The sequence below is a fragment of the Callithrix jacchus genome, chromosome X, assembly GCF_049354715.1.
Source record: "Callithrix jacchus isolate 240 chromosome X, calJac240_pri, whole genome shotgun sequence".
NCBI classification, from domain to species: domain Eukaryota; kingdom Metazoa; phylum Chordata; class Mammalia; order Primates; family Cebidae; genus Callithrix; species Callithrix jacchus.
The window spans coordinates 132,177,601-132,310,027 of NC_133524.1; the positions used below are offsets into that span (position 1 = coordinate 132,177,601).

General features: G+C 42.9%; 7 protein-coding genes across 12 annotated transcripts; 3 read left to right on the top strand and 4 right to left on the bottom strand.

Annotated features, from left to right (window-relative positions):
- Positions 1 to 61,919: 61,919 nt before the first annotated feature.
- Positions 61,920 to 65,615, bottom strand: LOC144581255 (uncharacterized). Of its 2 annotated transcripts, XR_013531835.1 has the most exons (6): positions 65,451 to 65,615; positions 65,060 to 65,202; positions 64,676 to 64,816; positions 64,282 to 64,422; positions 63,509 to 64,033; positions 61,920 to 62,488 (listed from the first exon to the last, which is right to left on the bottom strand). XR_013531835.1 is itself a non-coding variant. In XM_078364320.1 (5 exons), exons 2-5 carry the CDS (start codon positions 65,100 to 65,102, stop codon positions 63,831 to 63,833), a joined length of 528 nt encoding a protein of 175 aa, XP_078220446.1. In that variant the 5' UTR covers positions 65,103 to 65,202; positions 65,451 to 65,615; the 3' UTR covers positions 62,542 to 63,830. The 2 variants fall into 2 exon arrangements, 1 of the variants encoding a protein (XP_078220446.1); XM_078364320.1 differs by lacking the exon at positions 61,920 to 62,488 and having other exon boundaries at positions 62,542 to 64,033.
- On the bottom strand, positions 65,152 to 68,396 carry LOC144581063 (uncharacterized). The gene is made up of 7 exons (XM_078363050.1): positions 68,205 to 68,396; positions 67,823 to 67,957; positions 67,014 to 67,148; positions 66,618 to 66,758; positions 66,227 to 66,367; positions 65,431 to 65,591; positions 65,152 to 65,202 (listed from the first exon to the last, which is right to left on the bottom strand). Exons 1-7 carry the CDS (start codon positions 68,245 to 68,247, stop codon positions 65,152 to 65,154), a joined length of 807 nt encoding a protein of 268 aa, XP_078219176.1. The 5' UTR covers positions 68,248 to 68,396.
- Positions 68,397 to 68,523: 127 nt separating this feature from the next.
- Positions 68,524 to 72,282, bottom strand: LOC144581115 (uncharacterized). The gene is made up of 8 exons (XM_078363471.1): positions 72,173 to 72,282; positions 71,733 to 71,843; positions 71,318 to 71,458; positions 70,928 to 71,068; positions 70,159 to 70,293; positions 69,764 to 69,904; positions 68,986 to 69,513; positions 68,524 to 68,736 (listed from the first exon to the last, which is right to left on the bottom strand). Exons 1-7 carry the CDS (start codon positions 72,195 to 72,197, stop codon positions 69,311 to 69,313), a joined length of 897 nt encoding a protein of 298 aa, XP_078219597.1. The 5' UTR covers positions 72,198 to 72,282; the 3' UTR covers positions 68,524 to 68,736; positions 68,986 to 69,310.
- Positions 72,283 to 72,391: 109 nt separating this feature from the next.
- Positions 72,392 to 83,948, bottom strand: LOC144581113 (uncharacterized). Of its 3 annotated transcripts, XM_078363468.1 has the most exons (9): positions 83,693 to 83,948; positions 78,356 to 78,458; positions 75,913 to 76,053; positions 75,574 to 75,666; positions 74,748 to 74,888; positions 73,711 to 73,770; positions 73,236 to 73,376; positions 72,861 to 73,001; positions 72,392 to 72,618 (listed from the first exon to the last, which is right to left on the bottom strand). In XM_078363468.1, exons 2-9 carry the CDS (start codon positions 78,453 to 78,455, stop codon positions 72,416 to 72,418), a joined length of 1,020 nt encoding a protein of 339 aa, XP_078219594.1. In that variant the 5' UTR covers positions 78,456 to 78,458; positions 83,693 to 83,948; the 3' UTR covers positions 72,392 to 72,415. The 3 variants fall into 3 exon arrangements, with proteins under 3 accessions (XP_078219594.1, XP_078219593.1, XP_078219595.1); XM_078363467.1 differs by lacking the exon at positions 83,693 to 83,948 and having other exon boundaries at positions 78,356 to 78,621; XM_078363469.1 differs by lacking the exons at positions 73,711 to 73,770; positions 83,693 to 83,948 and having other exon boundaries at positions 78,356 to 78,620.
- Positions 83,713 to 95,653, top strand: LOC144581111 (uncharacterized). The gene is made up of 11 exons (XM_078363463.1): positions 83,713 to 83,879; positions 84,079 to 84,146; positions 86,419 to 86,505; positions 89,499 to 89,601; positions 91,906 to 92,046; positions 92,293 to 92,385; positions 93,071 to 93,211; positions 94,226 to 94,285; positions 94,620 to 94,760; positions 94,991 to 95,131; positions 95,374 to 95,653. Exons 1-11 carry the CDS (start codon positions 83,810 to 83,812, stop codon positions 95,574 to 95,576), a joined length of 1,248 nt encoding a protein of 415 aa, XP_078219589.1. The 5' UTR covers positions 83,713 to 83,809; the 3' UTR covers positions 95,577 to 95,653.
- Positions 95,654 to 95,681: 28 nt separating this feature from the next.
- On the top strand, positions 95,682 to 100,409 carry LOC144581064 (uncharacterized). The gene is made up of 12 exons (XM_078363051.1): positions 95,682 to 95,819; positions 96,149 to 96,259; positions 96,533 to 96,667; positions 96,923 to 97,057; positions 97,314 to 97,454; positions 97,701 to 97,841; positions 98,088 to 98,228; positions 98,862 to 98,996; positions 99,252 to 99,392; positions 99,643 to 99,783; positions 100,030 to 100,164; positions 100,399 to 100,409. Exons 1-12 carry the CDS (start codon positions 95,795 to 95,797, stop codon positions 100,407 to 100,409), a joined length of 1,392 nt encoding a protein of 463 aa, XP_078219177.1. The 5' UTR covers positions 95,682 to 95,794.
- A 1,575-nt stretch (positions 100,410 to 101,984) lies between these two features.
- Positions 101,985 to 109,021, top strand: LOC144581110 (uncharacterized). Of its 3 annotated transcripts, XM_078363460.1 has the most exons (13): positions 101,985 to 102,282; positions 102,538 to 102,678; positions 102,929 to 103,069; positions 103,316 to 103,456; positions 103,706 to 103,846; positions 104,095 to 104,235; positions 104,479 to 104,619; positions 105,646 to 105,786; positions 106,799 to 106,939; positions 107,185 to 107,325; positions 107,810 to 107,944; positions 108,305 to 108,398; positions 108,783 to 109,021. In XM_078363460.1, exons 1-13 carry the CDS (start codon positions 102,246 to 102,248, stop codon positions 108,832 to 108,834), a joined length of 1,587 nt encoding a protein of 528 aa, XP_078219586.1. In that variant the 5' UTR covers positions 101,985 to 102,245; the 3' UTR covers positions 108,835 to 109,021. The 3 variants fall into 3 exon arrangements, with proteins under 3 accessions (XP_078219586.1, XP_078219587.1, XP_078219588.1); XM_078363461.1 differs by lacking the exon at positions 106,799 to 106,939; XM_078363462.1 differs by lacking the exons at positions 105,646 to 105,786; positions 106,799 to 106,939 and having other exon boundaries at positions 101,986 to 102,282.
- The last annotated feature ends 23,406 nt before the right edge of the window (positions 109,022 to 132,427 follow it).

Genomic DNA, 132,427 nt, shown 5'->3' on the forward strand with positions numbered 1-132,427 from the left:
TTCCTTCAGTTGTGAAGCTTAGTTTGGCTGGATATGAAATTCTGGGCTGAAAGTTCTTTCCTTTAAGGATGTTGAATATTGGCCCCCACTCTCTTCTGGCTTGTAGGGTTTCTGCTGAGAGATCTGCTGTAAGTCTGCTAGGCTTTCATTTGTGGGTAACCTGACCTTTCTCTATGGCTGCCCTTAGTATTTTCTCCTTCATTTCAACCCTGGTGAATCTAACGATTATGTGCCTTGGGGTTGCTCTTCTTGAGGAATATATTTGTGGTGTTCTCTGTATTACCTGGAGTTGAATATTGCCCTGCCTTGCTAGGTTGGGAAAGTTTTCCTGAATAATATTCTGAAGAGTATTTTCCAGCTTGGATTCATTCTCTTTGTCAGATTCAGGTACACCTATCAAATGTAGATAAGGTCTTTTCACATAGTCCCATATTTCTTGAAGACTTTGCTCATTCCTTTTTACCCTTTTTTTCTCTATTCTTGTCTTCTCGTTTTATTTCATTAAGTTCGTCTTCAACCTCTGATATCCTTTCTTCTGCTTGGTCAATTTGGCTATTAAAACTTGTGCATATTTTGTGAAGTTCTCTTGTTGTGTTTTTCAACTCTGTTAATTCATTTATAGTCCTCTCTATATTGTCTATTCTTGTTAGCATTTTTTCATAATCTGTTTTCAAAGTTCTTAGTTTCTTTACATTGGGTATGAACAAGTTCTTTTAACTCCCAGAAGTTTCTTATCATCCACCTTCTGAAGCCTACTTCTGTTAATGGAACACAGTCTTTCTCCCTCAGGTCTTGTTCCATTGCTGATGAGGAACTGTAATCCCCTGTAGAGGGAGAGGCGGCATTCTGATTTTGGGTATTCTCAGCCTTTTTAGGCTGGTTTCTTCCCTTCGTTATAAATTTATCCATCTGTCATCTTTGCAATTACCGCCTTTCTAATTAGGTTTCTGAGTGGACGTCCAATTTATTGATTCCCAGCGCCGGAATCTGAGCAACCCACTGCACCAGCCAAAACAGCGGCGTTAAGACTGATGGTGCTCTTCTGCCCGGGAAACTCCGGTCTGGCTTCCTTCTTGAGGTTGTAATAGGCGACTCTGCCTTCCTGGAGCTCCAAATGTCGGTCAGAAGGGGAACCAGTCCCGTTTACTCTGCACCAAGAGCCGCCGCGCTGGCCGCAAGAGTCGCACTGGTGACCCGTGGGGGTCCTCTGCTGGGAATTTTCTGGTCCGTGAGTGACAAAAATTCATCTGAAAGTGTGGCGTCCTCTCGTTCTCTGCACTTTCACTAGGAGCTACAATCCCAAGCTGTTACTGATCAGCCATCTTGGATCTCTCTCAGAAGGCCCCTGATTTTGTGTGGGAATTATTTCACACATAATGTCTTTCAAGTGTGTTGCTAATGTGTCTGGATTAGTTGGTGCCTCCTGTTCAGTCAGCATAATGTCATCAGTTCAAAGAATGGTGTCACATCTGGTGTAAGGGAATGGTGGCCAAGGTCCCTAAGGACTCGTTTAGGATGTAAGCCTAGAGAGTTGATAGAAGCTTGAAATAGGAGGTCATAGTACATTGCTGTCCTTCCTAGCTGAACTCAAACTCTTGTTTGTAACAATTACTTAAAGAAAATAAAACATTCACCTGTCCAATATTATATATCAGGTTCCCATGGATGTTACAGTTGCTGAAGCGACACAACCACCTATAGTGTAGCAACTGCCATTGGAACAACAATTTGATTAAGTTTATGGTGCAATCTCGGCTCACTGCAACCTCCACCTTCTGGGTTCAAGCAATTCTCCTGCCTCAGCCTCCTGTGTAGCTGCTATAGGCACACACTATCACACCTGGCTAATTATTTGTATTTCTTTTGTTTTTTTTTTAATTTTTGAGATAGAGTCTCACTCTGTTGCCCAGGCTAGAGTGCAGTGGCGGGATCTTGGCTCACCACAAGCTCCGCCTGCTGGGTTCAAGTGCTTCTCCTGCTTCAGCCACTCTAGTAGCTGGGACTGTAGGTGTATACCACATGCCTGGCTAATTTTGGTATTTTTAGTAGAGAAGGGTTTTCACTATGTTGGCCAGGCTGGTCTCGAACTCCTGACCTCGTGATCTTCCCACCTCAGCCTCCCAAAGTGCTGGGATTACAGGCGTGAGCCACAGCGCCTGGCCTGTTTGTATTTCTTAGTAGAGACAGGGTTTCACCATGTTGCCCAGGCTGGTCTCCAACTCCTGACCTCAAGTGATCCACCCACCTCAGCTTCCCAAAGTGCTAGGGCTGCAGGTGCATGTCACCATGCCGCGCCCTGGCTAATTTTTGTAGTTTTGTTAGAGACAGGGTTTTGCCATGTTGGCCAGCCTTGTCTGGAACTCCTGACCTCAAGTGATCTGCCCACTTCTGCCTCCCAAATCCTGGGATTACAGGCGTGAGCCAATGTGTCTGGCAAAAAATGAGATACTGCATGTTCTCATTCATATGTGGGAACTAAACAGTAGGTAGGCATGAACATAAAGCTAGAAACCATTGATTCTGAGGGCTCCAAAAGGAAGGAGGAGGGGAGGGAGGGAGCAGGTCAGAGGGTTGAAAAACTACCTATTGGATACTCTGTTCACTATTTGAGTGATGGGTTCGCTAGAAGCCCAAACCCCAGCATTGTGCAATTATACCCATGTGAGAAACCTGTACATGTACCCCTCCTCATCTATGATTTTTAAACGTTTAAAAAAGCTTCAGTTTTAAATTGTAACCAGATATACATGAAAAGGATTACTATACTTGGACACCTTTACAGGTTTCTATGTTAGTTTTTTTGTATTAAAGCAGAAACCTGTTCCTCGACCCTTTGATTAATTGTATATCCTCTTTGTTGTACAAACATCCAAAATAGAAGGCCGTGACTCTTGGTTCTGTAACTGTGATTCTTCACTGAGGTCTTCTACAGCTTTGACAGAGTTAATGATCCCTAATATCTGCCATTCTCCAATTGTCCTGGGTGGCGAAATGGCTGCCATCGTAAACTTTTCACTGATATTTAGAGTTTTTGGAAACGTGTAGCACTTGTTATTGAAGAGTGGCTCCATTGGGCACTCCAGTAGATGGCCTGCAGGTTTTCTTGCAGTGCATACTAGAGTCTCCAGAATGAATAACCCTAGGAACTTGAGGAACTAGCGTTTCCAGAATTTTGGAAGCCAAGGTACAAATATTGAAGAGTTCAGTCCTAGTTATAATCACCAGCAGAAGAGAAAATGTCTGTGCATCCAATTGCATTCAATCCACTTCTAATTGGCATCCCAGGTGAAGGCTAGACCCATATTGTGTTCTGTGGATTTCCAGGGTTTTTTCATTTTTAGTTTTTGTCAGTACATAGTAGGTGCATATATTTATGGATTACTTGAGATACTTTGATAAAGCACACAATGTGTAATAATCATGTCAGGCTAAATAGGGTTTCCATCACCTCAACCATTTATCCTTTCTTTGTGTTACAAACAATCCAATTAAACTCTTTTAGTGATTTTAAAATATACAATAAATTAGTGACTGTGGGTCACCCTGTTGTGCTATCAAATGCTACATCTTATTCATTCTACTTAACTATATTTTTGTACCCACGAGCCATCCCCACTTCCCCCAATACCCGCATTGCTCTTCTCTGCATCAGGTAACCATCCTTCTACGCTCTATCTCCATGAGTTAAGTGGCTTTAATTTTTAGCTCCCACAAAGGAGTGAGAAAATGTGAAGTTTGTCTTTCTTTGCCTGGTTTATTTCACTTAACGTAATGACCTCCAGTCCCATCCATGTTGTTGCGAATGATGGGATCTCATACTTTTTAATGGCTGAATAGTAGTACTCCATTGTGTATATGTACCACATTTTCTTTATCCATTCATCTGTTGGAAGACATTTAGGCTGCTTCCAAGTCTTAGTTACTACGAATAATGCTGCAACACACATGGGGGTACAGATACCTCTTCCATATACTAATTTCCTTTCTTTTCCAAGTTTTTATATGTACTTCATCAGCAGTGCTGTAGAAACTGCAGGTGGCAATCTAAGTCCTTAGAAAGAGAACATCACATTCAGGGAACTCTTGCCACTCTGATAGCCACATCTTTTTTAAGGTAGAAGTATGAGGTAAAGTAGTGATTGTTCTCTAGAAAAATAGACTGCCAGTCTACCCCTGAAGTATTTTGACCCTTTCCCACACAAATGCAAATTACAACATCAAAGTCATTTGATATGGCCAAAGGAGTCGGGATTCTTAGCGTCAAGCACCCCATCTTCAACGCTGCATTCTTCTTCAGGTACCTTAGGAAATGTCTGGGGTCATTCCCTGGAAACTCTTTGGGGTACTACCAACTAATGCTGAAAGGAAAGAACCTTGGTAGAATGGACAGCCACCCAGCCATTGCCTTGGACTGTGGCAGTTGGAGGTGGCTCTGGTGGCTGCCCTTATCTTGAGTCCTGGGGTGCCTGCCCAAAAGCTCTGGCACGCTAAATAATGGTGATTAGGCTGGCTGCAGTGGCTCATGCCTGTAGTTTAAGCTACTCAGGTGGATGAGGCAGGAGGATCACTTGAACCCACAACGTCGAGGTGGAGTGAGCCATGATTGCACCACTGCCATTCAGCCTTGGAGACAGAGGGAGAGCCTGTCTCAAAATAATAACAATATCAGTATAAATAGTGATTATTGCCTGGAAATAGAGATTTTAGGAGAACTCCAACCAGTAGCCCTCTGCAGTGGCTGATAGTTTGCTGGTATTCAGAGCTATCGGAGTTGTGATGATGTTTGTTTCAAGGCTACCGTGGAGCAACGGAGGAGCATGTGGGAATAGTGCAAGTTAAAACACCACAAAGCTTATGGTTTGTAGTGTGATTTAGCCATTTTTCTTGAATAAATAGTCTTCAGATTGTTGGAAGTCTATGGTTAATTCCCGGAATTCGAATAATCTTTATGTTGACAATATTTGACACTTTTTTTTAAATGAAGGAGTGTATTTTCACTGGTCTTTCCTCCATGATTCCAGTTGTCTTTTCCTATATGTTAAATTTTAACCTAACTATAAACCCAACAAATAATATTGTAATTAATTTATGTTCTCTCTCTTTTTTCCCTGTATGAAAACTAATATAGGTGGTGCCTGCATATCATTCACCTCTATTGGTAAACTAGCCCTGAGGTACTGTTTCTTCAAGCAGCTGGTTATAGTGTACTCCCCATGGGTATATAGGTACAGATTGAGAGAATGTATTAGTTTTATTGCCCTGTGACAAACTACACCAAACTTAATGGCTGAAAGCAACACCAAATTATTATATTTATTATCTCACAGCTCTGCAGTTCAGAAATCTGGGAGGTCTTGACTTTGTTCTCTACTTCAGATCTCAAAAGCCCAAAATCAAAATTTTGTGCGTCAGTGTTCTCATCTAAAACATAAGGGGTGGAATGCAATTCCAAATCCATTCAGATTATTGACAGAATCCAATTCCTTGCTGCTGCGCAGAACCGAAATCCTTGATTCTGGCAGGCTGTGAGCTTGGGCTCACTCTCAACTCATAAAGATGCTCATCAGGTGTTTTCATGTGGTCCCTTCCCTAACTTCAAGCCAGCATCAGCATGTCAAATTCTCCCCATTCTTCGTAACTATCTCATCCTCTTATGCTACCAGCTGGAGAAAAAGCTCTGCTTTTAAGGGCTCATGTGTGTAGGTTAGGCCAACCTAGAGAATTCCTCAATATTTAGACTAACAGATAAGTAACCTTAATTACATCTGCAAAATCGCTTTTGTCATGCTACGTAACATCCTAAGAGAGTGAAATTGATGGAGACTGGTTTATAATTCTCCCAATGGTAGATGGAGAAAGTTGTGTCCCAGGATTACGATCCATGAGGCATTTTGGTCACTTCATCATGGAACTTACTTTCGCCTTCAGGACCTGCTTGATCTTCTACATACCACTTCCATTTAATAATGGGGTGCTTCTATGCATATCCATTGCTGTAACTTGGTGGGTCAGAAAGCACCTAGGATAAGACAGGCTTCTCTAAGTAGCATTATAATTTGGCATCCATGATCAAGGGTCACTAATAAATCAAATATGTTTCAAAAGGGTCAGAATGATGTTTGTGTCTTCAAGAAATTCGTGTCAATTCAGAAGTGGGGTGCTGTAATCATTGAGAAATCTAGTAATTTCTCTTTCCCATATACTTTAACCTTCCTTAGTGAAGGGCTATGGGCCTTCTTAGAGTAAGAATGTGAGAAAGGGTAATGGTATAAACTTTTTAAAATTATACTTGAAGTTCTGGGGTTCTTGTGCAGAGCATGCAGGTTTGTTACATAGGTATACACATGCCATGGTGGTTTGCTGCATCCATCACCTGTCATCTACATTAGATATTTCTCCCAATGCTATCCTTCTCTTATGCCCCCACCCTCTGCCATCGCTCCCCTAGCCCCCTACCCCCTGATAGGCCCTGGTGTGTGATATTTCCCTCCCTGTGTCCATGTGTCCTCGTTGTTCAACACCCACTTATGAGTGAGAACATGCGGTGTTCGGTTTTCTGTTCTTGTGTCAGCTTGCTGGGAATGATGGTTTCCAATTTTATCCATGTCCCTGCAAAGGACATGAACTCATCCTTTTTATGGATGCATAGTATTCCATGGTGTATATGTGCCACATTTTCTTTATCCAGTCTATCATTGATGGGCATTTGGGTTGGTTCCAAGTCTTTGCCATTGTGAACATTGCCACAATAAACATACATGTGCACGTGTTGCTATAATAGAACGATTTATAAAACTTTTTGAGTCTAGAAAGCTCCCTCCTCAAGAGGCCTTGTGTTTCTTGTTTTTTTTTTTTTTTTTTTGAGACGGAGTTTCGCTCTTGTTACCCAGGCTGGAGTGCATTGGTGCAATCTTGGCTCATTGCAACCTCCGCCTCCTGGGTTCAGGCAATTCTCCTGCCTCAGCCTCTTGAGTAGTTGGGATTACAGGCACGCACCTCCATGCCCAGCTAATTTTTTGTATGTTTAGTAGAGACAGGGTTTCACCATGTTGACCTAGATGGTCTCGATCTCTTGACCTCGTGATCCACCTGCCTCAGCCTCCCAAAGTGCTGGGATTACAGGCTTGAGCCACCGCGCCCAGCCCAAGAGGCCTTGTCTTAATTCATGAGGTTTTAGGTCTATAAACTAGTCTAGTCTGCAAGTTGATTGAGGCACAACCCTTCAATCATCATGGGATTAAGGAGGGATATGTCTGAAATTCAGAAGATCCTACAGAGCACCTCTTAGTACTCCTGTGTCCAGCGATGAAAGTCAATGGAAACTACAACAGCCTAATTCAGTCAGGACTGCCTATGGCCATGAACCTCAAGAATGGAGGTTTGAGTCACCCCACTAGGAAAATGTCTGTCGCCAGGGAAGGTGCTTGCTGAGGAGAAAGGGAGTATGAAATGGGTAGTGGGAGGAGTGACTACATGACCACAGGCAGAAACAAGGACTATCATAAGTCTTTGTTTCTGTTTTTGTTTCAGAGTAAAGAGTATCTTTTCCTTATTAATATTAATTCATTTGCATTATATTAATATGTGTCATATATGCTTTATTTTATATATGTGTGTGTATATGTATGTGTGTGTGTGTGTATATATATATATGCATATATATACTAAATAGTTTTGGTTTTGACCCCCTTTCGTCTCATCCCCTGATCTCCTAGCACAAGATGTGCTATTAAGTTAACTTTATTTTTCAGTATTTAAGGTACAGGACATTAAAGGCACAGTGTGAATTAGGTAGCAGAAATTTTAACAAGATTTAAGAATAATGTAGGACTTTAGCGTCCTACAGGTTGCAGGTGGGAGAGTTGTACCACGTTAGGGAGAATTGTGATTTGTTATTACCTCTATGTAGAGATTAAGAATGGCATAAGGAGATGTGCATGGATACCAAAGTGACAGGGGTATCACGTGTAATTTGTCAACTTGGCTAGGCAGAATTATATTAGCAACAATCCTCTTTCTGTGAAGCATCTGGTGTTCTCCGTTGAGGTTCTCTGAGCATTGTGCAGGGCAGTGGATGGGAAGCAGCAGCCCTTTGTAGCTCACACACATTGTTGCTACTCTCTTGATTCACCTTGTTTGTATGAAGCTGCAGCCAGACCTGCAATTTATCTTCCTTCTCATGGATGCTTTTTCACCTTCTCTATCTTCTGGGCCAGATGTATGTGTTTAGCTCTGTGACAAACAGCTCTTCCTGGCTTCTGCAGGACACCCTCGTCACCAAGATCAGAGGCAATAAAAGTGAACATGTATCTCCATCTGCTCATAATGTTCCAGATCATGTTTGTGGGTTTCAGCCTGTTTGTTATGTCGCCATCCTCAGTAGAGATGACAAAAGCCTTATAGAGACGACGTTACCACCTTTCACAATTGCATAAGACCAATTCTTTTTAACAAATCAATCATCTGTGTATCTATCCACTGCCTTTATTAAACCTCATTGTATCACCTGCTTATAGAGTTGTGTAGTTTTACTTTATGCTGATAACTAGTACACACGGCCTGTCTTGAAATCCATTTTAAAAAATTTCGTTGCTGTTAAGGTCCGTATTTCCTATTCAAGCATGAACAAATAGCACTGTTGACACTGAGTGCAGTTTTTAAGTCTAAATTATGTTCTTATCTTAATATTCTTAAATAAAATAGTACGATTTACTTTTCTATGGAGGAATAACAAAGCACAAGAAAGACAACTAAGCTGGGTGATGTGGTGGCTGATGCTTGTAATCCCAGCACTTTGGGAGGCTGAGGCAGGAGGATTGCTCGAGCCCAGGAGTTAATTTAAACCGTTGTAAAACATGAAAGGAAAAAACACACAATATTTTGCTCTTTTTATGCTTTAAGAGCATAGAATGGTCTGGGCGCAGTGGCTCACGCTAATAATCCCAGCACTTTGGGAGGCTGAGATGGGCGGATCACTTGAGGCCAGGTTTCAAGACCAGCCTGGCCAACATGGAAAATCCCCATTTCTACTAAAAATACAAAAATTAGCAGCATGATGGTACACACCTATAATCCAAGCTGCTTGTGACGCTGAGGCACGAGGATTGCTTGAAATGGGTGGAGGCAGAGGCTGCAGTGACTTGAGATCATGCTACCACACTCTAACCTGGGCAACAAAGCACAACTCTGTCTCAAAAAATAAAAAAGCATAAACTGTGCAAGTCATATCTAGAGACAACAGCCTTACAGGGACTGCTGCTGCAGCTCCAAATTATTGTATCAGGCCAATTCTATCTAAGAACTACCTTCATTATATAGATTGGATACACCCCCCACACACAAATGCATATATATATATATATATATATATATATATATATATGTATGCGTATATATGGTGGGGGTTTTATATGTTTAATGTGTATAATGTGCATTATATGCATAAAGGGAGATTATAAAGTGTGTGTGTATATACAGATATCCCGCCAACATGCACACACATGGGTATAATATATATTACATGTATAATGGGAAATTTCAAAGTGCGTGTGTGTATTTTAAAGTGTGTGTGTGTGTGTAAGGAGAGATTTTAAAGTGTGTATATACACACACACACACTTTAAAATATCTCATTAGTTCTGCCTTTTTGTGGAAGGCTGGCTGATACAGATTTGAACATTGAGAGTGCTTCCAGAGGAAATCTTAATGGCACCTTCCTTGAATTCATTCTGGGTTTCCTGGAATGTGTCTTTATTCTGATTAAATTTAGAGGCTTTAATGATCCTGTTTTCAGTAGCAAAATGATCCCTGGTAGTACACGGTAAGAAATAGGAAAAGAATTACTCAAATGCACATCTTTAGAGTCCTATAATCAAGAGCCTATAAAAGACAAGTGTCTGGGTGGCTACATATATGTAGTCACCCTCCACCCTCATGACTTAATCACCTTGCAATGGTTCCACCTCCTCATAACATACATATATATTTGTCTGGTCTCCATCTCCTGGGCTCCAGCAATACTCCTGCCTCAGCCTCCCAAAGTGCTGAGATTACAGACGTGAGCCACTGGTCTTGGCCTAATCGTCTTACTTGTGCTTTATTATCTTAGAATAGTTTGGTCAAAGTAAGGAATATTAAGGGGTCGATCTCTTGTTTTGAACGTACTGTAGAACACAAAGAAGCTGTTAAAGTTTTTGCTCAAGATCTGAATGAAGGACCTGAAAACATCTATGACTGGCCTGAAAAAAACTGCTATCTCCTATAGTCACCCGGCCAAGATTTGGGAAAATAAAATCCAAAGTCTACTCCTGCGAGTAGCTAAATTACAACACAAATTGAATTCGCAACATTTTCTGTTAATATTAGGGCACTAATAGGGAGAAATCAGATACTGAAAACTGGAATAGAAACATAGAGGTTTTTGCCAATCAATCTGGGCACCTCGAACCATGTTTTAGTCAGTTAGGGCTGCCATAATAAAATACCATAGACTAGGTAGCTTATAAACAACAGAAATTGTATTTCTCACATTTCTAGAGGTTGGAAGTCTGAGATCAGGGTGCCAGCATGGTCAGGTTCTGGCGAGGGCACTCTATTCTCATGTATTAGGGCTCCACCCTCATGGCTTAATCACCTTCCAGTGGCTCCACCTCCTCATAACATCACAATAGGAGTCAGGATTTCAACAAATGAATGTGGCGGGGGACACAAACATTCAGTCCATTGCAAATCCCTAAATTCCGCCAGTGTCTTTGCCAGCAGAAGCCGCCCTCCTGCTCCTCCTGCCTGAGGTTCTCCTTTGCCCAAAGTGCCTGGAAGTGTCTCACCTGAGATTGTTGCCTTGAAGGGCACTGCTGCTCCTCCTCTGGAGGTACCACCACCACCCTCCTTTGCTTCTTAACCTATACTTAAATTTAAGCTCCTGCTGGCAAACAGTGAGTTAAAAACTGAGCCCTGTCAGGAGGCATGATACTCACCAAAACAACTGTATAATTTTTCCAATACACAGTTTATCTAGTAGTCGGGGGTAAACGTGTGAAAACAGTTCTTAAGGCTGGGGTATGAAGTTGGACACCATATAATATTGGATGTGGCTTCAAATATTTGCGTGCAAGTTCTTCTGTGGATATATGCTTGTATTTCTCTTGGATATTTTGCTAGAAGTGGAATTTCCAGATCATCTGGAAATTTTGTTATTAAATCTTTGATGAAATGCCAGACTATTTTTCAAAGATGCTGCACCATTTTACATTCTCAGCAGCAACGGTGGAGGGTTCTAATTTCTCCACATCCTCTACAACACTTGTTGAGTACTTGTTAATAGTTACCCCAGTGAGGTGAAGTAGGATCTCCTTGTGGATTTGATTTCCATTTCCATAATGACTGAGGACATTGATGATCTATTCCTGTGTCTAGGGTTGTAGAAATGAGGCCCCAGTTTCTTTGCTGGGTGACAGCCAGGGGCCACTCTCAACTCCTAGGCTCTCCAGCATAGCCTCATCATGTATTCCTGCATCTTCAAAACAGTAAAGCCCAGTCAAAGCCTTCTTGTCCTTTGACTATCTTATGCTTCTTTTTGTGCTCTCTGGTAGAGAAATCTGTCTGCTTTTATTTGTTTTAGTTGGGGTATGGGTGGGGTGGCAGTGTTGTTCGTTCATTAGGGTTAGGGTTAGGGTTAGGGTTAGGGTTAGGGTTAGGGTCTCACTCTGTCTCCCAGGTTGGAGTGCAGAGCCTCAGATTGCTGGGTTCAAGTGATCTTCTCGCCTCAGCCTCCCAAGTAGCTGGGACTACAGGCATGCACTGCGACACCCACCTAATTTTTAAAAAATTGTGTTTGGTGACAGGGTTTCACTATGTTGGCCAGGCTGGTCTCGAACTCCTGGACTCAAGAGGTCCACCCGCCCCACCCTCCCAAAGCACTGAGATTACAGGCGTGAAACACTGTGCCCATCCTGTCTGCTTTTAAAGGACTCAACTGAGTGTGGCAAGCCTATCCACAGGGACAACTCAGGGATAACTGAGATAGGGATATGCCATCTGCAAAAGCCCATCCCAGCCATTCACTGCTGGAGTGGGCTCAGGCTGCGTGGCTGGGTCTTGCAGGCCCCTGGCTGTGGAGAGATGAGTGTGCCCAGGAAGCAAGGCAGCTCATGGCACAGGGAAAAAAACGGCCTGCGGTGGAGCTCAGGTAGGGCTTTTCCTGGGTCAGACCCGGGTGCTGAGGCAACACTGAGCCCTGGTGGCACCTAGTCTGAGCTGCAGCTACCAGGCGAGGATGTGGAACCCCAGTGCGGGGGACAGAGCTTGTGTTTAATTAACTGATAGCTGGCTCTGTGTGAATACCCCATCCGCCGTCTTCAGGTGTAAGCTAGGAATTCCTGCAGGGCAGCGTTGCACAGAAATGATGGCAGTAGGCAATTCTGTCCTGTTTGGGTTTTACATAGAATGTATCTAAGGTTTCTCCCCTAGGAATAATGCGTGCAGTGGATTTCTGATAGACCCACACCTAGTATCATACTGAATGATAGAGACCTTTCTTAAATGTGTTTACGTTTTTTTCTCATGAATAGGTTGTTGCATTTTACCATGGTTTCTGCTTTAAAAGCGATGATGACATGCATTTCTTCTTTTTTTATTTATATGGTGTGCCAGACATCAACTTACTGGTTGTCAGCTACAAATTCACCCTATTGTTTTTGAGACAGGGTTTGGGTCTGTCGCCCAAGATGGAGTGCAGTGGGATGATCTCGCCTCACTGCAACCTCTGCCTCCTGGGTTCAAGTGATCCTCCCATGTTAACTTCCTGAGTAATTGGGGCCACAGCTGCGTGCCACCACGCCCACCTAATTTTTGTGTTTTCTTTTTCTTTTTGGTTGGCTGGTTGTTTTGTAAAGCCAGGATCTGGCTATGTTACCCAAGCGATTTCAACCCGCTGTATGAGAAAGTGGTCCTGCGTTCCTCTCCCTATGACGGCTGTGCGGTTGTTACTGAATGCCGCCTGTAGAGGGCGCCAGAGTAAGCGAAGGGGAGGGCTGCGCTGTCTGGTGCACGCGGTCCTGCTGAGCACAAGGCTTCACCTCGGGGCCCTGGCGCCCCCAGTTCCCCAGTGTTTGGCTGGCGCAGGGCATGCAGTGGCCGGCAGCTTCTCTTCCATCCCCTACTGGATCGGTGCTTCTGGTGAGACCCATGCGCATCACTCACAAGTGCCTTAGGGGGCACATTTCCCACAACTCCCAGAAGGCAGGTTTCTAGAAAGTTCCACCAGGGGGAGGCACCACAACGTCACTGCCATTTTGTGAGTTGCCGCCGCAGCTTCTCTGGCAAGGTCAGTCTTCAGAAAGTGTCTTTTCTGGGGTGCTCTCCATTGGGTGTGTGGTACGGGCTCCCTGGGTGATGTGGTTCCACTCTGGGGACACTGCCATGGCGCCTGTGTCAGTCATGGGGGAGTTTTCCCTGGCCACCTCGTCTCGGCTATGTGGTGGGGCCGGGCCTTTTCTTGGGGGCTTCCTTTCGGTAATATGAGGGACTTTTCCTGTTGAAATGATGTGAGCCCGGGGGTGGGGACCCTGCCTTGGTTACCTGTGTCAGCCTCAGGGGCGGCTGGCGTTTCTGCGGTCGCAGCCCTGAGTGGGTACTCTGTCTTGGGGACTCTGCGCTCAGGAGCTGGGTTGGGGTGGCTGTGCCCCAGACGTGTGATTGTCACCCTGTGGGGTCACTCTCAATCAGGGGCTTTATTTCAGCACGTGAGGGACTCTTCTTTGGGTGTTGTTTTTGGCCGTGGGGTGCATTTGTCCTTGGTTGTTGCTCGCTCTCAACTAGGATGTGTTGGCTTTTCTGTGGATCTGTTTATCCCCAGTAGGGACGCTTGCCGGATGCTTTCTCTTGGTGCCGGGTTTTAAAATTATTATCTGTGGGTGCTGTCTCCCGGTGCCATGGGGGCAGGGGGGTGCTATCCCTTGGATTATCTAAGTCTATGGTGGGACTCGGGGAGCTCCGTGTCAGCCATGAGGGAGGCTACCTGACCTTGGGAGCTCTGCCTCACCCTGGGGTGGGGTGCTTTTCCTCCGTTGGTTGATTTCAGTCCTGAAGGACCTCTTATTTTGGGTTCTGTCTGACCTTTGGGCCACAGCCTTGGGTGTCTGTGTGGAAATCAGAGTTAAATATTCGGAAGTTCCAGCTGTGCCACATTGGCTCAATCCCTGTACAGTTAGTCTTTCTTTCTCTCTCTCCCTCCTTTTTCCTTCTCTCTCTCTTTCTTTTCTTTTCTTTTTTTTTTTTTTTTTTTTTTTTTTGAGACGGAGTCTTACTCTGTCGCCCAGGCTGGGGTACAGTGGTGTGGTGTGATCTCTGCCCACTACAACTTCCAACTCCCGGGTTCAAGCGATTCCCCTGCCTCAGACTCTGGAGTAGCTGGGACTACAGGCGCAAGCCACCACACCTGGCTAATATTTTGTATTTCATAGAGACGGGGTTTCACCATGTTGGCCAGGATGGTCTTGATATCCTGACCTCGTGATCGGCCCACCTCGGCCTCCCAACGTGCTGGGATTACAGGCCTGAGCCACCGCGCAGCCAGTTAGTCTTTCATTCCAGCCATTCTGATGGGTGTGCAGTGATCTCTCCTTATGTTTACACTTGCATTTCTCTGCTGATTAATGAGATTGAGCACTGTATTTTTTAAAAATATTTTTATTTCTTGATTTTTGTCTTTTGAGACGGGGTCTACCTCTTTCGCCCAGGCTGGAGTGCAGTGGCATGATCTCGGCTCACTGCAACCTCAACCTCCTGGGTTCAATCGATTCTATTTTCTCAGTCTCCCAAGTAGCTAGGACTACAAGTGCACGCCACCAAGCCCAGCGAATCTTTGTATTTTTGGGTAGAGACGGGGTTTCGCCAAGTTGCCCAGGCTGGTCTGCAACTCCTGGGCTCAAGTGATTCGCCTACCTTAGCCTTCCAAAGTGTTGGGATTACAAGCCTGAGCCATGGCGCCCAGCTATTTATTGAGTTTTTGGGGAGTGCCTTTTTATGTGTTCATTGGCCATTTAGCTACGTCTTTTCAGAAGTTACTTCTCAGGTCTTTTTCCCCAAATTTTGTTGAGATGTTTGTATTTTAAAAATGGATTTGTAGTTTACATATATTCTGGATTTCAGTTATAAACAGGCACATACATATATATATATATATATACACAAATACATATGCAATTTTAGTATCGTCTACAAATCTATTTTGCTTTCGGACTATCTCAAAAATGTGTTTTGGATGAACAGATTGTCTTAAATTTATTAATCAGCACATTATTTAGGGCTAGTCCTTTTTTTTTATTTTAAGAACATCTTTGCATCACTCAATGCCATGATGATAATATTCTAAGTATTCTTCTAGATCTGCCATTCATATCAAATAAATATTCATGGAATGGAGTAAAGTCAGAGTTCGGGTGTATTTGATGTGATTATTAAAGTCATATTAGAGTATGACTCTTATGAAGTGCATATTGAGCTTTCCCCCCCAAATTTTATTGGGATGTTGGTTTTTTAAAATTGATTTATGGTTCTGGATATGTTCTGGATCCCACTCAGTTGTTGTCCAATATATGTGTGTATACACATATACACACACATATACGTATATGCGTGTATACACATATACACACACATATACGTATATGTGTGTGTATGCACATATATGGTGTGTGTGTGAGGTTGTGTGTAATTAATATAAATTTATATGTATAACCTATACTATATACTATACAATATGTAATCTACAAATATACTTCGTTTTCTCATTGTCTTAATAGTGTCTTTTGAGGAATAGAAGTTTTCCATTTAATTATGTTTAATTAAACAATTCATTCTTTACGGCTAGTGTTTTTCTACCCTCATTAAAAACATCCTCGCCCATTCTATACTTGTGAAGATAATATCTTAAGTGTTTACTAGATTGTCTATCCATCTTCCATAATGTTTTGGAGTGGGATGAGGTAAGATTCAAGATTTGTATTTTCCCTGCATTTATGAAGTGCATTTATTATAAAGCACTGTCATTTCCACAGTGTTTTACAGGAGCTCTTCTGTGGTAAATCTGGCTGTTTTGTATTTCCAGATTGTGTCTGGCTTCTGTGTCCTCTTCCCTTGGTGTATTTGCCAGTCATTTCTCCAATATCACACTGTTTTAGTTACTCTATGAGAAATCTCATATTTAATAGGGTATATCTACCAGCATCATTCTATTTCTTTTTTTTTTTTTTTTTTGGAGTTTTGCTCTTGTTGCCCAAGCTGGAGTGCAATGGTGTGATCTCGGCTCACTGCAACCTCTGATTAGATTTATTCCTATGCATTTGATGTTTTGGGTACTGTTTTTAATGACATTTGAAATTTTATATTCTAATTATTTGTTGCTATTAATTATAAAGAAATACCAGTCATTTTTATAATATCTAGTAACTTGACTAAATTTTCTCATTCACTGTAATGATTTTATTGTTTTACATTTTCTTATTTATTTATTTATTATACTTTAAGTTCTGGGGTACATGTGCGGATCGTGCAGGTTTGTTGCATAGGTATACACATGCCATGGTGGTATTTGTTGCATCCATTGCCACGTCATCTACATTAGATATTTCTCATAATGCTATCCCTCCCCAATCCCCCCCACCCTGCTATTCTTCCCCTAGCCCCCCACACCCTCAGGCCCCAGTATGTGATGTTCCCCTCCTTATGTCCATGTGTTCTCATTGTTCAACACCCACTTATGAGTGAGAACATGTGGTCTTTGGTTTTCTGTTTTTGTGTCACTTTGCTGAGAATGATGATCTCCAGTTTCATCCACGTTCCTGAAAAGGACATGAACTCATCCTTTTTTATGGCTGCATTGTATTCCATAGTGTGTATGTGCCACATTTTTTTTACCCAATCTATCATTGATAGGCATTTGAGTTGGTTCCAATTCTTTGCTATTGTGAACAGTGCCAGAATAAACATATGTGTGCATGTGTCTTTATAATAGAGTGATTTAAATCTTTTGGGTATATACACAGTAATGGGATTGCTGGGTCAAATGGTATTTCTATTTCTAGATGCTTAAGGAATTGTCACACTGTCTCCCACAATGGTGGAGTTAATTTACACTCTCACCAACAGTGTAAAAGCATTCCTATTTCTCCACATCCTCTCCAGCATCTGTTGTCTCCTGATTTTTTAATGATCGCCATTCTAACTGGCGTGAGATGGTATCTCAATGTGGTGTCTCTAATGACCGGTATGATGAGGTTTTTTTCATATGTTCGTTGGCTGCATATAAGTCTTCTTTTGAAAAGTGTCTGTTCATAACCTTTGCCCACTTTTTGATGGGGTTGTTTGGGTTTTTTCTTGTAAATTTAAGTTCTCTTTAGGTTCTGGATATTAGCCCTTTGTCAGATGGGTAGATTGCAAAATTTTCTTCCCATTCTATTGGTTGCTGGTTCAGTCTATTGATAGTTTCTTTTGCTGTGCAGAAGCTCTTATGTTTAATTAGATCCCATTTGTCTAATTTGGCTTTTGTTGCCATTGCTTTTGGTGTTTTAATCATGAAGTCCTTGTCCATGCCTATGTCCTGAATGGTATTGCCTAGGTTTTTTTCTAGAGTTTTTATGGTGTTAGGCCTCATGTTTAAATCTTTAATCTATCTAGAGTTAATTTTTGTATAAGGTGTAAGGAAGGGATCCAGTTTCAACTTTCTGCATATGGCTAGCCAGTTTTCCTAACACCATTCATTAAATAGGGAAACGTTTCCCCATTGCTTGTTTCTGTCTGGTTTGTCAAAGATCAGATGGTTGTAGTTGTGTAGCATTGTTTCTGACCTCTGTTCTGTTCCATTGGTGTATATCTCTGTTTTGGTACCAGTACCATACTGTTTTAAGTACAGTAGCCTTGTAATATAGTTTGAAGTCAGGTAGCATGATGCCTCCAGTTTTTTGTTTTTTGCTTTTGTTTTTGCTTAGGATTGACTTAGCTATGTGGGCTCTTTTTTGGTTCCATATGAAGTTTAAGGTGGTTTTTTCCAATTCTGTAAAGAAAGTCATTGGTAGCTTGATGGGGATCACAGTGAATCTATACATTACTTTGGGCAGTATGATTCTTCCTAACCATGATCATGGAATGTTTCTCCATCTGTTTGTGTCCTCTCTTATTTCCTTGAGCAGTGGTTTGTAGTTCTTCTTGAAGAGGTCCATCACATCCCTTGTTAGTTGTATTCCTAGGTATTTTATTCTCTGTAGCAATTGTGAATGGGAGTTCACTCATGATTTGGCTCTCTGTTTGTCTATTATTGGTGTGTAGGAATGCTTGCGAATTTTGCACATTTATTTTGTATACTGAGACTGCTGAAGTTGCTTATCAGCTTAAGAAGATTTGGGGCTGAGACAATGGGTTTTCTAAATATACAATCATGTCATCTGCAAACAGGGACAATTTGACGTCCTCTCTTCCTATTTAAATACCCTTTATTTCTTTCTCTTGACTGACGGCCCTAGCCAGAACGTCCAATACTACATTGAATAGGAATGGTGAGAGAGGGCATTCTTGTCTTGTGCCAGTTTTCAAAGGGAATGCTTCCAGTTGTTGCCCATTCAGTATGATATTGGCTGTGGGTTTGTCATAAATAGCTCTTATTATTTTGAGATATGATACATCGATGTCTAGTTTATTGAGAATGTTTAGCATAAAGGGCTGTTGATTTTGTTGAAGGCCTTCTCTGCATCTATTGAGATAAGTATGTGGTTTTTGTCTTTGGTTCTGTTTATGTGATGGGTTAGATTTGCAGGTGTTGAACCAGCCTTGCATCCCTGGGATGAAGCCAACTTGATCATGATGGATAAGCTTTTTGATGTGCTGTTGGACTTGGTTTGCCAGTATTTTATTGAAGATTTTTGCATCGATATTCCTCATGGATATTGGCCTGAAATTTTCTTTTTTTAGTTGTATCACTGCCAGGTATTAATATCATGATGATGGTCTCAAAAAATTAGTTAGGGCGGATTCCCTCTTTTTATATTGTTTGGAATAGTTTCAGAAGGAATGATACCAGCTCCTCTTTGTACCTCTGGTAGAATTCGGCTGTGAACCCATCTGGCATGGACATAGTTTAGTTGGTAGGCTATTAATTGCAACCTCAACTTCAGACCTTGTTATTGGTCTATTCAGGAATTCAACTTCTTCCTAGTTTAGTGTTGGGAGGGTGTAAGTGTCCAGGAATCTAACCATTTCTTTTAGATTTAATGGTTTATGTGCATAGAGGTGTTTGTAGTAACCTATGATGGTAGTTTGTATTTCTGTGGGATAAGTGGTGATATCCCCTTTATCATTTTTTATTGAATCTATTTGAATCTTATCTCTTTTCTTTTTTATTAGTCTGGCTAGCCAACTGTCTATTTTGTTGATCTTTTCAAAAAACCAGCTCCTGGAGTCATTCATTTTTTGAAAGATTGTTTGTGTCTCTCTCCTTCAGTTCTGCTTTGATCTTAGTTGTTTCTTGCCTTCTGCTAGCTTTTGAATTTGTTTGATCTTGCTCCTCTAGTTCTTTTAATCGTGACGTTAGGGTGTTGATTTTATAACTTCCCTCACTTCTCTGGCGGGCATTTAGTGCTATAAATTGCCCTCTAGACACTGCTTTAAATGTGTTCCAGAGATTCTGGAATGTTCTGTCTTCTTTCTCATTGGCTTTGAAGAACATCTTTATTTCTTCCTTCATTTCATTATTTATCCAGTAGTCATTCAGGAGCAGGTTGTTTAGTTTCCATGTAGTTGTGCGGTTTTGAGTGAGTTTCTTAATCCTGAGTTCTAATTTGATTGCACTGTGGTCTGACAGACTGTTTGTTATGATTTCCATTCTTTTGCATTTACTGAGGAGTGTTTTACTTCCGATTATATGGTCAATTTTAGAATAAGTGCGATGATGTGCTGAGAAGAAAGTATATTCTGTGGTTTTGGGGTGGAGAGTTCTGTAGATGTCTATTAGGTCCGCTTAGTCCAGATCTGAGTTTAAGTCCTGGATATCCTTGTTAATTTTCCATCTCACCGATCCATCTAGTATTGACAGTGGTGTGTTAAGGTCTCCCACTCTTATTGTGTGGGAGTCTAAGTCTCTTTGTAGACCATCAAAACTTTCTTTATGTATCTGGGTGCTCCTGTATTGGGTGCATATATATTTAGGATAGTTAGCTCTTCTTGTTGCATTAATCCCTTTGCCATTATGTAATGCCCTTCTTTGTCTCCTTTGATCTTTGTCAGTTTAAAGTCTGTTTTATCAGAGACTAGGATTGCAACCCCTGGTTTTGTTTTGTTTTGTTTTGTTTTTTTTTTTTTTTTTTTTTTTTTTTTTTTTTTTTTTTTTTTTTTTTTTTTGCTCTCCAATGCTTGGTAAATCTTCCTCCATCTCTTTATTTTGAGCCTATGTGTGTCTTTGCACAAGAGATGGGTTTTCTGAATACAGCACACTGATGGGTGTGCTATTTATAAATAAGAGCTATTTATAACAAACCCACATTTTATCCAATTTTCCAGTCTGTGTCTTTTGATTGGGGCAGTTATTCCATTTACATTTAAGGTTAATAATGTTGTGTGTGAATTTGATCCTGCCATTTTGATGCTAGCTGGTTGTTTTGCCCAGTAGTTGACGCAGTTTCTTCACAGCATCAATGGTCTTTACAGTTTGGTATGCTTTTGCAATGGCTGGTACTGGTTGTTCCTTTCCACGTTTAGTGCTTCCTTCAGGAGCTCTTGTAGAGCAGGCCTGTTGGTGATGAAATCTTTCAGCATCTGCTTGTCCGTAAAGGATTTTATTTCTCCTTCGCTTATGAAGCTTAGTTTGGCTGGATATGAAATTCTGGGTTGAAAATGCTTTTCTTTTAGAATGCTGAATATTGGCCCCCACTGTCTTCTGGCCTATAGGGTTTCTGCTGAGAGATCTGCTGTGAGTGTGATGGGCTTCCCTTTGTGGGTAACCTGACCTTTCCTCTCTGGCTGCCCTTAGCATTTTTTCCTTCATTTCAACCCTGGTGAATCTGACGATCATGTGCCTTGGAGTTGCTCTTCTCGAGTAATACCTTTGTGGTGTTCTCTGTATTTCCTGTATTTGAATGTTGGCCTGCCTTGCTAGGCTGGGGAAGTTGTCCTGAAGAGTGTTTTCCAGCTTGGTTTTGTTCTCCCCATCACTTTCAGACACACTGATCAAACATAGATTTGGTCTTTTCACAGAATCCCATATTTCTTGCAGGCTTTGTTCATTTCTTTTCACTGTTTTTCTCTAATCTTGCCTTCTCACTTTATTTCATTGAGTTGATCTTCAATCTCTGGTATTCTTTCTTCTGCTTGATCGATTCGGCTATTGAAACTTGTATATGCTTCATGAAGTTCTCGTGCTGTGTTTTTCAGCTCTGTCATGTCGTTTATGTTCTTTTCAATGCTGGTTATTCTCGTTAGCATTTCATCTAACGTTTTGTCAAGATCCTTAGTTTCCTTACATTGGGTGAGAACATCCTCCTTTAGCTCAGAGAAGTTTGTTATTACCCACCTTCTGAAGCCTGCTTCTGTCAGTTCATCACACTCATTCTTTATCCAGTTTAGTTCCCTTGCTGGTGAGGGGTGGCGATCCCTTGGAGGAGAAGAGGCATTCTGGCTTTTGGTGATTTCAGCCTTTTTGTGCTGGATCCTTCCTATCTTTGTGGATTTATCTACCTTTGGTCTTTGAAGTTGGTGACTTTTGGCTGGAGCTTCTGAGTGGACGCCCTTTCTGTTTATGTTGAAGCTATTTCTTTCTGTTTGTTAGTTTTCCTTCTAACAGTCAGGCTCCTCTGCTACAGGTCTGCTGGAGTTTGCTGGAGGTCCACTCCAGACCCTGCTTGCCTGGGAGTCACCAGTGGGGTCTGCAGAACAGCAAAGATTGCTGTCTGTTCTGTCCTCTGGTAGCTTTGTCCCAAAAGGGTACCTGCCTGATGTCAGCCAGAGCTCTCTCGTATGACGTGACTCACAGGATACACGGGGGGTCAGGGAGCCACTTGAGGAGGCAGCCTGTCCCTTAACAGAGCTCAAGCACTGTGCTGAGGGATCCGTTGCTCCCTTCAGAGCTGCTGGGCAGGGATGTTTAAGTCTGCTGAATTTGAACCCACAACCGTCCCTTTTCCCAGGTGCTCTATCCCAGGAAGCTGGGAGCTTTGTAAGTCCCTGACAATCTGCCCTCTTTTGTTTTTTTCTGAGATGCCCTGCCCAGCAAGAAGGGAATCTGCTTGACAGTCTGCCTGCAGAGAGGCCTTGCTGAGCTGCCATGCTGGGCTCTGCCCAGCTGCTGTGTAAACTTCCTGGTGGCTTTGTTTACACAGCAATGTGGAACCTCTTACTGGAGCGTCAGCAATGGTGGGTGCCCCTCCCCCTACCAAGCTCGAACATCTCAGGTCAAACTCAGACTGCTGTGCTGGCTGCGAGAATTTCAAGCCGGTGGATTTTAGCTTGCTAGTGTTCGTAGGGGTGGGACCTGCTGAGCCAGCTCACTTGGCTCCCTGGTTCAGCACCCTTTTTCAGGGGGAATGAGCAGTTGTCTCTCGTTGGCGTTCCAGGTGCCACTTGACTAAAATGGCTGCCTAGTTTCATGTTGGAAACCTGGGCACTGGCATTGTAGGTGCCAGAGGGAATCTCCTGGTCTGTAGGTTGTATAGACTGTGGGAAAAGTGCAGTATCTTAGCCGGAGTACTGAAGTGTCCAGAAAAGTCCCTAATGGCTTCCCTTGGCTGGTAGAGAGAGTACTCTGGCCCCTTGTGCCTTTCAGGTGAGGCAATGCCCCACCCTGCTTCGGCTTACCCACCTTGGGCTGTTCCTACTGTCTAACCGGTCCCAATGAGATGAACTTGGTATCTCAGTTGGAAATGCACAGATCACTCATCTTCTGTCGCTCTCTCACTGGGAACTGCAGACTGGAGCTGTTCCTATTCATCCATCTTGGAGGACGTCTGGCCTGTTTGACATTTTCTATGTACAGAGCAATATCATCTGTGACTAATGATGGTTTTATTTCTTTCCAAATTTTAAACCTATCATATTTTCCGGATCCTACTCTCACTCACAATGTCCGTGAAGATAAGATGCAAAATGACCAACCGGTACCTGATAACGTCTTGTAAACAGTTCTACCTGGGATTATTAATATGGAAGCTGATAGTATTTCATCCATGAGTTACCAGGTATCTGTGTACATTTGCTTGTAAGTTGGATTGTCCTACTTTGTTTTCATATGTATGCATGGTGTCATCAAGGAAAGAAGGTAGTTTGGTTGTACTTTCTTTTGTGAGCTCAATTTGGGTGATCTCAGATCACCACCTGGCATATCTTCTCCTTATTTATGAAATAATTTCTTAGAAACTGAGCATCAGAGGGACATACCTGTGGGGTTGACATAATGCATGTACCTCACAGCTCAACCTTTTCATTTGATTTTCAGATGCTACAGTCACTCACAATATCTGTGAAGAGAAGATAAATAATGGCCATCCAGCACCTGATAACTTTTTGCCAACCATTACATGAGTGCTTATTAATCTGTCAGGAGCTGGCATTCCGCCCATGAGTACAAGGGATCAGTGTATGTTTCTTTACTCATTGTTTCTACTTGGTTTCCGTATGCATGCAGTGTCATAAGTTGAAGAAGGTGGTTTTATTGTATTATCTTTTGTGAGCTCAATCTGAGGGGTCTCAGATCGCCACCTGGAATATCCTTCTGCTTTATGAGATAATGTCCTAAAAACTGAGCATGAGAGGCATACATACATGTTATTGACATAATGCACTTACCTCACAGCTTGACTTGTTGTTTTGGTTTCTAGACTCGACCGTCACTCACAATGTCCATGAAGAGAAGATGGAAGATGGCCAACCAGCACCTAATAACATCTTGTCAGCTATTCTGCCAGGCCTTATTAATATGGCAGGAGCTGGTATTCCAGCCATGAGTGCCAGTGATCTCTGTATGTTCTCTTGTAAGTTGGATTGTCCTCCTTGGTTTCCATATGCATGCATAATGTCATGAAGAGGGGAAAGTGGTTTGTTTTATTATCTTTCGTGAGCTCAATTTAAGGGGTTTCAGGTTGCCACCTGGCATGTCCTCTTGCTTTGTGCTATAATTTACTAGAAACTCAGCATCAGAGGGATATACCAGTGGGGTTGACATAATGCACTTTCCTCACAATGCAACCTGTTCATTAGATTTGCAGATGCTACCGTCACTCACAATGTCGGCGAAAAGACTTTAAAAACAGCCAGCCAGCACCGGATAACTTGCTGTCCACTGTTACACCAGGGCGTATTAATTTGGCAGGAGCTGGTATTCCGGCCATGAGTCCCAGGGATCTGTGTACATCTGTTTACTAGTTGTACTGTCCTACTTGGTTTCCATATGAATGCATACTGTCATAAGGGGAAGAAGGTGGTTTTGTTATATTGTCTTTCATGAGCTCAATTTGAGGTATCTCAGATCGTCACCTGGCATATCCTCTCCTGCTTTATGAAATAATTTCCTAGAAACATAACATCAGAGAGGTATACCTGCCGGGTTGACATAATGCACTTACCTCACAGCTCAACCTGTTCATTTGGTTTCCAGATGCTACCATCCCTCACAATGTCTGTGAAGAGAAGATACAAAAAGTCCAACCAGCACCTCATAACTTCTTGTCCACTGTTGCATCAGGGTGTATTAATATGGCAGGAGCTGGTATTTTCCAGCCATGAGTATCAGGGATCTGTACATGTTTTCTTATAAGTTGTACTGTCCTAGTTGATTTCCATATTCATGCATAGTGTCATCAAGGGAAGAAGGTGGTTTTGTGGTATTATCTTTTCTTGCCTGAATTTCAGGGTTCTCTGATTGCCACCTGGCATATCGTCCTGCTTTACGGGATAATTTTCTAGAAACTGAGCATCAGTGGGGTATACCTGTGGGGTTGTCATTATGCACTTAGCCTCATAGCTCGACCTCTTCGTTTTGTTTCCAGACGCCACCAACAATCGTAATCTCCATGAGGAGAAGATGAAAAACCGCCCAGAAGCACCTGATAACTCCTTGTCAGTGGTTCCACCAGGGCGTAGTAATATGTCAGGAGCTTGTACTTCATCCAGGAGTACCAGGGATCTGTGTATGTTTGTGTATTGCTTGTACTGTCCTACCTGGTTTCCGTATGCATGCATAGTGTCCTGCAGGGAAGTAGGTGGTTTTGTTGTATTGCCTTTCTTGAGCTCAGTTTGAGGGGTCTCGGATAGCCACCTGGTTTATTCGCCTGCTTTATGAGGTAACTTCCTAGAAACTGAGCAGCAGAGGGATATACCTGTGGGGGTGACATAATGCACTTACCTCGCAGCTCAGCTTTTACATTTGGTTTCCAAATGCTACTGTCATTAACGATATCAAGGAGGAGGAGTTGGAATATGGCTAAACCCCTCCTGATGGCTTCCTGTCAGATTCTGCTCCACTAGAGAGTATAAATATGACAGGAGAGCATATGCCACCCAAACCATTAGATTCTTTCTCTTATAACTGCATTAGTCTCAGCAAAGATGAGCTGCTTTACAAAATTAATGCAATGAGTTTGTGGTAGGAACCCAAAACAACAATGTCTCTGCAGGTGACTCACCAGTCACAGCAATGTCTTCAATGGAAACTGCCAAATACGCCACAAATATCTCCTGCTATGGCAAAGAAATTTAATGATGATGTAAAGTATCAATTAATGAAAGAAGTTCGAAGGTGTGGGCGAAGTAAGTAGTGCAAGAATGTCTATCAATGAAAGCCTGAGAAGTCTCTCATTCTATGATTTAGAACACAATTACACTGCCTCTTGAGCTCATTGTTTGGCTGAATTGGATCTGTATATAATTTAGCATGGCTTCTCCTTAATTTCACTGAAAATTTCTAATACATCTGCTTAAGTGCTTTTTGTTAGTGTTCATGATAGTTTCCTTAGTAATATACAGAAGCTGTGATTTAAACATGCAAAACACAAACACTATGTAACATTGTAGCCCATTTAAAAATGTATACTGTGTTAGCGGATGCACTAAGGTTGAGGTCTATTTCATTTTTATAATTGTAGAAATAATAATTTTTAAAATATCTTCAGATTATGAAAGAATTTTCATTTTGCTTGAAGAAGAAGTACAAGGATCTATGGAAGTCAAGAAACAACTTGTTAAATTTACCATTAAGGAAGCAGCAAGGTGGGTGCCAAAAGGAAACTCTTCTATTGTTTCAAGCACTTGTGCCCAGTTTGGGACAGGAGCAGGAAGAAATCATGCCTTGTTCTTCCTAATCCCTGGCCCTCAGTCATAGTTCATGCTATTTCCACAGGCATGTAGGTTGATATTGTCTTATTCTAACACTTCCTTCTAATGCCTTGGAGCCTTCCAAATTTATCATAATCTGGGAATGGGCATGGGCCCTCAGGTGACTCACTTCGTATTTTTCTAGTTTGTATTTTTCCATGAGGATGCATTTTCTATTTGCATGTAGATTGTAAACTCTATTTTCTATCCACTACTACTTCTTACATATCATAGATGCTGTAGGTATCCTCTGGTTAAAGGAATATCTCTTTAATTTCAGGTTTAAAAAAGTTGTGTGAATTCAGCCACTCAAGAAGGTGCTTAAAGAAATAGATTCCCACTGCCATCTCAGAAAAGTTAAGCACATGAGGAAAAAATAATTGCATTAGTGCAAAGACCAAGGAGAAACAAGGAGGTATGCTGTAGGGTGGAACAAGTTATTGCTGAAGCTCCCTGTAGTTTGAAGTGAAGAGAATTCCCTTCCAGACGCTAAGAAAAATAAGTGGGAGCTTTTAAAGTTTCATAAATCTCTGATAGTAAAAGCTGTACTTTTGTTGTTTGTTTGTTCTTCCACCTGAGGAGGGGGATGAGTTAATAACTCACCAAGGTATGAAGTATTATAGTCCTGGTTTCTTCAGCAGCTCACATTGTTGTAGCCGGTATATATAACTGTCCCTTTTTCACTGCTCAATTCCCATTCCCTTTGCCCTGAGATAGCATGTCAGCTGGTCATGGTGCTTGGCCTGGCAGGATGACTTAAACCTTCATTACTGAACAGTCTGGACCATTAGATACCCTGCCTGGATTGGGTTGCTGTAATTTTCCATTAAGTGTAATCAAAAAACATGGGAGGACTTAGAAGCTCTCTAGACACAACAGACACACCCTTTTTTAGCTCCTGGTGTAGTTCAATTAGTCCCCCTTTGATCGTCAGGTTCATCATCCCAAGCCAGTAGATGACCCCCTCCTTTGCCTCTAGATGGAAAGTGATGAAGAGACCAAGATGGCCAGCTGGCAGTATGAATCTCTTTTCAATGGAATCACTGTTGTGTCCCTTGGCACAAGCAATTCTTCCTTTGGAAATAAGACTTCTAGGTCAGCAGTGCCTAAATAGGAAGCATTTTTGCTAGTGGGTCACAGGGGTGAATAGAGAGTAGAGACACTCCCAGTTATACCCCTTGATTCTAGGACCCATGAATCCTGACTATGGGAGAGAAAGCAAAGTATGTTGGATGCATACATACAGCAGACATTGCTTAAATAGGAAGCATTTTGGCTAGTGGGTCACAGGGGTGAATAGAGAGTAGAGACACTCCCAGTTATACCCCTTGATTCTAGGACCCATGAATCCTGACTATGGGAGAGAAAGCAAAGTATGTTGGATGCATACATACAGCAGACATTGCTTCCTAAAAGTAATTTGTCAGACCTGCAAGGTACTGCCAACTGGCTAGCACTGTAACAGTTCCACAAGTCCATTCCACTGTCCTGTTGATCCGGTCGCTTTCAGATAATGGCGGAGACTTTGGGAGGCTGAGTTGGTGTTCAAGACCAGCGGGGGAAGCACAGTATCATCTCAAAAAAGATAAAAAGATCATGGGGGGAGAGGAGAATATAAAAAATAAGACCAGTTATTCCAGTGATTTCCTGTGAAAACGGGCCCATTGCTGCACTAAATTTTCTGTGAAGTGACTGCCTTGTTTAGAGGTGATTCTGTGACAAATACCTTGATGGTATATAAGGTATTTTTCCAAGTGCACGAATGTTGATTTTCTCAAAGTACTGTTGGCAGGAAAGAAGATCCATATTCAGAATAACTGTCTTATTTGAGTAAGAACACAGCCCTGTCCCTTCCATAATGGAAATGGTCCAATGTAGGAAGGTCCTACCTGCCATCTGGTAGCTGACTGATCACCCTGGAGACAGGTGCCATATAAGAGGCTCAGTGTTGCTCTGTTTCTGGCAGGTTGTACACTAGCAGTCATACAACAATGGCTGTGTTGTATAATTTTGCTCCTTAGTTCAGCTAAAACTGAGTTCTTTTCACATGACCAGGAAAGATTCGGTTCGCGCACACATTGAAAGGTGTGAGCGGAATTTATTGGGGGAAAAGGAAAAAGACTCTCAGCAAAGTGAGAGGGAGTCCTATTAACAGGTTACCACCTCCCAGATTCATTCGGGGCCACCACATAGTCACCAAAGAGACCAGGCTCCCACCGCTACCCCTGCACAAGGCGCAACCTTCCTGTGGCTCCGCCCTGTTCTCCCAGTGGAAGTGTGGGCATTCTTAAGAAATAATCAGTTGGGAAAGGGTGAACAAGCAGTGCCAGTTCTTCCTCTCAGTCGCGGGTTTCATTTGGGACGGGCAGTCCGATTTTTCAACCTTCGGGCCACTTTGGGCTTGATGGCGGGATTTCACTAGGGACCCTTGGCTGTTTCATGTCTCTATCAACTGTAGACAGGTTGGCCTTGGTGAGTGGAAGTCGGTGCTACTGAAGCATAATCTCTATGCCTGTCACCTGGACCACTCTGTGAGCTTGTGTGGTTATGACACAAGTGTTAGAGAAAGAGGCTAATTAATATCTCGATGATAGGTATCTTATTCATCAGATTATTGCAATTCTGCTCTGCTGAGGTTACCCTTTGGTGAGAACTCTCATGAGACTCAAATATCTTCACATTGAATGTCCACTCGGACAGGTCTGTCCACATATTTTTCCCCAGACCTCCTTGTCACAGATTTTCAATCATGTGTCCTCAAAGTCCCTAATCATTTGGCCAATAAATGAGACACAGCCTGTACAAGGATACACACTTAAAAGTCTGGCCATCTCTCCTCCACACAGGAGCAATGCTCAAAGTTCTTTCCTCTGGGAGGATTTCCCTTCTCCACTGTCCTTCAGGGCTATCCCAGTTGGTCCTGTCGTAATGCCGCTGCGCACTTCTGGCTTGCGTGATTGGCAGGCATTATGAACGGACTGAATATGTGTGACCTCTGAGAATTCATACAACGAAACCCTAAATCCCAATGGGATGATATTTGGAGGTAGACTCTTTGGGAGGTCATTAGGTTTAGATGTGGTCATGATGGTTGGGTCCCTATGATGAGATTAACGCCCTTCTAATTAGAGAAAAGAGAATGTGTTCTTCCATGCCTCTTCAAAATGTAAGGATATAGCAAAGTGGCTGACTACAAGCCAGGAAGAGGACCCCCACCAGAATTTGAGCACGCTGGCATCCTGATCTTGGACTTCTAACCTCCAGAACTATGAGAAAGAAATGCCTGGTGATGAAGCCACCCAGTCTGTGGTATTCTGTGATAGCAGCTGGAGCTGACTGAGACAGCTGTAGTCTGATTCCCCAGATTCCCATCTCCTGAATACTCCATCAAGCACTAATCCTAATACTGCTATGGTGGGATTTTGCTGGAGAATTAAGGTCTCAAGTCAGTTAACAATGAGACATGAGTGTGGTGTGGCTGGGCCAGACCTGGCAGCGGAATCCTTGAAAAGCGGAGCATTTTCCTCAAGCAGGAGCAGAAGAAGAGCTAAGAGAGTCAAAGCACAAGAAGGATGTGACAGAGCAGGCCCTCTTGAGGATAAAGCAGTGCTCCCGAGAAGGTATAGGTGGCTCTAAGCGTTTAAAGCAGTCCCTGGATGACAGCCAACCAAAACATGGGAACCACACTCCTACCACCTTAAGGAACTAGATCTAAATGAGCAATAACCTGAATAAGCTCAGAAGTGGATTATTCCACAGTCTCCACATTAGCACCCAGCCGGCCCATTTAGAGTTGGCCTTGGGAGAGACTCAGCAGAGAGGCCGGTTGAGCCTTCCTGGTCTTGACTTGCAGATCTGTGGATAATACACGTGTGTTATTTTAGGCCGCTTAATGTTCTTCTAAAGCTGTTTCCTGCTGAGTGGGGCATTCTCCCTGCCTAGACTGGGCCCTAACGTCTCTTCCTGCCTGATCCTACGGGGTGGGAACCACATGTTTCACTGGACTGGTGGGCAAGACATGAGATAGCTCATTAGCAACCCAAGGTTGAAAGCCTTGCAAGACCATCATATGGACCTGGAGAAGCTGTAAGCAAGAGAGTAAGAAATCAGCATTTTAAACACACTGGGACCAAAAGTCAAAGCTAAAAGGATGTTAACGACTGGCAGTGTTAAAGGGAGCAGAGCAGACAATAGCTAATGCTTCCAGTTCCCATGGAAGTTCCTAAAGTGTTCATTTCGTTTGCCTGGCTGATGACATTTCTGATACTTTCCTGGGCTAAACCAGACTGATGTAAAAAGAGCATTCATCTTTCACATGCAAACGTGTGTCTTTGACCAGCTGTGAGAAGACTGAAGGCTTTTCGGTTTTGTCGGACTATAATGGCTAGGGAGTCCAGCTGCTGTTGAAGTGTAGGGAGGCCCTCTGCCGTTCGTGGGAGGGCCACCGTCATCTCCTCAAACGGGTTATGCTGGATGTTGAGGCTCTACCTCCCGTAGCTGACCATGATAATCCCCATAGAGAGGGCAGTAGTAAACTTAAGGGAATACAGGGTCTTGCTGGGAGCTGAATCTTGCTATGCTGGTACATGGGGAAAGGGAGAGACGTGTTAGCCCATGTGAAAGTTAGATAAGGGAAACGTAAGTGATAGAGCATCGCCCCTTCCACAGTGGGTAATTGTAGATATGCTGAAGATCCTCAAACCCCCAAAATTTGTTTGATGCTGGAATTTCTGCTGCAAAAGTATTTGCATTAAAGTGGTGAAAGCAGTGGAGGGCAGATAAAAGGGGTCTCCCGTTTTCTGGCCTATAATTGAAAGTTTCTGTGCCGCTAAGTCGGCAGTGGTTACTGGACCCGTTAATGAATGGTAGAGTTCGGTGGCGGCATTAGTAAGATCTTTCAATGGACTTCCCCTTTTAGGGTTGGACCACAGGCAGAGTTATCTTTAGACAGACTATGTTGACAGTCCCTGGGGGATACGTTGAGATGGGGCGAACAAGGGCTTTTCATGCAAGGATGGCCTCAGCAAAACCTAGAGGTTGTAGCTTTGTTGACAGGAAATAGAGGTGGTGCCACTCCAGGGACATCATAGAGCAAAAAAATTAGTTTCCTGGGTGAGGTGTCCACTTATTAGTTTAGTTCCTGCAGATGCATTGACTCAGATAGGTGACCCGGTGACAAAGTTTCAGCTGCACTGTCTGTCCTGGAGTTCTACGAAAGTGGCAGCACTGGCATGATTACTGTAAAGGCAGAAGGGGAACTGCTCTGGATAAAAGGTATGTAGGAAAGCACTTTTTCCTTTTGGGACATTTGAACTACTGTCGAAAATTAAGAGGAGGAACTTAAGGAACCCATGACTTGATGCAATAAAATCCCTTGGTATTGACTGTTGGGCCTGACATCCCCATTCTTTGGTCCAGTGAGTTTGCCCCTGGAGATGTGCTGGGATGCCAGGTCAGTCTTCTAAGGATCCACGTCTGGCATATCCCCTGTTTTGGTAGTTACGCAAAGTCAACAAGGTTAACTTTGGGGTTTGTTTTTTTGTAATAGATGCTTGTTTTAGTACATTCCTCAATGTTGTTCAGTACCGTGACCCATTGACAAGTGACTGAAACCCTGCTAGCATGGATTGGGCCCAGAAAAAAGAGAAAAATCTCTCATCCTACACCGGTGGTCTCATGTGTAGTTCCCTGTGAGCAGTAGACTAGATAATAAAAAACATCATAACTGATTTTCATTTGTTACTTCCGAATATGCAGGCACCACATGTATTAGTTTGTTACTGCGGCAAAAGAAATCACCCCCCATTTAGCAGCTTAGAACAATGCAAATATATAAGCAGTTCTGTAGATCAGAAATCCAGGCAGTCTGGATATGATTCTCTGCTTAGGGTCTCACAAAATCAAAGTTAAGGTATCAACCAGGCTGGTGACTAATTGAAGACTCAGAGAGAAACTCTTTTCAAGCTCATTTGGGTTACTGGCAGGTCTAACTTCTTAAAGTTGTAGAACTGAGGTACCCATATACTTGTGGTCTTCGCCAAGGCCACAATAAGCTACTTGACCCACATCCATACATCCTTAGGTGCACCCCGCTATCTTTTAAGCAGTTATGGTGCATCATGACTATGGTGGCTGAGATAGAGGTTTTTCATGGGCTTGGCAACATGAACTTTCATTTACCAGGTCCATATCACTACAGTAACTGCTGACTATTCCACCTGCTAGCTGCAGAGACCAGCGCTGATTCCCCAGTATGGCACCATGTTCCAGACTGGTCAGTCAGCTTCCAGGTGGCACGCTGATTACTTTGGTCAGCTTCCACAGGTAAAGGGGCATCACTTTGATCTTCCTCAAATAGACTCTTCTTCTGCATGAGGATTTTCATTCCTACCCACGGCGCTTCAAGAAAACCAACACTATGGTATTAGGAAAGGCTGTAACGAAAGGCTGTATCAACTATCGTGGTTTCCCATACTGCACCAGTTTTAAACATGCAACTCACTTTACAGGAAATGAATATGGCAATGAGATCATACTAATGCATCACCCGAGTCTCCTGATGTTCTTCCCCATGCTGAAATGGTTGGCTCAATAGTACAGTGCAATGATCTTTTAAAACCTGAGATGTAGGAATGCCTTCCCGGCAGTGCCTTGGGGGCTTGGCTGACAGTCTAGGAGGTGGCAATGCTGTATCGCAGCATCAAGTATATGGAACTATTTTCCCTATAGCTACATCTATGTCCTCAAGAATGAAGGATGCAATATGCAGGCCTCTCTCACTGTTACTCCTGGGTATCTAGCAGCAAAATTTTGCTTCTTGTGCTGCAAAACCAAACTTTGATATCAAGAAGCAAACTTTTGGCTCTGCTGCACTAGAGGTCTTAGTTACGAATTGAGAAATTTTTTCAACAGGGGAACCAAAAATGATTCCATTGAAATGGAAGTTGTGTCTACAAGCTGACCACTTTGAACTCTTCATTCATCTGAACTAAGAGACTGGCTTGAGGGGATCCACTACTGGCTCGGCTGATGGAAAGTAAAAAACAAAAACAAACAAACAAAAAACATGGATATTCGGTTCCTACTAGACCAGGGGCTAAGGAACACTATGCCTGACATATCTAGAGAGCTTCTTAGTACTCCTGTGTTTTATGATCAGAGTCAATGAAAAATTACAGCAACGCCATCTAGGCAGGACATCTAATGGTTCAGACTGTTCCGTAATGAAGGTTTGAGTCATCCTGCCAGACCAAGCACCAGGAGCAGCTGACATGGCATCTCAAGGCAAAGGGAATGAGAAATGGGGAGTGAAAGAAGGCAGTTATAAATACCAGCTACAACAATGTGGGCTGCTGCAGAAACCACGACTGTAATAGTATTTACCTGATGGGTTAATCATGTCTGCCAGCACAGGTGGGAAAATCAACCAACCAACAAATAAGTTATCCTTTCAAATGAAATGCTTAGGGAAAAAGACCAACGTTTACTGACAGAAATTTCTTAGCCTCTGGGAGGCCATTTTATTCACTAACACATGCTAGGAGGCCTCAGCCATATCCTGCTCGATTGTAGGAAACAGCAATTTGATCCTCTTTTCTCCTCAATCATTAAAGAGATTATGCATTTAGGGTCTGATGTTCCTTCTTGGACAAGTAGCCAGATGTCATTTCTTCCAGTCTCTTCTCAAGGTGCGGAATTAAATCTCCTCTCATATACCTGAAAAGAAAGAGATGTGTCATTAACCAAAAGAGAGCCAAAGAACCTATGCTGTAGGAAGCACTGTGGGAGATAGAAGGATGAAGTAACAGTCAGCATGGAGACAGAAATGCACCTGCATGGTAAGGGGTAGTCTAGCCAGGCAATAACAAATGCTGGCGAGGGTGTGAAGAAAAGGGAAGCTTCATACACTCTTGTTGAGAATATAATTTACTATGACAACTATGAAGAACAGTTTGGAGGTTCCTCGAAAACCAGAAAATGGAGCAATCATATGATCCAGTAATCCCACTGCTGGGTATAATCCCAGGAGAAAGGAAGTCAGTACACCGCAGAGATATCTGCACTCCCGTGTTGGTTGCAGCTCCGTCCACAGTAGCCAAGCTTTGGAAGCAACCTAAGTGTCCACCAACTGCTGAATGGGTAAGGAAAACGCGGTACATATACACAAAGGAGTGCTGTTCGGCCATAGAAAAGAATGAGATTCAGTCTTGTGCAACAACATGGATGGAACTGAAGGTCATTATGTTAAGTGGAATAAGCCAGGCACAAAAAGACAAACTTCGCCTGTTCTCACTTATTGGTGGGAGCAAAAATCTTAAACAACTGAAGTACTGGAGATAGAGAGTGGAACGGATGACTGCCAGAGGCTGGGAAGGTTAGTGGGGGTGGGGGGAAGTGCAGATGATTAATACGTACAAATCTATCTGATAGCATGACAGGGTGACTACAGTCAGTAATAATATAATTGTACATTAAAAATAGCAAGAGTATAATTAGTTTATCTGTAACACAAAAGATAAATACTTGAGGTGATACATGCCCCATTTACCTTGATGTGTTTATTACACATTGTTGTCTGTATCACAATATCTCATATACCCCAGATGTACCACAAACCACAAACATTCCTTGTGGTGGTGAAATTTCTGCTGCAAAATATTTCGCATTACTCTGGTGAAAGCAGTGGAGGGTCTATAAAAGGGGTCTCCTGTTTTGGGGCCTGTAAGTGAAAGGTTATGTGCAGCCAAGTTGGTAGTGGTTACTGGGTCCAAAAATGAATGCTGGAGTTGGGCAGTGGCATTAATAAGATCTTTAATTAAAGCTCCTCCTTTAGGGTTTGACCACAAGGCATAGTTATCTTTCGATAGGATATGTTGACAGTCCCTGGGACATATATTGAGATCAGGTGAATAAGGGGTTTCTGTGAGAGGATGGCCTCAGCGAAATCTAGAGGTTGTAGCTTTATTGATAGGAAATAGAGCAAAGAACTGGTTTCCTGGGTGAGGTGTCCACTTATTAGTTTAGTTCCTGCAGAGGTATTGACGCAGATAGGTGACCCAGCGACAAAGTATCAGCTACACTGTCTCTCTTGGAATTCCATGAAAGTGACAGCACTGGCATAATTATTGTAAAGGCAGAAAGGGAATTGCTGTGAATAAAAGCTATGTAAGAAAGCATTTTTTTTTTTTTCTGTTTGGGACATTTGAACTGCTGTTGATAAGGAACTCAGGACCTGACCGAATAAAATCCCTTTGCATTGACCGTCGGGCCTGACATCCCCATTCTTTGGCCCAGTGAGTCTGTCCCTGGAGATGTGCTGGGATGCCAGGCCAGTCTTCTAAGGGCCCAGGTCTGGCATATCCCCAACTTTTGGTAGTGAACCAAAGTCAACAAGGTTAAGTTTATTTTTTCAAAATTTTATTTTTGACATGCAATTCTGCTCTTGTTGCCAAGGCTGGAGTGCAGTGGTATAATCTCACCTCACTGCAACCTCTGCCTCCTGGGTTCAAGTGATTCTCCTACCTCAGCCTCTGACGTGGCTGGGATTACAGGCATGCACCACCACGCCTGGCTGATTTTGTGTTTTTAATCGAGACGGCGTTTCACCATGTTGGTCAGGCTGGTTTCAAAACTCCTGACCTCCGGTGATTTACCTGCCTCAGTCTCCCCAAGTGCTGGGATTATGGGCCGAGCCACTGCGCCCAGGGGTGAGTTGTTTAATAGACGAACACTGTGGTTAATTACTTCCCCAGCAGACAGGCCACTATCTCTAAAAGCCATTAGAGTATGGCAGGCAGTGCTAAGAAAACAAAGATGAGATGTTGCTTGTCTTCCAGATTGGCTTTATCTGGAATTGTGTTCTTGAACAGAAGCTTTAGAGCCTCTATGGGCTGGCAGGTGTCATTAGTAGCTTCCCCTGGTTCCCGTAAATGTGTACTGCAACCTTTAATTCTGGCCATGTGAACCCTATTGGCTATTCCTTGCAGCTTGACCACCATCGGGGTGGTTAGTAGTACTTACTAGGGCCCCTGTCATTTTAAAAGAAGTAAAAATCAAACAAACGAACAAAGAAAAGTTGATCTCCCTGGGAGCCTTCCTTCCAAGTTTTCAATAGAACCCCGTCTCCAGGTATGATCGTGGGGATGCCTTCCACTTGTCCACATGAGGGCAGCACCGCATCGCTATATTCCTGGATAGCCTGCTGTATAGGGCTTAGATTTTTTTCCTAAGACAGCAGTTTTGTTTGTTTGTTTGTTTGTTTGTTTGTTTTTAGGCAGCAGAGTGTCATTCTGTCGCCCAGGCGGGAGTGCAGCGGTCCAGTCTCGGCTCACTGCAACCTTCGCCTCTCGGGTTCAAGCAACTCTCCTGGCTCAGCCACCCAAGTAGCTGGGATTAAAGGCCCACGCCTCCATGCCTGGGTCATTTTTGTATTTTGGGGGTTTCGCCATGTTGGCCAGGCTGGTCCGGAACCACTGACCTCCAGTGTTCTGCCCACCTCGGTCTCCCAAAGTGACGAGAGTGCAGCTGTGAATCACCGCGCCTGAGCCCTGGCTTAGATTTTGAATATATTGTGTATTAGACTGGGTTTCTGGTTTGATTAACAGGTCTAAGGTAAGGAAGGGTCTCCCAGAAGTCTTTTCAAACGGACCAAGTTTTCTCTTTTCCTTGGGTGCCACTCGTATTCTCATGAGGGCTATAGGCAACAGAGTGTACCGAGGTCCAGAAGTTCCCTGGCACGGTTTCGCCAGGGTCTGCCTTAAAGTTTGATTAGTCCTATTAACCTTGCGTGAGGAGTGTGGCCTCCATGAGGAGTGGAGATGAAGTTTAATTTCCAAAGCTTGTGCTGTCTCCTGGGTCACAGCTACAAGAAAACAGGGCCCTCCGTCTCTCTGGAAGGAGCAGGGGAGGCCAAATCCTGTTATGAACTCTCGGCAGTGCCTTGGCCACTCCTGTAGCTTTCTCTGTTCTGGTGGGGAAAGCTTCTACCCATTCAGTAAAGGCGTCTACAGAAACTAAAAGGTATTTTAAAACCTGGAAGGAGGGCCTTTGGGTGCAGTGAATTTGCCAGTCCTCACCAGGATAGGTTCCTCACCAGGATAGGTTCCTCACCACTGGACTGAGGTTAATAGAGGAGGGGACCTTTATTGAGGTTAATAGAGGAGGGGACCTGTTTTGTCTGCCCACATGGCAATTTTGAGAGCAAAGTTCACAGGCTGGAGTCACCTTCTTATTGTGGTTGCCAGGCCTTTACCTGTAAGCACATGGTCCATCCAGGTGGTCATATCGTCCTGCCCCACATGGAGGGAATTATGTACATTTCTAACAATTTTTCATGGGTGGCATTAGCAAGAGCTGCAAATCTATGAGCCTCCAACCCTCAGGATTCAGGGTCTTCTGATTTTCTTGAGCCCATGCTTGTTTTCTATAGTATAGGATCTATTTATATCAGAAGAATGGAGCCAAGCCTGGTAACTCGCATTTGTCCATTTCACCACTTTGGGAGGCTAAGGTCAGCCGATCACTTGTGGTCAGGAGCCCAAGACCAGCCTGGCCGATGTGGCGAAACCCCGTCTTTACTGAAAATACAAAAATTAGACAGGTGTGGTGGCATGAGCCTGTAATACCAGCTACTCCGGAGGCTGAGGCAGGAGAATTGCTTGAGTGAGAGAGGTACAGATTGCAGTGAGCTAAGAGTGCGCCACTGTACTCCAGCCTAAGCCACAGAGCAAGACTCCATCTCAAAAAAAATAAAAATAAAAAAAATAAGAAATAAAGGGAATGGGCAGAGAGGAAGAAGGCCAGCTGGGCTACAGCTTCCGTGGCTGACCTCCTAACTTCCCTGCCAGCCCTTCCATTGCCCAGTGTGACCGAGGAGTTTCTAAAATTAGCTGCACTTGATGGGGGATGAGGACCTCTAAGGTGTGTCTAAAAGTCAGCTTTAGGGCTTCCTCCCCTAGAATGGCAGTGGCTGCGATTGTCCTAGGGCAACCAGGCTATCCACAGGCCATGAAGTCCATGTGCTTTGAAACGTAGCCAACTGGATCAGGTGGTTCTCCCAGTTTTTGGTGAGGAGGTCCTGTTTCTCTGCCCCATATAAGGTGCCTGGATGTTCCAAGTCGGGAATTTCCAGGGCAGGAACCTCAATAAGGGCCTTTGGTCATGTCTTGAAATGCCCTCGTTCGTTCTTCTTCCCGTTGTAAGATCGGTGTCGGGCCCTTTAGTGATCTCAGAGCGAGGATGAGCCGTTAGTCCAAATCCAGGAATCAGGATTCTACAGGACCATACATTGCGAGCAAATTTCTGCGTTGTCTCTTGGTTTGGGAGCTAGGCAACTCTAGTGTGGCCTGTTTGCTTTTTCCTGAGAGCCGCCTTATCCCAGGGATTATAATATACCCTCAGTAAGTTACTTTTTGTTTGGTTAATTGTGCCCTGTTATTTGAAACTTTATATCTGCTTGTTCCAAGAAAATGTAAGACTGTGATGGTATTCTTGTCAGATGTTTCCTCAGCAGGGCTACACATTAAGATGGTATCTGCATAGTGTAGGACAGTGCCTTCCCTAAGCGGTAACTTTCAAAGATCTTTGCCTCGGGCTAGTGCAAACAGATGAGGGCTATCTTGAAAGCCCAAGAGCTATAACGCCCGGGTGTACTGTGCGTGTTCCGTGTATTTGGATCTGTCCACTCAAAGGCAAATAGAAACTGAAAGGACAGGTGCACTGTGATAAAAAGAATACGACATCTTTAATGTCTAGTACACTAAACCGTTGGCAATGTCCCGGAATTTGGTTCACAAGGTATAAGACTTCTCTGCTAAGGGATGAAGAGGGTTCCTGCCTCGTTTATGATTCTCAAGTTTTGTGCCGGTTAATATTCCCCATTTGGTTTTGTGACTGGTAGAATGGGAGTATTACAAGGAGATTGTCAGGACGCTTGTAGCCATGCTGTAAGAATCTAGAAATTTAGGGCTCCAATCCTTTCTTTGCTTCTAACATTAGGGAATATTTCTTTTTGTTGGGGTACCTATTGGGGTCCTATAGTTTAATGACCACAGGTTGAGCCCAAAGGGCTCATGTGAGCACCCTGTCGTTCCAGATGCAGGGTTTACTCGCTCTGAGATTGACAGACATAGAGAGGTGATCTGTTGACCCTACAGTGAGGACCGTTTGGGAGGGACTGGTGCCTTTGAGTGGTATGATGGCCTCTATGTTATTTAATAATTCTCTGCCTAAGAGCAGGGCAGGACACTCAGGCATAAGTAAGAAAGAGTGTGCCATCAACTGATGTCTATACTGACATGTGAGTAAGGCATTAAAATAGTAAGAACGGGGTAGATTATTGACCCCAGTTATAGTACAACCTTTGGAGGTAAGTGGCCCAGCATGAGAAGTTAATACACAGTAGGAGGCCGGATTATCGTTTAAAAAATCTGTGTTCTTACCTGCCACATCAAGGGTCAGCCAGGGTTCCAGATTGGGGACTGGAATGCTCCCTTCAGTGGGGGCTGTCTGGATCCCTGGGCCCCCTCAGTCTTGACTTAGTGCCATCTCGAGGGAGGATGCCCACTTTCCCCTTCAGGACGAAGGGAAATCCGTTCCCCAGTGGCTGTCTTGTTTACAGACTGGGCACGGCCCAGGGGCAGCTGTGTGCACTTTCTGTCCTGGTGCTCTGATTGCTTGGATTGAAGGCAGGCTCCTTGATGGCTGTTACCCTGTTGGTGATCGGTTTCCAAGCTTTGAGGTTCCTGGGGATGACTTGGAGGTTGCAGGTCACTACTGACAGAAAGAGCTATCATTTTAGCCTGGGCCTTATCTCACCTGTTCTTGCACCAGACTCTGCCTTCCTCCTCAGCCAGATTCCTATTATGAAATACTCAAAAAGCCACTTCTATCAATTGAGACATAGGCGTTTGTGGCCCTAATTATAATTTCTGTGGTTTTCTCCTGAGATCTGGGGTAGACTGGCTAATCAAGTTGGGTCTTGGTAACACTTGGCCTTGAGCAGAGTCAGGGTCTAGGTTAGCATACTTTCGGGAGGCCTCCTCTACGCACCCCTGAAAGAGGGCAGGGTTTTCACCTTTTCCCTGTGCTTCGACTTTCTCATTGTTAACAGGTTTTGTAAGACATCGTCTGACCCTGCCAGGAGGCACTGGACCGTGGATTCCGTCCCTATTCTTTATTCCTCCAGACCTGTTGTAATTCCAATCTGGGTCCTGGGAGAGATCAGCAATAGCTGCCCCTTCATGGGTAGCCGGCTGGTCACCTGCCCTGCTATTCATGTATTTCCGACTGGCTAATCAGACTCTCTGCTGTTTCTGTGGAGTGCGGCAAGGGAAAGGACAACTTGTATACCTTTCCACGTTAAGTCAGAGGCCAAAATGAGAGCCTTGAATGTGACGGTCAATGCACTGGGTTCCTCCGAGAACCGGCTGAGGTTTTGCTTGCACTGGATTAGAACATTCACTGAGAATGGAACATGCACTCTAATGGTCCCTTCTTCATTTAGACTTCCTGTAAAGGGAGCAGTTTCTCTGGCCCTGGATGGTATGAAGTCCCACTGCAGGTTATTCCAACTGGGCTAATTCTTACCGTACAAGGCAAAGGAGAATAAAGAGGAGCATAAGACGGGGGTTGAAATGGTATTACATTCTACACAAGACTCGGATAGGATGGGTGTGCTGGGGACTCAGAAGGAGGTGTGGGCCCCTGAGGGCCCCTATGTGCAGCTGGTGTTGGACCGTGGGCCCTGGGGTCCCTTTCCCTTAATAAAAGATGATCTCCTAGTGCATCTGCGTGGTTTTCTGTCTTACTGGGTTTAAGTCCACGGGTGCTGCATAGAGCTGGGTTCTGTTCTGAGGCCATGAAGACTTGCATGTAGGGAACATCAGACCACTTTCCTGATTTGCACAGAAAAGATCAAGCTGTAGGACAGTGTTGAAGTTCACATTTCAATTCTCTCGCCCTTTTTCATTGTTAGCTGAATTGTATCCAGGCCAAACAGTGTTAGAAAACAAGGTAAGTTTTTTGTTTGTTTGTTTTTTGTTTTTTAGCTCACCTAACCAAATGGCATTCAGGTTTTTAAAACATACAGCCCAGGGATATTTTTAGTGTAAGTAGGGGAGATGGGTCCCAGGGAACCAAGAGAATCGTTCAATGACAGACACATATACCAAAGTCCAGGAGGTTGTGGGTGTCCCCATGAGCCAATCTAGACCACAAAGTGGTACAGGGCACTTGCTTGAATTCCCATGTGACTGAGGCCCTAGGAGGTCACAGGTGTTTGCCATGCATCATGCTAGGTCTCCCCAGAACTGGACATCTCCAGGCTCAACTGAGGTGGCCCCCACTGCCAGCTGGGGGCCCAGATGTCTCACGGACAAGAATTTCCCTACCTTACTGGTTTACCATTTGTGATGCCCGATTATAATACATAGAATACCTGGATGCAGTCCCTGCAACCAGGCATCTACATGACTGCACCTCTCTTTTTCAGCATAGAAAGTTTGTTGAAGGACAATCTGAAGGAGTATGAAAATGCATAAAGCCTGGAGGGATAGGGACTCTTAACGTGGCCCTAGAAACAGAACGTTTTATAAACAGAAAACCAGATTAGAAAATAAATCACAGTAGCCACTAAGTGGCAGTCAGGTATATGCAGAGCAACAGCAAACGTCCTGAGTCTGAAATGCGGCCAGAAATATGTGACGCTAAGCAGCAGAGTGGCCTGAATATTGAGGGCAACCCACGTGGTTCGTATAATTACGAATAGTACAGAAGTAGCAGCCAAAAGGAGAGCGCTACTTATATTCACATAAAGAATCAAAGCGATTTAACAACTTTTCTCCACAACTTCAATGAAACAACACTGGAAAAAGCAGTGATACGCAAGCAGGTAGTCTGGGACTGGTGAAAGGAAACGAAAGTCAGTGCAGCAGGCAAAACTCTACCTGTGTCGCGGCACCAGAAATGCTGACAGCCGCTGTGAGAACTCGGTTCTTGTTTTCTTAGTGCAAGAATTTAACCAAGCGACACACGGCAGAGGAGATGCAGCACAGAACAATTTATTGCAATGGAAAAATAATATTTTCAAATTTAAGTGTAGAAAAGGGAATATACCCTGAGACAGAGAGAATTCAGGGTGGCCTGCTTGAAAGCATGAGACAGTACTGGTTAATACTGGGGAAATTCCCTTTAAGGGAGTCTTGTATGAATATTGATAAGGAGGTGGGAAAAGGTGTAGCTAGCAGGCATGTTCAGGGTGGTCCTCTGGGTGCACGTTTGCAGTAGCTGTCCGTGCTCGTTCATACATCACAGATCTCATTAGTATCTTAACTCTCCACCCGGGATGTGTTTTTGACTATTATAATGAGCTAAGGGTCAGTGTGAGGACAGGTCAAATCGAAACACAGAGGAAATTCCCGAATGAAGATAGCTTTGCCTGAATGCGCTTCACTACAGTGGGGATGCTGAGCCTTATTGGTGTTGACTGTATATGCTCACCACGACTGCTATGTCCCAAGGACGTGGTCGCTTCCTTGACTCCCTATCCTGCCTCACTGGGTTTAGGTTATCATACCTTTGTATATAAAATAATTTACCTCACGAAAGATCGCAAGAAATTATCGAAAGTCCACATGCTTTAAATTTCTAAATTTAGGCGAACTTACAGGTGTGTATAATGTTGTTACAGCTAACCATAGGCCATCATGGGTCTTATTGGTCGTAAAAATTCAAAACGAATATTTAATGTTTCTGGGAAATCGTGCTAAACCTCGTGAGAACCAAACAAGCAAACCGTGTATTCTCCCTTCTTGATTGTACACCAGATGTAACCAATTCTGAATGAATGTTTCAGACGATTAAGCATATTTACATTAACAACCATGTTATAACAATAGAAGAATTTTTTTAACTTCATTGAAATGAAAAGAGCTGGGTAGAGTCTAGTTTATAAAATGATTAACAAATTAGAAGATTCTAATGGCATAAAAGTACTCAGAGCTAGGGATATGATAAGAGAGCACTTACGGCAGGTGTATCAAGAGTACATACCTGCCGGAATTTATGCAGAAGTAATTATGCCAAATATGAGACTCACTGGGCTCATTTTTTGCATGATTTCAATGAGTATAGGGAAATTCTTGTGTCTGTTCCTAATAATACATTAAAGTATTTCTGGAAAGTATATATTTATGTGAAGACATACTGGGCATCAAGATAACAGGCAATCGAGACACTAGAAACTAACTAAAGATGGTTATCAACTATTAAAACACAAAACATGAAATGACATAAAACAATATGCCAAGCACCAAGGGGCTTGTCACATGTAGATTACAAAATTTCGTGGAAGATTTTTGTTTAATAATGTTTTCTGCCAAGTAGAAGCAGTTAATAAAGCTCTATAATTTTTTTAAAACATAAGGAGGCCAGGTGCAGTGACTCAAGCCTGTAATCCAAGCACTTTAGGAGGCTGAGGTGGGTGGATCGCTTGAACACAGGAGTTCAAGACCAGCCTGGACGACATGGTACGATGCTGTATCTAACAAAATATATAAACATTAGGTACGTGTGCTGGTGCACACATGTAGTCCCAGCTAATAGAGTGCATGAGATCGGAGGATCATTTGAGCCCAAGAGGTCAAGGTTACAGTGAGCTGTGATTGCGCCATGGCACTCCAACCTGGGCAACAGATCAAGACCCTGTCTCAAAAAAAACCCCCAATAACCACACATAAAAAATAGCAAAGCTACCTTTGTTTATAGCAAGTGGAAGAAAGAATCTTTGAAAGTATGTTTCATGGAGGGGAAAGTTTCACAAGATAAAAGAATGCATTTCCTTGATTTGAAAACATTGGGAACAGAAAAGTAGAGAAGTTAGAAATGTCCAAATCACCAGCTAAGAATATAGATCTTACTTCAGATTATTTTGGGAAAACTACAATTCAAACAGAAAGTAAGATGTTTACAGATGTCCTAATTTCATAGTAATAATGGAGATATGACAAGGTAAACAGTGTTTGGAATCTTTACATGGAGAATTACTATTTCCTATGAATACATCTGATCTACAAAAGAAGCCGCTGATGTAACTTGTAAATATTTGGTTGATAGGTCTTGTAGATTTTCATCTACAATAATTAGTTTGAAGCAGAACCTAGTATCAATACTTTGTAACACATCAACACCAGGTTTGGATCTTGTAAAACTGAGTCACTAATCTCCCTTTGCACAGTCTTATCCAAATTTAGCACTAAAATTTTTATTAAACAATACCATTCACAGTGGCATCCTGCAAAAGGACTTTCGGTAAGCTGAGGTTGAAAAAAATCACCTCAGATCATCATTTTGTCAAGAGAAATTGTCACACATGGCAATTCTTCTCACTGAAAACGAGATCAACAAAGTAGTAAATTTTCAAAGTATGATGAGTTTGCTTCTATTAGAGCCAGAAAGTAAGATGTTAATAAATTCTATTTGGAGCATAAATAAAAATTCCAATTTAAAATAATGTTGCAGATGGGCCCAGTGTCTCACGCCTATAATCTCAGCAATATGAGAGGCCCAGACAGGCAGATCCCTTGAGTCCAGGAATTCAAGACCAGCCTGGGCAATGTGGCAAAACCATCCCTACAAAATATACAAAAAGTAGCCACGCATGGTGGTGTACACCTGTAGTCTCAGCTACTTGGGAAGCTGAAGTAGGAGGATTGCTGAAACCCATGAGGTTGAGGCTGCAGTGAGCCATATTGTGCCACTACACTGCAGCCTGAGTGACAGAGCAAGACCCTGTCTCGATATATACATATATACATATATACATATGTATATATATATATACACACACACATTCATACATATATATATATACATCATATATATATAATGTATGTATATATATATATACATCATATATATATAATGTATGTATATATATATACATCATATATATATATAATGTATGTATATATATATATATATATATATATGAGAGAGAGAGAGACGGAGAAAGAGAGAGAGAAACAGAAAGAGAGAGAGAGGGTATTTCAATATCTCTGCGACAACTTTAATGCCCTGGAAACACTAATTGTTTAAAAAATTATGAAAACATGTTCATCGAGGTGCACATTTCCCCTGTGCTTCGGGCTCCAGTGTGACCCCACACAGCACGAAGTGGGGGCAGGGGAGTACGGCTCTCCACATCCAGGCATGGTGAGCGACTCTTCCTGGAATATAAAATGGAGAGAAATTGAAGAAGGTAGGGGTGGCTCTGAAAGCAGAGGTTTTCCCAGACCATCTCAGATGACATCTCACTGTCAACAGCTGTGTCAGAGGACCACCCACACTGCAAAGGGTCTAAAATGGAAAACGGTTTTTAAAAGTATGCCCAAAACAAAATCAGTGCTCCAATAGAGAGGAAGAAAGTGGAATGGGTAGTGTGCAGTTAGGTAGCAATGCCTGCCCACGAATGAGACGCTGAACCATGAAATGGATAGACTGTCGGCGAGTTGTAGTGCTGTGATGAAAATAAGGGGCTGAACTCACTGAGGGTCTTACTTTAGACTGGATGACAAAATGGTCGCTCCGAGGGAGTGGTATTTAAGGAGAAATAGAAAAGATGACCAGGCATCGTGGCTCACGCCTGTCATCCCAGCACTTTGGAAGGCCAAGGCAGGTGGAGTGCTTGAAACCAGGAGTTCAAGACCAGCCTAAGCAACAGCAAGACTACATCTCTATAAAAAATGTTTAAATAAAATAAAGAAAAATGGACAAAATGAAAAAGACTGATTTGGGCAGAGGAAAGAACAACTGCAAAGGCCCCGCAGAAGACACATCCCTGTCATGTTTGAGGAACAGCAAAGAGGTCAGAGTGGCTTCACCACAGGGATGGATGGGACAGGAACAGGTAGGTGGCCCCACGTGTGGTTGGGAATATGCAGCAGAGGCCTCACTATGCAAAGCTCTTTTAACGGCACTTTCTGTGATTGCCTCATCACTCCTTCTTGGCTGAAAGGTCTAAGATTATGGTTTGGGTTTTTGTATTTTGGCCTCCATCCACAATATCCATCCTGCCCATCACGGAGTTGAGACGGCCAAGGCAGAAGCCCATGATTCCTCCAGTTCCTCCAGAAGCCTCAGCTTTGGACTGGTTTTTCTGCCAACCTGCTAGCTGATGCACAGGGGATGAGGCCTCAGCCTGCGCTCACAGCATTCCCTAAAGCACTTCTCTTTAGAGTTGGCCCAGCTTCTTGGGACTGCGCTTCTGCCCAGTTTCCTTGACCAGTGCATCTGGGCCTTGTAAAATCTGGGGTCCACCAAACCTTTCATGAATTTTTCTAAATTCTGGAATTTCTTTAACCTTGCAAATATTATTCCACTGCAGGCCCAAACCTGCTCACTGTGTCTCCTTTTTCTTACCTGTTTCTTAAAGAGATTGGCCAGGGAGAACCACCTGGACTGTACTCTTCCAGTAAGCTTGCTTGTTGGGATCTCAGCTGTCCGCTTAGGAAACACAATATTGAGGACCTAGGACCTGCCATCAAACTCTGGCCTTGTAGATGACAGATTCCCGTGTCCCCTGGGCACTGGCCCATCCTAAATCCTTCTTTCCAGTTCAGAAAAAAACCCACAGTGGCTATTCTGAATTCTGATGCAGGCACTACCACTTTGGGTTCAAACACAGGTTTTCAGAGCCCACTGCTGGCTGCATAACAGACACTGTGAAAAGGCAAACATCTATACACCCCTTTTTACATTTCTTTGGGCATCACGTTTACTAATCTCCCTCACAAGTCTTGCAGAGCACTTGGAACTTTCTCGCATGGAAAGATCTCTGCATACATAATTTTACATTCTGTAACAACTTGTTCAGAAACGTCTTCATTCTGGCTCTGAGACGAATGCATTCCATACACTGGACATCCCCCTTGTGAACGTCAGCTTTAAGCAGAACATCAGGAATATTCGTGGACCTGCTACACATCTGCGGGCAAAACCTTGTGGGAACCATGCTTTTCCACCTTCGGAGGAGACCTACCTTAAAGCAAAAGCTCTTTTGAGAATCATCAGGCTGTATTTGGCATGGGAGCAGGGGAAGGGAGATTAGGCCACGCGTTAGTGTCATCCCCCCTCACCAAGGCTCCTAAAAGCATCGGCTGGCTCCAGTGTTGCTGTCTTATTGTCCTCAACCGTCAAGATTGGACTTGACCATCTACCGACACTGGGACTTGGTCTCAGTCTCCCCATCTCCTTTGGCCTGAACTTCCTCACCAGTAAAGTGGGGTGAGCAAATTCTACTGCATGGATTCCTCAGCAGGAGTAAAAGAGATGAGACATTCCAAGTATCTGTACTATGCCTGGGGATAGTTGGCACTCCGAAAATTTGTGGGCTAACGATGAGGGCAAAGATGAGTGACACTGGCTGGGCTCCACAAGGGCAGGCAACTTTGCTCTATAGGCTGTTCTGCTGATCCTCAGATCCTGGCCTGCAGGCTACCACAGATGATGAATAAATGAAAGAGATGTCAGATCTGGAGTGGAAAGAAAGTCACTCTTTCTAGACAAAAGGGAAGGGTCTATAGAATCGTATAAACCCCGGTATGTTTGATGATGGAGTAGGGATAGAATGCTCAGTTCTAATAGCCACCTCTGTTTTCTCAATGCTTGAGCTAGAAAGGAGCCAGGTTAAGGAGGGCTCACCTAATCTGGCTTCCTGCTGTGTATGGCGTGGCATCGATAGGAAAACTATAAACATAATATCAAGTTAGAATTGTAAAAGGCAGCAAGATAATACAAAATAATGTGTACAAGAAACCTGTGAATGTTTGTTCTACTGTCGTACTTGTTTACTGCATGTACTCATTGTGCCAAGAGGTAAAAAGGTAGTTTCAATGTATGATCTCACTTGACCTCTGATGGCAAGATCTGGGATTTCCACGTGGTATATGCTTCTGTTTGATGATACAAATAATTCCCTAGAAACTGATTTGTGTATAGCTGTCCCTCTGGAGGAAGTATGGGGAAAAAAATATATGTTGCAGCTCAATCACTTCATTTAGTTTCCAGATGCTAGTGTCATTCACAATGTCCGTGAAGAGAAGAGGGAAAACGGCCAGTCACAACCTGATGACACCTTGTCAACTGTTCCATTAGGACTTATTAATTGGGCAGAAGCTGGTGTGTCATCCATGAGTACCAGATATCTGATTATGTTAGTCTATAAGTTGCACTCTCCTGCTTGGTTTCCATATGTACGCATACTGTAATGAAGGGAAAAAGGTGTTCTGTTTTATTTTCTATTGTGAGCTCAATTTGAGGGGTTTCAGATGGCCCCCTGGCATATCCTCCAGTTTCATGGGACGATTTCCTAGAAACTGAGCATCAGTGGGATATACCAGTGAGGTTGTCATAAAGCACTTACCTCACAGCTCAACCTCTTCCTTTGACAGAGGATGGAAACCCGCTAACCCCAAAATGATAACGTCTTATAAACTGGTCCACCATGGCTTGGTGATATGGCAGAAGCTGGAATTTCATCCACGAGGACCAGAGATCTGTGTATGTCTGCTTCTTAGTTGTTCCGTCCTACTTGGTTTCCATAAGCAGGCATATTTTCATGAAGGCTAGAAGGTTGGTTTGTTGTATATTTTTTCCTAGCCTCAATTTGAGGGGTATCAAATGGCTGCCTGGCATATGCTCTCCTGCATTCTTAGATAATTTTACAGAAACTGACCATCAGAAGGATATGCTTGTGGGGTTGACATAATGCACTTAACTCACAGTTCAACCTCTTCATTTGGTTTCCACATTCTATCATGAATCACAATGTCCGTGAAGAGCAGATGAAGAATGGCCAAACACAAATGGAGAACGTCTCGTGAAATGTTCTATCAGGGCTTATGAGTACGGCAGGAGCTGGCATTCCAGTGACGATTACCAGGCATCTGTGTGTGTTTGTTTATTAGTTGCCGTGTCCTCCTTGGTTTCCATATGCATGTGGAGTATCATGAAGGGAATAAGGTGGTTTTGTTGAATTATCTTTCCTGGTCCCAATTTGGGGGGATTTAGATCATTATATGGTGTATTCTCCTGCTTTATGGGATAATTTCCTAGAGACTGAGTATCAGTGGGACATACAAGTGGGGTTGACATAAAATGCACTTACCTCACAGCTCAACCTCTTCCTTTGGGTTCCAGATGCTATCATCAATCATCAATCACATCCTCTCTTGGTGAAGAGAGGATGCAAAATAGCCAATCCAACACTGATAATTTCTTGTCAACTATTCCACCAAGGCTTGGTCATATGGCAGCAGCTGGTATTCCATCCATGAGTACCAGGGTTCAGTGAATGTTTACGAGTTATACTGTCGTACTTGGTTTCCGTATGCATGCAGTGTCATGCAGGAAAGAAGGTGGTTTTGTTTTATTTTATTTTCTGTCCTAAATTTGAGGGGCCCCAGACCGCCACTTGACATAGCCCCCTGCTTTATGGGATGATTTCCTAGAAGCTGAGCATCAGAGGGACATACCTGTGGCATTGACATAATGCACTTCACTCGCAGCTGAAACTTCTCATTCAATTTCCAGATGCTACTGTGTCTCACAATATCTGTATAGAGAGAAAGTAAAATGGTGAACCGCAACCTGATCATGTTTTGTTTACTGGTCCGACACAGCTTATTTGTATGGCAGCAGCTGGTATTCCGGCCATGAGTACCAGGGATCTTTGTATGTTTGCTTATAAGTTGTACTTTCTTACTTGGTTTTCATATGCATGCACAGTGCCATGAAGGGAGTAACGTGGTTTTGTTGTATGATCATTTCTGGCCTAAATCTGAGGGCTCTCAGATCAGCACCTGATAGATCCTCCTGATTTATGAAATAATTTCATAGAAACTGGGCATCAGAGGGATGTACTTGTGGTTTGGCATAATGCACTTACCTCAGCGCTCAACCTCTTCCTTTGGTTTCCAGATGCTACCATCCTTCACAATGTCCATGAACAGAAGATGGAAAATGTCCAACCAGCACCTGAGAATGTGTTGTTGACTTTTCCATCAGGGCTTAAGGTGGCAGCCACTGGTATTTCATCGATGAGTACCAGGGATCCAAGTAATTTAGTTTGTTAATATTACTGTCCTACTTGGTTTTCATATGCATGCATACTATCAAAACGGGTAGGAAGTGGTTGTGTTGTATTAACTTTCCTGGCCTCAATTACTACTTGCAATAGCATAAGCATTTCTACATATCTAAGGTTTCAAATCCTGTTTTATGAAACAAGTCATTCGTTATCCCTGAAGTTTTAAATTGATATATTTAATAAAAGCAAGTAGAAGGAGGGGAATGATGAAAATTAAAGTAGAAGAAAATCAACAACAACAACAAAAAACAAAGAATGAAATCAAAAGTTGGTTCACTGAAAAGGTGAAAAAAAACAACAACAACCATTTAGCTTGACTGACCAAGAAAAAACAAAAAAAACTATACAGATTCTGACAATCAAGAATAGAAGGGGGTATATTAATACTGACCTTATAGAAATCAAAAGGAATACATTCTGAACAACATTCTGCCAAAAATTAACTTGGACAAAATGGAAAAATTCCTTGAAGACAAATTACTGAAATAGGACTATAGCATGAAAAGGGATTTAATTAGTAATTTAAAAACTCCCCACAAATACAAGCCAAGCCAAGGTGGCTTCGCTTGCAAATTCTACCAAACATTTAAGGAAGAAATAATACCAACACTTAGGGATGTCTTCTAGAAAATAACGCGGGAAGAAACACTACCGCATTCTGTGAGGCCAGTATTACTCCGTTATCAAAGCCGGACAAATATATCACAAGATATATATGCCTGGCAGCTCCAAATTCACCCTTTTATCCCGCAGAGTGAGAAGGTTCTGCGTTCCTCTGCCTATGTGCGCGGTGCAGTTGATACAGAAGGCCGCCTTTAGAGGGCGCCAGAGTCAGCGAAGGGGAGCGCTCCTCTTCCTCGGTCTGTCTGGGCTGGCGCGCTTGGTCCTGCTGGGTTCGAGGCTTCTCCTCTGGACTCTGGTGCCCCCAACAGGTTCCCAGTGGCCGGCAGCTTCCCTTCCTTCCGTCTCCCTTGGTCACTACGGGATCTGTGCTTCTGGTGAGACGCGACCCATGCACATCACTCCCAGGTGCCCTAGGGGGCACATTTCCCACAGTTCTCCGAGGGCACTTTGCTAGAAAGCTCAACCGGGGGGGAGGCGCCACAACAGTTTCACTGCCATTTTGTGATGTGACGCTTCCGCTTCTCTGGCAAGGTCAGGGCTTCAGGACTGTGAGTGGAGCAGTTTTTCCCCGAATGCTTTCATTTCACCCAGGAAAGGCTCCTTTGTCCTAGGAAAGCCTCTTTTCTGGGGTGCTCTCCGTCGGGTGTGTGGTACGGATCACTGGGCTATGTGTTCCCGCTCTGAGGACACCGCCGTGGGAGCCTGTGTTGGCCGTGGGGGAACATTTTCCTTCGGCATCCAGTCTCAGCTATGTTGTGGGACTGGGGGGTTTTCTCGGGGGCTCTCTCTAGGTGATGCGAGGGACTTTTTCTGCTGAAATGACCTGAACCAGGACGTAGGGATCCTGCCTTGGTTGCCTGTGTCAGCCTCGGGTTTAGGGGTGTGTCTTCCCTGCTCAGTCGCAGCCCTGAGGGGAGACTCTGCCTTGTGGACTCTGCCCGTGCTCATGGGCCGGGGTGGGGGTGTCTGTGCCCCAGACGCACTATCACCTCTCTGTGGGGTCACTGTCGTGGGCTTTATCTCAGCCCGCGAGGGACTCTTTTCTTCGAGTGCTGATGTCCTCCGTGGGGTGCATTTGTCTTTGGATGTTGCTCATGCTCAGCTAAGATGTGTTGGCCTTTCTTGGGTTCTGCTCGTCCCGGATGGGGATGCTTACCAAATGCTTTCCCTTGGTGCTGGTTTTTTTAATTATCTGTGGGTGCTGTCTCCCGGTGCTGCGGGGGAGTGGGGTGCTTGTTCCTTGGATTCTCTAAGCCTACGGTGGGACACGGGGAGCTCTGTGTCGGCCATGAGGGAGGCCACCTGACCCTGGGAGCTCTGTCTCGCCCCGGATTGGGGTGCTTTTCCTCCATTGGTTGATCTCAGTTCTGAAGGAGCTCTTCCCCGGGGTACTATCTGACCTTTCAGCCACAGCCTGGGGTGTCTGTGTGGGAGTCGGTGTACAGAAATATTCGAAGATTCCAGCTGTGCCACATTCACACACTCGCTGTACAGATAATCTTTCATTCCAGTTGCTCTGATGGGTGTGCAGTGGTCTCTCCTTATGTCTGCACTTGAATTTCTCTGCTGATTGAGATTGAGCACATCTTTTAAAAAATTGTTTTAATTAATTAATTTATTTACTGTTTATTTATTAATTGATACTTGATTTTGTTTTGAAATGGGGTCTCCCTCTGCCTCCCAGGGTGGATACAGCAGCACTTCCACCTCCCGGGCTCGAGCAATTCTTGTGCCTCAACCTCTGGAGTAGCTGGGACTACAAGCATGCACCGGCAAGCCCGGCTAATTTTTGTATTTTTTTTTACGCAGAGAGGGGTTTTGCCAAGTTGCCCTGGCTGGTCTCGAACTTCTGGCTTAAGCGATTCACCTGCCTCAGCCTCCCAAGATGCTGGGATTACAGGTATGAGCCACCAATCCCAGCTGTTTATTAATGGGTTTGGAGCACGTTTTTATGTATTTATTGTCATTTAACTGTGCCCTTTAGGAGGTTCCTTTTCAAGCCTCTACCCCCAAATTTTACTGAGATGTTTGTACTTTAAAAATGGATTTACATATATTCCATATTTCAGTTATACACACATACACACAGGCATATATGTACATAGATAAAAAACACATGGAATTTTAATGTCTTCTATAAATCTGTTTTGCTTTTACACTGTCTCGATAAAGTGTTTTTGATGAACAGACTCTTAATTTTATTACTCAGTGTGTTATTTATGGCTACTGCTTTTTATTATTTTAAGAAAAATCTTTGCCTTGCCCAATGCCATGACGATTAGATTCTGTTTTCTTCTAGGTTTCAAATTCATCTCAAATAAATTCTCGTTGAATGGAGTAAAGCCAGAGTCTGGGTGTGTTTTACGTGTTTATTAGAGTCATATTTAAGTGTGACTGTCATGAAGTGTGTATTCAGCTCCCCCTCAAGTTTTATTGGGATGTTTGTTTCTTAAAAATTGAAGTGTAGTTCTGGATATGTTGTGTATTCCACTTGTTTTTTGTCATACATACATACATACATACATATGTATATATATATGTGTGTGTGTGCTTGTGTGAGTGTGGTTAATATATATTTTTACATATAACCTATACAATCTAATCTGTGATATGTAATGTACAAATACGCTTTGCTTTTTCACTGTCTTAGTAGTGTCTTTGGAGGAACAGAAATTTTCCATTTAATTATGTCAAATTAAACAATTCATTCTTTATGGTTAGTGCTTTTGTATCCTCATTAGAAACATCTTTGCCTGTTCTATAGTTGTGAAGATAATATCTCAAGTGTTTTACTAGATTGTCTCTCCATCTTTAATAATGTTTTTTGGAGCGGATGAGATAAGAGTCAAGGTTTATATTTTCCCTGCATTTATAAAGTGCATTTATTAAAAGCACAGCCCTTTCCACAATGATTTACAGAATCTCTTTTGTGGTAAATCTCGCTCTTTTGTGTTTCCAGACTCTGTGTCCTCTTCCTTTGGTTTATTTGTCTGTCATTGCTCCAATACTACACTGTTTTAATTACTCTACCCTTACAGTAAATCTCATATTTAGTAGCGTATATCTACCAAATTAGTTCTTCTTCTTATAGATTGTCTTGGCTTTTCCAAATCTTTAATTCCCATATACTTTTTCTTTTTTATTTTTTTAGACAGAGTCTCACTCTGTCACACAGGCTGGACTGCAGTGGCACGATCCTGATTCACTGCAACCTCTGCCTCCTCAGTTCAAGTGCTTCTCCTGCCTCAGCCTCCCGAGTAGCTGGGACTACAGGCATGAGCCAGCACACCCAACTAATTTTTCTGTTTTTAGTAGAGATGGGGTTTCACTATGTTGGTCAGTATGGTCTCAGTCTCTTGATGTCGTGATCAGCCTGCCTCAGCCTCCCAAAGTGCTGGGATTTCAGGCTTGAGCCACCGCGCTGGCAATTCCCATATACTTTTTAAAAAACTATCAGCTCGTCAGTTTTTGGAAAATTTATTTTTCATGGTGGAATTTTAAGGAAGATTGGCATGATCATTCAGGGAGAATTAACAGTAACATCTCTTAATAATGTCTTCCATTCCATGTAAAGAATATTTCTTCCATTTACTGCAGCCTTGAATTTCTCTCAGTGATGTTTTATAATTATTGTGTAGTGCTCCAGCACATCTTCATTAGATTTATTCCTAAGTAGTTGATGTTTCTGGTGCTGTTTTTAATGACATTTGAAATTTCATATTCTAACTATTTGTTTCTATTAGTTATAAAGAAATACCAGTGGTTTTTATTATATCTAGTAACTTGACTAAGTTTGTTTATTAACCCTAATGATTTTATTCTTTTACATTGTCTATGTACAGAACAATGTTGTATGTGAATAATAACAGTTTCATTTCTTTCCAGTTTTTAAACCTATTATGTCTTCCTGATGCCACTGCACTTCTTAGATTCTCCAGTAAATTGCTGAATGGATAGTTGATATTTTTGTCGTGTTTCCAAACTCAGGGAGAAAATACTGATATGTCACTATTAAGTATGGTATTTACCATGATTTTTTGTGTGTGCATATGCTTCCCACCATTAGAAAGTTGCTTTCTTTTCTAAGTTACTGATGGTTTTTGTCATGAATAAATGTTAAACATTGACCCATCTATGAAAATAATCCTGTGGTGTTTCCCTGTTTTTTTGTTTTGTTTTTTTTTTTTTTACTTTTTGTTAATGTGGTGCATTACATTTATTGATTTTCAAATGTGAAATCAATCTCGCCTTTCTGCAATATGTTTGACAATGGTTGATGAACGTTGTTTCTAAGTACTATTGCATTTTGTTCGCTAAACTTTTGTTTAGAATTCTTGTGTTTAAATTCAGGGTGATCTTGGCTTGTAGTTTTGGCTTGATCTTATCATTTATTTGTTTTCTATGGTCCTTGTCAGATGTTGTTACCTGGTTTGTATCAATCTCCTAAAATGAGGACAAAGAAAAGGAATCCCTTTTTCTAACAACGGTTGATACAAATTGATTTATAATCTTCAAAGAGTTAATAATAATTTAATCTACATTTGGTTGATGGTCGCTGCCTATTCTGCAATCATTCTCATTGATTTTGATTAAACTATCTTCCTTCTTTTTAACTTAGCATGCATTAAAAATAGGTTTCTTTTCATGAGAACAGAGTGTTTCTTGGGGCTTGGTAAATTTTGGCTCATGATTAAACGTCAAATTAATGATTCACATTCTTGGTTGGATACACATATGCAGACTGTTTGCCATTTGGTGATTGTTAGATTTTTGTCAGGAGTGGGATATGTTCATTGATATATTTCAGGAAACCATGACCCATAAAGGAGAGAAGGTGGCTGTAGAACCTGAAAATGTGTTTGAACGTCCCAGGGAATCTGACAGTCCTTCATATCAGAAAAGGCAGAAGATGGCCCAGTCGGCACGGACAGAAGGAGCAGGAGACGGTGGTATTGGACGCTCTGCCATGTCTACGGAAAAGGGTAAGTCAGCCTGTCCTCGCCTCCTTTTCGTGCTGTATCCAGTGCAGCTGGCCTCCTGCCTCTTACCCTCCTGTCCTTGTCAAGGTCAACAGTTTTGGCTTGCATTGCCATAAATTTTACAACAGCATTTGACAGTTGTTCCCTTGCTCCTTCATGGAAACCTTCTAGGATTTCCATTTTCCACAATGTGTACTTTTAAAATTTTCTTATCCTTACTAGTGAGCCCCTGTTTTCTTTTTTCTTTTCTTTATTTTTGAGACAGAGTTTCAGTCTTGTCAGCAAGGCTGGAGTGCAGTATTTCAATCTTGGCTCACTGCAAATTCTGTCTCCCAGTTCAAGTAATTCTCCTGCCTCAGCCTCCCGAGTAGCTGAGATTACAGGCACCTGCCAGCATTCTCAGGAAATTTTTGTATTTTTGGTAGATATGCGGTCTCACCATGTTGGCAAAACTTGTCTCGAACTCCTCTCCTCAGATGATCCCAAAGTGCTGGGATTACAGGCATGAGCCACCACTTCCGGCCCCTATCATTCGTTTTTTCTACCTTTCTTTTTCTTCTCTTCTCTAAACACTGTAAATATTCCTTGAATCCCAGCATTTCTCTCTCCTTCTATTCCACTTTGCCATGATGAGTCACTGAGCTACTGTGCTATCTCCATGTCTCCCATTATTGCCCCCATCTAACGCACACCCTCCAACCCTGCAGCCAGGTCATCGTGTTGGCAGGTAAATGACATCATGCCACATCACTCCTGAAAATCCATCCCCAACTCTCCTAAGCACTCAGAACAGACCGTAAACCAGCTTTGGTCTGCGAGGCCTTCTTCACCCTCTACTAACACGGGTCCTATTCATCTCCTGGCTCTCTCTGCTTATCTCCTTCACTCCATAGTGCCCGGTCCATCCTCACTACAGCCCATACCCTTAGACTCATTGCAGCCTGGAAATCCCCCTCTGCCTCTGCACAGGTAGCCCCACTTCTTCCTCCAATCCCTGCCCAAGGGCACCTCCTGAGAAGGCCCTGCCCAACCAGCGGCAGCTCCTGGGGCTCCCTCTGCTGCTGTCTCCCACAGGCCTGTGGATGTCTTCCCCACCACCAGCCTAACGCTGCTTTCTTTCATTTCCTCATTACGTATGTACTGTCTGACTGCCCCTTGAGAGTGTGAACTCCACAAGGGCAGAGAACTTTGCTCTCTGGGCTGTTTACTACTGATCCCTAGATCCTGGCATGCTGCCTGCCACAGACAATGAAGAAATGAAAGAGGTGACAGACCTGGAGTGAAAGGAAAGTCACTTTTCTGAGGCAGAAAAAAGAAAGAGGAAGATCATATGCTAAATGGGATTTTAGGTGATGAGTGGGTATAGAACTTTCAGCATTAACAGCTGCCTATATTTTCTCAGAATATATTTGACATAGAGAGGAGACAGGTTGAGGTGTATCCAAGTTTTCCGGCTTCCAGCTGAGTAAAGCGTGGCAGTTTGTATGTGAACCTGAAAAATCATGATATCAAGTGAAACTTGCTGCTTTCAACTTATAAAGCATGACAAGCTGACACTAACAGATGAGTACCAGGGACCTGTGAATGTTTGTTAGAGTTATACTGTCTTACTTGGTTTCCATATGTATTTATAGAGCCAGAAACTAAGAAATGGTTTTATTGTTTTATGTGTCCTGGCCTCAATTCATCAGGCCTGGGATTTCCCCCTGGTATACCTCCCATCTATGAAATAAATAATTCCCTAGAAACTGAGGAGCACATAGATATACCCAGAGGGCTGATAAAAGACACATTTCCCACAGCTCAACTTCTCCGTTTGGTTTCCAGATCTGTCCTTCGTGATGTCTGTGTGGAGGGGAAAGAACATGGTGAAACTCCAACTGATGGCTTTTTGTCAAAATTTGTTCCACCAGAGCTTAAGGTAGCAGTTGGTATTCCAGCCAGCCAACTGGATTCTCGGATTGATGACTTCACTGGCTTCAGCAAAGATGGGCTGGTGCAGAAACCTGGTAGAAATGCACTTGTAGAAAGAATCATTACCAGCAATTTCTCTGCAGATGACCTAAAATGCAGAGAAATACTCCCTTTTCTAAAAAGCCGAGAAGAAATTAGTGCTGATATAAAATACCAGTTAGTGAAGGAAATTCAATGCTTTGGACAAAGTAAGTAGTATAAGAATGTCTGTTTTTAAAAAAATTGAGGAAGTCTCCCTTTCTTTAATTCAGAAGATATGCATGTTGTCTGTTGAGGCTAATTCCTTGCCAGAGTTGAGTTTACCCATAATTTATGGTAATTCGTCTTTTGACTAAAGCACAGTACACCTTTTCTTTCTCTTTTCTCACCGGGTTATGGTTTACAAGACTTTCATTCATAGGTAGGTGCAGGTGTCTTTTTTTATTTTTTAGATTTTGTATGTGCAGGTATCTTGATTTAAGCATTTAAAACATTTTAGCCCATGAAGCAGGATTAGTGAGGTATAGGTTAAGCAAGATTCACTTCTATTCTTCTTTGTATTTGATAATACTGAAGATTTTTTTTAACATCTTCAGAATATGAAAAAATCTTCAAATTGCTTGAAGGAGTGCAAGGACCTATAGAAATCAAAAAACAATTTTTTGAATCCAACATCAAGGAAGCAGCAAGGTAGGTAGAGACAGGAACTGTCCAATTTCTTTAAGCACTCGGGTCCAACACAGTACTGGCGGTGAGCATGGGGGAACGGCCTGTGCCTTGAATTTCTCAAACCTTGGCCCTCACTTATACTTACGTCTGTCTCCACAGTTACTTAGGTTAATGTAGTCTGAATCTAACTCATTCTTTTAAGCCTATGGAGAATTCAATCTCACCATAGTCTGAGGTAGACATTGTCCCTCAACTGACACTCTTTGTATTTGCTAATTACCTCTTTTTAAGAAATGTGTGTAGGTACATAGCAGATGCATATATTTCTGGGGTATATGAGACATTGTGATACAGACAACAATGTGTAATAAACACATCAAGGTAAATGGGGCATCTATCACCTCAAGCATTTATTTTTTGTGTTACAGATAATCCAATTATACTCGTTATTTTTAATGTACAATTAAATTATTACTGGCTGTAGTCACCCTGTCATGCTATCAGATAGTTTGTACGTATTAATCATCTGTAGTTCCGACCACCCCACTAACCTTCCCAGCCTCTGGCAGTCCTCCGTTCTACTCTCTATCTCCATTAGTTCAGTTTAAAATTTTTGCTCCCACAAATAAGTGAGAACATGTGAAGTTTCTCTTTTTGTGCCTGGCTTATTCCACTTAACGTAATGACCTTCAGTTCCATCCATGTTGTTGCACAAGACTGAATCTCATTCTTTTCTATGGCCGAACAGCACTCCTTTGTGTCTATGTACCGCGTTTTCCTTACCCATTCAGCTGTTGGTGGACACTTAGGTTGCTTCCAAAACTTGGCTACTGTGGACGGGGCTGCAACCAACACGGGAGTGCAGATATCTCTGCGGTGTACTGACTTCCTTTCTCCTGGGAGTATACCCAGCAGTGGGATTACTGGATCATATGATTGATCCATTTTCAGGTTTTCGAGGAACCTCCAAACTGTTCTTCATAGTTGTCATAGTAAATTATATTCTCAACAAGAGTGTATGAAGCTTCCCTTTTCTTCACACCCTCGCCAGCATTTGTTATTGCCTGGCTAGACTACCCCTTACCATGCAGGTGCATTTCTGTCTCCATGCTGACTGTTACTTCATCCTTGTATCTCCCACAGTGCTTCCTACAGCATAGGTTCTTTGGCTCTCTTTTGGTTAATGACACGTCTCTTTCTTTTCAGGTATGTGCGAGGAGACTTAATTCCGCACCTTGAGAAGAAACTGGAAGAAATGACATCTGGCTACTTGTCCAAGTAGGAACATCAGACCCTAAATGCATAATCTCTTTAATGATTGAGGAGAAAAGAGGATCAAATTGCTGTTTTTTACAATAGAGTAGGATATGGCTGAAGCCTCCTAGCATGTGTTAGTGAATAAAATGGCCTCCCAGAGGCTAAGAAATTTCTGTCACTAAATATTGGTCTTTTTCCCTAAGCATTTCATTTGAAAGGATAACTTATTTGTTGGTTTGTTGATTTTCCCACCTGTGCTGGCAGACATTATTGACCCATCAAGTAAATACTATTACAGTCGTGGTTTCTGCAGCAGCCCACATTGCTGTAACTGTTATTTATAACTGCCTTCTTTCACTACCCATTTCTCTTTCCCTTTGCCCTAGCGAAAGCATGTCAGCTGCTCGTGGTGCTTGGCCTGGCAGAATGACTCAAACCTTCATTACTGAACAGTCTGAACCATTAGATGTCCTGCCTAGATGGGGTTGCTGTAAGTTTTCATTAACTCTAATCATAAAACATGGGAGTACTAAGAAGCTCTCTAGACATATCAGACATACTGTTCCTTAGCCCCTGGTGTAGTAGGAACCCAATATTCATTTTTCTTTCCATCACCCGAGCCAGTAGCAGGCCCCCTACTTTGTCTCTTGGTTGAGAGGAATGAAGAGTTCAAAGCGGTCAGCTTGCAGACACAACTTTCATTTGCTGTAATTTCCATTAACTCTAATCACAAAACACAGGAGGACTAAGAAGCTCTCTAGACATATAAGACATGCTCTTTCTTAGCCTCTGGTGTAGTAGGAACTCCATCTCCCTTTGATTGTCATTTTCCGTCACCCCAGCCAGTAGCGGACCCCCTTCTTTGTCTCTTGTTTGAGAATGAACTTTCCAAAGGGATCAGCTTGCAGACACAACTTTCATTTCAATGGAATGATTTTTTGATCCGCTATTGAAAAAAAAAATCTCTCAATTTGTAACTAAGATCTCTAGTCCAGCAGAGCCAAATGTTTGCAAAAAGCAAAATTTTACTACTAGATACCCAGAAGTAATAGTGAGAGGAGGCCCTCATCTTGCCTCTTTCATTCTTGAAGACATAGATGTGGCTATAGAAAAATAGCTCCATATACTTGATGCTGGGATACAGCATTGCCACCTCCTAGACTGTTAGCCAAGACCCTTAAGGCACTACCACAAAGCTGGAACTACAAGTCAGGCTTTAGAAGATCATTCCACGGTCCAATTGAGCCCGCCACTTCAGGATGGTGAAGTACATCACGAGACTAGTCTAATTGGCTACCATAGGCCTATTGCCATACTTCATTTCCTGTAAAGTGAGATTCCTGTTTAAAACTAGTACAGTGTGGGATACCACGATGGTGGACACAGCATTTCCTAATACCACAATGTTTGTTTTCTTGAAGTACCATAGGTGAGAATGAAAATCCATATCCAGAATAAGTGTCCATTTGAGCAAATCAAAGTGATGCCCCTTCAATTGTGGAAGCAGATTCAAGTAATCACAGTGCTATCTGGAAGCGGACAGACCACTCTGGGACATGGTTTCATGTTGGGGACTCAGTGTTCGTCTCTGCTGCTTGCAGATTGAATAGCGAGCAGTGGTTGTACTGACATAGACCTGGTAAATGAAAGTTGATATTACCAAGACCATGGATATCCTCTATCTCAACCACCATAATCATGATGCACTGTTACTCTTTATAATATGGAAGGGTGCACCTAAGGAAGTCTGGAGGTGATTGATGATAGCATCTGGAAACCAAAGGAAGAGGTTGAGCTGTGAGGTAAGTGCATTTTATGTCAACCCCACTTGTATATCTCACTGATACTCAGTTTCTAGGAAATTATCCCATAAAGCAGGAGAATACACCATATAATGATCTAAATCCCCCCAAATTGGGACCAGGAAAGATAATTCAACAAAACCACCTTATACCCTTCATGATACTACACATGCATATGGAAACCAAGGAGGACACCGCAACTAATGAAAGAACACACACAGATGCCTGGTAATCGTCCCTGGGATGCCAGCTCCTGCCATCTCATAAGCCCTGATAGAACATTTCACGAGACATTCTCCATTTGTGTTTGGCCATTCTTCCTCTGCTCTTCACGGACATTGTGATTCATGATAGATTGTGGAAACCAAATGAGGAGGTTGAACTGTGAGTTAAGTGCATTATGTCAACCCCACAAGCATATCCTTCTGATGGCCAGTTGCTGTAAAATTATCTAAGAATGCAGGAGAGTATATGCCAGGCAGCCATTGGATACCCCTCAAATTGAGGCTAGGAAAAATTATACAACAAACCAACCTTCTACCCTTCATGAAAATATGCCTGTTTATTTGGAAACCAAGTAGCACGGAACAACTAAGAAGCAGACATACACAGATCCTGGTCCTCGTGGATGAAATTCCAGCTGCTGCCATATCACCAAGCCATGGTGGACCAGTTGATAAGATGTTATCATTTTGGGGTTAGCGGGTTTCCATCCTCTGTCAAAGAAAATGTTTAAGCTGTGAGGTAAGTACGTTATGACAACCCCACTTGTATATCCCACTGATGCTCAATTTCTAGGAAATCGTCCCATGAAAGTGGAGGATATGCCAGGTGGCCATCTGAAACCCCTCAAATTGAGCTCACGAAAGAAGGTACAACTGAACAACCTCCTTCCCTTGATGACACTATGCATACATATGAAAACCAAGTGAGACTTTCCAACTTATACAGAAACATACACAGATCCTTGGTACTCATGGCTGGAATACCAGCTGCTGCCATGTTAATACACCCTGGTGGAAAAGTTAACAAGATGTTACTAAATTGCAGTTGGGCATTTTCTATCCTCTCCTGACGGATGTTGTGAGTCGTGGTAGCATCTGGAAGCAAAATGACCAGGTCAAGCTGTGAAATAAATGCCTTATTTAAACACACAGGTATACTCTTCTGATGCAGAGCTTCTAATAAATTATTGCATGGAGCAGGAGGACATGACGGCAGTGTTCTGAGACCCCTCAAATTGCACTTAAGGAAGAGAATAAAACAAAACCACTTTCTCCCCTTTATGACACTATGAGCGGATATGGAAAACAAGTAGGAAAATCCAACTAATAAGAGAAGATACACAGTTATATGGTACTCGTGGCCAGAAGAGCAGCTCCTGCCATATTAGTAAGCCCTGAAGGAACATTTGACTACATGTTATGCGGTTGCGGATTTGCCATTTTCCATCCTCTCCTCATGGACATTGAGATGGACTATAGCATCTGAAAACCAAATGAAGAGGTTGAGCTGTGATGTACGTGCGTTATTTCAACCACACAGGTACATCCCTCTGATGCTGAGTTTCTAGGAAATTATCAAAGAGAACAGGGGTGGATATGCCAAGTTGCCCTCTGATACCCTTCATATTGAGGCTAGGAAAGTATATACCACAAAATTACCCTCTACCATCGAAGAAATTATGCCTGCTTAGGGAAACCGAGTAGGACAGCACAACTAAGAAGCAGACATACACAGATATCTGGTCCTCCTGGATGAAATTCCAGCTGCTGCCATATTACCAAGCCCTGGTGGAGCAGTTGACAAGACGTTATCAGGTACCGGTTGGCTGTTACTTCTCTTCTTTTCACGGACGCTATGCGTCACTGCAGCATCTGGAAACCAAATGAAATGGTTGAGCTCTGAGTAATTTGCATTATGTAAACCACACAGGCATAGCCCTCAGATGCTCAGCATCTAGGAAATTATCACTTGGAGAAGGATATACCAGGTAGCAATCTGAGAACCCTAAAATTGAGGCCAGGAAAGATAGTACAACAACACTAGATTCTTTCCTCATGACACTGTGCATGCATATAGAAACCAAGTAGGACAGTATATCGAGTGAACAAAAATACACTGATCCCTGGTACTCATGGATGAAACACCAGCTGCTCCCATATTAATAAGTGCTGGGGGAATAGTTGAGAAGACATTATTGGGTTCTGCTTCAGCATTTTTAGTCTTCTCCTCATGGACGTTGTGAGTGATGGTAGAATCTGGAAAGACAATGAAGACGTTAAGTTTTGAGTTAAGGGCATTATGTCAGCCCACAGGTGTATCCCCCTGATGATCAGTTTCTAGACAACGATTTCAAAAAGCCAGAGAGGATATGCCAGATGGGCATCTGAGAACACTCAAATGTGCTCACGAAATATAATACAACAAAATCACTTTCTCCTATTCAGGACACTAGTCATACCTATGAAAACAAGGTAGGATAGTACAAATGAATAAGCAAACATACACTGATCCCTGGTGCTCATGGCTGGCAGAACAGCTGTGGCCAAAAATGTAAGTGTTTGTAGAACAGTCAACAAGTCGTTATTAGATGTTGGTTGCTTATTTTCCAGCTCCTCTTCACGGACATTTTGAGTGACGGTAGCATCTGAAAGAAAACCAAATGAAGAGGTTGAGCTGTGAAGTAAATACATCATGTGAACTGCACAGGTATATCCCCCTGATGATCAGTTTCTAGGTAATCATCAAAAAAAGCAGGGGTGCATATGCCAAGTGGACATCTGATACCCCTCAAATTGAGGATACTAAGGTATTTACAACAGAGTTACCCTCTACCATTCATGAAATTATGCCTTCTTAGGGAAACCAAGTAGGACAGCACAACTAAGAAGCAGACATACACAGATCTCTGGTTCTTCTGGATGAAATTCCAGCTGCTGCCATATTACCAAGCCCTGGTGGAGCAGTTGACAAGACGTTATCCGGTACCGGTTGGCTGTTACTTCTCTTCTCTTCACGGACGCTGTGCGTGACTGCAGCATCTGGAAACCAAATTAAATGGTTGAGCTGTGAGTAATTTGCATTATGTAAACCACACAGGCATAGGCCTCAGATGCTCAGCAGCTAGGAAATTATCACTTGGAGAAGGATATACCAAGTAGCAATCTGAGAACCCTAAAATTGAGGCCAGGAAAGATAGTACAACAACACTAGATTCTTTCCTCATGACACTGTGCATGCATATAGAAACCAAGTAGGACAGTATATCGAGTGAACAAAAATACACTGATCCCTGGTACTCATGGATGAAACACCAGCTGCTCCCATATTAATAAGTGCTGGGGGAATAGTTGAGAAGACATTATTGGGTTCTGCTTCAGCGCATTTTTAGTCTTCTCCTCATGGACGTTGTGAGTGATGGTAGAATCTGGAAAGACAATGAAGACGTTAAGTTTTGAGTTAAGGGCATTATGTCAGCCCACAGGTGTATCCCCCTGATGATCAGTTTCTAGACAACGATTTCAAAAAGCCAGAGAGGATATGCCAGATGGGCATCTGAGAACACTCAAATGTGCTCACGAAATATAATACAACAAAATCACTTTCTCCTATTCAGGACACTAGTCATACCTATGAAAACAAGGTAGGATAGTACAAAGGAATAAGCAAACATACACTGATCCCTGGTGCTCATGGCTGGCAGAACAGCTGTGGCCAAAAATGTAAGTGTTTGTAGAACAGTCAACAAGTCGTTATTAGATGTTGGTTGCTTATTTTCCAGCTCCTCTTCACGGACATTTTGAGTGACGGTAGCATCTGAAAACCAAATGAAGAGGTTGAGCTGTGAAGTAAATATATTATGTGAACTGCACAGGTATATCCCTCTGATGATCAGTTTCTAGGTAATCATCAAAAAAGCAGGGGTGCATATGCCAAGTGGACATCTGATACCCCTCAAATTGAGGCTACTAAGGTATTTACAACAGAGTTACCCTCTACCATTCATGAAATTATGCCTGCTTAGGGAAACCAAGTAGGACAGCACAACTAAGAAGCAGACATACACAGATCTCTGGTCCTCGTGGATGAAATTCCAGCTGCTGCCATATTACCAAGACCTGGTGGAGCAGTTGACAAGATGTTATCAGTTGCTGGTTGGCCATTATTTATCTTCTCTTTACGGACATTGTGAGTGACTGCAGCATCTGGAATCCAAAGAAGGTGGTTTTGCTGTGAGGTAAGTGCATTATGTCAACTACATAGGTTTACCACTCTGATGGGTAGTATCTAGGAAATTATGTCATACAGAAGAAAGATATACCAGCTAGTAATCTGAGAACCCTAAAATTGAGGCCAGGAAAGACAGGAAAACAACACTACATTCTTCCCTGCTTACACTATGCAAGCATGTGGAAACCAAGTAGGACAGTGCACCGAGTGAACAAACTTACACTGATCCCTGGTACTCATGGATGAAACACCCGCTGCTGCCATATTAATATGTGTAGGGGAAACAGTTGGGAAGACATTATTGGGTGCTCCTTCAGCATTTTTTATCCTTGCCTCATGGACAGTGTGAGTGATGGTAGCATCTGGAAACAAAATGAAAAGGTTTAGATTTGAATTAAGTGCATTATCTAAACCCCACAGGTATATCAGCCTGATGCTCAGTTTCTAGAAAACTATTTCATAAAATCAGAAATGATATGCCAGATGGCCATCTGAGAACACTCAAATGCAGCTCATGAAAGATAATACAACAAAATCACCTTCTCCCATTCAGGACACTAGGCATGCCTATGAAAACCAAGTAGGATAGCCCAAATGAATAAGCAAACATACACTGATCCCTGGCGCTCATGGCTGGGAGACCAGCTGTTGCCAAATAAGGAAGTCCTTGGAGAACAGTTGACAAGACGTTACTAGGTGTTGGTTGCTCATTTTCGGTCTTTTCTTTGCAGACATTTTGAGTGACGGTTGCACCTGAAAACCAAAGGAAGAGGTTGAGCTGTGAGCTAAGTACATTATGTCAACCCCAGAGGTATATCCCTATGATCCTCACTTTCTAGGAAATTATCAAAGAAACCAGGGTAGGGTATGCCACGTGGCTATCTCATACCCCTCAAAGTGAGGCTAGGAAAGTACATACAACAAAATTAACTTGTAGCATTCATAAAACTATGCCTCCTTAGGGAAACCAAGTAGGACAGTACAACTAAGAAGCAGACATACACAGACCTGTGGTTTTCATGGATGAAATTCTGGCTGCTACCATATTACCAAGACCTGGTGGAGCAGCTGACAACACGTTGTCATGTGCTAGTTGGATGTTATTTATCTTTGCTTCACGGATATTGTGAGTGACTGCAGCATCTGGAAACCAACAGAAATGGCTGGGCTGTGAGGTAAGTGCATTTTGTGAATGGCACAGGCATATCCCTCTGATGCTCAGTATCTAGGAAATTATCTCATAAAGAAGAAGGACATACCAAGTAGCAGTCTGAGAAGCTTAAGATTGAGGCCAGGAAAGATAGTACAAAAACTACATTCTCCCCTCATGACACTATGCACGCATATGGAAACCTAGTAGGATTGTAAACCAATTGCACAAAGGTACACTGATCCCTGGTGCTCATGGATGACACAACAGCTGCTGCCATATTAATAAGTGCTGGGGAACTAGCTGGGAAGGTTTCATTGAGTGCTGCTTGGGCAGTTTTAATCTTCCCTCACAAACATTGTGAGTGATCGCAGCATATGGAAATGAAATGAAGGGGTTCAGTGTTCAGGTATGGGCATTATGTTAACCCCACAGGTATATCCTCCTGGTGGTCACTTTCTAGAAAACTATTTCATAAAGCCAGAGAGGATAGGAAAACTATTTCATAAAGCCAGCAAGGGTGAATATGCTAAATGTACATATGATGCCCCTCAAATTGAGGCTTGGAAATTATAGACAACAAAATTAATTTGTAGCATTCATCAAACTATGCCTGGTTAGGGACACCAAGTAGCACAGTACAACTAAGAAGTAGACAAACACACACCTCTGGTCCTCGTGGATGAAGTTCCAGCTGCTGCCATATTACCAAGCCCTGGTGGAGCAGTTGGCAAGATGGTGTCAAGTGCTCGTTGGCCGTTATTTATCTTCGCTTCATGGACATTGTGAGTAACCGCAGCATCTGGAAACCAAATGAAGTGGTTGAGCTGTGCGTTATGTGCATTATGGCAACCGCACAGGCATAGCCCTCTGATGTTCAGTAATGAGGAAATTATCTCAAAGAAAAACAAGGACATAAAAAGTAGCAATCTGAGAACCGTAAAGTTGAGGCTAGTAAGGATAGTACAACAACACTGTATTCTTCCCTCATGACACTACGCATGCATATAGAAAACAAGTAGGACAGCACGCCAAGTGAGCAAACTTACACTGATCCCTGGTACTCATGGATGAAACACCTGCTGCTGCCATATTAATACGTGCTGGTGGAATAACTGAGAAAACATTATTGGGTGCTGTTTGTGCATTTTTAATCTTCTCCTCACGGACATTGTGAGTGATGGCAGAATCTGGAAATGAAATCAGGAGGTTCAGTTTTGAGTTATGTGTGCTATGTCAACTCTACAGGCATATACTCCTGATACTCAGTTTCTAGAAAACTATTTCATAAAGCTGAAGAGGATATGCCAGATGGCGATCTGAGAACACTCAAATGCAGCTCACAGAACACAATACAACAAAATCACCTTCTCCCGTTCAGGACACTAGGCATGCCTATGAAAACCAAGTAGGATAGTCCGAATGAATAATCAAACATACACTGATCCCTGGTGCTCATGGCTGGGAGACCAGCTGTTGCCAAATAAGGAAGTCCTTGGAGAACAGTTGACAAGACGTTATTAAGTGTTGGTTCATTATTTTCCATCTTCTCTTTGCAGACATTTTGAGTGACGGTAGCATCTGAAACCCAAATGAAGAGGTTGAGCTGTGAGGTAAGTACATTATGTCAACCCCAGAGGTACATCCATCTGATCCTCAGTTTCCTGGAAATTATGAAAGAAACCAGTTTAGGATATGCCACGTGGCTATCTGATCCCCCTCAAATTGATGCTAGGAAAATATATACAACAAAATTAACTTGTAGCATTCATCAAACAATGCCTCCTTAGGGAATCCAAGTACGATGGTCCAACTAAAAAGCAGACATACATAGATCTCTGGTCCTCGTGGATGAAATTCCAGCTGCTGCCAAATTACCAAGCCCTGGTGGAGCAGTTGACAAGACGTTATCAGGTGCTAGTTGACCATCATTTATCTTCGCTTCACGGACGTTGTGAGTGACCGCAGCATCCGGAGACCAAATGAAGTGGTTGAGCTGTGTGTTTCATGCACTATGTCAACCGTACAGGCATACCGCTTGTATGCTCAGTATCGAGGAAATGATCTCATAAAGAAGAAGGACATACCAACTAGCAGTCTGAGAACCGTAAAGTTGAGGCCAGTAAAGATAGTACAACAACAGTGTATTCTTTTCTCATGACACTACACATGCATATAGAAACCAAGTAGGACAGCACGCCAAGTGAACAAACGTACACTGATCCCTGGTACTCATGGATGAAACACCCGCTGCTGCCATATTAATACGTGCTGGTGGAATAGCTGAGAAGACATTATTGGGTGCCGTTTGGGCATTTTTAATCTTCTCCTCACGGACATTGTGAGTGATGGTAGAATCTGGAAATGAAATCAGGAGGTTCAGTTTTGAGTTATGTGTACTATGTCAACTCTACATGTATATCCTCCTGATATTCAGTTTCTAGAAAACTATTTCATAAAGCTGAAGAGGATATGCCAGATGGCGATCTGAGAACACTCAAATGCAGCTCACAGAAGATAATACAACAAAATCACCTTCTCCCGTTCAGGACACTAGGCATGCCTATGAAAACCAAGTAGGATAGTCCAAATGAATAAGCAAACATACACTGATCCCTGGTGCTCATGGCTGGGAGACCAGCTGTTGCCAAATATGGAAGTCCTTGCAGAACAGTTGACAAGACGTTATTAGGTGTTGGTTGGTTATTTTCCATCTTCTCTTTGCGGACATTTTGAGTGATGGTAGCATCTGAAAACAAATGAAGAGGTTGAGCTGTGAAGTTAGTACATTATGTCAGCCCCAGAGGTATTTCTGTCTGATCCTCAGTTTCTAGAAAATTATCAAAGACAGCAAAGTTGCATATGCCATGTGGCTATCTGATACCCCTCAAATTGACGCTAGGAACATGTATACAACAAAATGAACTTGTAGCTTTCATTGATCTATGCTCTCTTAGAGAAATCAAGTCGGACGGTACGACAAAGAAGCAGACCTACACAGACCTGTGTTCCTCGTGGATGAAATTCCAGCTGTTGCCGTATTACCAAGACCTGGTGGAGCAGCTGACAAGACATTGTCAGGTGCTAGTTGGCCGTTATTTATCTTGGCTTCACGGACATTGTGAGTGACGGCAGCATCTGGAAACCAAGAGAAATGACTGGGCTGTGAGGGAAGTGCATTATGTCAACCACAGCATACCCCTCTGATGCTCAGTATCCAGGAAATTATCTCATAAAGAAGAAGGACATACCAAGTAGCACTCTGAGAACCTTAAGATTAAGGCCAGGAAAGATAGTACAACAAAACTACATTCTTCCCTCATGACACTATGCACGCATATGGAAACCTAGTAGGATAGTAAACCAATTGCACAAAGGTACACTGATCCCTGGTGCTCATGGATGACACAACAGCTGCTGCCATATTAATAAGTGCTGGGGGACTAGCTGGGAAGGTTTCATTGGGTACTGCTCTGGCATTTTTAATCTTCTTCTCACAGACATTGTGAGAGATCATACCATCTGGAAATGAAATGAAGGGGTTCAGTTTTGAGTTACGTGCATTATGTTAAACCCACTGGTATATCCTCCTGATGCTCACTTTTTAGAAAATTATTTCAGAAATCCAGAGAGGATATGCCAGTTGGCGATCTGAGAACACTCAAATGCAGCTCACGAAAGACAATACAACAAAATCACCTTCTCCCATTCAGGACACTAAGCATGCCTATGAAAACCAGGTAGGATAGTCCAAATGAATAAGCAAACATACACTGATCCCTGGTGCTCATGGCTGGGAGACCAGCTGTTGCCAAATAAGGAAGTCCTTGGAGAACAGTTGACAAGACCTTATTAGGTGTTGGTTGGTCATTTTCCATCTTCTCTTTGCAGACATTTTGAGTGATAGTAGCATCTGAAAACCAAATGAAGAGGTTGAGCTTTGATGGAAGTGCAGTGTGTCAACCCCAGAGGTATATCCCTCTGATCCTCACTTTCTAGGAAATTATCAAAGAATCCAGGGTTTGATATGCCACGTGGCCATCTGATACCCCTCAAATTGATGCTAGTAAACTATATCCAACAAAATTAACTTGTAGCATTCATAAAACAATGCCTCCTTAGGGAAACCAAATAGCACAGTACAACTAAGAAGCAGACGTACACAGATCTCTGGTCCTCTTAGATGAAATTCCAGCTGCTGCCAAATTACCAAGCCCTGGTGGAGCAGCTGATAAGACGTTATCAGGTGCTGGTTGGTGGTTATTTATCTTCTCTTCACGGACATTCTGAGTGACCGCAGCATCTGGAAACCAAAGGAAGTGGTTGAGCTGTGAGGTAAGTGCTTATGTCAACGCCACATGTATGTCCTTCTGACAATGAGTTTTTAAGAAATTGTTCCATCACACAAGAGGCTGTATCAGGTGGCGATCTGAGACCCTTCAAGTTTAGGTCGGAAAAGATAATACAACCAAAGCACCTTTTTCCCTGCATGATACTGCATGTTTATGGAAACCAAGTAGCACAACGTAGTTAGTAAATAAACATGCAGAGATCCCTGGTACTCGGGGGTTGAATACCTGCTTCTGTGAAATTCCTAAGCCCTGCTGTAATAGTTGACAAGAATTCATGAGGTGCTGTTTTGTCACTTTCTATCTTTTCTTCACAGACATGTTGAGCAATGGTAATACCTGCAAACCACATGAAGAGTTTCAGCTGTGAGCTAAGTGCATTATATCAGCCCTATAGGTCTATCTCTCTGACGCTCAGTTTCTAGGAAATTATCTAATAAAGCAGGGGAGGATATGCCAGGTGGCCCTGTGAGAACCCTCCAATTGATCCCACCAAAGTATATGCTATAAAACCACTTTGTACCTTTCATGAAATATGCAATCATATGGAAACCAGTGATGACACTACAACTAGTTAAGAGACATACACAGATCCCTGGTACTCATGCATGGAAGAGCAGCTGCTACCATATGACCAAGCAGTGGTGGAACAGGTGACATGAGATTACCAGTTTGGGATGGGCCATTTTCCATCTTCTCTTCATGTACATTGTGAGAGATTGTACCATCTGGAAACCAAAGGAAGATTTTGAGCTTGAAGTAAGTGAATTACGTCAATGCCACCAGTATATCCCATTGATGATCAGTTCCTAGGAAATAATACCATAAAGCAAAAGAACACATCAAATAATGATCTGCGGCTCCTCAAATTGAGGCCAAGGAAGACAATTCACAAAACAACCTTCTTCCCTTCATGGCACTATGCCTGCATATGGAAACCAAGGAGGAGAGTACAAGTAAAAAATGAACATACACAGATCCCTGGTACTCATTGCTGGAATACCAGCTCCTGCCATATTAATAAACCATGCTAGAATATTTGGCCAGACGTTATCCTGTTGTGGTTGGTCATTTTCCATCCTCTGTTCATGGACATTGTGACTGACGGTGGCATCTGGAAAACAAATGAAGAGGTCAAGATAGGAGTAGGTGCATTATGCCGCCCCCACAGGTATATCCCTCTGATGCTCAGCTCCTGAGAAATTTTTTCACAAATCAAGATGACATGAGCGGCATCTGGGACCCCTCAAACTGATATCAAGAAAGATAATACAACAAGATCTCCATCTCCCCTTCCTGACAATATACATGCATATGGAAACAAAGTAGGAAAATCCAACTAAAAAGTGAACATACACAGACCATCGGTACTCATGGCTGGAATAGCAGCTCCTGCCACATTAGTAAGTCCTATTGGAGCAGTTGATGAGATGTTGCCATGTTGGGGTTCGCCCTTTTCCATCTTCTCCTTAAGGACATTATAAGTTTTGGTAGCATCTGGAAACCAAATGAAGAGCTGTGAGTAAGTGTATTATGGTAACCCCACAGGTATATCTGTGCTCAGTTTCTAGGAAATTATCTCATAAACCAGAGGATATACCAGGTTGCCATCTGAGACCCCTGAAATTAAGGCCTAGAAACATAGTATAACAAAACCACCTCCTACCTTTTTTGACACTATACATGCATATGGAAACCAAGTAGGACAGTAATACTAACACACAAACTTACCCAGATCCCTGGTACTCATGGATGAAATACCAGTGCCTGCCATATTAATAAGTCGTGGTGGACGTGTCAACAACACGTTGTCAGGTGCTGGTTGGACATATCCCATCTTCTGTTCATGGACGCTGTGAGTGATGGTAGCGTCTGGAAATCAAAGGAAGAGGTTGAGCTGTGAGGTAAGTGCATTAGGCCAAACCATAAGTATATCCCTCTGATGCTCAATTTCCATGAAATTATTTCATAAAGCAGGAGGATATATAAGGTGGTGTATATATCTGGGGCCCCTCAGATTTAGTTCAGAAAATATAATACAAGAAAACCACCTGCTTCCCTTCACAAGGTACTACCAATGCTTGTGAAAAGCAAGTAGGACAGTACAACTTATAAGCGGACATATAGCGATCTCTGGGACTCATGGCCGGAATAGCAGTTGCTACCATATTACAAAGCCCTGTGGAATCAGTTGACAAGACGTTACCAGGTTGGGGCTGGCCATTTTTCATTCTCTCTTCATTGATATTGTGAGTGACGGTAGCATCTGGAAACCAAATGAAGAGTTCAAGCTCTGAGGAAAGTGCATTATGTCAACCCCACAGGTATATCCCTCTGGTGGTCAGTTTCTATGAAGTTAACCCATAAAGCAGGACATATCAGGTGGAAAATGAGACCCCAGGAATTCAGACCGGAAACAATAATAAAACAAAACCACCGTTTTCCCTGCATGTCATTGCATGCATACGGAATCCCAGTAGGACAGTATAACTAGTAAACAAACATACGCTGATCCCCAGTACTCAGGGGTGGAATACCAGCCCCTGCGAAATTTATAAACCCTTCTATAACACTTGACAAGAATCTATCAGGTGCCATTTGTTCATTTTCTATCTTCTCTTCACAGACATTCTGAGGAACAGTAGAATCTGGAAACCAAAGGAAAAGGTTGAGCTGTGATGTAAATGCATTATGTCAGTCCCACAGGTGTATCCCTTTGATGCTCAGTTTCTACGAAATTATCTAAGAGACAGGGTAGGATATGGCTGGGCACGGTGGCTCACGTCTGTAATCCCAGCACTTTGGAAGGCTGAGGCGGGTGGATCTCGAGGTCAAGAGATCAAGACCATCCTGGCCGACACGGTGAAACCCTGTCTCTACTAAAAATACAAATATTAGCTGGGCGTGGTGGTGCATGCCTGTTATCCCAGCTACTCAGGAGGCTGAGGCAGGAGAATCACTTGAACCCGGGAGGTGGAGATTGCAGCGACCGAGATAGCATCACTGCGCTACAGCCTGGGCGAGAGAGTGAAAATCAGTTTTGAAAGAAAAAAAGAAAAAAAAGAGAGATAAAAGAGGAAGGAAGGACGGAAGGACGGACGGATGGACGAATGATATGCGGCCATCTGAGACCCCTCAAACTGAGAGTAGGAAAGAAAGTACAAGAAAACTGACTTCTACCATTCATGCACATATGCATGTTAGGGAAACCAAGTATTCAGTACTACTAATTAAAAGACATACACAGATCCCTGATACTCATGGATGGAATACCAGCTGCAGTCATATGACCAAGGCATAGTGGAACAGTTGACAAGACTTTATCAGTTTGGGGTTGGCCATTTTCCATCTTCTGTTCATGGACATTTTGAGTGACAGTAGCATCTGAAAACCAAACAAAGAGGTTGAGCTGTGAGGTAAGTGCATTATGACAACCTCACTGGTGTATCCCTCTGATCTTCACTTTCTAGGAAATTATCTGATAAAGCAGGAGCAGACATCATATAATGATTCGAGTTCCATCAAATTGAGGTTGGGAAAGATAAGTCACCAAAACGACCTTCTCCTCTTCATGACATTACGCATGCATATGGAATCCTAGTAGGATACTACATCTAATAAACAAACATACACACATCTCTGGTATTCATCACTAGAATACCAGATCCTGTCATATAAATCAGCTGTGACCGAACATTTGACAAGACACTATCTGGTTGCAGTTGACCATTTTACATCCTTTCCTCACGGATACTGTGATTGACGGTAGTAGGTGGAAACCAAGTGAAGAGGTTGAGCTCTGAAGTAAGTGCATTATGTCAACCCCACAGGAATATCCCTCTGATGCTCAGTTTCTAGAAAATTATCTAAAAAATCAGGAGAGAATATGCCAGGTGGCCATCTGATATCCCCCAAATGGAGGCTAGGAAAGAATATGAAACAAAACCACCTTCTACCGTTCATGAAAATATGCCTGCTTATGGAAATCAGGTAGGATAGTACAATTAAGAAGCAGACATAAACAGATCTCTGGTCCTCCTGGATGAAATTCTAGGGACTGCCAAATTACCAAGACCTGGTGGAGCAGTTGAAAACACAGTATGAAGTGCTGGTTGGCCGTTATTCATCTTCTCTTCATGGACGTTGTGAGTCACCGCAGCATCTGGAAACCAAATGAAGTGGTTGAGCTGTGTGTAATGTGCATTATGTCTACCGCACAGGCATACCCCTGGGATGCTCAATATCTAGGAAATTATCTCATAAAGGAGGAGGACATACCAGTTAGCAATCTCAGAACCCTAAAATTGAGGCCAGAAAAGACAATACAACAAAATTACCATCTTCCCTCATGACGCCATGAATGTATACGGAAACCAAATAGGACAGTACAACAAGTGAACAAACTTACACTGATCACCGAAACCCAGGGATGAAATACCAGCAGCTACCATATTAATAAGTGCTGATGGAACAGTTGGAAAGACATTATCGGGTGTTGGTTGGCCATTTTTAACCTTTTCTTCACAGACATTGTTAGTGACGCTAGCATCTGGAAACCAAATGAAGAGGCTCAGTTGCAAGATAAGTGTGTTTTGTCCCATCATCCCGGTGAGACAGCTATGTATCAATCAGTTTCTATGGAATTATTCATTTCACGAAACAGAAGGAATTACCACATTAAAACATATATCAGGTCAGATTACACAATAAAACTACGTATGTATCTCTTGGCATAACGATGGTATGTAGTAAGTACGACAGTAGAATAAACATTCACAGATTTCTTGCACTCATCATTTTGCATCATCTTGCTGCCCTTTGCAATTCTCATTTGATATCGCTTTTATAGTTCACCTATACAAGCCATGCTGTGCGCAGCAGGAAAGCCAGACTAAGTGAGGCCTTGTTAACTTGCCTCCTTTCTACATCATATAATCTGAGAAAATAGAGGTGGCTATTGGAGTTGAACACTCTTATCTCCACTCCATTGTCACACATCCCGAGTTTTTACGTGATTCTACAGATCCTCCCCTTTTGTCTGGAAAAGTAACATTCTTTTTACTCCAGGTCTGTCACCTCTTTCATTTATTCATTGTCTGTGGCAGGCGGCATGCCAGGAGCTGGGGATCAGCAGTAAAGAGGACGGAGAGCAACGGTCCCTGCCTTTGTGGGACTCATATCCCCATGGGGCAGTCACACAGGACATACACAATGAGCAAATGAAACAAGTAGCATTGGGCTGGTGTCGGGGAAGTAGTCCACATGCCTGAGGGAGACAGCAGCAGAGGGAGCCTCAGGGGCTCTGGCTCCTTGGGCAGAGCAATCTGAAGAAGTGCCATTGGACAGGGCTTGGAGGAAAAAGCAGAGCCTTCTGTGCAGAGGCAGAGGGAGAGTTCCAGACTGCGGTGAGGCCAAGGGTAGGGGCTGGAGTGGGAATGGACTGGGCACTACAGGGTGTTAGACAGAGGCAAAGAGAGCCAGGAGAAAATGGATGGGACCCTTGTTAGGAGAGGGACAGTTGAGGATGGGATTTTAGGAGGGAAATGGCATGCTGACCTAATTTTCTAGCCACAGGGTTAGAGAGTATGCTACAGATGAGGGAAGATCAGAAAGAGAGCCAAGAAGATGTTGTACTACCTTGGTCAGCGATCACGGCAGTGTGCACTGGAGTGATAGCGGAAAATGGTGGGATGCAGAGTTTATACTGGGCATTGACTGCTGAACTTGATAAGAGATTGGAAATGAGAGAATAATAAAAGAATCATAAGAGAAATCATAAGTGACTTTAAGTATTTTGGGGTGACCTACTAAGTAAAAGTATACCAGGGATGTGCAGGAGGGGTTAGGCAACCGACTACGGGAGCGGAATGCTGCCAACTCTTCCTGATTCTGGTTCAGTGACCTTATGTCGACAGCTTGAACTAGGCCATGGTGGGATTATTTCTACTGTGGACAGCTGAAAACTCTAAAACCAGGACTTCTGAATCCCCCATACCTGTGATCAGCTGCTTGTTACACCTTTGTGGATGTTTCACCTAATGGACAGTGTCTTTAACTGAAACAGTGAAGGTTGTGAGTAAAGTATTTTTGGAGAGAGGGAGGTCAGAAATTTGAACTTGCAGAGCTGGTTGAAATGTAGATGCCTATTAGACACCCTATAGAGATACAACACGTGTAGTTGTTTATAAGTTTGGATTTCAGGAGCAAGTCGTAGCCTAGAAGTTTAATGGTGACAGTTCTTGTAGTGTGAATCATTTAAAATTCTAAGACAGCATGACATCACCTATGGAGATAGTATATTGAAGAGAAGAGAGGCTAAGATCAAGTTTTGGTGCCCTGAAATATTTAGAGGTGGGAAGGAAGAGGAGAAAAACAAAAAAGGAGAAGGAAAATGAGCCCTTAGTAACAGAGTAAGAAATCCAGGTGTCTGGGGACCCAAGAAGTTTTCCGTGCAGGAGGGCGTAAACAACTGTGTCACATGCGGCTGAGGAATTGATGTCAAAGTGCAGCAAACATGGCGACCTCGATGGCACTATTTTCATTGGAGTAGACTAAGAAGAAGCCATACTGCACTGGGTTAGAGAGGAGTGTGTGGACAGGCGGAAAGTGAGCAGACCTGTCCTCTTGTTGTGCCCACCACCTCCTTCTGCCTCAGGAACCTGCTTTATTCATCACACGCTTGCAGCAACTGCAAATTGTTGCACCTAATTAGAACCTTGCCCTTTCACTTGCAAATGTGCTCATATCTGTTCATCCTTCAAGGAGAAGGCCACAAATGTCCTTTGACACGATTGAAGCCCAAAGATTGGATTCCCCCTCAGCTTCCTGTTGGTGTAACCACAGGGACGTACCCTGCCTTGTCGTAGAATAATAGCGTCTCTTGGATTTTCTGGAACGTCTCCTTTTCCTTCGATGCCTTCTTGCAGCCTGATTTACTTTGTCACTCCTCATTTGCTGAAAAACATCAGTGAACATATTCCATTAAAGACAAATACAACCATTGCAAAGTCACAGTCTTCATATGCATACACAGCCATGCATTTATATCATTAAGTTTTAGCCAAAGGTCAAAGATTCATCATCACACACGATGCTCGCAGAAGAGGCAAGCCAACTATAATGTAGTTTCAATGAAACAAGCGAAGGCAAAATACAAGGTGTTTTCCAAAGTCAAACATGGTACACTCATGATTAATCGGAGTGCTTGGGGAATGAGTGGCTTTCATCAACGAAGGCAAGAAACATGCTTATCTCTCTAATGTAGTACACATAATTGTCTCTCAGCCCTTGTTAGGGGGCAAATAATAGCAAATACCGTTTTTATTTTTTAGTTGTTGAAAGTTACTTATTAACTAATACTGATTAATATATTATTAGATAATATAGGTAGACAGTGAAAGGTAGCATCGATTGAAAAGGTAAATTTTCCCACCTCCAACCTTATGGAGACTCAAATATGTTCATTTTGGAGCCAGGAAGGGGCAGGAGGTGCTTTGAAATACTGGTGGTAAATAAAACATGAAATTGAAGGATATACTAGGTTAACTAAAAGGTCCTGCCATCAAAAGATAACCCGAGAATATGCTCCTGCCTACTTAAAAAGTACAATTTGGCACTATTTCTACTGAAACTATATCAAAAAATTGAAAAGGAGGGACTCCTACTACATTTTAGGAGACTAGCATCATCCGGATACCAAAATCTGGCAGAGATACAGCAACAACAAACACTTCAGGCTGTGTTCCTGATGAGCAATGACACAAAAATCCTTAATAAAATACTGGCCAACTGAATCGAGCAGCACATCAAAAAACTTATCTACCATGATCAAGTTGGCTTCATTGCCAGGACTCAAGGTCAGTTCAGAATAGGTAAATCAAGAAATGTAATTCATCACATAAATAGAACTAAAGGCAAAAACCACATGATTATCTCAATGGATGCAGAAAAGGCCTTTGATAAAATTCAACATCCCATTATATTAAAAGCTCCTGGGCTGGGCGCGGTGGCTCAAGCCTGTAATCCCAGCGCTTTGGGAGGCCGAGGCGGGTGGATCACGAGGTTAAGAGATCGAGACCATCCTGCTCAACATGGTGAAACCCCATGTCTACTAAAAATACAAAAAATTAGCTGAGCATGGTGGCGCACGCCTGTAATCCCAGCTACTCGGGAGGCTGAGGCAGGAGAACTGCCTGAACCCAGGAGGCGGAGGTTGTGGTGAGCCGAGATTGCGCCATTGCACTCCAACCTGGGTAACAAGAGCGAAACTCCGTCTCAAAAAAAAAAAAAAAAAAAAAAAAAAAGCTCTAAAGAAACCAGGTATTGAATGAATACATCTCAAGACAGTAAGAGTCATATATGACAAACTCACAGCCAATATCATATCGAATGGGAAAAAGCTGGAAGCATTCCTCTTGAAACTTGCACAAGACAAGGATGCCCTCCCTCACCAGTCCTATCCAACATAGTATCAGACATTCTGGCCAGGGCAATCAGGCAAGACAAAGAAAGAAAGGGTATTCAAATAGGGAAAGAGGACATGAAGTTATCTTTCGTTGCAGATGACATGGCCCCATATATAGAAAATACCATCATCTCAGTCCAAAAGTTTCTGAAGATGATAAGCAACTTCAGCAAACTCTCATGATATAAAATCCATGCGCAAAAATTGCTAGCATCCCTATATACCAAAAACAGGCAAGCAGAGAGCCAAATCATGAATGAACTCCCATTCACAATTGCTACAAAAAGAAGAAAATACTTATGAATACAGCTAACAAGGGAAGTGAAGGACTTCCTCAGAGAGAACTTCAAACCACTGCTCAAAGAAATCGAAGAGGACACAAACAAATGGAAAAACACTCCGTGCTCATGGATAGGAAGAATGAATATCGTGAAAATGGCCATACTGCCCAAAGTAATTGAGAGATTCAATGCTATTCCCATTAAACTACCATGGACATTCTTCACAGAAGTAGAAGAAACCCTTTTAATTTTCATATGGATCCCCCCCAAAAAGGCCACAATCGCCAAGACAATCCTAAGCAAAAGGGAGAAAGCTGGAGGCATCATGCTACCTAACTTCAAACTATACCATGGGGCAACAGTAACCAAGACGGCATGGTACTGGTAGAAAAACAGATACATGGACCAATGGACCAGAACAGAGAACTTGGAAGTAAGATCACACAATGATAAACATCTGATCTTGACAAACCTGACAAAAATAAGCAATGGAGACAGGATTCCCTATTTAATTAATGATACTGGGAGAATTGGCTAGCCATATACAAAAATTGAAACTGGGCCCCTTCCTTACAACTTATACAAAAATTAACGGAAGATGGATTAAATACTTAAATGTAACATCCAAAACTATAAAAACCCTATAAGAAAATCAAGGCAATATTATTCAGGGCATAAGTTCGGCCAAAGATTTCATGACAGAAATGCCAAAAGCCATGGCAACAAAATAAAAATCTGACAAATGGTATCTAATGAAACTAAAAGCCTTCTGCAGAGCAAAATGAACAATAATCAGAGTGAACAGACAACCTACAGAATGGGAGAAAACTTCTGCAATCTGTCTATCTGACAAAGGTCTAATATCCAGAGTCTACAAGAAACTTAAACACATTTACAAAAGAAAATTAAACAACCCCATTAAAAAGTAGGCAAAGGACGTGAACAGACACTTCTCAAAAGAAGATATTCATGCGGCCAACAAACATATGAAGAAAAGCTCAACATCACTGATCATTAGAGAAATGCAAATCAAAACCATAATAAGATACCATCGCACACTAGTCAGAATGGCGATTATTAAAACGTCAAAAAACTACAGATGCTGGCAAGGTTGCGGAGAAAAAGGAACATATATATATTTGGAAAAGCTAAGACAATATTTAAGAAAAAGAACTAAGTTTGTAGACATACACTACTAAACATGAGATTTACCATAACGGTAGAGTAATTGAAATAGTATGGTATTAGAGCAATGACAGACAAATACACTAAAGGTAGAGGACATGGAGGCCAGAAAGGATCTAGAAATGGAAAACAGCTAGATTTACCACAGAAGAGTGGAAAGACTAGTGTTTTTAAAAAATGCACTTCATAAATGCAGGGAAAATACAAACTTGGACTCTTACCCCATCCCACTCCAGAAAAAGTTACTAAAGATGGATAGTAAATCCAGTAAAAAACATAAGATATTAGTGTTACAGCTTTAGAATAGGCCAAGGTATTTTTGATTAGGATAAAAAGGCACTAACGATAAAGAATACATTGTTTAATTAGACATAATTAAATGTAAAACTTGTATTCCTCAAAAGACAGTCTTAGGAGTGAAAAAGCAAAGCATATCTGTAGATTACATATTATATAATATATAGTATAGGTTATATATAAAAATATACATTAATCATATGTATGTATATATCTGACAAAAAAATGAGTGGAATCCAGAATATAACCAGAATTTCAAATCAATTTTAAAAAATAAACATTGCAATAAAACGTGCAGGAAACAGCTGAGTACTCATTCATAAGAGTCATACTCAAATATGACTTTAATCATCACATAAAATATACCCAGACTATGACTTTACTCCAATCCATGAAAATTTATTTGAGATGAATGGGAGATCTAAAAGACAGCTTAGAATATTATCATCATGGCATTGGGCGAGGCAAAGATTATTCTTAAAATAATAGGAAGCACCAGCCCTAAACAAGAAACTGATTAATAAAATTAAGAGAATCTGTTCATCTAAAACACAATATTGAGATAGTGTAAAAGCAAAACAGATTTGTAGAAGATACTAAAATTGTGTGTGTATTTTAATACATGTACATATATGCCTGTGTGTATGTGTCTAACTGAAACCCAGAACATATATGTAAACCACGAATCCATTTTTAAAATACAAATATCTCAATAAAATTTGGAGGAAAAGTGCTGAAAAGGGACATCGTAAAAGACATATTTAAATGGCGAATAAACACATTTAAAAAGTGCTCTAAAAATAATAAATAGCTGGGCACAGTGGCTCATACCTGTAATCCCAGCACCTTGGGAGGCTGATGCAGGCAGAGGCCACTTGAGCCCAAGGGTTCGAGACCAGCCTGGGCAACTTGGCGAAACGCCATCTCTACCAAAAAATACAACGATTAGCCAGACTTGGCGGCATGCCCAAAACAGCAAATGCAGACATAAGGAGAGATCACTGCACACCCATCAGAGTGGCTGAAATGAAAGACTAATTGCACACCCAGGATGTGCATCTGGAACCTTCAAACATTTCTGGACAGAAATGTTTCCTACACAGACACCCGATGGGTACGGCTGAAAGGTGAGATAGTTCCCGGGGAAAGAGCTCCTTCACGACTGAGAACCAACGGAGGAAAAGCACCCCAACCCGGGGCCAGATAGAGCTCCCAAGGTCAGGTGGCCTCCCTCATGGCTGACACAGAGCTCTGAGAGTCCCACCATAGGCTTAGAGAATCCAAGAAACAGCACCCCACTCCCTCGCAGCACTGGGAGACAGCACCCACAGATAATAATTTAAAAACCCAGCACCAAGAGAAAGCATCCGATAGGCGTCCCAATCGGGGATAAACAGATCCAAAGAAAAGCCAACACATCCTAGCTGAGAGTGAGCAACATCCAAGGCCAAATGTGCCCCACGGCTGACATCAGCACCCAGCGAAGAGTATCTCGCGGGCTGAGATAAACCCCGCGACAGAGAGTGAACCCACAGGGCAGTGATCATGTGTCCGCAGGACAGCCACCCTCACCCCAGCCCCGAACACAGACAGAGTCCCTAAGGCAGAGTCTCCCCGCAGGGTCGTGGCCAAGCGGGGAAGAAACACCGCCGCACCCGAAGGTGACACAGGCGACCAATGTAGGGTCCCCACCCTTGGGTTCAGTCATTGCAGCAGGAAAAGTTCGTCGCATCACTAAGAGGGAGTCCCCAAGAAAAGCTCCCCAGCCCCACAACATAACCGAGACGGGGTGTCCAAGGAAAAGGCTCCCCGACAGCTGACACACGCGCCCATGGTAGTGTCCACAGAGCGAAGCCGTACCACTCACCGGACAAAGAACACCCCAGAAAAGAAGCTTTCCTAGGAAAAAGGACACATTCTGGGGAGAAATTAAAGCATCCAGGGAAAAACTGCCCACTTACATAGTCGTGAAGTCTTGACCTTGCCAGAGGAGCTGCGGCTGCACTTCCCAAAATGGCAGAGAAGTTGTGGCGCCTCCCCACTGCTGGAACTTTCTAGAAACTTGCTCTCTGGGAGTTATGGGAAGTGTGCCCCGGATGCCTGTGAGTGATGCTCCTTGGGAGGCGTCCCACCAGAAGCACCAATCTGGTAAGGCTCAAGGGAGGCAGAAGGCAGGGAAGCTGCCGGCCACCGCGGGCCCCGCCCCAGCCGAACACTGGGAGCCTGTTGGGGGGGCCAGAGTCCCGAAGTGAAGCCTCGTGCACTGCGAGACCGCCGGCGCCAACCGGAAGAACCGGGAAGCGTGGCGTCCCCGCCCTTCGCTAACTCTAACCCTCTTTACGCGCAGCCTTCGGTATCGGCAGTACGGCGGACATAGGCAGAGGAACGCGGAACCTCACACAGCGGAATCAAAGGGTGAATTTGGAGCTGACGGGCAAAAACATCTTATAATATGTTTGTCTGGCTTTGATATCAGGGTAATATTGGCCTCATAGAATGAAGTAGTGTTCCTTCCTCCTTTATTCGTTTGAAATCCTTTGCTAAGTATTGGTATTACTTCTTCCTTAAATGTTTGATAGAATTTACATGAGAAACCACCTCGGCTTGCCTTCCATTTGTGGGGAGATTTTAAATTACTAATTAAATACCTTTCCATGCTATAGTCCTATTGCAAATTTCTATTTCTTTTGAGTCACTAATTTGTTCTCTAGGAATTTCTCTGTTTCACCTACGTTGTTTAATTTGTTGGCATAAAGGTGTTCATAATGTATGTCTTTAAATTTCTCGCTTTCTTTGCGTGTGTGTGCACGTGAGACGGTGTCTCGATCTTTTGCTGAAGATGGAGTGCGGTGGCGCGATCTGGGCTCATTACTTCTTCTGACTTTCTGGTTCAAGCACTTCTTCTGTCTCGGTCTCCTGGGTAGCTGGGGTTACAGGTGGCACCATCACGCCCGGCTGATTTTTTGTATTTTAGTAGAGTCGGGGTTTCACCATGTTGGCCAGGCTGGTCTCAAACTCCTGACCTCAGGTGATCCGCTGGTCTCGGCGTCCCAAAGTGCTGGGATTAGGCGAGTGAGCCACCGCGCCTGGCCCCTTTTAATTTATGTAAGGTCAGTATTCATAACACCCTTTTCATTCTTGATTTTGGTAATCTGTGTAGTTCTTTCTTTTATTCTTGGTCAGTCAAGTTGAAAGATAAGATAGTTTTTTTTTTTTTCCAACTATTCTGTGAACCAATTTTTTATTTCATTGATTTTTATTTCACTGATTTTCTTTAACTTTCATCATTCCCCTCTTTCTGCTTGCTAGTATGAAATACATCAGTTTAAAACTTCAGGAATAACAAATGGTTTGTTTCATAAAGGAGGATTTGAAACCTTAAACATATAGAAATGCTTATGATATTGCCAAGTAGTAGTCATTTTCGACCAGTTAACCAGAAGGAAATTTGGTATGCTGAAACCAGACAAGTTTTTTGTACCAGGTTTTATTAATTTTGAAAATATAAATCTAGTTTGTAAGAAGGTGTTTTTTGCATGAGAAGTTTGTTTTTTTAATATTTAGACTTCTCATTTTCACTTAATCCCCCAAATTTATTTTTTTAAAGCTTCGAAGTATGTATCAACCAGCACATTCACTATCCTCTTTGTGCTTTATCTCTGATAATCCTTATAAGAGCACCATGAGTTAGGTACTGTTTTATGCCCATTTTACGGAAATAGAATCTTAGGGTGCACATTTAAGTAGCTCTTTCAGGTTTAACCAGTTGGAAAGTGACAAAATCTAGGTATGTCAGATTCCAGAGATTGCACACACAAATACTATATCACACTGCTTACTGCTGTGAGTTTGGCAGAGAATTCCTTGTTTATATGGAAATCACAAAACTGATAATATCCAGGATAATTGGCAGCAGTTTATAAACCCTCTTTACCGCTAATTTGGTGATTTTGTGTGCGGTCACCTGTCCACTAATCTAATCGGATCTTAGGCTGGTCACACTTCTGAATTTGCACACCAAGTTTGTGTGTAAGGGTACTTCTCCAGGGGAAAATATCTGTAGATTTCATCAAATTTTCCAAAGAGGGTTAGGCCCGCTACTCAGCGTTCCCTGGAAGGTAAGAGAATGCCATGTAGCCTACACCCTTCTCCACCTGAACAACTTCATACAGTTGGCTATGGCTTTACAAATGATGGGCAGGTAGGACAACTAGGAAAGTGTATGTGCTCATTAATACATACTTCTCCTTTAAGCCTGAAAAGATGAACTTGTGGAATTACAAAAATTGGCATTCTAAATATTTAAGTATTACTATTTAGAATTATAGATCTTTTAGTCGGGATGGTGGCATAAGGAAGGTCATTCTGTTCTCAAACTAAGCTGGAGGCATAAGGGATTTGTTTAACCTAGTGGTGTGAACCTACAGGAAGTCGTGATGGTAGCGTGAGTCATCACTTAGATAAAGTGAGATTTATAGATCACAGAACACGATATAGATTCTAGATATGAGATTCTAAACTCTGTTTGCTACCAAGGCACCCATTGCTAAAACAGTCTGTGATCATGTGCTCTCAGGAGGATCATATATTTCAGCTGTATAGTGCCAATTTATGTGCCAGTTATGTTCCAGGTATAAATGAAAGTGTTCTAGTAACACACAGAGATAATTATCAGACATATCTGCAGATGCCGGTTTCTCCACTTCAAACGAGTCAGCCAACTCCACCTGGAAAACGTCACACTGTTGGCTCTGTGCTTACAAATGATGGCCAGGTAAGATAACTTTCTATTTCTGCCCTAATTGTGACATTCTTAGTATAAGTATTTTCTCAGTGGAAAGATGAATATAAACTATATGGGTTAATTCTCTTGATTTAAAAGATAAGAATATGACACAGGAATTCTCATGTGAACATAAAATGGGAACTTTTTGGTCCAAGAGTAGATTCATTGGACTAGGAGCTGATGTTTTTAATGATCACATTTAATGCTCATAATTGTTCTGCAGATGTGTATTACTATCTCGCCTTTAATGAGAAATCAAGGCTGACAGCGGTCAAATGGCTTGCCCTACATGACACATGGTAGGACACAGAGCCAGGGTTCGAACACATATCTTTCTGACTCCAGAGTCTATATTCTTTCCCACTCCTCAATTAATTAGACTCTTCCCTAATTTTCCGTGCCTTTATCTTCGCTTTCTTAAGGAAAGAGATAAGAATCACACCTCACTCATAGGGATTGGCCAAGGATTGAGTTAATACATGCAAAGCATTTAGAACAGTACCTGGAGGGTAGTAAATGTTCAGTAAAAATGTCTTCACACATTCTCAGCTCCTCTTTTATAGGATGTGAAAATGCTTTGGAAAATTTTAAAATCAAAATTATATATTATATACGTTCTATATATTACATGATATATATATTATACGTATTTCATTAAATATATGCTGATACTCTTTCCTATTTAATGCAGGAGCATATTCGTTATTACTTCACCTATTATTTTAAGTTCTGGGGTACATGTGCAGGATATGGAGGTTTGTTACATAGGTAAATGTGTGGCACGGTGGTTTGCTGCACCTGTCAATCAATCACCTTGGTATTAAGCCCAGCATCCATTAGCTATTCTTCCTGATGTACTCTCTCCCCCCAGCCCTCCCCCAGAAAGACCCAGCGTGTGTTGCCCTACCTGATGTGTCTGTGTGTTCTCATCATTCAGCTCCCACTTAAAAGTGAGAACACGCACTCTTTGGTTTTCTTTCTCTGCATTAGTTTGTTGAGGATAATGGCTTCCTGCTCCGTCAATGTTTCTGCAAAGGACATGATCTCATTCCTTTTTATGGCTGCATAGTGGTCCATGGTGTATATGTACTACATTTTCTTGATCCAGTCTATCATTGATGGCCATTTGGGTTGATTCCACATCTTTGCTATTGTGAATAGTGCTGCAGTGAATATACGTGTGCATATATCTTTTTTTTTTTTTAGCCATTGTGAATGGGAGTTCATTCATGATTTGGCTCTCTGCTTGCCTGTTTTTGGTATATAGGGATGCTAGCAATTTTTGCGCATGGATTTTATATCATGAGAGTTTGCTGAAGTTGCTTATCATCTTCAGAAACTTTTGGACTGAGATGATGGTATTTTCTATATATGGGGCCATGTCATCTGCAACGAAAGATAACTTCATGTCCTCTTTCCCTATTTGAATACCCTTTATTTCTTTGTCTTGCCTGATTGCCCTGGCCAGAACGTCTGATACTATGTTGGATAGGACTGGTGAGGGAGGGCATCCTTGTCTCGTGCAAGTTTCAAGAGGAATGCTTCCAGCTTTTTCCCATTCGATATGCTATTGGCTGTGAGTTTGTCATATATGGCTCTTACTGTTTCGAGATGTGTTCATTCAATACCTGGTTTTTTGAGAGCTTTTTTTATTTTTAGAGACGGAGTTTCGCTCTTGTTACCCAGGTTGGAGTGCAATGGCGCGATCTCGGCTCACCGCAACCTCCGCCTCCTGGGTTCAGGCAATTCTCCTGCCTCAGCCTCCCGAGTAGCTGGGATTACAGGCACGCGCCACCATGCCCAGCTAATTTTTTGTATTTTTAGTAGAGACGGGGTTTCACCATTTTGAGCAGAATGGTCTCCATCTCTTAACCTCGTGATCCAACCGCCTCGGCCTCCCAAAGTGCTGGGATTACAGGCTTGAGCCACCGCGCCCGGCCCGAGAGCTTTTAATATAAGGGGGTGTTGAATTTTATCAAAGGCCTTTTCTGTATCCATTGAGATAATCATGTGGTTTTTGCCTTTAGTTCTATTTATGTGATGAATTACATTTCTTGATTTACCTATTCTGAACTGACCTTGAGTCCTGGCAATGAAGCCAACTTGATCATGGTAGATAAGTTTTTTGATGTGCTGCTCGATTCAGTTGGCCAGTATTTTATTAAGGATTTTTTCCGTTATTGTTCAACAGGAACACAGCCTGAAGTGTTTGTTGTTGCTGTATCGCTGCCAGATTTTGGTATCCAGACGATGCTGGTCTCCTAAAATGTAGTAGGAGTCCCTCCTTTTCAATTTTTTGATATAGTTTCAGTAGAAATAGTGCCAAATAGTACATTCTAAGTAGGCAGGAGCATATTCTCGGGTTATCTTTTGATGGCAGGACCTTTTAGTTAACCTAGTATATCCTTCAATTTCATGTTTTATTTACCACCAATATTTCAAAGCACCTCCTGCCCCTGCCTGGCTCCAAAATGAACATATTTGAGTCTCCATAAGGTTGGAGGTGGGAAAATTTACCTTTTTCATCGATGTTAACTTTTACTGTCTACATATATTATCGAATAAAGTGTTAATCAGTATTTGTCAATAAGTAACGTTCAACAACTAAAAAATAAAAACGGAATTTGCTTTTTTTTGTCCCCTAACAAGGGCTGAGAGACAATTATGTGTACTACATTAGAGAGATAAGCATGTTTCTTGTCTTGGTTGATGAAAGCCACTCATTCACCAAGCACTCTGATTAATCATGACTGTACCATGTTTGATTTTGGATAACACCTTGTATTTTGCCTTCGCTTGTTTCACTGAAACTACATTAGAGTTGGCTTGCCTCTTCTGGGAGCATCGTGTGTGATGATGAATCTTTGACCTTTGGCTAAATCTTAATGATATAAATGCATGGCTGTGTATGCATATGAAGACTGTGACTTTGCAATGGTTGTATTTGTCTTTAATGGAATATGTTCACTGATGTTTTTCAGCAAATGAGGAGTGACAAAGTAAATCAGGCTGCAAGAAGGCATCGAAGGAAAAGGAGTCGTTCCAGAAAATCCAAGAGATGCTATTATTCTACGACAAGGCAGGGTACGTCCCTGTGGTTACACCAACAGGAAGCTGAGGGGGAATCCAATCTTTGGGCTTCAATCGTGTCAAAGGACATTTGTGGCCTTGTCATTGAAGGATGAACAGATATGAGCACGTTTGCAAGTGGAAGGGCAAGGTTCTAATTAGGTGCAACAATTTGCAGTTACTGCAAGCGTGAGATGAATAAAGCAGGTTCCTGAGGCAGAAGGAGGTGGTGGGCACAACAAGAGGACAGGTCTGCTCACTTTCCGCCTGTCCACACACTCCTCTCTAACCCAGTGCAGTATGGCTTCTTCTTAGTCTACTCCAATGAAAATAGTGCCATCAAGGTCGCCATGTTTGTGGCACTTTGACATCAATTCCTCAACAGCATGTGACACAGTTGTTTACGCCCTCCTGCACGGAAAACTTCTTGGGTCCCCAGACACCTGGATTTCTTACTCTGTTACTAAGGGCTCATTTTCCTTCTCCTTTTTTGTTTTTCTCCTCTTGCTTCCCACCTCTAAATATTTCAGCGCACTAAAACTTGATCCTAGCCTCTCTTCTCTTCAATATCCTATCTCCTTAGGTGATGTCATGCTGTCTTAGAATTTTAAATGATTCACACTTCAAGAACTGTCACCATTAAACTTCTAGGCTACGACTTGCTCCTGAAATCCAAACTCATAAACAACTACACGTGTTGTATCTCTATAGGGTGTCTAATAGGCATCTGCATTTCAACCAGCTCTGCAAGTTCAAATTTCTGACCTCCCTCTCTCCAAAAACACTTTACTTGCAGCCTTCACTGTTTCAGATAAAGACACTGTCCATTAGGTGAAACATCCACAAAGGTGTAACAAGCAGCTGATCACAGGTATGGGGGATTCAGAAGTCCTGGTTTTAGAGTTTTCAGCTGTCCGCGGTACAAATAATCCCACCATGGCCTAGTTCAAGCTGTCGACATAAGGTCACTGAACCAGAATCAGGAAGAGTTGGCAGCATTCCGCTCCCGTAGTCGGTTGCCTAACCCCTCCTGAACATCCCTGGTATACTTTTACTTAGTAGGTCACCCCAAAATACTTAAAGTCACTTATGATTTCTCTTATGATTCTTTTATTATTCTCTCATTTCCAATCTCTTATCAGTTCAGCAGTCAATGCCCAGTATAAACCCTGCATCCCACCATTTCCCTCTATCCCTCCAGTGCACACTGCCGTGATCGCTGACCAAGGTAGTACAACATCTTCTTAGCTCTGTTTCTAATCATCCCTCATCTGTAGCATACTCTCTAACCCTGTGGCTAGAAAATTATGTCAGCATGCCATTTCCCTCCTAAAACCCCATCCTCAACTCTCCCTCTCCTAACAAGGGTCCCATCCATTTCCTCCTGGCTCTCTTTGCCTCTGTCTAACACCCTGTAGTGCCCAGTCCATTCCCACTCCAGCTTCTACCCTTGGCCTCACCGCAGTCTGGAAGTCTCCCTCTGCCTCTGCACAGGAGGCTCTGCTTTTTCCTCCAAGCCCTGTCCAATGGCACTTCTTCAGATGGCTCTGCCCAAGGAGCCAGAGCCCCTGAGGCTCCCTCTGCTGCTGTCTCCCTCAGGCCTGTGGACTACTTCCCAGACACCAGCCCAATGCTGCTTGTTTCATTTCCTCATTGTGTATGTCCTGTCTGACTGCCCCGTAGTGATATGAGTCCCACAAAGGCAGGGACCGTTGCTCTCCGTCCTCTTTACTGCTGATCCCCAGCTCCTGGCATGCCGCCTGCCACAGACAATGAATAAATGAAAGAGGTGACAGACCTGGAGTAAAAAGAATGTTACTTTTCCAGACAAAAGGGGAGGATCTGTAGAATCACGTAAAAACTAGGGATGTGTGATGATGGAGTTGAGATAAGAGTGTTCAACTCCAATAGCCACCTCTATTTTCTCAGAATATTTGAGGTAGAAAGGAGGCAAGTTAACAAGGCCTCACTTAGTCTGGCTTTCCTGCTGCACACAGCATGGCATGTATAGGTGAACTGTAAAAGCGATATCAAGTGAGAATTGTAAAGGGCAGCAGCAGGATGATACAATATGATGAGTGCAAGAAATCTGTGAATATTTATTCTACTGTCGTACTTACTACATACCATCGTTATGCCAAGAGATACATACGTAGTTTTATTGTGTAATCTGACCTGATACATGCTTCCATGTGGTAAGTCCTTCTGTTTCGTGAAATGAATAATTCCATAGAAACTGATTCAAACATAGCTGTCTCTCCGGGATGATGGGACAAAACACACCTATCTTGTAACTGAGCCTCTTCATTTGGTTTCCAGATGCTAGCGTCACTCACAATGTCTGTGAAGAAAAGGTTAAAAATGGCCAACCAACACCCGATAATGTCTTTCCAACTGTTCCATCAGCGCTTATTAATATGACAGCAGCTGGTATTTCATCCCTGGGTTTCGGCGATCAGTGTAAGTTTGTTCACTTGTTATACTGTCTTATTTGGTTTCCATATACATGCATGGCGTCATGATGGAAGATGGTAATTTTGTTGTATTATCTTTTCTGGCCTCAATTTTAGGGTTCTGAGATTGCTAACTGGTATGTCCTCCTCCTTTATGAGATAATTTCCTAGAAACTGAGCATCTGAGGTGTATGCCTGTGCGGTTGACATAATGCACATAACACACAGCTCAACCACTTCATTTGGTTTCCAGATGCTGCGGTGACTCATAACGTCCATGAAGAGAAGATGAATAACGGCCAGCCAGCACCTCATACCGTCTTTTCAACTGCTCCACCAGGTCTTGGTAATTTGGCAGCCCCTAGAATTTCATCCACGAGGACCAGAGATCTGTGTATCTCTGCTTCTTTATTGTACTATCCTACCTGATTTCCATAAGCAGGCATATTTTCATGAACGGTAGAAGGTGGTTTTGTTGCATATTCTTTCCTAGCCTCCATTTGGGGGATATCAGATGGCCACCTGGCATATTCTCTCCTGATTTTTTAGATAATTTTCTAGAAACTGAGCATCAGAGGGATATTCCTGTGGGGTTGACATAATGCACTTACTTCAGAGCTCAACCTCTTCACTTGGTTTCCACCTACTACCGTCAATCACAATATCCATGAAGAAAGGATGGAAAATGGTTAACTGCAACCAGATAGTGTCTTGTCAAATGTTCTGTCACAGCTTATTTATATGCCAGGAGCTGGTATTCTAGTGATGAGTACCAGAGATGTGTGTCTGTTTGTTTATTAGATGTAGTATCCTATTAGGATTCCATATGCATGGGTAATGTCATGAAGAGAAGAAGGTGGTTTTGGGGAATTATCTTTCCCGACCTCAATTTGATGGAACTCGAATCATTATATGATGTCTGCTCCTGCTTTATCAGATAATTTCCTAGAAAGTGAAGATCAGAGGGATATACCAGTGAGGTTGTCATAATGCACTTACCTCACAGCTCAACCTCTTTGTTTGGTTTTCAGATGCTACTGTCACTCAATATGTCCATGAACAGAAGATGGAAAATGGCCAACCCCAAACTGATAAAGTCTTGTCAACTGTTCCACTATGCCTTGGTCATATGACTGCAGCTGGTATTCCATCCATGAGTATCAGGGATCTGTGTATGTCTTTTAATTAGTAGTACTGAATAGTTGGTTTCCCTAACATGCATATGTTCATGAATGGTAGAAGTCGGATTTGTTGTATTTTCTTTCCTACTCTCAATTTGAGGGGTCTCAGATGGCCGCATATCTTCCTTCCTTCCTTCCTTCCTTCCTTCCTTCCTTCCTTCCTTCCTTCCTTCCTCTCATTATCTCCCTTTATTTATTTCTCTCTCTCTCTCTCTTTTTTTTTTCTTTCAAAACTGATTCTCACTCTGTCGCCCAGGCTGGAGCACAGTGATGCTATCTCGGTCGCTGCAATCTCCACCTCCCGGGTTCAAGTGATTCTCCTGCCTCAGCCTCCTGAGTAGCTGGGATAACAGGCATGCACCACCACGCCCAGCTAATATTTGCATTTTTGGTAGAGACAGGGTTTCACCGTGTCGGCCAGGATGGTCTTGATCTCTTGACCTCGAGATCCACCTGCTTCAGCCTTCCAAAGTGCTGGGATTACAGACGTGAGCCACCGTGCCCAGCCATATCCTACCCTGTTTCTTATATAATTTCGTAGAAACTGAGCATCAGAGGGATACACCTGTGGGACTGACATAATGCATTTACATCACAGCTCAACCTTTCCCTTTGGTTTCCAGATTCTACTGTTACTCAGAATGTCTGTGAAGAGAAGATAAAAAATGAACAAATGGCACCTGATAGATTCTTGTCAACCGTTATAGAAGGGCTTATAAATTTCGCAGGGGCTGGTATTCCACCCCTGAGTACTGGGGATCAGCGTATGTTTGTTTACTAGTTATACTGTCCTAGTGGGTTTCCGTATGCATGCAGTGACATGCAGGGAAGACGGTGGTTTTGTTTTATTATTGTTTCTGGTCTGAATTCCTGGGGTCTCATTTTCCACCTGATATGTCCTGCTTTATGGGTTAATTTCATAGAAACTGACCACCAGAGGGATATACCTGTGGGGTTGACATAATGCACTTTCCTCAGAGCTTGAACTCTTCATTTGGTTTCCAGATGCTACCGTCACTCACAATATCAATGAAGAGAGAAGGAAAAATGGCCAGCCCCAACCTGGTAACGTCTTGTCAACTGATTCCACAGGGCTTTGTAATATGGTAGCAACTGCTATTCCAGCCATGAGTCCCAGAGATCGCTATATGTCCGCTTATAAGTTGTACTGTCCTACTTGCTTTTCATAAGCATGCATAGTGCCTTCTGAAGGGAAGCAGGTGGTTTTGTTGTATTATATTTTCTGAACTAAATCTGAGGGGCCCCAGATATATACACCACCTTATATATCCTCCTGCTTTATGAAATAATTTCATGGAAAGTGAGCATCAGAGGGATATACTTATGGTTTGGCCTAATGCACTTACCTCACAGCTCAACCTCTTCCTTTGATTTCCAGACGCTACCATCACTCACAGCGCCCATGAACAGAAGATGGAATATGTCCAACCAGCACCTGAAAACGTGTTGTTGACACTTCAGCCAGGACTTAATAATATGGCAGCCACTGGTATTTCATCCATGAGTACCAGGGATCTGGGTAAGTTTGTTTGTTAGTATTACTGTCCTACTTGGTTTCCATATGCATGTAAAGTGTCAAAACAGGTAGGAGGTGGTTGTGTTATACTATGTTTCCAGGCCTCAATTTCAGGGGTCTCAGATGGCAACCTGGTATATCCTCTGCTTTGTGACATAATTTCCTAGAAACTGAGCACAGATACACCTGTGGAGTTACCATAATACACTTACAGCTCTTCATTTGGTTTCCAGGTGCTAGCAAAACTTATAATGTCCTTAAGGAGAAGATGGAAAAGGGCGAACCCCAACATGGCAACATCTCATCAACTGCTCTAATAGGACTTACTAATGTGGCAGGAGCTGCTATTCCAGCCATGAGTACCGATGGTCTGTGTATGTTCACTTTTTAGTTGGATTTTCCTACTTTGTTTCCATATGCATGTATATTGTCAGGAAGGAGAGATGGAGATCTTGTTGTATTATCTTTCTTGATATCAGTTTGAGGGGTCCCAGATGCCGCTCATGTCATCTTGATTTGTGAAAAAATTTCTCAGGAGCTGAGCATCAGAGGGATATACCTGTGGGGGCGGCATAATGCACCTACTCCTATCTTGACCTCTTCATTTGTTTTCCAGATGCCACCGTCAGTCACAATGTCCATGAACAGAGGATGGAAAATGACCAACCGCAACAGGAAAACGTCTGGCCAAATATTCTCGCATGGTTTATTAATATGGCAGGAGCTGGTATTCCAGCAATGAGTACCAGGGATCTGTGTATGTTCATTTTTTACTTGTACTGTCCTCCTTGGTTTCCATATGCAGGCATAGTGCCATGAAGGGAAGAAGGTTGTTTTGTGAATTGTCTTTCTTGGCCTCAATTTGAGGAGCCGCAGATCATCATTTGATGTGTTCTTTTGCTTTTTGGAATAATTTCCCAGAAACTGATCATCAGTGGGATATACCGGTGGCATTGACGTAATTCACTTACTTCAAGCTCAAAATCTTCCTTTGGTTTCCAGATGATACCATCTCTCACAATGTACATGAAGAGAAGATGGAAAATGGCCCATCCCAAACTGGTAATCTCATGTCACCTGTTCCACCACTGCTTGGTCTTATGGTAGCAGCTGCTCTTCCATGCATGAGTACCAGGGATCTGTGTATGTCTCTTAATTAGTTGTAGTGTCATCACTGGTTTCCATATGATTGCATATTTCATGAAAGGTAGAAGGTGGTTTTATAGCATATACTTTGGTGGGATCAATTGGAGGGTTCTCACAGGGCCACCTGGCATATCCTCCTCTGCTTTATTAGATAATTTCCTAGAAACTGAGCGTCAGAGAGATAGACCTATAGGGCTGATATAATGCACTTAGCTCACAGGTGAAACTCTTCATGTGGTTTGCAGGTTTTACCATTGCTCAAAATGTCTGTGAAGAAAAGATGAAAAGTGACAAAACAACACCTCATGAATTCTTGTCAACTATTACAGCAGGGCTTAGGAACTTCACAGAAGCAGGTATTCAACCCCTGAGTACCAGGGATCTCTGCATATTCATTTACTAACTACGTTGTGCTACTTGGTTTCCATAAACATGCAGTATCATGCAGGAAAAAAGGTGCTTTGGTTGTATTATCTTTTCCGACCTAAACTTGAAGGGTCTCAGATCGCCACCTGATACAGCCTCTTGTGTGATGGAACAATTGCTTAAATCTCTTTGTCAGAAAAACATACATGTGGCAGTGACATAAGCCCTTACCTCACAGCTCAACCACTTCATTCGGTTTCCAGATGCTGCAGTCACTCACAATATCCCTGAAGCGAAGGTAAATAATGGCCAACTAGCACCTCACAACGTCTCGTCAGCTGCTCCAGCAGGTCTTGGTAATATGGCGGCAGCTGGAATTTCATCCACGAGGACCAGAGGTCTGTGTATGTCTGCTTCTTAGTTGTACTGTCCTACTTGGTTTCCCTAAGGAGGCATAGTTTGATGAATGCTACAAGTTAATTTTGTTGTATGTACTTTCCTAGCCTCAATTTGAGGGGTATCAGATGTTTCACTTGGCATATTCACCCCTGGATTCTTTGATAATTTCCTAGAAAGTGAGGATCAGAGGGATATACCTCTGGGGTTGAATAATGTACTTACCTCACAGCTCAACCTCTTCATTTGGTTTTCAGGTGCTACTGTCACTCAAAATGTCCACAAAGAGAAGATGAGAAATACACAACCAACACCTAATAACGTCTTATCAACTGTTCTACCAGAACATCTTTATTTGGCAACAGCTGGTCTCCCAGCCATGAGCACCAGGGGTCAGTGTATGTTTGCTTATTCATTTATACTATCCTACTTCGTTTTCATAGGCATGCCTAGTGTCCTGAATGGGAGAAGGTGGTTTTGTTGTGTTCTCATTCATGAGCTGCATTTGAATGTTCTCAGATCACCATCTAGCATATCCTCTTCAGCTTTATGAAATAGTTTTCTAGAAACTGAGTATCAGGAGGATATGCCTGTAGAGTTGACATAGTACACATAACTCAAAACTGAACCTCCTGATTTCATTTCCAGATTCTACCATCACTCACAATGTCCGTGAGGAGAAGATTAAAAATGCCCAAACGGCACCCACTAATGTCTTCTCAGGTATTCCACCAGCACGTATTAATATGGCAGCAGCTGGTGTTTCTTCCATGAGTACCAGGGATCAGTGTAAGTTTGCTCACTTGGCGTACTGTCCTACTTGTTTTCTATATGCATGTGTAGTGTCATGAGGGAAGAATACAGTGTTGTTGTACTATCTTTACTGGCCTCAACTTTACGGTTCTCAGACTGCTACTTGGTATGTCTTTTTTCTTTATGAGATAATTTCCTCGATACCGAGCATCCGAGCGGTATGCCTGTGCGGTTGACATAATGCATGAAACACACAGCTCAACCACTTCATTTGATTTCCAGATGCTGCAGTCACTCATGCAATCCTTGAAGAGAAGATAAATAACGGCCAATCAGCACCTGATAACCTCTTGTCAACTGCTCCACCAGGTCTTGCTAATATGGCAGCAGCTGGACTTTCATCTACGAGGACCAGAGATCTGTGTATGTCTGCTTCTTAGTTGTACTGTCCTACTTGGTTTCCCTAAGGAGGCATTGTTTGATGAATGCTACAAGTTAATTTTCTTGGATATAGTTTCCTAGCATCAATTTGAGGGGTATCACGGCTACGTGACATATCAACCCCTGGATTTTTTATAATTTCCTAGAAAGTGAGGATCAGAGGGATATACCTCTGGGGTTGACACACTGCACTTCCGTCACAGCTCAGCCTCTGTATTTGGTTTTCAGATGCTACCATCATTCAAAATGTCTGCAAAGAGAAGATGGAAAATAACCAACCAACACCTAATACGGTCTTGTCAACTGTTCTCCAAGGACTTCCTTATTTGGCAACAGCTGGTCCCCCAGCCATGAGCGCCAGGGATCACTGTATGTTTGCTTATTCATTTGGACTATCCTACCTGGTTTTCATAGGCATGCCTAGTGTCCTGAAAGGGAGAAGGTGATTTTGTTGTATTGTCGTTCGTGAGCTGCATTTGAGTGTTCTCAGATCGCCACCTGGCATATCCTCTCTGGCTTCCTGAAATAGTTTTCTAGAAAGTGAGCATCAGGAAAATATACCTGTGGGGTTAACATAATGCACATAACTCAAACTGAACCCCTTTATTTAATTTCCAGATGGTATGATCTTTCACAATGTTTGTGAGAAGAAGATTAAAAATGCCCAAGCAGTACCCGATAAAACCTTCCCAGCTAGTTCCCCAGCACTTATTAATATGGCAGCAGCTGTTGTGTCATCCATGAGCAACAGGGATCAGTGTACCTTTGAGCAATTGGTTTACTATCCGACTAGGTTTCCATATGCGTGCATAGTGTCATGAGGGAAGAATGTAGTTTTGTTGTACTATCTTTCCTGGCCTGAATCTTAAGTTTCTCAGAGTGCTACTTGGTAGGTCCCACTTCTTTATGAGATAGTTTCCTGGATACAGAGCATCAGAGGGGTATGCTGTGGTTGACATAATGCACTTACCTCACAGCCCAGCCTTTTTTGTTGGTTTCCAGATGCTGCCGTCACTCACAATGTCCGTGAAGCGAAGATAAATAACGGCCAACTAGCACCTGACAACGTCTTGTCAGCTGCTCCACCAAGTCTTGGTAATGTGGCAGCGGCTGGAATGTCATCCACGAGAACCACAGGTCTGTGTAGATCTGCTTCTTAGTTGTACTGTCCGACTTGATTTCCCTAAGGATGCATAGATCGATGTATGCTACAGGTTAATTTTGTCATATACACGTTCCTAGCGTCAATTTGAGGGGTATCAGATAGCCACATGGCATATGCAACCCTGCTGTCTTTGATAATTTCCTAGAAACTGAGGATCAGACGGACATATCTCTGTGGTTGACATAATGTACTTACCTCACAGCTCAACCTCATCGTTTGGTTTTCAGATGCTACCGTCACTCAAAATGTCCGCAAAGAGAAGATGGAAAATAACCAACCAACACTTAATAACGTCTTGTCAACTGTTCTCCAAGGACTTCCTTATTTGGCAACAGCTGGTCTCCCAGCCATGAGCACCAGGCATCAGTGTATGTTTGCTTATTCATTTGGACTATCCTACTTGGTTTTCATAGGCATGCCTAGTGTCCTGAACGGGAGAAGGTGATTTTATTGTATTATCTTCAGTGAGCTGCATTTGAGTGTTCTCAGATCGCCATCTGGCATATCCTCTTCAACTTTTTGAAATCGTTTTCTAGAAACTGAGTATCAGGAGGATATACCTGTAGAGTTGACATAGTACACATAACGCAAGACTGAACCTCCTGATTTCATTTCCAGATTCTACCACCACTCACAATGTCCATGAGGAGATGATTAAAAATGCCCAAACGGCACCCAAGAATGTTTTCTCAGCTATTCCACCAGCACATATTAATATGGCAGCAGCGGGTGTTTCATCCATGAGTACCAGGGATCAGTGTAAGTTTGTTCACTTGGCGTACTGTCCTACTTGATTTCTATATGCATGCGTAGTGTCATGAGGGAAGAATACAGTGTTGTTGTACTATCTTTACTGGCCTCAAATTTACGGTTCCCAGACTGCTACTTCGTATGTCCTTCCTCTTTATGAGATAATTTCCTCGATTCTGAGCATCCGAGGGGTATGCCTGTGCGGTTGACTTAATGCACATAACGCACAGCTCAACGACTCCATTTGGTTTCCAGATGCTGCGGTCACTCACAACGTCCGTGAAGCGATGATAAATAACGGCCAACGAGCACTTTACAACATCTTTTCAACTGCTCCACCAGGTCTTGGTCATAGGGCAGCAGCTGGAATTTCATCCACGAGGACCAGAGGTATGTGTATGTCTGCCTCTTAGTTTTCCTGTCCTACTTGGTTTCCCTAAACAGGCATAGTTTGATGAATACTACAAATTAATTTTGTTGTATATACTTTCCAAGCCTCAATTTTAGGGGCATCTTATGCAGGTCTTGGTCATAGGGCAGCAGCTGGAATTTCATCCACGAGGACCAGAGGTGTGTGTATGTATGCCTCTTAGTTTTCCTGTCCTACTTGGTTTCCCTAAACAGGCATAGTGTGATGAATACTACAAATTAATTTTGTTGTATATACTTTCCAAGCCTCAATTTTAGGGGCATCTTATGCACATTTAGCATATTCACCCCTGCTGGCTTTATGAAATAGTTTTCATATCCTCTCTGGCTTCATGAAATAGTTTTCTAGAACGTGAACACCAGGAGGATATACCTGTGGGGTTAACATAATGCACATACCTCAACACTGAACCCCTTCATTTCATTTCCATATGGTGCGATCACTCACAATGTTTGTGAGGGAAGATTAAAAATGCCCATGCAGCACTCAATGAAACCTTCCCAGCTAGTCCCCCAGCACTTATTAATATGGCAGCAGCTGTTGTGTCATCCATGAGCACCAGGGATCAGTGTACCTTTGTGCAATTGGTTTACAATCCTACTAGGTTTCCATGTGCGTGCATAGTGTCATGAGGGAAGAATGTAGTTTTTTTGTACTATCTTTTCTTTTTTTTAAATTTTTTATTGGATTTTAGGTTTTGGGGTACATGAGCAGAGCATGGAAGACAGTTGAGTAGGAACACACATGGCAGTGTGCTTTTCTTTCCTTCTCCCCTTCACCCACATTTGGCATTTCTCCCCAGGCTATCCCTCCCCACCTCCCCCTCCCACTGGCCCTCCCCTTTTCCTCCCAATAGACCCCAGTGTTTAGTACTCCCCTTTCTGTGTCCATGTGTTCTCATTTTTCATCACCCGCCTATGAGTGAGAATATGCGGTGTTTCATTTTCTGTTCTTGTGTCAGTTTGCTGAGGATGACGTTCCCCAGATTCATCCATGTACCTACAAACGATACAAACTCATCATTTCTGTTTGCTGCATAATATTCCATGGTGTATATGTGCCACATTTTTCCAATCCAGTCTATTATCAATGGGCATTTGGGTTGATTCCAGGTCTTTGCTATTGTAAACAGTGCTGCAATGAACACTCGTGTACATGTGTCCTTATAGTAGAACGATTTATAGTCTTTTGGATATATACCCAGTAATGGGATTGCTGGGTCAAATGGAATTTCTATTTCTAAGGCCTTGAGGAATCGCCACACTGTCTTCCACAATGGTTGAACTAATTTACACTCCCACCAACAGTGTAAAAGTGTTCCTTTTTCTCCACACCCTCTCCAGCATCTGTTGTCTCCAGATTTTTTAATGATCGCCATTCTAACTGGCGTGACATGGTATCTCAATGTGGTTTTGATTTGCATCTCTCTGATGACCAGTGCCGATGAGCATTTTTTCATATGATTGTTGGCCTCATATATGTCTAGTTTCGTAAAGTCTCTGTTCATATCCTTTGCCCACTTTTGAATGGGCTTGTTTGTTTTTTTCCTGTAAATCCGTTTGAGTTCTTTGTAAATTCTGGATATCAGCCCTTTGTCAGATGGGTAAACTGCAAAAATTTTTTCCCATTCTGTTGGTTGCTGATCCACTCTAGTGACTGTTTCTTTTGCCGTGCAGAAGCTGTGGAGTTTCATTAGGTCCCATTTGTCTATTTTGTCTTTTGTTGCCCATGCTTTTGGTGTTTTGTTCATAAACTCCTTGCCTACTCCTATGTCCTGGATAGTTTTGCCTCGTGGCCTCAATCTTAAGCTTCTCAGACTGCTACTTGGTATGTCCTTCTTCTTTATGAGATAATGTCCTAGATACTGAGCATCAGAGGGATATGCCTGTGACGTTCACAGGATGCACTTACCTCACAGCCCAGCCATTTCTGTTGGTTTCCAGATGCTGCAGTCACTCACAATATCCATGAAGTAAAGATAAATAACATCCAACTAGCAACTGACAACGTGTTGTCAGCTGCTCCACCAGGTCTTGGTAATATGGCAGCAGCTGGAATTTCATCCAGGAGGACCGGAGGTCTGTGTATATCTGCTTCTTAGTTGTACTGTCCTACTTGATTTCCCTAAGGAGGCATAGTTTGATGAATGCTACAAGTTAATTTTGTTGTATATAGTTTCCTAGCATTAATTTGAGGGGTATCAGATAGCCACGTGGCATGTACTACCCTGATTTCTTTGATAGTTTTCTAGAAACTGAGGATCAGAGGGATATACCTGTGCGGTTGACATAATGCACTTTCATCACAGCTCAACCTCTTCATTTGGTTTTCAGATGCTACCATCACTCAAAATGTCCACAAAGAGAACATGGAAAACAAGCAACCAACACCTAATAACGTCTTGTCAACTGTTCTCCAAGGACCTCCTTATTTGGCAACAGCTGGTCTCCCAGCCATGAGAACCAGGGATCAGTGTATGTTTGCTTATTCATTTGGACTATCCTACTTGGTTTTCATAGGCATGCCTAGTGCTCTGAAAGGGAGAAGGTGATTTTGTTGTATTATCTTTCATGAGCTGCATTTGAGTGTTCTCAGATGGCCTTCTGGCATATCATCTCTGATTTTATGAAATAGTTTTCTAGAAACGGAGCATCAGGGGGATATACCTGTGGGGATGACATAATGCACTTAATTCAAAACTAAACCTTTTCATTTCGTTTCCAGATGCTACCGTCACTCACAGTGTCCATGAGGGAAAGATTAAAAATGCTGAAGGAGCACCCAATAAAGTCTTCCCAACTGTTTCCCCTACACATATTAATATGGCAGCAGCTCGTGTTTCATCCATGAGTACCAGGGATCAGTGTAAGTTTGTTCACTCGGTGTACTGTCCTACTTGGTTTCCACATGCATGCATAGTGTAAGCAGGGAAGAATGTAGTGTTGTTTTCCTGTCTTTCCTGGCCTCAATTTTAGGGTTCTCAGATTACTAGCTGGTATATCTTTCTTCTGTATGAGATAAATTCCTAGATACTACCCATCAGAGTGGTATACCTATGTAGTTGACATAATGCACTTACCTCACAGCAAAAGCACTTTGTTTGGTTTCCAGATGCTGCAGTTACTCACAATGTCCGTAAAGAGAAGGTAAATAATGGCCAACCAGCAACTGATAACATCTTGTCAACTGCTCCACCAGGTCTTGGTAATATGGCAGCAGCTGGAATTTCATCCACGAGGACCAGAGATCTGTGTATGTCTGCTTCTTAGTTGTGCTGTCCTACTGGGTTTCCCTAAGCAGGCATAATTTCATGAATGGTAGAGGGTAACTCTGTTGTAAATGCCTTAGTAGCCTCAATTTGAGGGGTATCAGATGTCCACTTGGCATATGCACCCCTGCTTTTTCTGACGATTTCCTAGAAACTGATCATCAGAGGGATATACCAGTGCAGTTCACATAATGTATTTACTTCACAGCCCAACCTCTTCATTTGGTTTTCAGATGCTACCGTCCTTCAAAGTGTCCGTGAAGAGGAGCTGGAAAATAAGCAACCAACATCTAATAACGACTTGTTGACTGTTCTACAAACACTTACATTTTTGGCCACAGCTGGTCTCCCAGCCATGAGCACCAGGGATCAGTGTATGTTTGCTTATTCATTTGTACTATCCCACCTGGTTTTCATAGGCATGACTAGTGTCCTGAATAGGAGAAAGTGATTTTGTTCTATTATATTTCGTGAGCACATTTGAGTGTTCTCAGATGGCCATCTGGCATATTGTCTCTGGCTTTTTGAAATAGTTTCCTAGAAACTGATCATCAGGGGGATACACCTGTGGGCTGACATCATGCGCTTAAATCAAAACTTAACGTCTTCATTGTCTTTCCAGATTCTACCATCACTCACAACGTCCATGGGGAGATGATTAAAAATGCTGAAGCAGAACCCAATAATATCTTCTCAACTATTCCCCCAGCACTTATTAATATGGGAGCAACTGGTTTTTCATCCATGAGTACCAGGGATCAGTGTATGTTTCTTCACTCGATATACTGTCCTACTTGGTTTCTATATGCATGCACAGTGTCATGAGGAAAGAATCTAGTGTTGTTGCACTATTTTACCTGGCCTGAATTTTAGGGTTCTCAGATTGCTACCTGCTATATCCTTCTCCAAGTGATAATTTCCTAGATGCTGAGCATTTGAGGGCTATGTCTGTGTGGTTTACCTAATGCAAGTAACTCACAGCTCAACCATTTCATTTGGTTTCCAGATGCTGCAGTCACGCACAGCGTCCGTGAAGAGAAGAGAAGTAACAGCCAACCGGTACCTGATAACGTCTTGTCAACTGCTCCACCAGGGCTTGGTAATATGGCAGCAGCTGGAATTTCATCCAGGAGGACCAGAGATCTGTGTATGTCTGCTTCTTAGTTGTGCTGTCCTACTCGCTTTCCCTAAGCAGGCATAATTTCATGGATGGTAGAGGGTAATTTTGTTGTACATACTTTCCTGGCCTCAATATGAAGGGTATCAGAGGGCAACTTGGCATATCCACCCCTGCTCTCTTTGATAATTTCCTAGAAAGTCAGCATCAGAGGGATGTACCCGTGGGGTTGAAATAATGCACTTACCTCACAGCTCAACCTCTTCATTTGATTTTCAGATGCTATAGTCAATCTCAATGTCCATGAGGAGAGGATGGAAAATGGCAAATCCGCAACCGCATAACACATAGTCAAATGTTCCTTCAGGGCTTACTAGTATGGCAGGAGCTGCTCTTCTGGCCACGAGTACCATACAACTGTGTATCTTCTCTTATTAGTTGGATTTTCCTATTTGATTTCAGTATATGCTCATAGTGTCATAAATGGGAGAAAGTGGTTTTGTTGTATTCTCTTCCTTAAGTGCAATTTGAGGGGTCTCAGAACACTGCCGTCGTGTCCTCCTGCTCCATGCAATAATTTATTAGAAGCTCTGCATCATAAGAGTATACCTGTGTGTTTAAATAAGGCATTTATTTCACAGCTTGACGTGGTCATTTTGCTTCCAGATGCTACCACGCCTCACAACATCCGTGAGGAGAGGATGGAAAATGCCCAACTGCAATTTAGTAACATCTTGTTAACTTTTCCACCAGGGTGTATTCACATGACAGCAGCTGGTATTCTAGCCATGAGTACCAAGGATCTGTGTATGTTTGTTTATAAGTTGGAATGTCTCACTTGGTTTTCATATGTATGCATAGTGCCATCAAGGGAAGGAGGTTGTTCAGTTGTACCTTCTTTCGTGAGCTCAATTTGAGTGTTCTCAGATCGCCACCCAGCATATCCTCTCCTGCTGCATGAAATATTTTCCTAGAAACTGAGCGTCAGAGGGATATACCTGTAGGGTTACCATAATATACTTACCTTACAGCTCAACCTCTTCATTTGGTTTCCAGATGCTGCAGTCACTCACAATGTCCATGGAGAGAAGATGAACAATGGTCAAAGAGCACCTGAGAACTTCTTGTCATCCATTACACCAGGGCTTATTAATGTATCAGGAGCTGGTACTCCACCCATGAGTACCAGGGCTCAGTGTATGTTTCTTGGCTGTTTCTGCTTGGTTTCCTACTTGGTTTCCATAATCATGCAGGGTCATACATCAAACAAGGTCGTTTTATTATATTATCTTTTGTGAGCTCATTTTGGGAGGTCTCAGATAGCCACCTGGTATATCCTTCTGCTTAATGAGATCATGTTCTAAAAACTGAGCATCAGAGGGATATACCTGCAGGGTTGTTGTAATGCACTGACCTCACAGCTTGACGTCTTCTCGCGGTTTCCAGTTGCTACTGTCACTCATAATGTCCGTGAAGAGAAGATGGAAAATGGCCAACAAGCACCTGATAACATTTTGTCAGCTGTTCCACCAGGGCTTATTAACATGGCAAAAGCTGGTATTCCAACCATGAGTAGCAATGATCTGTATATGTTAGCTTATAAGTTGGATTGTCCTCCTTGGTTTCCACATGCATGCATGGTGTCATGAAAGGGAGGAGGCAATTTTGTTGTATTATCTTTTGTGACCTGAATTTAGGGTTTTCAGAACACCGCCTGGCCTGTCCTCCTGCTTTATGCAATGATTTCCTAGAAACTGAGCATCGGGAATATACCCGTAGGGTTGACATCATGTATTTTTCTCACAACTCATCCTCTTCATTTGGTTTCCACATGCTACCATCACTCACAATGTCGGTGAAAAGAAGATAAAAAACAGCCAACTAGCACCTGATAACTTCCTGCCCACTGTTACACCAGGGCTTAATAATTTGGCAGGAGCTGGTATCATAGCCAAGACTACGAGGGATCTGTTTACTAGTTGTACTTCCTACTTGGTTTCCATATGAATGCATAGTGTCATAAAGAGAAGAAGGTGGTTTTGTTGTATTATCTTTTGTTAGCTTAGTTTGAGGGTTTTCAGATGGTCACCTGGCACATCATCTCCTGCTTTATGGCATAATTTCCTTTGAACTTAGCCTCAGTGGAATATACCTGGGGCTTCACATAATGCACGTACCTCATACCTCCTCCTCCTCACTTGATTTCCAGATGCTTCCATCACTCACAATGTCCATGAAGAGAAGATAAAAAACGGCCAACCAGCAACTCAAAACTTCTTGTCAACTCTTCCATCAGGACTTACTAATATGACAGGGGCTAGCATCCTAGCCATGAGTACCAGAGATCTGTGTATGTTTCCTTATAAGTTGTGTCCTACTTGATTTCCATATGCGGGCATAGTGTCATCACGGGAAGAAGGTGGTTTTGTTGTATTATCTTTTCTTGCCTCAATTTCAGGGTTCTCTGGTTGCCACCTGGTATATACTCATGCTTTATGGGATAATTTTCTAGAAACTGAGCATGAGCGGGATATACCTGTGGGGCTCTCATTATGCACTTAACCTCACAGCTCGGCCTCTTCATTTTTTTTCCAGATGCCACCATCTCTCACAATGTCCATGAGAAGAAGACGAATAATGGCCAACAAGCACCTGATAACTCCTCATCAGCGGTTCCACCAGGGCGTAGTAATCCGTCAGGAGCTGGTGCTTCATCCAGGAGTCTCAGGGATCTGTGTATGTTTGTGTATTGGTTGTACTGTCCTACTTGGTTTCTCTATGCATGCATAGTGTCCAGCATGGAAGCAGGTGGTTTTGTTGTATTGTCTTTTTTGAGCTCAGTCCGAGGGGTCTGGTATCGCCACCTTGTATATCCTCCTGCTTTCTGACATAACTTCCTCGAAACTGAGCCTCCGAGGGATATACCTGTGGGAGTGACATAATGCACTTACCTCGCAGCTCAATTTTTCCATTTGGATTCCAGATGCTACTGTCATTCATGATATCCAGAAGGAGATAGAAAATGGTCAGACCCCACCTGATGGCTTCCTGTCAGATTCTGCTCCCCCAGAGCTTATAAATATGACAGGAGATTGTATGCAACCCAACACATTAGATTCTTTGTCTTACAACTGCACTAGTCTCAGCAAAGATAAGCTGCTTTACAAACCTGATAGTAACGAATTTGTGGTAGGAGCCCAAAACTACCGTGTCTCTGCAGGTGATTCACCAGTCACAGCAAGGTCTCCGGTGGAAACTGTGCCAAATACAGCACGAATATCTCCTGCTATGGCAAAGAAAGTTAATGATGATATAAAACATCAATTGATGAAAGAAGTTCGAAGGTGTGGGCGAAGTAAGTAGTGCAAGAATGTCTATCAATGAAAGCCTGAGAAGTCTCCCATTCTATGATTTAGAACACAATTATGCTTCCCCTTGAGCTCATCGTTTGGCTAAATTGGATCTGTCTGTAATTTAGCAGGGCTTCTATTTAATTTCACTGAAAATTTCAAATACATCTGCTTAGGTGTTTTTCTTTGTTAGTGTTCACAATAGTTTCCTTAGTAATATACTGATGTGATTTAAGCATTCAAAACACAAACGCTGTGTAACATTGTAACCCATAAAAAATGTATACTGCGGTAGTGGATGCAATGAGATTGAAGTATATTTCATTTTCATAATTTTAGAAATACTAACTTTTTAATACCTTCAGATTATGAAAGAATTTTCATTTTGCTTGATGAAGTACAAGGATCTATGGAAGTCAAGAAACAACTTGTTAAATTTGCCATTAAGGAAGCAGCAAGGTGGGTGCCAAAAGGAAACTCTTCTATTGTTTTAAGCACTTGTGCCCAGTTTGGGACAGGAGCAGGAAGAAATCATGCCTTGTTCTTCCTAATCCCTGGCCCTCAGTCATAGTTCATGCTATTTCCCCAAGCATTTAGGTTGATATTTTCTTATTCTAACCCCTTTTTCCAATGCCATGGAGCCTTCCAAATTTATCATAATCTGGGAGTGGGTGTGGGCCCTCAGGTGACTCACTTGGTCTTTTTCTAGTTTGTATTTCCCATGAGCATGCATTTTCTATCTGCATGTACATTGTAAAGTCTGTTTTGTATCCACTACTACCTCTTACATATCACAGATGCCATGGGTATCCTCTGGTTAATGGAATACCTCTTTCATTTCAGGCTTAAAAATTTTGCCTTAATTCAGCAACTCAAGAAGGTGCTAAAAGAGTAGATTCCCACTGCCATCTCAGCAAAGTTAAGCACATGAGAAAAAATAATTGTGTTAATGCAAATACCAAGGAGAAACAAGGATATGTGCTGTAAAGTGGAGTAGGTCATTGCTGAAGCTTCCTGTAATTTTGAAGTGAAGAAAATTCCCTTCCTGAAGCTAAGAAAAGATGGAGCTTTTGAAATTTAATAAATTTCTGTTAGTAAAAGCTAGACTTTGGTGGTTTGTTTGTTGGTTTATTCTTCCACCTGAGGAGGGATACGAGTTGATAAATCACCAATGTATTTAGTATTACGGTCATGGTTTCTGCATAGTTGTAGCCGGTATTTATAACTGCCTTCGTTCACTACCCATTTTTCATTCCCTTTGCCCTGAGATAGTATGTCATCTGGTCATGGTGCTTGACCTGGCAGGATGACTCAAACCTTCATCACTGAACAGTCTGAAGGACCATTAGATACCTGCCTGGATTGGGTTGCTGTACTTTTCCATTAAGTGTAATCAGAAAACATGGGAGGACTAAGAAGCTCTCTAGACACAGCAGACATACTCCTTTTTAGCTTCTGGTGTACTGCAATTAATCCCCCTTTGATCGTCAGGTTCATCATCCCAAGCCAGTGGATGACCCCCTCCTTTGCCTCTAGATGGAAAGTGATGAAGAGACCAAAATGGCCAGCTGGCAGTATGAATGTCTTTTCAATGGAATCACTGTTGTGTCCCTTGGTGAAAGCATTTCTTCCTTTGGAAATAAGACTTCTAGTTCAGCAGAGCCTAACGTCAGGAGAATAGGAAACGTTTTTGCTAGTGGGTCACTGGGGTATAGAGTATGAGTAGAGACACCCCCAGTTATACCCCTTGAATCTAGGACCAAGAATCCTGACTATGGGAAAGAAAGCAAACTGTGTTGGATGCAAATATACAGCAAACACTGCTTCCTAAGTGATTTCTCAGATCTGCAAGACATTGCCACCTAGCTTGAACTATAACTGAGTTCCACAAGTCCATTGCACAGTTCTGTTGATCCAGTCATCTTCAGATAATGTGGGACAGCTCGGGAGCCTGATTTGGAGTTCAAGGCCAATGTGGGTAAGACAGTACCACCTTAAAAAAAAGCTGATGGAGGATAAGGGAATATAAATATTAAGACCAGTGAATTCCTATGAGGGTGGGCCCATCGCTACACTTTATTATCTGTAAGTGCCTTGTGTGGAATACCCTGGTGGTAAATAAGGCATTTTTTCTAACTGCACAAATGTTGATTTTCTCAAATTACTGTGGGTGGAAATGAAGATCCATAGTCACTATACGTGTCTATTTGAGTAAGAACACAGCCCTGTCCCTTCTATATTGAAAGTGGTCCAATGTAAGCACCTGCCATCTGGTAGCTAGCTGATCACCCTGGAGACAGGTGCCATAGAAGAGACTCAGTGTTGCTCTCTGTTTCTGGCAGATTGTACACTCAGCAATGACTATGTTACAGAATTTTGTTCCTTAGTTCAGCTGAAACTGAGTTCTTGTCACATGACCAGGAAAGATTAAGTTCACGCACACATTACAGGGTGAGGAGGGGAATGTGTCAGTTGAAAAGGAAAATTAGGAAGGAAAGAACTCTCAGCAAAGCGAGAGGGAATGCTAACAGGCCCCCACCTCCCAGATTGTTTCTGTGCCATCACACAGAATCCGAAGAGACCAGGCTCCCCATTGCCACTCCTGCACGAGACACAACTTTCCCATGGCTCTACCCTCTTCCCCCGGGTACCCGGCAGCATTAATGAGAAAGACTCAGTTGGGAAAGGGCAAGCAAACAGTGACAATTCTTTTTCTGGGTTGTGGGTTTCATTCAGGACCAGCAGTCTGGTTTTTCAACCTTCAGGCCGTTTTAGGCTTGAAAGTGGAGTTTAGCCAGGGACCCTTGGCTGTCTGATGTCTCTATCGACTGTAGCCAGGTTGGCCTTGGTGAGTGGAAGTCCATGCCTCTGAAGCATAATCTCTATCCCTGTCACCTTGGCCACTTTGTGAGCTCATGAGGCTGTGACACAAGTGTTGGGGAGAGAGGCTGATTAATATCTAGATAATGGGTACCTTATCCTTCAGATTATTAAACTTCTGCTCTGCTGAGGTTACCCTTTGGTGAGAACTCTCATGAGACTCAAATTATCTTCACATTGAATGTCCACTCGGACAGGTCTGTCCACATATTTTTCCCCAGACCTCCTTGTCACAGATTTTCAATCATGTGTCCTCGAAGTCCCTAATCATTCGGCCAATAAATGAGACACAGCCTGTACAAGGATACACACTTAAAAGTCTGGCCATCTCTCCTCCACACAGGAGCACTGCTCAAAGTTCTTTCCTCTGGGAGGATTTCCCTTCTCCACTGTCCTTCAGGGCTATCCCAGTTGGTCCTGTCGTAATGCTGCTGCCCACTTCTGGCTTGCGTGGTTGGCAGGCATTATGAACGGACTGAATATGTGTGACCTCTGAGAATTCATACGATGAAACCCTAAATCCCAATGGGATGATATTTGGAGGTAGACTGTTTGGGAGGTCATTAGGTTTAGATGTGGTCATGATGGTTGGGTCCCTATGATGAGATTAACGCCCTTCTAATTAGAGAAAAGAGAATTTGTTCTTCCATGCCTCTTCAAAATGTAAGGATATAGCAAAGTGGCTGACTACAAGCCAGGAAGAGGACCCCCACCAGAATTTGAGCACGCTGGCATCCTGATCTTGGACTTCTAACCTCCAGAACGATGAGAAAGAAATGCCTGGTGATGAAGCCACCCAGTCTGTGGTATTCTGTGATAGCAGCTGGAGCTGACTGAGACAGCTGTAGTCTGATTCCCCAGATTCCCATCTCCCGGATACTCAATCAAGCACTAATCCTAATACTGCTATGGTGGGATTTTGCCGGAGAATTAAGGTGTCAAGTCAGTTAACCTTGAGACATGAGTGTGGTGTGGCTGGGCCAGACCTGGCAGCGGAATCCTTGAAAAGTAGAGCATTTTCATCACACAGGAGCAGAAGAAGAGCTAAGAGAGTCAAAGCACAAGAAGGATGTGACACAGCAGGCCCTCTTTGAGGATAAAGCAGTGCGCCTCTTGAAGGTATAGGGTGGCTCTAAGCGTTTAAAGCAGTCCCTGGATGACAGCCAACCAAAACATGGGAACGACACTCCTACCACCTTAAGGAACTAGATCCAAATGAGCAATAACCTGAATAAGCTCGGAAGTGGATTATTCCACAGTCTCCACATTAGCACCCAGCCGGCCCATTTAGAGTTGGCCTTGGGAGAGACTCAGCAGAGAGGCCGGTTGAGCCTTCCTGGTCTTGACTTGCAGAACTGTGGATAATACACGTGTGTTGTTTTAGGCCGCTTAATGTTCTTCTAAAGCTGTTTCCTGCTGAGTGGGGCATTCTCCCTGCCTAGCCTGGGCCCTAACGTCTCTTCCTGCCTGATCCTACGGGGTGGGAACCTACACCGGTGGTCTCATGTGTAGTTCCCTGTGACCAGTAGAAGATTCTAATGGTTTAAAAGTACTCAGAGCTAGGGATATGATAAGAGAGCACTTACGGCAGGTGTATCAAGAGTACATACCAGCCGGAATTTATGCAGAAGTAATTATGCCAAATATGAGACTCACTGGGCTCATTTTTTGCATGATTTCAATGAGTATAGGGAAATTCTTGTGTGTGTTCCTAATAATGCATTAAAGTATTTATGGAAAATATATATTTATGTGAAGATAAACTGGGCATCAAGATAACAGGCAATCGAGACACTAGAAACTAACTAAAGATGGTTATCAACTATTAAAATACAAGACATGAAATGACATAAAACAGTATGCCAAGCACCAAGGGGCTTGTCACATGTAGATTACAAAATTTCGTGGAACTTTTTTTGTTTAATAATGTTTTCTGCCAAGTAGAAGCAGTTAATAGAGCTCTATAATTTTTTTAAAACATAAGGAGGCCAGGTGCAGTGACTCAAGCCTGTAATCCAAGCATTTTAGGAGGCTGAGGTGGGTGGATCGCTTGAACCCAGGAGTTCAAGACCAGCCTGGACGACATGATACGATGCTGTATCTAAGAAAATATATAAACATTAGCTACGTGTGCTGGTGCACACATGTAGTCCCAGCTAATAGAGTGCATGAGATGGGAGGATCACTTGAGCCCAAGAGGTCAAGGGTACAGTGAGCTGTGATTGTGCCATGGCACTCCAACCTGGGCAACAGATCAAGACCCTGTCTCAAAAAAAACCCCCAATAACCACACATACAAGAAAGCAAAGCTACATTTGTTTATAGCAAGTGGAAGAAAGAATCTTTGAAAGTATGTTTCATGGAGGTGAAAGTTTCACAAGATAAAAGAATGCATTTCCTTGATTTGAAAACATTGGGAACAGAAAAGTAGAGAAGTTAGAAATGTCCAAATCACCAGCTAAGAATATAGATCTTACTTCAGATTATTTTGGGAAAACTACAATTCAAACAGAAAGTAAGATGTTTACAGATGTCCTAATTTCATAGTAATAATGGAGATATGACAAGGTAAACAGTGTTTGGAATCTTTACATGGAGAAATATTACTTCCTATGAATACATCTGATCTACAAAAGAAGCCACTGATGTAACTTGTAAATATTTGGTTGATAGGTCTTGTAGATTTTCACCTACAATAATTAGTTTGAAGCAGAACCTAGTATCAATACTTTGTAACACATCAATATCAGGTTTGGATCTTGTAAAACTGAGTCACTAATCTCCCTTTGCACAGTCTTATCCAAATTTAGCCCTAAAATTTTTATTAAACAATACCATTCACAGTGGCATCCTGCAAAAGGACTTTCGGTAAGCTGAGGTTGAAAAAAAATCACCTCAGATCATCATTTTGTCAAGAGAAATTGTCACACATGGCCATTCTTCTCACTGAAAATGAGATCAACAAAGTAGTATATTTTCAAAGTATGATGAGTTTGCTTCTATTAGAGCCAGAAAGTAAGATGTTAATAAATTCTATTTGGAGCATAAATAAAAATTCCAATTTAAAATAATGTTGCAGATGGGCCCAGTGTCTCACGCCTATAATCTCAGCACTATGAGAGGCCCAGACAGGCGGATCCCTTGAGTCCAGGAATTCAAGACCAGCCTGGGCAATGTGGCAAAACCATTCCTACAAAATATACAAAAAGTAGCCACGCATGGTGGTGTACACCTGTAGTCTCAGCTACTTGGGAAGCTGAAGTAGGAGGATTGCGGAAACCCATGAGGTTGAGGCTGCAGTGAGCCATATTGTGCCACTACACTGCAGCCTGAGTGACAGAGCAAGACCCTGTCTCAATATATACATATATATATATATATATATATATACACACACACACACATTCATACATATATATATATATACATCATATATATATAATGTATGTATATATATATACATACATTATATATATATGATGTATATATAATGTATGTATATATATATACATACATTATATATATATGATGTATATATATATATATGATGTATATATATATATATATATATATGAGAGAGAGAGAGGGAGAGAGAGAGAGAGAGACAGAAAGAGAGAGAGAGGTTATTTCAATATCTCTGCGACAACTTTAATGCCCTGGAAACACTAATTGTTTAAAAAATTATGAAAACATGTTCATCGAGGTGCACATTTCTCCTATGCTTCGGGCTCCAGTGTGACTCCGCACAGCACGAAGTGGGGGCAGGGGAGTACGGCTCTCCACATCCAGGCATGGTGAGCGACTCTTCCTGGAATATAAAAAGGAGAGAAATGGAAGAAGGTAGGGGTGGCTCTGAAAGCAGAGGTTTTCCCAGACCATCTCAGATGACATCTCACTGTCAACAGCTGTGTCAGAGGACCACCCACACTGCAAAGCGTCTAAAATGGAAAACGGTTTTTAAAAGTATGCCCAAAACAAAATCAGTGCTCCAATAGAGAGGAAGAAAGTGGAATGGGAAGTGTGCAGTTAGGTAGCAATGCCTGCCCACGAATGAGACGCTGAAGCATGAAATGGATAGACTGTCGGCGAGTTGTAGTGCTGTGATGAAAATAAGGGGCTGAACTCACTGAGGGTCTTACTTTAGACTGGATGACAAAATGGTCGCTCCGAGGGAGTGGTATTTAAGGAGAAATAGAAAAGATGACCAGGCATCGTGGCTCACGCCTGTCATCCCAGCACTTTGGAAGGCCAAGGCAGGTGGAGTGCTTGAAACCAGGAGTTCAAGACCAGCCTAAGCAACAGCAAGACTACATCTCTATAAAAAATGTTTAAATAAAATAAAGAAAAATGGACAAAATGAGAAAGACTGATTTGGGCAGAGGAAAGAACAACTGCAAAGGCCCCGCAGAAGACACATCCCTGTCATGTTTGAGGAACAGCAAAGAGGTCAGAGTGGCTTCAGCACAGGGATGGATGGGACAGGAACAGGTAGGTGGCCCCACGTGTGGTTGGGAATATGCAGCAGAGGCCTCACTATGCAAAGCTCTTTTAACGGCACTTTCTGTGATTGCCTCATCACTCCTTCTTGGCTGAAAGGTCTAAGATTATGGTTTGGGTTTTTGTTTTTTGGCCTCCATCCACAATATCCATCCTGCCCATCACGGAGTTGAGACGGCCAAGGCAGAAGCCCATGATTCCTCCAGTTCCTCCAGAAGCCTCAGCTTGGGACTGGTTTTTCTGCCAACCTGCTAGCTGATGCACAGGGGATGAGGCTTCAGCCTGCGCTCACAGCATTCCCTAAAGCACTTCTCTTTAGAGTTGGCCCGGCTTCTTGGGACTGCGCTTCTGCTCAGTTTCCTTGACCAGTGCCTCTGGACCTTGTAAAATCTGGGGTCCACCAAACCTTTCATGTATTTTTCTAAATTCTGGAATTTCTATAACCTTGCAAATATTATTCCACTGGAGGCCCAAACCTGCTCTTTGTGTCTCCTTTTTCTTACCTGCTTCTTAAAGAGATTGGCCAGGGAGAACCACCTGGACTGTACTCTTCCAGTAAGCTTGCTTGTTGGGATCTCAGCTGTCCGCTTAGGAAACACAATATTGAGGACCTAGGACCTGCCATCAAACTCTGGCCTTGTAGATGACAGATTCCCGTGTCCCCTGGGCACTGGCCCATCCTAAATCCTTCTTTCCAGTTCAGAAAAAAACCCACAGTGGCTATTCAGACTTCTGATGCAGGCACTGCCACTTTGGGTTCAAACACAGGTTTGCAGAGTCCACTGCTGGCTGCGCAACAGTGGCCCAAGAAGCTGGGCCAACTCTAAAGAGAAGTGCTTTAGGGAATGCTGTGAGCGCAGGCTGAGGCCTCATCCCCTGTGCATCAGCTAGCAGGTTGGCAGAAAAACCAGTCCCAAGCTGAGGCTTCTGGAGGAACTGGAGGAATCATGGGCTTCTGCCTTGGCCGTCTCAACTCCGTGATGGGCAGGATGGATATTGTGGATGGAGGCCAAAAAACAAAAACCCAAACCATAATCTTAGACCTTTCAGCCAAGAAGGAGTGATGAGGCAATCACAGAAAGTGCCGTTAAAAGAACTTTGCATAGTGAGGCCTCTGCTGCATATTCCCAACCACACGTGGGGCCACCTACCTGTTCCTGTCCCATCCATCCCTGTGCTGAAGCCACTCTGACCTCTTTGCTGTTCCTCAAACATGACAGGGATGTGTCTTCTGCTGGGCCTTTGCAGTTGTTCTTTCCTCTGCCCAAATCAGTCTTTCTCATTTTGTCCATTTTTCTTTATTTTATTTAAACATTTTTTATAGAGATGTAGTCTTGCTGTTGCTTAGGCTGGTCTTGAACTCCTGGTTTCAAGCACTCCACCTGCCTTGGCCTTCCAAAGTGCTGGGATGACAGGCGTGAGCCACGATGCCTGGTCATCTTTTCTATTTCTCCTTAAATACTACTCCCTCGGAGCGACCATTTTGTCATCCAGTCTAAAGTAAGACCCTCAGTGAGTTCAGCCCCTTATTTTCATCACAGCACTACAACTCGCCGACAGTCTATCCATTTCATGCTTCAGCATCTCATTCGTGGGCAGGCATTGCTACCTAACTGCACACTACCCATTCCACTTTCTTCCTCTCTATTGGAGCACTGATTTTGTTTTGGGCATACTTTTAAAAACCGTTTTCCATTTTAGACGCTTTGCAGTGTGGGTGGTCCTCTGACACAGCTGTTGACAGTGAGATGTCATCTGAGATGGTCTGGGAAAACCTCTGCTTTCAGAGCCACCCCTACCTTCTTCCATTTCTCTCCTTTTTATATTCCAGGAAGAGTCACTCACCATGCCTGGATGTGGAGAGCCGTACTCCCCAGCCCCCACTTCGTGCTCTGCGGGGTCACACTGGAGCCCGAAGCACAGGGGAAATGTGCACCTCGATGAACATGTTTTCATGATTTTTTAAAAAATTAGTGTTTCCAGGGCATTAAAGTTGTCGCAGAGATATTGAAATACCCTCTCTCTCTCTTTCTGTCTCTCTCTCTCTCCGTCTCTCTCTCTCTCATATATATATATATATATATGATGTATATATATATGTATGAATGTGTGTGTATATATATATATGTATATGTGTATATATATATATATGTATATGTATATGTATATGTATATGTATATGTATATGTATATGTATATGTATATGTATATGTATATATTGAGACAGGGTCTTGCTCTGTCACTCAGGCTGCGGTGTAGTGGCACAATATGGCTCACTGCAGCCTCAACCTCATGGGTTTGAGCAATCCTCCTACTTCAGCTTCCCAAGTAGCTGGGACTACAGGTGTTCACCACCATGCGTGGCTAGTTTTTGTATATTTTGTAGGGATGGTTTTGCCACATTGCCCAGGCTGGTCTTGAATTCCTGGACTCAAGGGATCCGCCTGTCTGGGCCTCTCATAGTGCTGAGATTATAGGCGTGAGACACTGGGCCCATCTGCAACATTATTTTAAATTGGAATTTTTATTTATGCTCCAAATAGAATTTATTAACATCTTACTTTCTGGCTCTAATAGAAGCAAACTCATCATACTTTGAAAATATACTACTTTGTTGATCTCATTTCCAGTGAGAAGAATTGCCATGTGTGACAATTTCTCTTGACAAAATGATGATCTGAGGTGATTTTTTTTCAACCTCAGCTTACCGAAAGTCCTTTTGCAGGATGCCACTGTGAATGGTATTGTTTAATAAAAATTTTAGGGCTAAATTTGGATAAGACTGTGCAAAGGGAGATTAGTGACTCAGTTTTACAAGATCCAAACCTGATATTGATGTGTTACAAAGTATTGATACTAGGTTCTGCTTCAAACTAATTATTGTAGGTGAAAATCTACAAGACCTATCAACCAAATATTTACAAGTTACATCAGTGGCTTCTTTTGTAGATCAGATGTATTCATAGGAAGTAATATTTCTCCATGTAAAGATACCAAACACTGTTTACCTTGTCATATCTCCATTATTACTATGAAATTAGGACATCTGTAAACATCTTACTTTCTGTTTGAATTGTAGTTTTCCCAAAATAATCTGAAGTAAGATCTATATTCTTAGCTGGTGATTTGGACATTTCTAACTTCTCTACTTTTCTGTTCCCAATGTTTTCAAATCAAGGAAATGCATTCTTTTATCTTGTGAAACTTTCACCTCCATGAAACATACTTTCAAAGATTCTTTCTTCCACTTGCTATAAACAAATGTAGATTTGCTTTCTTGTATGTGTGGTTATTGGGGTTTTTTTTTTGAGACAGGGTCTTGATCTGTTGCCCAGGTTGGAGTGCCATGGCACAATCACAGCTCACTGTAACCTTGACCTCTTGGGCTCAAGTGATCTTCCCATCTCCTGCACTCTATTAGCTGGGACTACATGTGTGCACCAGCACACGTAGCTAATGTTTATATATTTTGTTAGATACAGCATCGTATCATGTCGTCCAGGCTGGTCTTGAACTCCTGGGTTCAAGCGATCCACCCACCTCAGCCTCCTAAAATGCTTGGATTACAGGCTTGAGTCACTGCACCTGGCCTCCTTATGTTTTAAAAAAATTATGGAGCTTTATGAACTGCTTCTACTTGGCAGAAAACATTATTAAACAAAAAAAGTTCCACGAAATTTTGTAATCTACATGTGGCAAGCCCCTTGGTGCTTGGCATACTGTTTTATGTCATTTCATGTTTTGTGTTTTAATAGTTGATAACCATCTTTAGTTAGTTTCTAGTGTCTCGATTGCCTGTTATCTTGATGCCCAGTATATCTTCACATAAATATATATTTTCCAGAAATACTTTAATGCATTATTAGGAACAGACACAAGAATTTCCCTATACTCATTGAAATCATGCAAAAAATGAGCCCAGTGAGTCTCATATTTGGCATAATTACTTATGCATAAATTCCGGCAGGTATGTACTCTTGATACACCTGCCGTAAGTGCTGTCTTATCATATCCCTAGCTCTGAGTACTTTTATGCCATTAGAATCTTCTAATTTGTTAATCATTTTATAAACTAGACTCTACCCAACTCTTTTCATTTCAATGAAGTTAAAAAAATTCTTCTATTGTTATAACATGGTTGTTAATGTAAATATGCTTAATCGTCTGAAACATTCATTCAGAATTGGTTACATCTGGTGTACAATCAAGAAGGGAGAATACACGGTTTGCTTGTTTGGTTCTCACGAGATTTAGCACGATTTCCCAGAAACATTAAATATTCCTTTTGAAACCACATTGAGATACCATCTCACGCCAGTTAGAATGGCAATCATTAAAAAATCTGGAGACAACAGATGCTGGAGAGGATGTGGAGAAAAAGGAACACTTGTACACTGTTGGTGGGAGTGTAAATTAGTTCAACCATTGTGGAAGACAGTGTGGCGATTCCTCAAGGCCTTAGAAATAGAAATTCCATTTGACTCAGCAATCACATTACTGGGTATATATCCAAAAGACTATAAATCGTTCTACTAGAAGGACACATGTACACAAATGTTCACTGCAGCACTGTTTACAATAGCAAAGACCTGGAATCAACCCAAATGCCCATTGATAATTGACCGGATTGGAAAAATGTGGCACATATACACCATGGAATATTATGTAGCAATCAGAAATGATGAGTTTGTGTCGTTTGTAGGGACATGGATGAATCTGGAAAACATCATCCTCAGCAAACTGACACAAGAACAGAAAATGAAACACCGCATATTCTCACTCATAGGTGGGTGATGAAAAATGAGAACACATGGACACAGAAAGGGGAGTACTAAACAGTGGGGTCTATTGGGGGGAAAAGGGGAGGGCCAGTGGTAGGGGGAGGTGGGGAGGGATAGCCTGGGGAGAAATGCCAAATGTGGGTGAAGGGGAGAAGAAAAGCAAAGCACACTGCTATGTGTGTACCTACGCAACTGTCTTGCATGCTCTGCTCATGTACCCCAAAACCTATAATCCAATAAAAAATTAAAAAAAAATAACTCCCAATGAAATAAAAATTAGGCGAATATGCACTCTAAAAAAAAAAATTCATTTTGAATTCTTACGACCAATAAGACCCATGATGGGCTATGGTTAGCTGTAACAACATTATACACACCTGTAAGTTCGCTTAAATTTAGAAATTTAAAGCATGTGGACTTTCGATAATTTCTTGCGATCTTTCATGAGGTAAATTCTTTTATATACAAAGGTATGATAACGTAAACACAGTGAGGCAGGATAGGGAGTCAAGGAAGCGACCACGTCCTTGGGACATAGCAGTCGTGGTGAGCATATACAATCAACACCAATAAGGCTCAGCATCCCCATTGTAGTGAAGCGCATTCAGGCAAGGCTATCTTCATTCGGGAATTTCCTCTGTGTTTCGATTTGACCTGTCCTCACACTGACCCTTTGCTCATTATAATAGTCAAAAACACATCCCGGGTGGAGAGTTAAGATACTAATGAGACCTGTGATGTATGAACGAGCACGGACAGCTACTGCAAACGTGCACCCAGAGGACCACCCTGAACATGCCTGCTAGCTACACCTTTTCCCACCTCCTTATGAATATTCATACAAGACTCCCGTAAAGGGAATTTCCCCAGTATTAACCTGTACTGTCTCATGCTTTCAAGCAGGCCACCCTGAATTCTCTCTGTCTCAGGGTATATTCCCTTTTCTACACTTAAATTTGAAAATATTATTTTTCCATTGCAATAAATTGTTCCGTGCTGCATCTCCTCTGCCGTGTGTCGCTTGGTTAAATTCTTGCACTAAGAAAACAAGAACCGAGTTCTCACAGCGGCTGTCAGCATTTCTGGTGCCGCGACACAGGTAGAGTTTTGCCTGCTGCACTGACTTTCGTTTCCTTTCACCAGTCCCAGACTACCTGCTTGCGTATCACTGCTTTTTCCAGTGTTGTTTCATTGAAGTTGTGGAGAAAAGTTGTTAAATCGCTTTGATTCTTTATGTGAATATAAGTAGCGCTCACCTTTTGGCTGCTACTTCTGTACTATTCGTAATTATACGAACCATGTGGGTTGCCCTCAATATTCAGGCCACTCTGCTGCTTAGCGTCACATATTTCTGGCCGCATTTCAGACTCAGGACGTTTGTTGTTGCTCTGCAAATAGCTGACTGCCACTTAGTGGCTACCGTGATTTATTTTCTAATCTGGTTTTCTGTTTATAAAACGTTCTGTTTCTAGGGCCACGTTAAGAGTCCCTATCCCTCCAGGCTTTATGCATTTTCATACTCCTTCAGATTGTCCTTCAACAAACTTTCTATGCTGCAAAAGAGAGGTGCAGTCATGTAGATGCCTGGTTGCAGGGACTGCATCCAGGTATTCTATGTATTATAATCGGGCATCACAAATGGTAAACCAGTAAGGTAGGGAAATTCTTGTCCGTGAGACATCTGGGCCCCCAGCTGGCAGTGGGGGCCACCTCAGTTGAGCCTGGAGATGTCCAGTTCTGGGGAGACCTAGGATGACGCATGGCAAACACCTGTGACCTCCTAGGGCCTCAGTCACATGGGAATTCAAGCAAGTGCCCTGTACCACTTTGTGGTCTAGATTGGCTCATGGGGACACCCACAACCTCCTGGACTTTGGTATATGTGTCTGTGATTGAACGATTCTCTTGGTTCCCTGGGACCCATCTCCCCTACTTACACTAAAAATATCCCTGGGCTGTATGTTTTAAAAACCTGAATGCCATTTGGTTAGGTGAGCTAAAAAACAAAAAACAAACAAACAAAAAACTTACCTTGTTTTCTAACACTGTTTGGCCTGGATACAATTCAGCTAACAATGAAAAAGGGCCAGAGAATTGAAATGTGAACTTCAACACTGTCCTACAGCTTGATCTTTTCTGTGCAAATCAGGAAAGTGGTCTGATGTTCCCTACGTGCAAGTCTTCATGGCCTTAGAACAGAACCCAGCTCTATGCAGCACCAGTGGACTTAAACCCAGTAAGACAGAAAACCACGCAGATGCACTAGGAGATCATCTTTTATTAAGGGAAAGGGACCCCAGGGCCCACGGTCCAACACCAGCTGCACATAGGGGCCCTCAGGGGCCCACACCTCCTTCTGAGTCCCCAGCACACCCATCCTATCCGAGTCTTGTGTAGAATGTAATACCATTTCAACCCCCGTCTTATGCTCCTCTTTATTCTCCTTTGCCTTGTACAGTAAGAACTAGCCCAGTTGGAATAACCTGCAGTGGGACTTCATACCATCCAGGGCCAGAGATACTGCTCCCTTTACAGGAAGTCTAAATGAAGAAGGGACCATTAGAGTGCATGTTCCATTCTCAGTGAATGTTCTAATCCAGTGCAAGCAAAACCTCAGCCGGTTCTCGGAGGAACCCAGTGCATTGACCGTCACATTCAAGGCTCTCATTTTGGCCTCTGACTTAACGTGGAAGGGTATACAAGTTGTCCTTTCCCTTGCCGCACTCCACAGAAACAGCAGAGAGTCTGATTAGCCAGTCGGAGATACATGAATAGCAGGGCAGGTGACCAGCCGGCTACCCATGAAGGGGAAGCTATTGCTGATCTCTCCCAGGACCCAGACTGGAATTACAACAGGTCTGGAGGAATAAAGAATAGGGACGGACTCCACGGTCTAGTGCCTCCTGGCAGGGTCAGACGATGTCTTACAAAACCTGTGAACAATGAGAAAGTCGAAGCACAGGGAAAAGGTGAAAACCCTGCCCTCTTTCAGGGGTGCGTAGAGGAGGCCTCCCGAAAGTATGCTAACCTAGACCCTGACTCTGCTCAAGGCCAAGTGTTACCAAGACCCAACTTGATTAGCCAGTCTACCCCAGATCTCAGGAGAAACCCACAGAAATTATAATTAGGGCCACAAACGCCTATGTCTCAATTGATAGAAGTGGCTTTTTGAGTATTTCATAATAGGAATCTGGCTGAGGAGGAAGGCAGAGTCCGGTGCAAGAACAGGTGAGATGAGGCCCAGGCTAAAATGATAGCTCTTTCTGTCAGTAGTGACCTGCAACCTCCAAGTCATCCCCAGGAACCTCAAAGCTTGGAAACCGATCACCATCAGGGTAACAGCCATCAAGGAGCCTGCCTTCAATCCAAGCAATCAGAGCACCAGGACAGAAAGTGCACACAGCTGCCCCTGGGCCATGCCCAGTCTGTAAACAAGACAGCCACTGGGGAATGAATTTCCCTTCGTCCCGAAGGGGAAAGTGGGCATCCTCCCTCGAGATGGCACTAAGTCAAGACTGAGGGGGCCCAGGGATCCAGACAGCCCCCACTGAAGGGAGCATTCCAGTCCCCAATCTGGAACCCTGGCTGACCCTTGATGTGGCAGGTAAGAACACAGATTTTTTAAACGATAATCCGGCCTCCTACTGTGTATTAACTTCTCATGCTGGGCCACTTACCTCCAAAGGTTGTACTATAACTGGGGTCAATAATCTACCCCGTTCTTACTATTTTAATGCCTTACTCACATGTCAGTATAGACATCAGTTGATGGCACACTCTTTCTTACTTATGCCTGAGTGTCCTGCCCTGCTCTTAGGCAGAGAATTATTAAATGACATAGAGGCCATCATACCACTCAAAGGCACCAGTCCCTCCCAAACGGTCCTCACTGTAGGGCCAACAGATCACCTCTCTATGTCTGTCAATCTCAGAACGAGTAAACCCTGCATCCGGAACGACAGGGTGCTCACAAGAGCCCTTTGGGCTCAACCTGTGGTCATTAAACCATAGGACCCCAATAGGTACCCCAACAAAAAGAAATATTCCCTAATGTTAGAAGCAAAGAAAGGATTGGAGCCCTAAATTTCTAGATTCTTACAGCATGGTTACAAGCGTCCTGACAATCTCCCTGTAATACTCCCATTCTATCAGTCACAAAACCAAATGGGGAATATTAACCGGCACAAAACTTGAGAATCATAAACGAGGCAGGAACCCTCTTCATCCCTTAGCAGAGAAGTCTTATACCTTGTGAACCAAATTCCGGGACATTGCCAATGGTTTAATGTACTAGACATTAAAGATGTCGTATTCTTTTTATCCCAGTGCACCTGTCCTTTCAGTTTCTATTTGCCTTTGAGTGGACAGATCCAAATACACGGAACACGCACAGTACACCCGGGCGTTATAGCTCCTGGGCTTTCAAGATAGCCCTCATCTATTTGCACTAGCCCGAGGCAAAGATCTTTGAAAGTTACCGCTTAGGGAAGGCACTGTCCTACACTATGCAGATACCATCTTAATGTGTAGCCCTGCTGAGGAAACATCTGACAAGAATACCATCACAGTCTTACATTTTCTTGGAACAAGCAGATATAAAGTTTCAAATAACAGGGCACAATTAACCAAACAAAGAGTAACTTACTGAGGGTATATTATAATCCCTGGGATAAGGCGGCTCTCAGGAAAAAGCAAACAGGCCACACTAGAGTTGCCTAGCTCCCAAACCAAGAGACAACGCAGAACTTTGCTTGCAATGTATGGTCCTGTAGAATCCTGATTCCTGGATTTGGACTAACGGCTCATCCTCGCTCTGAGATCACTAAAGGGCCCGACACCGATCTTACAACGGGAAGAAGAACGAACGAGGGCATTTCAAGACATGACCAAAGGCCCTTATTGAGGTTCCTGCCCTGGAAATTCCCGACTTGGAACATCCAGGCACTTTATATGGGGCAGAGAAACAGGACCTCCTCACCAAAAACTGGGAGAACCACCTGATCCAGTTGGCTACGTTTCAAAGCACATGACTTCATGGCCTGTGGATAGCCTGGTTGCCCTAGGACAATCGCAGCCACTGCCATTCTAGTGGAGGAAGCCCTAAAGCTGACTTTTAGACACACCTTAGAGGTCCTCATCCCCCATCAAGTGCAGCTAGTTTTAGAAACTCCTCGGTCACACTGCGCAATGGAAGGGCTGGCAGGGAAGTTAGGAGGTCAGCCACGGAAGCTGTAGCCCAGCTGGCCTTCTTCCTCTCTACCCATTCCCTTTATTTCTTATTTTTTTATTTTTATTTTTTTTGAGATGGAGTCTTGCTCTGTGGCTTAGGCTGGAGTACAGTGGCGCACTCTTAGCTCACTGCAATCTGTACCTCTCTCACTCAAGCAATTCTCCTGCCTCAGCCTCCGGAGTAGCTGGTATTACAGGCTCATGCCACCACACCTGTCTAATCTTTGTATTTTCAGTAAAGACGGGGTTTCGCCACATCGGCCAGGCTGGTCTTGGGCTCCTGACCACAAGTGATCGGCTGACCTTAGCCTCCCAAAGTGGTGAAATGGACAAATGCGAGTTACCAGGCTTGGCTCCATTCTTCTGATATAAATAGATCCTATACTATAGAAAACAAGCATGGGCTCAAGAAAATCAGAAGACCCTGAATCCTGAGGGTTGGAGGTTCATAGATTTGCAGCTCTTGCTAATGCCACCCATGAAAAATTGTTAGAAATGTACATAATTCCCTCCATGTGGGGCAGGACGCTATGACCACCTGGATGGACCATGTGCTTACAGGTAAAGGCCTGGCGACCACAATAAGAAGGTGACTCCGGCCTGTGAACTTTGCTCTCAAAATTGCCATGTGGGCAGACAAAACAGGTCCCCTCCTCTATTAACCTCAAAACAGGTCCCCTCCTCTATTAACCTCAGTCCAGTGGTGAGGAACCTATTCTGGTGAGGACTGGCAAATTCACTGCACCCAAAGGCCCTCCTTCCAGGTTTTAAAATACCTTTTAGTTTCTGTAGACGCCTTTACTGAATGGGTAGAAGCTTTCCCCACCAGAACAGAGAAAGCTACAGGAGTGGCCAAGGCACTGCCGAGAGTTCATAACAGGATTTGGCCTCCCCTGCTCCTTCCAGAGTGACGGAGGGCCCTGTTTTCTTGTAACTGTGACCCAAGAGACAGCACAAGCTTTGGAAATTAAACTTCATCTCCACTCCTCATGGAGTCCACACTCCTCACGCAAAGTTAATAGGACTAATCAAACTTTAAGGCAGACCCTGGCGAAACCGTGCCAGGGAACTTCTGGACCTTGGTACACTCTGTTGCCTATAGCCCTCATGAGAATACGAGTGGCACCCAAGGAAAAGAGAAAACTTGGTCCGTTTGAAAAGACTTCTGGGAGACCCTTCCTGACCTTAGACCTGTTAATCAAACCAGAAACCCAGTCTAATACACAATATATTCAAAATCTAAGCCAGGGCTCAGGCGCGGTGATTCACAGCTGCACTCTCGTCACTTTGGGAGACCGAGGTGGGCAGATCACTGGAGGTCAGTGGTTCCGGACCAGTCTGGCCAACATGGCGAAACCCCCAAAATACAAAAATGACCCAGGCATGGAGGCGTCGGCCTTTAATCCCAGCTACTTGGGTGGCTGAGCCAGGAGAGTTGCTTGAACCCGAGAGGCGAAGGTTGCAGTGAGCCGAGACTGGACCACTGCACTCCCGCCTGGGCGACAGAATGACACTCTGCTGCCTAAAAACAAACAAACAAACAAACAAACAAACAAACAAACAAACAAACAAAACTGCTGTCTTAGGAAAAAAATCTAAGCTCTATACAGCAGGCTATCCAGGAATATAGCGATGCGGTGCTGCCCTCATGTGGACAAGTGGAAGGCATCCCCACGATCATACCTGTAGACGGGGTTCTATTGAAAACTTGGAAGGAAGGCAACCAGGCTGATCAACTTTTCTTTGTTCGTTTGTTTGATTTTTACTTCTTTTAAAATGACAGGGGCCCTAGTAAGTACTACTAACCACCCCGATGGCGGTCAAGCTGCAAGGAATAGCCAATAGGGTTCACATGGCCAGAATTAAAGGTTGCAGTACACATTTACGGGAACCAGAGGGAGCTACTAATGACACCTGCCAGGCCATAGAGGCTCTAAAGCTTCTGTTCAAGAACACAATTCCAGATAAAGCCAATCTGGAAGACAAGCAATATCTCATCTTTGTTTTCTTAGCACTGCCTGCCATACTCTAATGGCTTTTAGAGATAGTGGCCTGTGTGCTGGGGAAGTAATTAACCACAGTGTTCGTCTATTAAACAACTCACCCCTGGGCACAGCGGCTCGGCCCATAATCCCAGCACTTGGGGAGACTGAGGCAGGTGGATCACCGGAGGTCAGGAGTTTTGAAACCAGCCTGACCAACATGGTGAAACGCTGTCTCGATTAAAAACACAAAATCAGCCAGGCGTGGTGGTGCATGCCTGTAATCCCAGCCACGTCAAAGGCTGAGGTACGAGAATCACTTGAACCCAGGAGGCAGAGGTTGCAGTGAGGCGAGATTATACCACTGCACTCCAGCCTTGGCAACAAGAGCAGAATTGCATGTCAAAAATAAAATTTTGAAAAAATAAACTTAACCTTGTTGACCTTGGTTCACTACCAAAAGTTGGGGATATGCCAGACCTGGGCCCTTAGAAGACTGGCCTGGCATCCCAGCACATCTCCAGGGACAAACTCACTGGGCCAAAGAATGGGGATGTCAGGCCCGACGGTCAATGCAAAGGGATTTTATTCGGTCAGGTCCTGAGTTCCTTATCAACAGCAGTTCAAATGTCCCAAACAGAAAAAAAAAAAATGCTTTCTTACATAACTTTTATTCACAGCAATTCCTTTTCTGCCTTTACAATAATTATGCCAGTGCTGTCACTTTCATGGAATTCCAAGAGAGACAGTGTAGCTGATACTTTGTCGCTGGGTCACCTATCTGCGTCAATACCTCTGCAGGAACTAAACTAATAAGTGGACACCTCACCCAGGAAACCAGTTCTTTGCTCTATTTCCTATCAATAAAGCTACAACCTCTAGATTTCGCTGAGGCCATCCTCTCACAGAAACCCCTTATTCACCTGATCTCAATATATGTCCCAGGGACTGTCAACATATCCTATCGAAAGATAACTATGCATTGTGGTCAAACCCTAAAGGAGGAGCTTTAATTAAAGAACTTATTAATGCCACTGCCCAACTCCAGCATTCAGTTTTGGACCCAGTAACCACTACCAACTTGGCTGCACATAACCTTTCACTTACAGGCCACAAAACAGGAGACCCCTTTTATAGACCCTCCACTGCTTTCACCAGAGTAATGCAAAATATTTTGCAGCAGAAATTTCACCACCACAAGGAATGTTTGTGGTTTGTGGTACATCTGGGGTATATGAGATATTGTGATACAGACAACAATGTGTAATAAACACATCAAGGTAAATGGGGCATCTATCACCTCAAGCATTTATCTTTTGTGTTACAGATAAACCAATTATACTCTTGCTATTTTTAATGTACAATTATATTATTACTGACTGTAGTCACCCTGTCATGCTATCAAATCGTTTTGTACGTATTAATCATCTGCACTTCCCCCCACCCCCACTAACCTTCCCAGCCTCTGGCAGTCATCCATTCCACTCTCTATCTCCAGTAGTCCAGTTGTTTAAAATTTCTGCTCCCACCAATAAGTGAGAACATGCGAAGTTTGTCTTTTTGTGCCTGGCTTATTCCACTTAACGTAATGACCTTCAGTTCCATCCATGTTGTTGCACAAGACTGAATCTCATTCTTTTCTACGGCCGAACAGCACTCCTTTGTGTATATGGACCGCGTTTTCCTTACCCATTCATCTGTTGGTGGACACTTAGGTTGCTTCCAAAGCTTGGCTACTGTGGACGGGGCTGCAACCAACACGGGAGTGCAGATATCTCTGCGGTGTACTGACTTCCTTTCTCTTGGGACTATACCCAGCAGTGGGATTACTGGATCATATGATTGCTCCATTTTCAGGTTTTCGAGGAACCTCCAAACTGTTCTTCATAGTTGTCATAGTAAATTATATTCTCAACAAGAGTGTATGAAGCTTCCCTTTTCTTCACACCCTCGCCAGCATTTGTTATTGCCTGGCTAGACTACCCCTTACCATGCAGGTGCATTTCTGTCTCCATGCTGACTGTTACTTCATCCTTCTATCTCCCACAGTGCTTCCTACAGCATAGGTTCTTTGGCTCTCTTTTGGTTAATGACACGTCTCTTTCTTTTCAGGTATATGAGAGGAGACTTAATTCCGCACCTTGAAAAGAGACTGGAAGAAATGACATCTGACTACTTGTCCAAGAAGGAACATCAGACCCTAAATGCATAATCTCTTTAATGATTGAGGAGGAAAGAGGATCAAACTGCTCTTTCCTACAATCGAGCAGGATATGGCTGAGGCCTCCTAGCATGTGTTAGTGAATAAAATGGCCTCCCAGAGGCTAAGAAATTTCTGTCAGTAAACGTTGGTCTTTTTCCCTAAGCATTTCATTTGAAAGGATAACTTATTTGTTGGTTTGTTGATTTTCCCACCTGTGCTGGCAGACATGATTAACCCATCATTTACATACTATTACAGTCGTGGTTTCTGCAGCAGCCCACATTGTTGTAGCTGGTATTTATAACTGCCTTCTTTCACTCCCCATTTCTCATTCCCTTTGCCTTGAGATGCCATGTCAGCTGCTCATGGTGCTCGGTCTGGCAGGATGACTCAAACCTTCATTACTGAACAGTCTGAACCATTAAATGTCCTGCCTAGATGGCGTTGCTGTAATTTTTCATGAACTCTGATCATAAAACACAGGAGTACTAAGAAGCTCTCTAGATATGTCAGGCATAGTGTTCCTTAGCCCCTGGTCTAGTAGGAACCCAATATCCGTTTTTGTTTGTTTTGTTTTTGATTTTTACGTTCCATCAGCCGAGCCAGTAGTGGATCCACTCAAGCCAGTCTCTTAGTTCAGATGAATGAAGAGTTCAAAGTGGTCAGCTTGTAGACACAACTTCCATTTCAATGGAATCATTTTTGGTTCCCCTGTTGAAAAAATTTCTCAATTCGTAACTAATACCTCTAGTCCAGCAGAGACAAAAGTTTGCTTCTTGATATCAAAGTTTGGTTTTGGAGCACAAGAAGCAAAATTTTGCTACTAGATACCCAGGAGTAACAGTGAGAGAGGCCTGCATATTGCCTCCTTCATTCTTGAGGGCATAGATGTAGCTATAGGAAAAATAGTTCCATATACTTGATGCTGCGATACAGCATTGCCAAGCCCCCAAGGCACTGCCGGGAAGGCATTCCTACATCTCAGGTTTTAAAAGATCATTGCACTCTACTATTGAGCCAACCATTTCAGCATGGGGAAGAACATCAGGAGACTCGTGTAATGCATTAGTATGATCTCATTGCCATATTCATTTCCTGTAAAGTGAGTTGCATGTTTAAAACTGGTGCAGTATGGGATACCACGATAGTTGATACAGCCTTTCGTTACAGCCTTTCCTAATACCACAGTGTTGGTTTTCTTGAAGCGCCGTGGGTAGGAATGAAAATCCTTATGCAGAAGAAGAGTCTGTTTGAGGAAGATCAAAGTGATGCCCCTTTACCTGTGGAAGCAGACCAAAGTAATCAGCGTGCCACCTGGAAGCTGACTGACCAGTCTGGGACATGGTGCAATACTGGGGAATCAGCATTGGTCTCTGCAGCTAGCAGGTGGAATAGTCAGCAGTTACTGTAGTGAGGTGGACCTGGTAAATGAAAGTTAGTGTTGCCAAGCCCATGAACAACCTCTGTCTCAGCCACCATAGTCATGATGCGCCATGACTGCTTAAAAGATAGCGGGGTGCACCTAAGGAGGTATGGATGTGGGTCAAGTAGCTTACTGTGGCCTCGGCGAAGACCACAAGTATATGGGTACCTCAGTTCTACAACTTTAAGAAGTTAGACCTGCCAGTAACCCAAATGAGCTTGAAAAGAGTTTCTCTCTGAGTCTTCAATTAGTCACCAGCCTGGTTGATACCTTAACTTTGATTTTGTGAGACCCTAAGCAGAGAATCATATCCAGACAGCCTGGATTTCTGATCTACAGAACTGCTTATATATTTGCATTGTTCTAAGCTGCTAAATGGGGGATGATTTCTTTTGCCGCAGTAACAAACTAATACATGTGGTGCCTGCATATTCGGAAGTAACAAATGAAAATCAGTTATGATGTTTTTTATTATCTAGTCTACTGGTCACAGGGAACTACACATGAGACCACCGGTGTAGGATGAGAGAATTTTCTCTTTTTTCTGGGCCCAATCCATGCTAACAGGGTTTGTCACTTGTCAATGGGTCACGGTACTGAACAACATTGAGGAATGTGCTAAAACAAGCACCTATTACAAAAAAAAACAAACCCAAAACTTAACCTTGTTGACTTTGCGTAACTACAAAAACTGGGGATATGCCAGACCTGGATCCTTAGAAGACTGGCCTGGCATCCCAGCACATCTCCAGGGGCAAACTCACTGGACCAAAGAATGGGGATGTCAGGCCCAACAGTCAATACCAAGGGATTTTGTTGCATCAAGTCATGGGTTCCTTAAGTTCCTCCTCTTAATTATCGACAGTAGTTCAAATGTCCCAAAAGGAAAAAGTGCTTTCCTACATACCTTTTATCCAGAGCAGTTCCCCTTCTGCCTTTACAGTAATCATGCCAGTGCTGCCACTTTCGTAGAACTCCAGGACAGACAGTGTAGCTGAAACTTTGTCACCGGGTCACCTATCTGAGTCAATGCATCTGCAGGAACTAAACTAATAAGTGGACACCTCACCCAGGAAACCAATTTTTTTGCTCTATGATGTCCCTGGACCGGCACCACCTCTATTTCCTGTCAACAAAGCTACAACCTCTAGGTTTTGCTGAGGCCATCCTTGCATGAAAAGCCCTTGTTCGCCCCATCTCAACGTATCCCCCAGGGACTGTCAACATAGCCTGTCTAGAGATAACTCTGCCTGTGGTCCAACCCTAAAAGGGGAAGTCCATTGAAAGATCTTACTAATGCCGCCACCGAACTCTACCATTCATTAACGGGTCCAGTAACCACTGCCGACTTAGCGGCACAGAAACTTTCAATTATACGCCAGAAAACGGGAGACCCCTTTTATCGGCCCTCCACTGCTTTCACCACTTTAATGCAAAATACTTTTGCAGCAGAAATTTCAGCATCAAACAAATTTTGGGGGTTTGAGGATCTT

What these genes read in the sequence shown, in the direction of transcription:
- LOC144581110 (XM_078363460.1), top strand. Translation starts at nt 102,246, where the DNA reads ATGGCAGCAGCTGGAATTTCATCCAGGAGGACCGGAG. An exon ending in CATGAGTACCAGGGCTCAGT is followed by an intron (nt 105,787 to 106,798) that starts GTATGTTTCTTG and finishes CTTGATTTCCAG; the next exon opens with ATGCTTCCATCACTCACAAT. An exon ending in CAGGAGTCTCAGGGATCTGT is followed by an intron (nt 107,326 to 107,809) that starts GTATGTTTGTGT and finishes GTGTCTCTGCAG; the next exon opens with GTGATTCACCAGTCACAGCA.
- LOC144581064 (XM_078363051.1), top strand. Translation starts at nt 95,795, where the DNA reads ATGGAAAATGGCCCATCCCAAACTG. An exon ending in CATGAGTACCAGGGATCAGT is followed by an intron (nt 97,455 to 97,700) that starts GTAAGTTTGCTC and finishes TTTGATTTCCAG; the next exon opens with ATGCTGCAGTCACTCATGCA. An exon ending in CATGAGCACCAGGCATCAGT is followed by an intron (nt 99,393 to 99,642) that starts GTATGTTTGCTT and finishes TTTCATTTCCAG; the next exon opens with ATTCTACCACCACTCACAAT.
- LOC144581063 (XM_078363050.1), bottom strand. Translation starts at nt 68,247, where the DNA reads ATGGCAGCAGCAGGTGTTTCATCCATGAGTACCAGGGATCAGT. An exon ending in TTCATCCATGAAAACCACAG is followed by an intron (nt 66,759 to 67,013) that starts GTCTGTGTATGT and finishes TTTGGTTTTCAG; the next exon opens with GTGCAACCGTCACTCAAAAT. An exon ending in CATGAGTACCAGGGATCAGT is followed by an intron (nt 65,592 to 66,226) that starts GTAAGTTTGTTC and finishes TTTGGTTTTCAG; the next exon opens with ATGCTACCGTCACTCAAAAT.
- LOC144581113 (XM_078363467.1), bottom strand. Translation starts at nt 78,479, where the DNA reads ATGTTCACTGATGTTTTTCAGCAAATGAGGAGTGACAAAGTAAATCAG. An exon ending in TTATTCTACGACAAGGCAGG is followed by an intron (nt 76,054 to 78,355) that starts GTACGTCCCTGT and finishes TTTGGTTTCCAG; the next exon opens with ATGCTAGCGTCACTAACAAT. An exon ending in CATGAGTACCGATGGTCTGT is followed by an intron (nt 72,619 to 72,860) that starts GTATGTTCACTT and finishes TTTGTTTTCCAG; the next exon opens with ATGCCACCGTCAGTCACAAT.
- LOC144581111 (XM_078363463.1), top strand. Translation starts at nt 83,810, where the DNA reads ATGGGAAGTGTGCCCCGGATGCCTGTGAGTGATGCTCCTTGGGAGGCG. An exon ending in TGCTTACAAATGATGGCCAG is followed by an intron (nt 86,506 to 89,498) that starts GTAAGATAACTT and finishes GATGTTTTTCAG; the next exon opens with CAAATGAGGAGTGACAAAGT. An exon ending in CATGAGTACCGATGGTCTGT is followed by an intron (nt 95,132 to 95,373) that starts GTATGTTCACTT and finishes TTTGTTTTCCAG; the next exon opens with ATGCCACCGTCAGTCACAAT.
- LOC144581115 (XM_078363471.1), bottom strand. Translation starts at nt 72,197, where the DNA reads ATGGAAAATGGCCCATCCCAAACTG. An exon ending in AAATGGCCCATCCCAAACTG is followed by an intron (nt 71,844 to 72,172) that starts GTAATCTCATGT and finishes TGTGGTTTGCAG; the next exon opens with GTATTACCATTGCTCAACAT. An exon ending in CATGAGCACCAGGGATCAGT is followed by an intron (nt 70,294 to 70,927) that starts GTATGTTTGCTT and finishes CTTGGTTTCCAG; the next exon opens with ATGCTGCCGTCACTCACAAT.
- LOC144581255 (XM_078364320.1), bottom strand. Translation starts at nt 65,102, where the DNA reads ATGGGAGCAGCTGGTGTTTCATCCATGAGTACCAGGGATCAGT. An exon ending in CAGAAGAACCAGAGATCTGT is followed by an intron (nt 64,423 to 64,675) that starts GTATGTCTGCTT and finishes GTTTTCTTTCAG; the next exon opens with ATGCTACCGTCACTCAAAAT. An exon ending in CATGAGCACCAGGGATCAGT is followed by an intron (nt 64,034 to 64,281) that starts GTATGTTTGCTT and finishes TTGTCTTTCCAG; the next exon opens with ATTCTACCATCACTCACAAC.